General features: G+C 42.7%; 3 protein-coding genes across 3 annotated transcripts; 1 reads left to right on the top strand and 2 right to left on the bottom strand.

Annotated features, from left to right (window-relative positions):
- Nucleotides 1-32,318: 32,318 nt before the first annotated feature.
- On the top strand, nucleotides 32,319-56,594 carry LHCGR (luteinizing hormone/choriogonadotropin receptor). Its single transcript, XM_066547798.1, has 11 exons — nucleotides 32,319-32,455; nucleotides 40,297-40,368; nucleotides 43,206-43,280; nucleotides 44,912-44,986; nucleotides 45,510-45,584; nucleotides 45,673-45,750; nucleotides 48,290-48,358; nucleotides 49,001-49,075; nucleotides 50,205-50,390; nucleotides 52,874-52,954; nucleotides 55,300-56,594. The coding sequence occupies exons 1-11, from the start codon at nucleotides 32,319-32,321 to the stop codon at nucleotides 56,495-56,497; spliced, it is 2,121 nt and encodes a 706-aa protein (XP_066403895.1). The 3' UTR covers nucleotides 56,498-56,594.
- Nucleotides 56,595-60,782: 4,188 nt separating this feature from the next.
- On the bottom strand, nucleotides 60,783-72,172 carry GTF2A1L (general transcription factor IIA subunit 1 like). The gene is made up of 9 exons (XM_066546287.1): nucleotides 72,152-72,172; nucleotides 70,177-70,278; nucleotides 69,753-69,876; nucleotides 68,308-68,363; nucleotides 67,221-67,314; nucleotides 65,411-66,008; nucleotides 63,656-63,944; nucleotides 62,772-62,861; nucleotides 60,783-60,890 (listed from the first exon to the last, which is right to left on the bottom strand). The coding sequence occupies exons 1-9, from the start codon at nucleotides 72,170-72,172 to the stop codon at nucleotides 60,783-60,785; spliced, it is 1,482 nt and encodes a 493-aa protein (XP_066402384.1).
- A 7,738-nt stretch (nucleotides 72,173-79,910) lies between these two features.
- Nucleotides 79,911-103,991, bottom strand: STON1 (stonin 1). The gene is made up of 4 exons (XM_066546286.1): nucleotides 103,891-103,991; nucleotides 91,446-93,425; nucleotides 84,527-84,729; nucleotides 79,911-84,148 (listed from the first exon to the last, which is right to left on the bottom strand). Exons 2-4 carry the CDS (start codon nucleotides 93,409-93,411, stop codon nucleotides 84,074-84,076), a joined length of 2,244 nt encoding a protein of 747 aa, XP_066402383.1. The 5' UTR covers nucleotides 93,412-93,425; nucleotides 103,891-103,991; the 3' UTR covers nucleotides 79,911-84,073.
- Between the last annotated feature and the right edge of the window lie 4,907 nt (nucleotides 103,992-108,898).

The following is a 108,898-nucleotide window of genomic DNA, read 5'->3' on the forward strand; positions in this document are numbered from 1 at the left end:
ACAGTAAATGAATCCATCAGGAAGCAGGCTGTGGAAAGTCAGGGGATATCACCCATAAAAAATCTGAGACAGCAGCAGAAAACCGATGGACCAATTACAAAAAGTGAAGAAAGAATAACTTCACAGCACTTCAAAGTGTGCTTCGGTTCATTTCAAGGAGAGAAATCTGAAAAAACAGAAGGGAAGAAAAAACCACCCCCAAAAAAGCCTAAATGATTCACCCCTCTCCACTAAATAGTATGGTGATTTAAATAAAGCTCTATAACCCATTACTGAAACTATTATTTCCCTGCAAAGTTGCATCATGAGACAGGCCTAAAAGCCATCTGCTTGATTTTCCCTTCAGATCATTTATCAAAAGACATTTTAATGTTTTAGCCTAGCTAGTAAAGACTTTTGAGTTCCAGCCAATCGGCGAACCCAGCTGAGTAATAAGGTGTCGGTGGTGCTGTGCATAATCCTTCCTTGTGCAAAAAAAAAAAAAAAAAAAAAAAAAGCTTTTAAAGTTAATAGCAGCTGAAAATAGAGGAAGGAAATGAAAGTTTGGGAATTAAACCCTGGGGGCATCCCTACCTCTCTACCTACAGAGGAGGCAAGGGCTGGATAACGATCATCTTATTGCCATCAACATATGTACGCTGAGGTCCGTCCCCAACAGGCTCTGCAAATCAGGCAAAGCCCATTCCTCCTGTTTAATCCTTCCACAGAAGTACACAGGCACGCTTTATACGCCTTCTGTTCGAGTCAAAGACATAATTAAATTGAAGTAGCACACAGAATATCTGGTAAATAATTCCTGACTATCCATCACTCCGGAGAAGCGGATGGAGGGAAAGCTTTGGCTAACTAAAATATTGTATTTTGCAGCCCACAGAGGCCCAGGTTGCTGGACATTACACTTGGGTGCTGTTTAACCATCTGACAAGCACCAGTATTTTCTTTCAATCCAGTGAAATGGACCCCCAAATGATTAAAGTCAGCACTCCAGGGCACCATAATGTGAATCAATGGAAGGATTAACATGTAGCAATTTTCCATTGCTTTCCATAGGAGCCTCTCAAAGCAAATACATAAACGTTTAATTAAGCCTTGCAGGGCCCACACGAAGTAAATAGGTATAATTAAACCAGCGCAAGGCTTCATTACTTAACTCAGATGCAAAGGGCGCAGCAAAATATTTTCTCCTGCAGATTGAACGGGGTGCACTGAAGATATTGCCACTCCTCCACTTATGAGCATCCTTCCCCAGCCAAAACTTTAAACTGGTGTGTTGAGTGTGAGGAGTGAGACCTCTCACCACTCATGGTGTCCAAAGACCATGCCTCTCCACATCCTAGCTCAGCACACAGCAGCAACCACATGGTCAGTAGCCAGCAGAAAGAGGAAGTCATTTCACATCAGCATCAAAAGTCCCACCAGCTGCTTCCCTAGGATCACAAGTGAAACACCTGTGACCAGCCCAACACTGCACATTCATCAACTAAATTGAAAGAAAGGTGCATCAGCCAGATAAAAAGTCACTTCACTTTAGCTAATCACATTTTACGCTCAAATAGGGCCTTAAATCCCAAGCAGTCCTGAAGAATTCAGCAAAACTCACAAATCGCACAGTGAGCCAAAGTGACAGGGTTTGTAACTTGGCGAAGCAGGAGTGAGCCCAGGAGACCCAGAAGAGATTGTGCCAAGTTTGTGTACATTTATATAGGTACAGGTGCATGCACAGACATGGACAGCTGTGGTTTAGCAAGACACTGTGAGATGCAGCCACAATTTAAGACAGGAAGGGTAGAAAAAACCCACACAAAACCTCCATCCCCATCCAGGCATTTAGGGACACAGTGCAAGAAGGAATTTGGCCACCATGCCTGGGTCTCTGCTGCTCCTCAGAGCAGACACTCATATCTCAGCTTCCTCTGCCACCAATGCTCTTGAAGAACCAGTTCCATACAACTATTCAGTTTTGGAAAAAGCTGGAATATTTTTTTAATCCGTGTTCTCTTGTGTGCCTGGGAAATACTGGCAAAAACTGCCTTGTGATATTCTTTTTTAGCTTGTGATTACTAGACTTCTCACTGGGTAGAGACTCACTAAGGTCTCAAACCTCTGAGACAGTTCAGCCATCCAAGGACTCTGGCACCATGACTTCTTTCATCTGGCTGATTGCCACTTAACATCAGTGCTGGAGACTGTGGAGATTGTGGAGGCTGTGTCACATTTAGTTAAAGGAAAAAGATAAATCGTCGTTTGAAGCTGTAATTTCAGCCTTTAAGGATGCCCTTCAGTATCCTTGCAGCATTGCAGGGATCCTGGTGTTCAAGGAAGATATTCCACTCCCTCTGACCAGCCAGTTAATTAATCTTTGAAGAAATCTAACCCCTCACACACTGAGGACGAGCCAAGAGGACAAGACTTTGAAACCAGGGTCCTCCTGCTGGGTGGGGAAATGCAAATTTTTCCCAGGTGATGGGTGTAGGAATGAGGCACAGGTTTTATATGATGCCTGAGTCAAGGTAATACTTTTTTATTATTGGACAAAATATAAGCCATTTATTTCATTCATCACTCACCTTTAGAGAGAGGGAGATTTGTGCCTGTTCAATTCAAAAGAAACAAAAGAACATAGTTTGGATAAGAGTATGTGCAGCCCCATCACAGCAAGTCTTGCAGTCATTTTTTGTACGTTGAATAAAATATCGGCCTTTTATTAAGTCTATTACATTTCTTAATTTGTTTTAGACTGTGTTCACTTCCTTGTTATTGTTTTAAATTCACAAGGGATAATTTTAAACTAATCTTCTCATCTTTTGCAGAAAACCCTCATCAATAAGCACTGAAAGGATGATTAAAATATCACTCCATGTAGAACAAACTAAGTCAAAATTACTGTGGGGAGTAAATTACCCTAACAGAGATGTAATGCCAATGCCTTAATTTTATGAAAGATTTATTATTGGAAAGGAAAAAGAAAATGTATCCTCAGTGCTATAAGCAGGTTTTTGTCAAAACAGCTTTTTTAAACAGATAAATAGCATGGTTTGGTTTAATACTTCTTCATCCACACTGAAAGAAAAACTCAGTGGAGAAAAATGATAAGTCTTATCAGTGTCCCAGGGATGCAATGTCCAAATGTCCACAGCACCTGAATTTGTCTCTCCAGGCTGCAGGCATGTGCTTGTACCAGCTCACTTCATGCTTTTACCTCACATCGAGCTCTTTGCCATCTCTGGAGCTGATGTCTGTCCAGGAGTGTCCCCATCCCTGCAATCAGCCCAGATCCTCCAGGGGCTCAGTCCCACCCTGAGCAGTAGCTGCAGCTCCCAGCTCATTGCCCTCACCCTGAGTTCCTTCCCTGGCAGGAGCCAGAACTGCCCCTGTCCAGGGATGGCTTGCATATCACACTTCTCATATTGTTTTAACACTGGTTAAAAAGAGAGAGCAATGTGGTCCTAAAATATCCTGGCAAAAAGGCTCCAAAGCTGAACAGTTCCTGGGCTCACCTTCCATTATCATCCTTGCACTGTGGTTTTGCTCCAGGTACAAGCAACAGCCTATAAAGCTTGTATTTTTCCTTTTTTGTTTCTTTTTTGTTGTTGTTCTTGCTTTTCTTTTCATGTATCTTTTCATTCCCTCCCAACAAATGTTCATTTATTCTCTTGAAACCTTTCCAGAGTTGCCTGCCTAGTTATTGACCTTTGATTCGTATGGAATGAGAGATACTCAGCTATTATGATTTTCAAACTAATTTTTGGAACTTTCTATACTAACCTATAATCCTTAAGGATATTTTTATTTCTTTAATCTAGATATGACTATTTGAATTCTTCAGTTATTACAGCATTTTGTTCTTAGGTAAATTCCTTAAGGACACCTCCTCATGTTTTCACATTTCTTCCTGGTTCTAACTAGGTGGCAAAAATTATGACCACATTGAGCAGTCCTTCACTGATACAAAAAAATGCACCTTTAGGTTTAGGTCTACAGACTCCTTGAGATAAATTTTTATACTCATAAAGACCTGATGCATCCTTCTTTATTCTGCTGCACTTAAAATATATTTATGACAGGAGAAAGTCAAATGACCAATATATTTCCAAATCTTGCCAGCCTCTGTGTTTATAAACTGACCAAATGCTAATTTAGCCATCAAAGTAATTTTCAGCAGACTTTTCTTTTGCTGTTATAGAGTCGAACAGATTTCTCTGATGGACAGCTGATAAACATCCACAGGGCTAGACTGACTCAAACACTGGCAAATATATGTCATAGCAAATTATTCTAGAAGATAAAAGCAAAGGGTAGGGGTGCCAAAAATTGAATTATTTTCTTTTGTCTAAATTTTCAGTCAAAACTGAATAAGTAATTCAGTTATTCTAATGCGGTTTCTTGGTGGTCAGCAGTGACTATAGCGCTGCAGAAGCAGAACAGATGCTCAGATCTGGCTCCAACCAAAACACTGGACAAAAAGAGCAGCACCTTGCATGAAGTACAGAGAGACAAGCAGACCAGCTCTGCAGCACAGAGGAAATGCCCAGGAGAAGAAGTAAGGGAGCCATGGTGCCCAGTGTTTGTCTCAGGGCTGGGCTCACTCCTGTTCTTCACCTCTTGTTCCACATGGATGTCCCTTGCCTTGGAACCTCCCTGCTTTTGACACATTGAATTTTCCCATTCTCCTCTGTGAAAAGAGACACATAATTCATTTATTTATTCAACAACCTCTGCTGCTTCTGCTGCAAAATTACCCTTTCCATTTTGCAGAATCCCTGTTGCCTCATTCACTTCTTATTCTTTATCCTCTTGAAATCCCTCTTATTTATTCTTACTTCTTGTCCAATTTTCATTTTGCCTTCTATCTTTCCTACTCTTATGGCTCCTTTAACACTTTCCAGTTTCTCCTGTAATTTTTCCAGACCACCTCTAAATTCAATCTTTCATAATTCACGTGTCCTTTGCTGCCCCTCTTCCCACTCGAAAGTCACAGTTATCTGCATTATTTTGCTTTCACAGCTCTCATGGCAGTACAATGGCAGAACTCCTATTGATTTCAGTGGAAATGGGGCTCTTGGAGTATTTATGGCTTTGCACAACACACATAAGCCCTGGGCAGGGGGAGACAATGTAATTAAGCAATCGGGGACGACAGCCCATGCTGCGCTGCCGATTAATGGCTGTGCAGCGTGTGTAATAAACGTGAGCCTCTGGCACACCTGAGGTGAGCATTAATCAGCCCTGTGGTCCAACCTGAGAACTCTGATCATTATGAAATGGGTAGTTAAAACATTAAAATGCCCTTTTTTAAGTGATAGAAGTCATTAATCAGAGCAGAGATCTACTCCTGTGTCCATGACTCCATCAGGCTGCAGTGACTTTCTACCACTTTTCCTCTTTATGTTGCAGAAAGAAAGGTGGGACACAAGAAAAAAGACAAAGTACAAGCTGCTTGCCCACCTCACCTGAGAAGGGGTCTCTCTGAGCCCATGGAGGGCTCCCTTGTCCCATTACCATCCCCCTGAGGCTGACAGCAGCTCCTGCCTTGTGCCACCATTCAAAGACAACGTGGTCATGTCACAGCCACGAGGGGCTCTGGTCACAGAGGGTCAGTCAGAGAGGGGCACTGAGTGTGACCACACTGCAGCTCTTGCTGGCACAGGAGAGAACTGAGAGCTACTTTCAGAGGCAATCACCGTGGCTCTTAAATTCATTAAGCTGGGAATCACAGCCCTGCTGAAATGGAGCCTGCTTTGCACTAAGGGTTATGTGAGGCACCTCATGCTCCTTGGAAAACCCAGCACTGCATGCCTCTGCTGACAGCCCACTCACTCTTCCCCCACATAGCTCGGGGCTCACCTGTAGCCTCTGGTGCTTTCCTGGCCAGACACCTTCAGATTCACAGTTTAATATCATTTTCCTGTAGCCTTAGCCTCCCAGGTGCCTTTGGATGGGCAGACCTCCCACTGCCTGCACGTTCTGCTGTGGCCATCTGCAGAGGTGGTGAGGAGGAGGAGGGAATCCAATCACGGGTAATGGTGAGCCTGCAGGTGCACACCTGCCAAAACACCCTCTGCTCCGTGCTACACTCTTAAACACTTTAGGACAAACCTTCTCCCACCTTCCTTCCATCTCCTACCAGAAAAGCTGCACTCAGATGGTGAGAGAGGCTGAAACCCACACCCCCACACTGTGGGCTGAGCTGTTCTCACTGGTGTCCCAGATAATTCTGCTTTAAGTTATCAGACCTCCTCCTGTGAATCAGCTTTTGAGTAGCAAACAAGGTAAAAAAGAAGCAGGCAAGAACAGTAACATCAGAAACCAGTCAAGAAGCAAATCTCATTCAACAAAGACTGAAGTTTTCTGTTGTCCAGTGCTTTTCCCCAGCACAGAGAGCAATGCAGAAGACCCAGTTCTCCAAATTCCACACTTCACTAAATAGTTTCTTTCTCTCCATTCACATTGGGAAGGGCAGCTCGATGCTGTGTTTGTTTTCCAATTTAAGGCCCACACCAACACGTTCCAAAAGTGTTGGCATTTTCATTTTGTTCAGCTTAATGGAGGGTGACTCAAACCTTAAGCTGTTTGATTTTGGAAAGCAAATCAAATATACAGTGCAGCAGAGGGTGAGGAATGCTACAGCTCTGTACCAGAGACATATTTAAAAGCAAATTTCTCTGTTTCCCTTCCAGAAAAACTCAAATCTCTGTTCAGTTCTGTTGCATCCATACATTTCCTTTCTGAAGGGACCTACCACAGACATCCAATAACTTCACATGCCTGCCATTTCTTTCTTTCTTTTCTTTTTTTTACCTTTGTGAATCACAGACACTTCCTACCAACTCCCTCAAAGCCAAACTGGCACGAGTCTCTCTGTCCTTGCTACAGGTAAGCACAGCCAGAATGGCCACAGAGCACAGCAAGAGGTCTCAGCTCTCATATACATGGAGGTGTTCCTCCTCTGTGCTGAAAAAGGAGCACAAAACCTCACTTGGCCCCTGAGCCTTTCTGCACATATAGCAGGGTTTCTACAAGCTGGACACTGATGTGTCCCACTCCACTGGTGCCTTTGCTGCCCTGTTATACCATGCAGGTGAACAGGTAAGTTGCAGAGAGTGATGATTTTTCTTTTTGGTAGCAATTGGCTTTGCAGTTCTGCAGCACAATTAACCAGGCTGGATCCTAGCAGAGATTTTGAGATATATAATTTTTTACCCCATCTGCAAACTGCAGTGTTCTGGGGAAGCAGTGGAACATCAGAGACAGGCACCAGACATTTTGTAACTAGACCAAAGCTCTCTGCTTTCATCAGGAGGAGAAATATTCTAGAAGAAGAGTATGTGCCACAATTCTTGGCTGTGAGGGTGGTGAGGCATTGGAACAGCTTGCCCAGAGTAGTTGTGGATGCCCCTAGAGGTATATAAAGCCAGGCTGGATGAGGCTTTGAGCACTAGACCACCTGGTTTAGTGGAAGGTTTCCCTGCCTGTGGCAGAGGGGTTGGAGCTAGATGGTATTTAGGGTCCTTTCCAACCCAAACCATTCTGTGATTCTATGAATCAGGAGCAGGAATCTAAGCATTTGCTTCTCAGAGCTGAATTCAGTAATACAGAAGAGAATAAAACCAGAAACAGCAGGTTTTGAAAGCTCAGCAGAACTTTTTAATTTCTAAATCACATAACCAGCTGGCAGCTCTGTAGCTGTGCATGAGGGGCAAAACTTGCCACAGTGCTCATGGGCAGTACAACATCCAAACCTTCTCTGGAGACTGCTCTGGGCATGAAGGGAGCTGCACATCCAGGCACAGCCACAGCTGCTGGTGCAAATCAGAGCTAACACTGAGGAAACCACTGCCCCAGGGTGAATGCACATCACCAGAGGCCTGTCATTTAAATGGCAACATGGGAGCAAATAAAGGCTGAGGCAAGTGACTAGCTAGAATTAGATCTGGGAGGATTAAAGGAGAAGCCCTACTGAAGAAGACAATTTCTGGGTGTGTCTTTGTTCAGCCTTTACCCATCCAATCTTAAATACTCAAGCCTATTTCAAAGCATTCAATTTTGGTTTTATTAAAAGAAAAAAAAAAACCATAAATGAATCACTCTTTTGGCTGTGACAGTCAGCTCTCCAGCTAGTAAGAAAATTTCAGAAGTTTTTGTAGTAAATAGCTTCCAGCAGAGAATGATTAACATGAAGATTGATTGTGTGATTTGCTGTTGTATATGGTAAACGTTTTCTGCAACTAAATAAGAAGAGCACGATCCTACTCTGTGGGAGAGCTGGCTTTAACAGCTCAGAACATCCCAGGGAAAAATAGGTGCCCTCAAAAAACTGTAAAAGAAGTACTAAATAGTGTTTTCTCTTTCCACCACGGAAGGTCAGGATGACCTAGCAGTGTTGCAGTAACATTTTTAACTTGGAGGATGATAATTACAGGTACATTTCCACCTCCAGTGCTGAGAGAAAATGCCACACTTGGTATTAATCACACCTTCAGTAGCAAGCAGCTGTGTGTGTGGCCCCCAGCAGACCTGGGGCAGTGGTGGAGGCAGCTCTTAGCTGAGCTCTCAGCCTCGTACAGCTGGGCTGTGCTTCCACGCTCACCAGAGCCACAAGAGGTGCTGATATTATAATATGAAGAAAACAGCAGATATCCTCAAATGCACAATGAGCTCTCAACAATGCCCCAGATCCTACTCTCTCACCTCTTTGCACCAAAATGATAAAAAGCCTGCCTTCTACCTACCAAATACACAACTAGACTCCCCCATAATGTGTCTGCTCAGCCTGTTTTCTGTAATGAAAATTTATTCTAGAGAGAAGGCTCCCACACTGTCACTCAGAACAAATATGCAAAATTAATAGCGTATTTCAAGATCTTTGCAGGCACAATCCCATTTTCTGTGATGGAAAGGGCCTATTTTGGAGAAAAGCAAGCAATGCACTTGCCTGGGGCCCCAGGAAAATGTGCAAACCCCTCCAGAGTATCCTTGAGAGAAGAAAAGGACCCATCTGTGTCAGGTCTCCATTTCTCACAGTGTACAAATAGCACTTGCAGAAGCAGCCTTGAATCATCAGAGCTGCTTTACTGTATCACTCACTGCAGCACTGCTGAGGAGAGAAGTGGGGCAAGGCAGAACCTCCATAACTGAGCACCTTCTGAGCAGGGAAAAAAGTTTTGGCAAAAGAGCCCTTTAATTTCTCCTCCATCTCTCTCACATTCAAAAGAGAAGGGAAGGGGGTGCTCAGACTTGGGAGAGGAGCTGGGATGTGGGCAGATGCTGGAATTTAAGACAGTTGTTTGGCAGCAGGTAGCTTTTTAGCTTTTTATAAAATGCTTCATGACTCAGTCTCATCTGAGTCTTTGCAAGCAGAGGAGAGACTCAAGAACACTTCAGTCATTACTTCGGATTCCCAGACTTTCAGACAGATGCACATGCTCAAAAATCCAACAAAAATGTTATAATCAGTGCTGCAGAGACCCTATGGGGGGTACTAAGGATGATTTCCCGGTCTGGTGTTTCATTTCACTTACCCTTCTATAGCAGGTAGTATCTATACACTAACATTATTCTCCTTTCTGCTTTAATTTGGGCTTGGAGCTGCCTTAAACAGATTTTATGCTTACTTAAGAAGCTGTATTACTTCCAGCAAGAGATGGCTTTTACTGAGAGCATTTCCCCCAGTGACTTTTTAATCTTCCTGCCCTTGACCTTTCAGTTCAAAATATTAAACAAATCACAGGCTATTACTTGTATTTATTAGGCCATTAAAAGCCAAACCCACCTTTTCCCAAAAGCTATGTTAAGAAAAGGAGAGCCCAAAGCAAGAAGGTCTAGATAATTATTGCACTAAAGACCAAACACATGTGAATTATTCTTGTGACATTTTCCATTCTTGTTGCCATCTTCATAATGAAAATGAGGTGCCAGAAGCTTCATTCCCCATATCCAAACTTTATGTGATTTCAGTTATGTGCTACATTACTTTGAGGTTTTTCAATATTTGGAAGCTGGGCCAGCTAGCCATTCTCCTAAATTTCTGGCTACAGACTTAACAACCCGTGGAGAGGAATACATTTTAAGACCCAAGTTCTCAGCCTATATAAATGCACAGATATGGAAAACCTTATGCCAAAGCTCTTCTGTGCACTGTGCCCACTAAAAGGCAGCAGCACACAGAGAAATGCAATAGGTCAAAGATCAGGAAAAAATTTTCCTGAAACAGAAATTTTCAGGGAAAAAGCAAGCAAGCAAACAAACAAACAAAAGCCATAAAAACCGTACTCAAACTTTGAGGAGCAAGAGGTTTAAGAACAGCTGCAAGACTTGGCAGTGTTGATGGTATTTTAGATGAAGTGGCTATTACAGAACAGGACAGTTTACAGCAATAGATATCACAGTGGCTTCCTTCTCTTTTTTCCAGTGACTACATTGCAGACAAGATTCCATTAACTTACTTTGCAATCATACTTTTTTAAGTTCAAGTGGAGAATGTGAAAGGCCATCGCATATCAGTGTATTATGACAAATTCTTCCATGTCCAACACTGTCAAAAAGCAGCATTTATTCACCTGCTTCTGCTCAACCCAACTTTTATATGAGGAGCTGCAGCACATTAACTTGACCTGCTGAATTTTGAGCTGCTGTCCAAAAGGGCAAAAAGCTCATATCTGTGAGGAAGTGGGAGATGTTCAGGTGCAAGCCAATATTTATTAAAGAGCATGACTTCCAAGTGCAGAATCAAAGAAGGTGGGAATAAAAAGGAAATTTGAGGGAGGTCTTTACTAGTATTTTAATTTGCAATGGAGGAAGCACAGAGTTTCTCAGAGCTCCTGCAGCAGCCCAAGGTGACAAAGAGCAGGTGCCTGGGTGTTTCACTCTTCCCTGCCAGAGGAAGGTCAGCTTGTGTCCTGCTGAGGCTTATATTACAGCAAGACAGTGGAAGGCATGGTTCTCAGCCCAGAGGAAAGATTTATGAGGTTTGGTGTTATTGCTTGTGTTTATTACTGCCTGTGCCTTCACAAAGGCATTAACAGACAAGGAAAGGGCTGGAATGCTCACAGGCAGGGAGCTTCCAAGTGGCACTTTCACCCAATCCTTGAGTGTCTGCAACTCATTCTTCTTAGCAGACCTCTGCACACTTAGAGGTTACCAGGTAACCAAGTTTTACAGGCAGCCCCCTGTAACAAGATGAGGATGAGGGTGATGACCATTTTGCCTCTAAAGCAGCAAACTCAATGTGGCACTTCCACACCACTCAGCTGAGCCACACATTACATTACTGTCTTGGTCTCTGCTAACAATCATAAAGAGATATCAGACATTTCCTAAGAATCAGGTTACAAAAATGTAGCCGAGAGACGTGCAAGGACATAAAAATTCCAATGAGATAAAAGCATCCCTGTTTACATAGCAATTCTGCTTCATTAGACTCAATGTTGCTTCATTATATTCAATGCCATTTAGTTTTGATGTTCATTTCAAGGCTGCTTGTTTATACTGAGGCAGAGAGGGGGAAACACTAAAAACCCTGGGCTGAATGCAATGTTGAAATGGATTTTAATATGCAATAAAATGTATATATCATGTTCTAGTTAAGATAGCATCACTATTTGCTTACATATGTTCCTGTACAAATGATAGCCTAAAAATTAAGTTTGCCTTCACTAAATCCCATAAGCAGAGAAACTCTTGATTGAAGCAGCTCAGAAACTATTCAGAACAGTTATTTTTTCACCTATTGATGAATATTTTCTGCTAGATGACATCCACTCCTATTCAGGGCTTCAAAGAAACTTTTTTTTTCTCAGGGATGAATTTCACTTATTAGTATTAATGCCTATGTCCATCTGGAATATTTTGCCAATGGCAAAAATCCAAGGGACATGGGCTGGTACCTATGAGGCAGAGCAGACTACTTGCCACACTGTAAAATTGCCTACTTTCTTAAAATGCTTTTTATCAAATTTCTTATATGCAGCAGCTCAAACCCACTAAGGGCTTAATTTTTCATTTTTTTGTATGCTATTTTGCACATCTTGCTATAGGGTTTCCCTGAAAGTGCATAAACTCATTTTAATTGTTCCCAGTGCTGACTCCCATTTAATTAAATGGTAATACTCCAGCAAGATTTATTATACAGAAACTGAGACTTCTTTAAAGCTGTAACAGAACATATAATAGATGTGTCACATTTTAAAAGCCTAATTAAATCTATTGTTTCTCTATGTCCTCAGCATGTCTCTCTCAAGTGTAAGATATAATTTTAAATGGCTGAGATGTTTATTTCCATGATCATATGAGCTGAATCCACGTTTTGGGTGGGTGCTCCTGCCAAAGGGGATGGAGCAGGCAGTGATGATGAGTGGTGTGGGCACTGAATGTACCTCAGGCAAGTGAAAGGAGTGAGAAGCACAGGACAAGCTCTGCCCTTTGTGGGTTTAATCTGATGTCCCTGCATGGGAAAGGGTGCTGAGCCAGGCTTAGGGAGGCAGGTGGAAAGCCAGTCCCACTCCCCCCACAATGCACACAGCTTTCTGGCCTTCTACACCCCCAAACTGAGCCTGAGCCCTGCAGAGATGAGCAGGGGACAGCTGCACCAGCAGGGAACCTTCCCACCTCAGCAAAGGTCCTTTCCAAGCCAAACACACCCATCACTCGTGTGGCACAGGGGCTGGGCTTCACCTGCCTGCCCCAGGGAGCAGAGGGGGCTCTGACACCAGCCAGGAGGACACAGAAGGGTGCAGCAGCCAGTGCCAGCATGGCAGCAGAGCAGGCACAAAAGGCTTTCCTTCAGGGATTCCTCCCAGCACAGGCTGTTCTGCACTGCCCCATCCTCAGGGATGTGCCTCATAAATAAATCATTTGTCTGGAGCTGGCTGGAATGGCAGCTTTGCATGAGCTTCCCCCTCCCAGCTCGGGGTTCTGGAGTTTGGTTTGTTTAAGCACCTCATGTACCAGCTCTCAGATGCTGAAAGGAAAAAAATTACAGTGATTATTAGGACAGAGCCAGGCAGGATTTTTTCCAAAGCTCCCAGCATTAAGGAGACTCTGGTCCCAAAATGGCAGCTCAAAGCACTTGCAGGGGTAATTAGGCTACAGGCTGCCTTTCTGAGAGAAATTCCCCCTTATCTGTAATCTGGGAGCAGGAGGGATGTGCAGCATTTCAGAGACAAGCTGAGCTGCAGCTGAGGGAGGATTTGAGGCCAGACTGGGCTGCCCCAGCAGTGTTTGAGCAGCAGAACAGAACCCAGGGCTCACCTCAGAGCTGCTCCTGCTGTGGTCAGAGCCACTGCACCCCATCCCTTCTGCACAGTTAACACAATCTCAGCTCATTTTAAAGGCAATCAAATCCAGCCAGTCCCTAAAAAGGAGAATAATAACAGGCACCAAGGGAGGCAAATTCCCTTAGAGATCATTGGAGATTATCTTAAGAGAAGAAAATTCAGTGCAAGCTCAACATAAGATGTAATAATTCCTGAGAACCACCCTTTTATGGAGAGTCAGAAGCACAGTGGTTATTTAGTCTTTGGCATTTATAACCTGTTATAGTGAAGAATACATTGTAATTATTTACTCTTAAATAAGTAATCACTTTTTTCCTGCTTTAATATTCTGAAAATAATTTTATTACTTGAGGTTCATTAACTGTTTCCAACAGAATAACCAACTTTATTTAATTAGCTGGATGAAGCTTTTTAGTTAATTATTTTCTTTCCATCACTGATTAAACATTAGTTTCAGAAGATTAGCAGCCATTTTCTTCCAGTCAGTATGCTCTCTAGTTTATAATCTTTCCATGGGAGAAAAAAAATTTGCAGTAAATCAAACTGAAATGCTGTGCTTACTTAGAAAAGACACCAGTGAGAAATAAGGTTTGCTGAACTCTTTCATCTGCTATCCAAACCTTAGCAGTGGAAATGGTAAAATGTTCAAAAGCAAAATGAATACCACTTGTAAGGGACCAGATTTTCCTGCTACACCTTTATTACTGAGCAATAGCTGTGCTCTGGTTATCCCCAAAGGGACACCAGCACAACATAAGCATAAACCTGATTTAATACATGAACCATGAATTCCACTCACCTAGATTTGACACCAAAGCACATCACTTCACAGATTGAAATATGAACTGTTGCTCTCCCAATCCAATTCCAGCACATTATGGGCATCAAACATTCAGGATTGATTCTTTTCCTTAAATCTGACTCTAGGCAATTCCTACAGCAGTCAGTTCTACATGTTTTCTGTACAAGTGGTGAGTCAAATATGCCTTTGCATGCTTCAGCTGACCAAAAAGGACAAGACAAGCGTGCCCATGTGAGACCTTTTTGGCAAAGTGAAACTCCTTGTATGCTGCCCTGGAAGGAAAGGAGCGTGGAGGGGAGGGGAATGGTGAAAGCAAGGAAGAAAATGTCTTGGAAACAGACACTGTCTGTGTCTTTACCAAAAGCACCAGTGAGGCAGCAAACAGCCCTGCCATCCTCCAGCCTGCCAAGTGCAGGGAGAGGAGGGTTGCAGGGTCCTTGGGCAGGACCCTGGGAATCCAGCACAGGCTCAGCAGGTGAGGAATGTTTCTATCGACAATTTACATTCCTGTGTAGAGGAACAATCACTGCAGAAATCATCACCTTCTCTATCTAAACTCCACAGTGACAAAGATCTGGACCATCAAAAACAAATTATCATGGCATGGCAACATAACTTCTACTGCATTGAGAGAACCAACAGCTTTGTAGAAATAAGATCCAACCACATCACCTGTCTACTACTGTCTTATCTCTATCAAATTTTAGCAAACAGAACCTCCACATCTACAAAGCCTAAAAATGCATGCATGAAATGTTATATCCCTCCTTTCAGCAGGGAAAGAAATACAGTCTCAGCTTGCTTAGCCCGTTAATTTTTGTGCCCTGCACAAATTGTGTCAGTCTGCAGCAGCAAAGGCAGAGCTCTCCCACTGGCCCTGCAGCACAGTCCCTTGGAAGCAAGCACAGCCAAGCAAATGCAGGACTGCAGACTTCAAAAAGATGCACTGCTTTGATGGATTTCAGGGAGTGGGTGTTAGCAGGGGGTTAAGGATTGGTGTATGGACCTTTAGTGAGGACATAAATCCATTTCATTATCAATAACAGACATTTGAAGTGAAAATGCAACTTGTTTTAACTGACAATTACAAAGTCCTATAGATTTTCATATTTAATTATTAGTCACTGTTACCTTCCCTGTGCTCAAGGTCTTTTTTTTTGCAAGTATCATACAAACACAGACCTAAACTCTCAGATCTCTTTACAGAGTCAAAGATCTCACTGCATTTGCCATCCTAAAACAACTTTACTGCAAACTGCAGCTTCAGGAGGAATTCAGTCTAAATATTCCTGCATGGCATGAGCAAAGGATGTCCACTCCTGCAGCAGAGGCAATGGTGCACTACAAATGACTGACAGGAAGATTTTGGGAAGAGCCTTCTGTTTATTTGCACTGAGTCAATACCCAGCCAGCCAACAGTCAGAATTCAGACACCATTTAACACCTATTGCCAGTAGTGTTGTTTGCATGTTCTTTTATTATATACATTTTTCACAGTGGGTAAAATCTGCCCAGAACTCAACAAAACATGCCCATCTATTGTCTGGGTGTTGCAGAAGAAAGATAAAATTTGCTTTCTTTTGGTTTGCTTTCTTTTCAGGCAAGGGATGGGGGTCATGAAGCAAAAAAAAGATTTCAGCCTCTCATTTCCTCCCTGCATAAGCAGTTACTAAGTTAGAGAAAGTCTCTTTATAAAAAAAAAAAGGACTTGATACCTGCTTGTATAAAGGACAAGGGAAAACTGATAGTAGGTGGCAAGTCAGTTCCCCTATTCCCAGAGCAAGACTGATGTTGGAGGATCTCAAATTCAGCAAAGTAAACTTTCTCCTTTAACCATAGTACAACTTGGCAGACTATTAAAATTCCCTGCAAGAGGAATGGTATTGGGGTAATTTAATTCTTTATTAGTAAAATTCTTCAGTGCAAAATAGCAAAACCAGAAATTCTTCAGGATTAAAGGACAGAAATATTTTCCTTTTTTTTCTCTAAACCTTATTATGTCAAGCATGTTATTCCATTTCCCTGTCCCTCAAAATCTGGCTTACAGCAAAACTGGAGGATGAAGCCAAGAGCTCTGAATCAGACACAGCACTGATTTCAGACACCAACTTCATTGACTCCAGAGAGTCACTCTGGGCTACCACCATAAATCTGCACCAAGATAAAGTTCACTGCTGCAGTTTAGCCAGTCTGTAAGGAGAGCTCCTCATTAAGCAAAGTTACTCCTATTTAAGGAGGACAACCAAGATCTTGATCCAGCATTAACTGCCAAAGTTTTACTAACTGTAGCTCTACAGACTTCCAAAAATTTCAGACTTGTGGCTTTGACAGCCATTTCACAGATGCTCCTTCCCTCCAGCTCTGAGCCTCTCTGCTGGCTCTGTCCTGCTTTTCTGCACTTTGTTGGCACCTCACAGCTCTGAAAACTATCACTAGCTCTAAATTTTCTAGTCCATGCTCACAGCCAGTAACTGTGGTTGTTTTGCTCCTTTTCAATTTAGTGTTGTCATCTTGATTGACTAAATGGCAAATCTTTCAAAAGCTGATGTGATTTTCACCTCATCATCTACAAAATAAGCATCTGATGCTCAAGGTCACAGACAGAAGTTGGGAGAGCAGGAAAAAAAGCTACCCCTACAAGCCAAATAGGAAACAAAATTAAAAATCCTGACATTTACTCTCCTTCATGGTAGACAGGTTTGCATGAAAGCTACATGTGATTTTTAACTGCTTGGGACCATCAAAACAGGTACTTCTCAGTCTGTAGAAAGGTGGCAGGTTTTGGCAGCACAAAAAGTCATTACAATAAGTTCCCCTTCACTGTCCACCCAAACATAACCACCCACTGGGGACAGGTCATCTGGAAATTTATAAAATAGCTCACCACCAACTTTCATCTTCTCTTTTAAATAATCAATAAAAAATGTTTTCCAACAATTTGCACCCTGCAAGAGGATTTCATTGCGTCTCAATAATTTAGGATTTTCTTTCCCTGCTGTCTGCAGTTAAGGACTTTTTTTTATCTGTTCCATCTGTGAAGTGCAATGAATTTCTGATAGACTTTATAGTGACTGTCCTTACAGTTTAAATCTTCCCAGAGAACTTGTTTACCTGTGCTTACTAACCAGGCTGTGGTGCACTAAATCATTTAAATGGACTTACAATTTGGTTGTAAAACATCAAGGGATGCTGACCAAGAACACTATTACATTATGAGCAGAAAAGTTGTGTTTTAAACATTGTTCTCATGCATTATACACAGTGCAAGGTTAGATATTTTATACAGTAAAGGAGGCAATAGAGGTGTTTTTTCTAATAACATTATCAGTGTACAGAACTATCCTGAATATGACAACATCTTGAACCTCACAATTGGTCTGATTCTGCCCTGAATTAAGTGGTTTTCACTACAATTCCTTTCAATTTTTGCTGTAACAAGAAAATCTGGGCAGCCCTTGTGAGCTGCATACAGGTGTGCACATGTGGGTTATATTGTGGCAGCACTTGGACAATATTACAAACCTGATACCTTTCCATGGAACAAGGCTACCACACATGGTGCCCATCCAGGGCTCCCTGGACACGGAGAAGCTGGTGGGACTTGTGAATGATGTATGAAATCCATATTATTTCATTACAGCAGGACCTAGAACATCCAGCCAGAGGCCAGGGTGTCATCATGGCAGCTTCTTTAAAATCATAACATGAAACCCCTGAAGTTGATGGTACAAAGGTGGAGAGGAAGGATTCAGCTGACAGACTCCGAGATGACCACGCAGAAACTTCTGGCAGAGCCACACAATGTGCCCACACAATCTGGGTCATCTGCCTTCACACAAGACACATCTCCCTGTCCTTATTCACCTCTGAGTCACTCTTCTCTTTCATAAAATTCCACAGCAAACAAAAGCATCAGTTCCCAAAACATCCCATGAATGCACTCACATCACCCAGGAGAACAGAGCTGTCATCTCTAAAAAGTGATTTGGGGAGCAAGAAGTGATTTAGGGAGTAAGCATTGTTTGATGTCAATGTAACCAAACTCCTGCTAAGTTACAGAGATGACAGAGCTGCACAACATTACTGTTCAACCTAGAAAACTCATTTTTATGCTGTTTAACTACTGACAGCTGAGGATCCAAAGAATTTTGTGGAATTAGGGATGATATCCTGTTGGGAAGGCCCCCTGAGATATCAGAATGAGTGGCAGCACACTGTGATACTGTGCAGGAAGGGTTTCTCAGCTTAGTTAAATTTAGCTTTTTTTCTTGTGGCTACCAAGACTCCACCAGCCATAACAGAGATAGGATTATAAGCCACAGGCATTGCAAAACTTCATCTTGAGGAGTCAAAATGATCTGAACCAAAATCTAGTGGTATGAAGGAAGGAGAGCAAAATAGAGAAGAAAACAAAAAATTCATACCACAGACATCTTCAGACATTGGGAAGGAGAGAGTCACAGAGGGATGAGACCCAGCCACTGAAGTGAAAAGAGACATGATGAGGAGATGCAATAGGACATGGAACAGGTCATTTTGCACTTTCCATCTGCTTCTCTGCTGCCAACAACCACCATGTGTGCATCACCACGTGCTTGTCGTTACCCTTCTGCTGCAAGTTCCCACAGCACCTTCTGAAACTAAAATGGTCATAAGAGCATTACTTTGAACTTTAAGTTTAGGTAAAACTTACTACAGACTTCCCAGTGAAGTGGGTGAGGAAAGTTCGCATGATCTTTCACACTGACTCCAGCATTGGCCACAATAGTCAACTGGCCCAAACTGGCAAGTTTACCAGACCCAGAAGAGGATATTTGCCATCCCCCAATGTTGGCTTTGATCTTTATAAGCTCTGTGGAAACTCCAGCCTGAGAAAGAATCTGAGAGAACTCAAACAGAATAGCAGCTCTTCTTCTTGATGAGCAAAAGTTGATTTGATTTATACTTCTTCCACCTAATTCATAGACAAAGCATAAGTGTGTGCTAATGTGGGGTCAAAGGACGATTCTCTGGGTCAAATTCTGCTCACAGCTGTATGAAAACAAATTTGTACATCCATTTAGCTGGTATTTACATTAGTGTAACCAAGTGAAGAAATTGTCTAGTCACCTCTGATCTGACTCTCACACTAGGGAGATTCAAAGCACAGAGAAAACTCCTATTTAAATAGCCAATTTTATGCAAAGGGACCAGTAACCTCTGCATCCTTACAAGTCAGCAGTGCCGCCTCTTAGCACAACCACCATTTCATTTTTAAGCATGCACTTCCATGCTTTGTCCAACAGAAACCTTATCTTAAGGGGGATTTTCCTATACATCTCTGAAAGCCTCTACATCGTCCTCCTTGCAAAACTTTCCTACAAAGCTGGCAGAACTAAGAGGGGGGTGGGGGGAATCACAGCTGCAATGAATTATGGTTTGCTTCTGGCAAACCAAGGTCCCTGCTCTCCATGCACACAGAGCATCTCCTCCACCCATCAGCTCCTGGCCACACTCCCCTGAGCTCCCCGAGATCTGTTTGTACAGCACTCGGGTACGCCAGGTCCATGGCCCATACTGAGTGTTCCCGGGCACAAGTGTAACACAAACCACAAAGAAATCATTATCAAATCACAGGGAAGCTAAAAAGAAGCAGCTTTTCACCCACTTCCAGCAGGCAGGAGGGAACTCGAGCCATCTTAACTTCTGCTTGTACAATTAACACTCCTTCATTTCACTTTATCATCATGGGGCATTTTCCTATTTGAAATTGTTTATTAACCTGAACCAATTTTTTTACTATGTATTTACATTTAATCATCCAGCAAGCCTGATTATCTTGAGTATTAATAATAATCAACACATTACTAACATCACTTTCATTTTAAGCCTTATGACTAAACATTGCAAATTAATTCCAAGTTAATCAGTTTCATTAGCTATGCAAATATGTCTTCGGCTTAAAGCATTAAATCAGATTTAATTTGCTAAGACAATATTCACTGGGAGTTTATGCAATCCATTCTTGCTTTCCATTAATTAAGGCACATTACACTGTGGGGTCTCTATGCACAAAAAACAATCTGAAAAGGCAAAACTGTAAAACTTGTGCCTTAATTTGCAACTTTTGTATTATGACAAGATCTGAAAACAAATGGAAAAAAATCAAGTCAAGGAGACCAAAAAAAAAATCACAACTTCCTCATAGCAGAAAATAGAATGGATTTAGATGCATTTAAACTTATATATATCATAAATGTTTTCTCAAGATCACTGTGTTGGGTTTTTCTTACTGCAAGAGTAGTAACATGACCTCACAGCATATAGGCGTGATCTCACTTGTGCTTTAACTGCAAAGTATTTCAGTGGAAAGCATGAAGAAAACTCACTGAGGATGCTGAGGTGCAGAATCAGTCCCTACAGAAAATGCAGATGTACAGACACAGGAGAGCTTGCGAGCAGCTAGCACCGGAGACAAACAAACAGAGTTGGTTGATGCTTTAATTCATTTGGGCAAGTTTCCTTTGCATCAGTAGATGTTTTTCCTGTGCAGAAACACAAATATCAATGTCTTTGAGTTGGGATTTAAGTACCTGGCCTACTAGGCAGGAAATGATTAGAGAAATCTAAACACCTAATTATTAGAGATATCTAATGTTTAATATTAAACATTAAGAACACATGTTCTTAATAGAACAGTCAGGGAAATTGAGGATATGACAGCCAGGTGAATCAATGGGCTACTCTGGAGACTTGAAAGGGCTGCAGCAGATCCAGCTGTGGACGTGCTCCTTGTTGCATCACATCTGAGCCTGCAGGAGCAGAGCTGAGAACCCAAAGTACCAGCTCACACAGAAATCACTATTTACCCCTGAAAAATAATGAAGGGCCGGGGACTAAAATACAACTTGAACTCCTCATGTTGGAAGCCAACTCCCTCATCATCCATTGTGATGATAACTTCCAGTGACACTGGCCTGTGAACAGGGATGCTTGAAGGACTGGAAAGTGCTAAATATGAAAGCACTATGTAAAACTTTTCTATTGTTTTCCCATCTATTTTGGTATTGATGATGCTGTATTTATCCCAACAGCATTGTGGAAATAGTAGCTCCACACTGGGAAGTCCTGTTTTTAGGAACATGTGGATGTTTAAGCTATGGAAATGGAATCCCTGCTCAGTTTTGTGAGTGCTGATTTGAATGGCAGCAGGGTGACAGGGAATGGTGCAAGTTCTTGGTAGTTACTTGTATTTGAAATCGCATCTCCATGCTTCTGCCCTGTGCATTTCTCACTCTTTTCAATGTCAAACATATCTAAAGGCTGGCCTCAAGCCACATTGAGTAAGGACATTTGTGTACAGCTTTAGTGTTAATGAGCAAAGAAAGAGCAGGAGTAATTAAGGATTGAACTTAGAGCTAATTTTCATTTGGATGGACTATAAGTGTTATGGGATTTCAAAAGATTTTCCGTTTCAGATACATCTTAGCCTGATCCAAGTGCTTTTGATTTCAGAGACAATGAGCTGTGCCTCTCACCACTCATCCCTCAGTCAGACCATGACTGGATGCATGAGGAGCTCCACACTCCAGATATCTCACAGACCTGGCCACCCTGCCCTCTGCAATGACCTATCACCCACACTAACTGTGCTCTTCCATGAAAGGGTCCCCAGGGAAATGGATCAGGTTGGGTCTGCCTGATTTGGGAGGTGACAGAGGTGACTTCCCTTTGCACTTTTGGTATGTGGAACAAGTGAAATAATGCCACATTTGAACCCCCTGTGCTGGGTGCAGCTCTCCCATGACATCCCAAGCCAGGGGCAGAGGGGACAGGAAAGCCTCAGACATATCTTTGTTTCCCAAGCAGCTTGTGCTTTTCTTCTGGAACACAATTTCTGAATCAAGACTGAGCCTTTCCAAACCAGTGAAAACTTCCTGCTGTTCTTTTCCATTCTGCAAGCCATTTCTCACAAGCCATCTGCCTCGACTTTGGCACGAAGACAATCTGGTTAGATCTGGGTTGGCACCAAGCTGGTTCATTAAACCAGTGCTCTCCCAAAAACGCAGTTTCCTGGGCCATCCATAATTCAGTTTTCTTTTGCACACCTAAATTGCATCAGTTATTATACAGAAGTAAAGACTGATGTACAACTACACCCTGGAACAATTTCCTACCTGTCACATCTGCATGAACTTGGAGTGATTGAACTTAGACAAATGGACTGGGTTAGAAAAGTTGGGTTTCACTGCTTCATCTGGAGAGATGGAGGATGGGATACACACCTGCCTCCCATGGCAGCTTCAGCAAGTATTTACCTCTTTAGAAGAGCAGGACAAGAGGATCCATGGGTACCTTCACCATTCATGCCCTTAAACTCAGTGGGATTGATCATACAGCTAACTTCAATCCTATGATTTTGCTCAAATTGCTTTTCATGAGATTGCTCACACCCATGCAATTTCAATAACTGAAAGGCATCCTGACATCAGAGACTAATAAAAAAAAAGCAAATAACTCCTTGTTGTTACAAGTACTTCACTCTCCACACATGCTCACAAATTTAAAAAGAACATAATTAAAAATCACTCATCTGCTTTAGTTTTTATTTATCACAAATTAAAATGTTTGCTTTATTTTCCATTCTGACCCTCTTACTCCCCTTAGAAGAATACAAATCTGTACAAAGGTTTCATGGACACATAAGGAGCATTGAAGTTCCCTCCATCTTTTAGGATCTGGTAATCAATTAAATATTTATGTAATAAAGGTCAAAACAACAAAACTCTTTTTTTACAAGAGAATATTTGCTTATCTTTTTTAAGTTTCTCAGCTGCTCATCTAAACAAGACACACATCAAAAAGTAATGAGGAAAGGTGTGAAAAAGGACTATCTTGACCTCTACATTTTTCACAACCAAGAGATGTGCTGAACAAATTTCCTCCGTGGAGCTGCAGCAATTATATATGAGCTCACAAGAAGTGCACCCTGTTCTCATTTATATGACCCCAAAGCAGCTGAAGTGGAGGCTTAAAGCAACTGACATCCCCCACTGATACAACGTGGCCCCATTTTTAGCAGCTACACCAAGGAGTGCCCTCATGATAGCAAAGATTAGGATCCTGTGGCTGGCCTGCCCTTGGGAAAGGCACACAGCACACTGAGAAAAAGGAAAGTAGGGGCAGATCCATGAAACATCTTTCTTATATTTATCCCACCCATGTTCTTCTTCATTTTATCTGGAAAACGCTCTCCTCTGGCAGCCAAGCCCACAATCCCACACTCACTCTGAGCCAAAAGGAACGAGGTGGAGCCAGGAGAGTTTAGCCAAAGGGTGCTTGCTGTGTGATCTGGGCATGCAGCTTCTGCTGGCTGCCTAAGGCAGAGCTCCTTCCAGCTCCCCTTCACACCCAGGCTTTATCTGTGCTCATGGGAGCCAGCAAGAGGCACGACAGGGCAGCACCAAACCCACAGCTGGCCACACCTTGGGCTGCTTGGGCTGGTGTGGGGATGCAGGAGAGTGTGAACAGAGCAAACTAGCACTGAAATAAGTAGGAAAGGATGCTGTGGGGGAGCTGGAAATGGGGAGGAAAACTCGAGTGCCCTACATGTCTCAGGGTAGCAGTGCCTGCTAGCCAGGCAGTGAACATACAGGGAGAGCTCCACGGGCCTCAAGGACCTGCTCCTCTGGGAACCTCAGGCTGGAAGGGCCAGGGCAGGAGTGGTGGCACTGGAGAGAGCTGAAGTGTGCCAAGGCCGGCTGGCCCAAATGCCTTTGGGGGGAGCAGGAAGCTCAGAGGAGGCCAAGGGATGGGATCTGAAGCACATCAGGGAACACACAGCTGAGAGGTTGTACATGGGGGAACAGAGCTCAAGAAGGGCAGTGGCACATCCCAAACTGACATATAGAAGTAGATAATTGCTCCAAATCCAAAAAGGTAAGTAACAGAAGCACTGCACTAAGATGTCAACTGTGGCCCTTCCCCACATCATTGGACTCTGGTGATGCAAGCCACCATCTGAGGATTCAATTTTAGTCTCCTTGGGCTGGTATTCAAACAAGATTGGCCCTGGTGAGCCTGACAAAACACTTCCTTTCACCCACACTAGGCTAAGCTCAGTGGAAGAACCAGAGTGTGTCCTGAGGAGAAATCAAGTGGAGAAATGTTCCAGAGACAGCTGGCAAAGCAGACATCTCAGAAGGACATTAGCAATAACAGTGCACAACAGAGAAACACAACAAAGCCACAGCAGCAAAGATCTCTCAGCTAATCTGAATCAGAAATTGTAGAGGAAAAAAAGAGAAAAGCAAGCAAAAGTTATAGCAAACTATAAAACATAAGAAAAACCACCTCTTACCTTCCTTTACTCCAGGCTGCAGCTTGCAGGTGCTCAAGCCCCAACAAGAGCTGCTGGAAGATGGGAGGCACAAATCCAAGCTGCCTTTGAGCAGGAAAGGCACCAAACCCAGGCTCCCTTCCCCTTACAGGCAGCAGCATTTCTTCCCTTTGTGGAAGCTCTTTAAAAGCCAAGGATGAGTTTGCAAGGATTTCCTCTTCCCAAATGATAGGTGTGGTGCTTTGCAGCTCTGCATCCTGAATGGATGCAGGTGTTTGCCCCCAGAAACCCAGCTCCAGGCTGAGCTGGGCTCCATGTTCATGCCTCTGCCCAGAGCTCCCTGGCTTACCCTGGATGGATCTTTGTACAGTTTGCATGGCTTGGGATCACTTTTTTGGAGGGGTCTCACTCCTTCCATGAGCTTTACAAGAAGCTTACAGGCCACACCTTGGAGATAGGTGCTGCTGCTGCTGAAGTGGTTGGACAGGCAATAGGTAGGTAGGGAATGTTGGTGTCAGTCCCAGGTTTTCAAACTCAGGTGATACTATTGACTTCTGCAAAAACACAACACAGCTAAGCCCAGGTAGGAAATGAAAGAGTTGGGGTCAATCATCTCCTGGGGCTGTTCCCAAGCATTGCACTGACTCCTTATCCACACCAGTAAAACATTACTGAAGAGAAAAAAAGAAATAAATCAACAGAAAAAAAGAGGCATATGAGGCTAACCAAAAGTGCCTATCATTTAGATCTTGATTCCAATCTCACTTCATGTTGGTGTAAATCAAAATGCCTTTTTCTTGAATTTCTGCCAGTAATCATTAAAAGGTTTTACAAAATAGTCTTTCTTTAGGGCTACTGGGCACTGTATATTCAGGGAGATAATCTGATTGTCAAGACGGTTGAAAGCATTAATCTTTCTGGATTCTGGCCTGACAATGCAACACACACACATCTCCTCCAAAAGCATAATATCTGCTCTAGCCCATCACCTAAACAGCTGACAAACTCTATTAATTTGACATTGAGTTGGGGGAAAAAGAACTGTATGCTTTATAAGTTATATAAGGGCAAGCAGAAGTCATTCCATGTTTTAGCATTATAATGCATTTTCTGACTGATGGCCAATTACACAAGGTCCTGCTCCCTTGGAGAGGATCACCCTTGGAAATATTGACCTTGAAATAATGTAACCCTCTTGGATGTCAGTGGAAGAGGTGAGAAAGTGAAAAAGCTGAAGATGGATAACACAACTACTTTTTGAAATTAACACCAAGATTTGGATTATTCTCCATTCTAAGTTTACACATCTTTGTCCAACTCGAGAATTTCTACTTTAATGAACTCCCAGGAAAAACAGGAATATTAACTCCTTTCCAAACCATTTCATATTATTACAAGAAAAATATTTTTTAGATCAATATAGTACAGGCATTTCTGATTTTTATTAACAGTTTGTGAGCTATCATTTTTATCTAATGAACTTGTATTGACTATTAAACCAATATTTAATTATGGAAATCACTGCAGTCTTTTTAGACTGTCCCCTATCCATCTCTGCACTGTCAGAATCTCAGAAGCTGGCCTGCCTTATGTAGTAATCGAAACTCGATGTAATTGCAGCCCTTTTGAACCTGAAAGTCCATGAAATACTTGAACCAAAATCTCAGGATCTAGGCAGCATGCCATTATTTTTTTCACTCAGTATACCAATATCATGGGAATGGTAAAGTGTAACCTAGTGGAATTTTACCAATCTGGCCACATCTGCTGATAGAATTAAAAATACCCATTCTGACTAGGACCATTAAAAGAGATCAAATGTGCCACAGGTATTTTTGTCCAAGGTGGCATCCCACAGCACAGAGCTTACATATGTAAGATTAACAAGGCTGGGTGCAAAACTCCTTCTTACCTCATGAACTTTGGAAGTCACACTTTGGTCTCATTTGCAGCAATGTTAATCCAGAGTTCAATCAAATTCAAATTTATGCCATTGCAAACATGAGCAGAATTTGGCTTTTAAATTACAGCAGCTAAGCACACCAGATTTTGTTTCCCTTGGAGTGTTTTTAAGCTCCTGATACAGAGACAGCTTTTATGTCTTTAATAATGCCTTCTTCCTGAATTCAACAAGGCAAGCATCAAACACAACCCAGAAGAGCAGGGCTCACTTCATTTCTCTTGATGGCTTTAATTTATTTTAAAATAGTCTTTAAATCAGTGCATAATATGTGCTAAAAGTGACAGAGGAATCAGGCTCAGACCTCATTGTGAATGGCCTGGACCTCTTTGCAAAAGGCTGCACCTCTTTTGACATTTTGAGATAACAGACAAAAAATAAATAAAAAGGTGAAAGAAAGTCTTAGGAAGGGGAACTGTAAGACTACACTGTACCTAATTATTGGATTTATCATCCAACTGACACACAGATTACGGGATCAAAGACCAGGGGGTTTGTCATCTAGTGAATTAAGCTTACAACTCACCCTACTTCAAAGCTTACCCAGCCCTCAGGCTTTGCTGTATAACTCCCTGTATGAATTCACAGCCTGTCTTTTCCATTCAGTGCCCCTCTCAGGCACTCAAATGCTGGTGCAGACGAGGAGCCCCACTGGCCTCACTTAACACCTGTAAGTGTAGCTCACACACAGCTACAGATAAGCCAGACTTAACTGGGTCAGTCAGAGAACCAGGGCCCAAGTGGGAAAACTCCCACTCCCCTGACTCGGCTCATTTACCCTCCCCTGCAGTGCTGGTCCCACTGCTGAGAGCCCAGGGTTAACTCCCCAGTGCACTCACAGCCTCCACAGCAGGATGGTGTGACATCAGTTCCACAAAATGGTCACAGTCCTCTAATTCACAGAGACTCGAGCACTACTCCTGTCATCATGTTCATGAAGAACCAACAGCTCTGGCATTACCCTGAAAGCACACACAGTGAAGTCCTGGGGCACAGTAACAATTCTACAGAGACCTGACCAGATTCAGATTATTTTCCAACTGCTTATGGACGAGCCAGTGGCATCTTTCTCTCTCAGCATCCTTCCTCCAGCCTTTACTGGAGGCAAATCACTGATTTTTATACCCTGGCCAAAGCTCTTTCCAAAAATTTTAGTATCTTTTTGGTCAGGAATTGCCACAAATCATAGCTCAATGCTGCCAGACAAACTGGGAAGGGTCGATCATTAAGTAACTGGCTAAATAATAGAGACCCACTTTCTATAAACAAACTCTCCTATTAATCAATGCTCAGGAGGATGGATGTGGTCCAAAGTTACTTACTACTTGCTGCTTTGTGACTGTAGTGACATATTTTTAACAGCATCTTTACCAAGATTTTTAACAGCATCTTTACCAAGATGTGTTTCTTTTTGTAGTTCTGGGCCTGGTTAAAGCAAAAGACAGTGAAATGTTAAAAATGTGATAAAAAATTCAAGTAATGGAAGGGGGCTGAAGGTTTGTGTTAAATGGGAAGCAGTACTTGACTAAGCTGGCTCAATCATTTTCAGCTCTAATGCAACAGTAATTAACACAGCTCAGCACATTGAGCAGTGTATTAGCAGGGCTATATCAACTATTCTGGCCAAGTTAATCTATAGGATAGAGAATAATGAGCCACTTTAGGTTTAGTTCACTAAACAATACACAGAAAAGCACTTCATCTTTCCAGTACCACCGTGAAAGTAAAAAACCTCACACAGAAAGCAGCAAGCACGAGCTCCTGCAATGTGCCATGCTGCCTGTCACCTCTGTGCTGCTCCTGGTGTGACACCTGCCCTTAGGATGAAATGTGCACTCAGGAACAATGGGATCTGAATCACCATTGCATCTTCATGAGTCTGTCTGCATGTGGGAGACTAAAGCCAAAAAAAAAAAACCATAATTCCTGCTGACAGACGTATGCAGCATCAAACGTCTCTAACAGAGGCCGGGTAGAAAAAATCCTGGAGCATCTGCAGGCTGCTCTGCTTTTCAGGCAGAAAGCACAGTCCATGGCAGCCTACATGCTCACTGTTATCTTCTGGAAACTAGAAAAGCATATGTTACAGCAGATGCTGCACTATGATTTCTCCCCTTGGACTCTGTTAAGGGCATTCAGCTAATCGTAGCACTGTAATTAGCTGTGTTCTGTATCTCAGAAGCAATTTTTTCTACACAGGAATATTCCACTGGCACCACTTCTCTGAGGAGCTGCAAAAAGGTATGTTGAGGCTAATAAATGGGGAAAGAGAAAGAAAGACAGTAAATTAGAATAACTGGCCTAAAGTGGGTCTACAATGACTGCACGTTCTGGGTTGCTCCTGGACAAAGTGGGCTGACAGGTTGCAGCCCTGAGTGAGAAACTTTGCACCAGCTCCTCCAAGCCAGATCTACCAGTCCTAACTCCATCAACCCCACATTTCAGGTCAGTGGCAGATCCAAAGGAGTGAGGACTCAGGGGTTTTCCTGTTTGCATTTTTTGCCTGTGCAGAGCAAACCTACAACCTACAGCTGCAGCTCTGGCAGCTGTTATCAATCCTGCAATTCCTCTGTGCAGAAGGGCTCACGTACACTTCTGCACAGTGGCCTTGGGGCAAGGATTCAGGAGAGCTCTCCAACATGTATAAAGCAATCCCTGCCTCTGCCAGCACTTGAGCAGAAGAATAACATCATTAATTTCCTGTAACTTCAGTGAATCTTCAACCTATCGAACTCAAGCTCCCACTGAAGTACTGCCAGAATAAAGATGATCCCTTGAACTATAAAATTACCATTCATTATGGTTATATATCCATATAAGAATGTAGATGTGAAGCTCTTTGTAGTAGTTTTGTAGTAGTTACAGAGCTGTAGAAGGCTCCTTCATGTATAAACTGCTGTTACTGCTGAATCTGTCAGTTTAGGTTAAACACCTAAACACCTCTACATGAATATATGCCTATAGTAGAAATAATTACTGCTTCATCTTGAATAGATATTAACTCAGCAACAGATGTGCACACAGCATGATTAATGATCGTGTCTTTCCATCAGAAATAAAGTTTTTTGCTTATAGTTCTAATTTAGGTATGTGGAAAAAAATTGGCATAAAAATATTTTAATATATATGGGTAACATTTCTCAGTTTCGGGGGGTACTTTCAGGGGGGTAAAAGTGGGTTGAATGCAATTAAGTATGTTTGTTTCAGATTATTAAATGGCTTTTGCATTTGATCACAAGCTATTTACTCTTACACACGAGCATAATGACAAATATATTATAAATACAAGATTTATAATTATGCAGCTAGTTGTGGTGCTCTGCCAAACTTGCTGAAGGCGCAGGAGGGAGGCTCAGAGATTTGACATATCTTGATATCAGCACAAGCCCAGCTCTCAGTGAGCCTTAAGTTACAAACCACCTCACAGGCACTGGTACTTTACTTGGAGGTCAAAATGCAGAAGGCAAAAGAGAAGAAGGTAAGGACAGAGAAATTCCCCTGCAGCCTGGGCTATGTTGGGAGGGCAGCTCATACCCAAACCAGCTTGAGCTAACCAGCTCCCCTACGGCTGCAGCACACAAAACCACCTTGCCCAAAATGGTTCCCTCTCAGCAAGGCCAGTCTGTCCCTAGAATTCAGCATCACAAGCCAACAGCAAGCCCTGAAGGTCCCAGAGGCCACTCACAGTGCCTTGTCTCCCAGGCAGAGCAGTGCCACTTCTCCTGGCAGGGACTCTGCTGAGAAAAGCAGTCACGCCCTCAAACACCACACACTGTTCTAACATCCTCATTAAAAATGTCCTCAAAGGCATCTGAGCATCAGGGAAATCCTGCAAACCATCAAATGTTGGGGATAATGGGGGCAAGGAATGACAGCTGCCAGGCAAAGAGTGACAGCAGGTGTCACTCAGCCATGCTGCTGCCTCATGCTCTTCCAGGATGGCTTGTCAAACAAATTCCTTTTCATTTTGTTGGGTTTGGGGTATTCTGTGGATAGGAAAACTGTCCAGCAGAAGGGAGTTTGCTTCTTCACATCAAGTGCACGTGCAATCAGCCAGTAACCAAGCTCCTCCTTGGGACCCAGTGACTTAGCAGAAGAAGTCTGGAGATGGGACTTTCTTGCTTGCCCTCTGACAGTCTCCTCCCCAAATCAATGTATGTGGGCACATGTAAATAATGCAAGAGTATAACCAGATTTTTCCTCACTGATTATTCCTGCCATAATTATTATTCCAACCAAGCTGCAGGAAGCCAGAAACCTGGTTCTGTTCAACACTGGCAGCTGAGCATCAGGAAAGGGTCAGCAGTGCCACACAGACAGATCTCAAGGCAATTGCCAGTCCTCACAAGGGCACAACATTATCCCACAACTGCCAGCTGGCACAGTTCAGTTGATCCCATGATTTCACAGCCCCATCACTTTCTTTGATTTCAAAGATGATGGGGAGGTGGGGGAAGGAGGAGGAGAGATCAATACAAAGGCACATGCTAGCTGGAATTAGGTAGACCATCCATCAGAATAACCCTGCTGTAGAGTTGGATAAAAGGGTGTGCCAAGCACAGCAGAATAAAGTGAGGGAGCCACCTCATAACCATTGCAAGGTCAGGATAAAAGCTAATGTCACTATCAGCTCAAGTGGAGCAGATGAGACTGAAGGAAGAAGGTTTGAGTGGAAGGTAGGGCTCTGGGAAAGGACAGCAAAGCAGGGCTTTGCCACCCTACACTCCTGTGCAAGATTTGGTTCAAGCTCTTGGTCCAGATGAACACAGGTCATGCTGTTGAGGCCAGTCCAGGGAAGTTCTTAGCAGTTGCCAACTATTCCCCATGACTCAGTCCCTGCTGAGAACACAGGGATGCCCTGAACCACACATATCTCATGCCTCCTTCCTGTCTTACATTTCATTCCTGGAATGTATAAGGCCTTATTATTTGATTCCATGATTTTAAAGTTGGAAGAATTGTTGTCAGGCAAATCCCATGTGGTGTTGAATCATTCCCTCCTAGACTCTGACTTTTCCTGGATACACTGGAGGAGAGGGATAGGATGATGTACCCATACCCTTATTTTACAAAGCCTCCTCTGAGGAACGATTATCTTTTTGGTGGCTTGCTCCATCACTTGCCATAAATAAGGTCCTGATTTCTAACTAGCTTCCAACTAGATTCTTTCTAGATTCTCAAAGCTACAGTTGTAGTAATAAACAATAATAACAACAGCAGAAAAATGTTAGTTACATGGAAATCAGTCCTTTACAAAATGGATGGACCTTTGTGAAGAGAAGTAGTGCTGAGAACATGATTGCTGCTTCCACACAAAGGCTATAATTGATCATAAAGTAACAAGTCACGCACTCAGAGATGTCTCCCAATCACCCAGCAGGCAAATCACAATCCTTCACCAGGGATACAGCGAGGGTGAGTGGAGCTGTAAAGAGCGTTTGACACGGACATTTGTATCCCAACCCCTTCCATCCTCCAACGAGGACGCTGTAAAAGCATTTACCCCCTTAAGGGAAATGAGGCACATTTTCCCCCAGGCACGAACTCTCAAAGGCTTTCACAGCCAGATAAATGGGTGCTTGCAGGGCCCACACCTTCTCACAGCTTTCCCACTAGGAAGTGGGGCACTGGGGGTTTGAGTTTTCCCCTAGGAACGGGCAGCATCGCTCGTGGTCCCTTCTAGGCAGGACCGTGGGGACCAGAACTTCTGAAAATCCACGGAAACCTTCTGCCAGCCACCTGTAGGCTTTGCAGTCAACTTTCCCAGGTAGAGCAGCCGCGGAAGGAAGGCTGTTCCCCGGGGGCCGGAGAGCGGCATCCCCATCCCCATCCCCATCCCCATCCCCGCGGGCGGGCGGGCGGGCGGCGCTCCCGCCCCGGGGCGGGCGGAGGCGGGCGGAGGAGGCGGGGGCGCATCCCGGGGGCTGCGGGCGAGCGGAGGCGAGCGAGAGGCGAGCGGGGCCGGCCATGGTGCCCTGGCTGCTGCCGCTGCTGCTGCTGGCGGTGCCGGCGGGCGGGCGCTGCCCGCTGCGCTGCGCCTGCACGCACGGAGCGCTGCGCTGCCCGCCGCCCGCGCACGGAGCGCTGCCCGCGCCCGCCCGCGCGTAAGTACCGCGGGCTGCTCCCACCCACAGGGACAGCCACGGGGTTCGGGGGGGACAGGACGGGGGGACTGCCGTGCCTTTGGGCCCTTGGAGCATCCCTAGCCGCGCGGAGGTGCGGGACGCGGGGCCGAAGTTTTCAAAGTTTCAAAGTATGAAACGGACGCAGAGTTTTCCCCTTGGGAAGGAGGCGAGCATCCTTGCGGGACTTTTTCTCGTCCAGCAGCCTCAGTGACAGAGGAACGGGGTGCAGGTGTCAGGGCTTTTTCTGTGCTCTCGTTGCGGCAGGAGGCATAAACAGCCTTTCTTGTTCCAAAACCAACGCCTTGTAATGGCATGTTACGTTTAAAGAAACCTGATTAAAATCTTGAGAAGTAACCTTAAGCATTCTGTCAGTTCTAGGTGATTTCTCAAGATTTTAATCAGGTTTCTTTCTTTCTTGTTTTTTCCTTTCCCGACCCTGTTGGACTTCTTGTAACCTCTTCTCCCAAAGTTTGTGTGATTAATTTTCCCTCTATCCTGAAGCATCAAAATCCTCTTCACAGGGCTCATTGCAACTCCTTGAGGTTCAGCTCATTGACAAGTTATTGACTATTTTCTTTTCCCCCTCTCTTAGTAAAAAAGCTGCTGAAAAAGCTGCTGCGAATTTTGACAGGTGTTTAAATCTCTGCAGGGTGGTCCATCATAACTTTCTGCTTAATGCTTTGCTGGTAATTAGGATTAAATTAAAATAACAAGGCATCATGGGCATTCCCTTTCCCCACTCACACACCATAGTCCAAGCTCATGGTCTAGGAGACCAGACCAAATAATTGATACATGTAGTTATTCAAGTGTTGTGTTGTTTATGGGCTCAGTTACAGCCCTGATCTAAACAATCATGGCGTCAAAATATGGGATTAGAGGAGCAGCCAATAGGATTGTTGCCATTTCCAGGATCACTTGGTTATCTCTGCATGAATTGAGCTGGGGTTTTCATATTATGACCCTTTGGTAACAAAGTCTGTGTTTTCCATTCTCATCTGACTTGTTTGTAAATTTAACTCGCTCTTGAAATTCCCTAGGGGTGATACTAACCCTGATCTCCTCTTCCTTTTCTCCCTAGCTCAAGAATGGATAGGAGCAAGACAACCTAATTTGTACTAATCTAAAGCCATGTAAACCATTCCTCCAAAGTCAAAAATTCTAGAAAAATCTGTGCCCTGGATTTGTTCCCTCCTTACTTCCCTGTGTTGCCTTAAGTGTCAGAGAAAGCAGAGCCCATGGGAGCAGGAGACTCTCCCATCACATTTCTTCCCCACTATTCACAGCACATGCAGAGCTGGCAGTGGATTAAGCATGTCTATTAGGATGATGCACATCACAGCCCAGAGAGGTTATCAAGAGCCCTAAACGTACCTGATTTTATTCTTTCTCTGTGTTGGTTTCATCTTTTATGTCTCCTTTTTCCATCTGTCACCCCAAGAAGAAACCACATCTCAACCTCAGTGATCATGTTAGGACAGATAATGGGTTTATGGCTGCTGCCATTTCTGCCTCACTGAGAGCAACAGGGCTGGGTAATGGACAAAAGGAAGAAAAAAATTTCCTTTCTACCTTCAATATAACATTTAATCCTGATGATTGTACACAAAGTCTCACTATTAGGCTGGCTGTAGAAACCAACTTTACAGTCAGAAAAGAGTTCAACCAAGATTTAGCTCAACACTCCTACAAAGAAAATATTTACACTTAGAGGTTAAAAAAATCCCTGTCTTTCACAGACATACCCAGCTCCTTCTGCTTCCAGCCTGATTTATATTGAACCTGAACCTATACTATTAAAATTTCCATTTCTTTGTATTTTTTAATAGAAAGCTTGCATTCATCATTCAATTACAAAGCTGTACATATGAATGTAGTCGCTAACCCCACAGGTGTACACGTATTCTCACTCTTTTGTTTAGTTGTTATTCAACCTCTTTTCTTTCATCTCTTCCTCTGATTTTCATACCAGTTTCTTCTTATCCATTTAGCTATTATCTTCTCCTCTCTCTCTTACTCTTTCCCCTCTCTCTTATTCATACAGTTTTTGGAGCTCTGTTACTGCTGACTGTCTCTCTTTCCATACTCTCCCAGTCCTCCTAGCTCTCTCCTTGCCCTGCACAGCTCTGTGCATGAGAGAGAAAGCAAAAGAATGTTAATTTTTTCCCCTCATAGCCACATCTGTAGCCACGTGCACCAGGGGAATTGCAGCCTGGTGCTTGCAAGTGCATTAATAATTTGGGGGGAAAATGCTACTTTAGGTCGTTCCAGCACAGTTCCTTCTGCCCATGTCCTTCCATCAGTGCCAGACCTCTGAAAAGTCCTTCTTAATTGTATGGTCAGTCAAGAAAATAAGCTCCAATATGTAACTCTAGCTAGATCTGAGTAAAATCTGATGCTGTAATGATCTGTGCTTCCAAATGTATTTTTGATACTTTGCTATATCCGTAGTCTATATCCCATAGGGAAATTTCAGCCATTTTTCTTTACCCGAGTTATCCTTGCCATGTGACACTATTGCTAAAAAACTTTTTCAAAATTATATGGCTTCTGACAGGTGGCAGAGTTATGGGGTTTATACAGTCCTGAATTGACCATATTTTTTCTCAAGTTCCTGTTGTTAGTTTGGACATTACACAAACACTATAGAACCTCCATTATTCAGACACCTTTGAATGCCCTTAGGCTACAGCAGCTACATGTCCTCTTAGTCTCAGAAGGAAAATAATCTTTAATACACTATTATATTTTGAAACAAAACATTATTTTTCTTCTTTTGAAATCTCATATGTACTTCTGGGGGTTTAAGCAAAGTCTAGTTGCAAAGGCACCCAAATCTAACTGTGCAGCAATGGGCATTGGATAACTTAAAACCTTTTTGCCCCTTCAAAAACCTCATTTCATGGTGAGGTTCACTTTCCTGTATCTGAATGTGTAACCCTGCATGCAGAGCTTCTGCAGTTGGGTGAGTGACATGTGATTAGGCACCAAATTACAAAATATCAAATACAAAACTTTGTGGCAAAAGCCTGAAGAAGTAGATAGTTCTATCATGTCTTCACTGGGGACATATTTGGCTCTTTGGGATTGTCAAACGAATTCAGTTTCAGGGACAAAGTGTCTTCCATAGGAGATTATATGACCCATCATCACCTAGTGAAAAATGCTACTTTGGGTGTTTCACAGTTCACATTTCAGGTAGATAATGCCCAATATGCAAGGCTTTAAAAATCAATGCCAACCCTTTACACTGTCCCCCAGAAGCTGATAAAAATCCTAGGAAAATAGTGATTTTTTGGCCATAGTTTCAATCAATATTCCCAATCTTCCCAAGCTTAGGGATGCTGCTGAATAAAATGCTTGCCAACAGCAGTCTACCTTATGTGTTCACCTTTTGGGCATTAAAAATACAAGTAATCCTATAAAATAGACATATTAAAATATAATAACCAATCCAACTACAATAACTCATTCACACCTCTTGCTATTGGGCCTGTGCTTTTTATGTTGTTATTATTATTAATCAGCTCTACTAAACACGTTTTGCAAAAGGTCATTTCTGTAATAGAGCAATTTCCTCCAGTGGTGTGAGTGGGCTTGGGCTTTGACTCCTCCTCAGCAGGACTGAAGTGGTCCTGAGCTCTTGGGGCATCCAGAGCTCTCAAAAGTTTTTTTAGAGCTCGAGTCCATGTGGTGGCAGTTCCTGTCTTTCCAAATGCTCCTGGATAGCCTTACATACATTTAGCTTGGCCATTTCAAACCTTATTGCCTAGAATTTTGTACCTTGAAAACCAGTCTTGATAAGATAGAAATGCCAAGGGCTGCTGAATGCCAGGAAGTCTGGCTCCACTTCTTTCTGTCTTTTCCCAAGCATGAGAAGTCCTGCAATTCTGTGGAGTCGCAGTATTGTCAGTGAATGACAGCACTGAATACAAGTATAAGCACACAAGTCATGATGCATTAGATATGAAAGAAACTTTACAGGTTTTCTTAAAAGAGCAAATATTTATCCTTTAACAAAAGTCTTCAAAACAGTGCAGGTGACTTGTATTAAAGATGGGTGCCTCCCTCCTTTCATGAGCTACAGAAGTCAGGCCAGCAGTGTGGGCAAGTTAGATGTATAGAAGCTTTGTAGCTTTGTAAAAACATTTTTTGTCAAAAGCTTCCTCAGCTGAATGGCCATATCTGAGTTTCACAATCTGAGTGCTGTCAGAAAGAAATCTGAACAGGCCACCCCACCAGGAAGAGAAAGCAGATGAGACACCTACAGACAGAGAGCAACAGCCTCACATTGACAACTCCTGGTCCTCAGGGGGGGCTTCAACCACAGCAGGACATAAGCAATTCAAGAGGTTCCTGGAATTCTTTGATGATAACTTAGTTTCACAATCTGAGTGGTGTCAGAAAGAAATCTGAACAGGCCACCCCACCAGGAAGACTGAGCAGATGAGACATCTACAAAGAGAGAGCAACAGCCTCACATTCACAACTCCTGGTCCTCAGGGGGGCTTCAACCACAGCAGGACATAAGCAATCCAAGAGGTTCCTGGAATCCTTTGATGATAACTTCTGTCTCCATGTGATAGAGGAGCCAAGGAGGAGAGGTGCAGTGTGGGCCTTGTTCTCACCAACAAGGAGGGGCTGGTGGGGAATGTGAAGCCCAAGGGCAGCCTTGGCTTTCAGGACCATAATGAGTTTGAGGATCTCAGGACAGTGAGGAGGGCACACAGCAAGCTCATCACCCCTGACTGCAGCAGCCTTTGGTCTTTTCAGGCACCTGCTTGGCAGAGTCCCAGGGGATAAAGCCCTGGAGGGCAAAGGGGCCCAAGAAAGCTCCAGATCAGCTCCAAGCTCAGGAGTGATACATCCCAAGAAAGAGGAAGTCAGGCAAATCACCAGGAGGCCTGCATGGATGAACAAGGAACTCCTGGACAAACTCAAACACAAAAAGAAGGGAAGAAGGTGGAAGCAGGTACAGGTAGCCTGGGAGGAGCACAGAAAAATTAAGCAGACAGGATCAGGTTAGGAAAGCTGACACCCTGATGAAATTAAGAAAAGAGGAAACATAACCCCCATTTTTACAGAGGGAAATAAGGAATACCCAAAGAAATACATGCCACTCAGTCTCACCTTCATGCCTGGCAAGATCCTGGAGCAGATCCTCCTGGAAGCCATGCAAAGGCACATGGAAGCTAAGGAGGTGATTGGTGACAGCCAGTGTGGCTTCATTAAGGGCAAATCTTATGCCTGACAAATTGGGTGACCTTCTAGGATGGGGTTACAGCAGTGGTGGATGATAAAAAGCCACTGACATCATCTACGTGGACTTGTGCAAAGCATTTGACACTGGCCTGAATGACATCCTTGTGTTAAAATTGGAGAGAGATGGGTTTGATGGGCGGGACACTTAGTGGATAAGTGGTTGCACTCAGAGCTGGTCAATGGCTCAATGTCTGAGTGGAGAGCAGGACAAGTGACACTCCTCAGGGGTCACACTGGGACCAGCTCTGATTTACACCTTTTTTGGCAGCGTGGTTGGTGGGACAGAGCTCATTCTCAGCAGGTCTGGGGATGGCCCCGAGCTGTGTGATGGGATCAGCACGCTGCAGGGGAGGAGGGACCTTGAGAGGTGGGAGAGGCTTGAGGCCTTGAGGCACTGCAAACCTCAGGGAGCTCAGCAAGGCCAAGTGCAAGGCCCTGCCTGTGGGCCAGGGCAATCCCAAGCACAAATACAGGCTGGGCAGGGAATGGATTGAGAGCAGCCCTGGGAGGGATTTGGGGGTGCTGGTGGAGGAGGGGCTGGACATCAGCCATCAATGTGTGCTGGCAGCCCAGAAAGCCTGTGGTATTTTGGGCTGCATCCAAAGCAGCAGGGCAAGGGAGGGGATTCCCCTTTACTCCACTCTTGTGGGAACCCACCTGGAGAGCTGTACCCAGCTCGAGGGCTTCCAGCACAGGATGGATGTGGAACCACTGGAACGAGTCCAGAGGAGGCCACAAAAATGCTCAGAGGGTTGGAGCACCTCTCCTAAAGAGACAGGCTGAGAGAGCTGGGGTTGTTCAGTAAATATTCACAGAATCATAGAATGGTTTGGGCTGGAAAGGACCTTGAGGATCATCACCTGTCACTCCAAGCCATCACCATTACAACCAGCATGCTCACCCAGCAGCACGTCACAGGGAGGCAGTAGGCTCAGGGCCTGATGTAACTGAAAGCCAAGATTTTTGGTTTTATTTTTTGCACCTTCAGTCACATTTCCATTTCCTTTGTTCCTGAGCTGATGGTGCAGGTATAGGGTTATGGAGCAGGAATTTCTCAGCTTCTACTTTTTGCTTCTTCCTGAAGTTCTTTTCCTTTTGGCTCAGAGCGTTAAAACCTACAGCAGATTACTTCTACCTGTCTCTACCCTTCAGGGAAAAAATACATTCTTCAAGCTGCATGACTTAGCTTCATTCCTGATTTAGCTAAACCTCACACAGAGCAAAACATGCCAGCATCAATCTAGAGACAGGTATGACCCAATCACAATGGAATGACAAACATATCTATCCTTGTTAGGTAGGGAAGCATTGTTATTCCCAGTTTATTGACAGGGAGACAATGTCCAAAGGAACTAAATTATTACCAAATCATACAGACTTTTTGGAACATAGCTAGGAAGTGACTTCCAGGCTCCTTGGTACATCCAGATTTGTAACCCCTAGACACAGTATGTATACAGCCTGCCTTTCTAATATGTAGGTATGACATGTTTTTAAATATATAAATATATATAATTATATTTTATATATAAAATATATAAAATATATATTTTATATTTTATATAAATTATATATATATATATATATAAAAAAAACTTGATGAACATTTAACATAAATATTGCCAATAACAAACATATTTTTTCATATAAAGGATTATGATAACAATGAAAAAAAAAGCAGGTTATGTGAATAGCATGAAAACATTTCAGTCAAAAAGCCTTGAGGGGGTAAGTTTAAGGATGGGAAACAAATGTCTCTGATATTTGTCATTCTAAAGCAAAATGGAGCAATTATCTGTTTTCACAGAGATAACATTTTGAAATATGTTAAATATTTTCCTATGGTTGTTATCAGGGAGAGTGTGGTCATGGATAGATAAATTGGCTGGTAAAAGTACTGTGGTTCAGATGTGGAGAATGGTAAAATGTGGCTCTGCCTCCCACATCATTGTTAATTTCTCAATCAGAGAAACTGAAAAATTAAAAATTAAAATGCACACTTGCTCTGAATCAACTAACCACACTGATGCAATTTATTTAAAAAAAGAATTCCATTATACCAGCCTGATTTGAAGTTCTTCTACACTTTGTGCACAGCCATGTTCATGATGCCACACTGCAGCATTACAGGGATATTGCTGGGAGGAGAACATGGTGCAGCCAACACAAAGATACTGTTTTAATAGAGAAAGCTTTATATGAAAGCCACTTCTTCTGAGGATCAAACTTTAAATAGCCTGTAGCTTCCTTTAACTGTGAATGTAGCAGCCTACTTTCATCAGGCTATAAATTTACTTAATATGTTATGATTATTATTGATCTGATGATTACTCTCAAATTTATGTTGTTGAGGAACTGACCCAATATCTTTTGAATTCCATTTAACTGAGATCAATGCCAAATGGATCAGGCCCAGAGGCACAGAAAACTGTGGGAAAAATAAGGTGGCATTATGCTTTACTGGTTTTCTCCCTACCATAATGGTACAATTATAAACAAAAAAACCCCATGCCTTACAACTCTTTCTTCCCTCTCTTCTTTTTTTTTTTTTTTTTCAGATCATTTACTCATCTCCCTGTAAAAGTAATCCCATCACATGCATTTGAAGGACTTCAAGATGCCTTCATCATGTAAGTTGTCAATATTTTCCATAGGCTTTTCCCTAATTTCTTACCAAAATCATCCTTTTATAATAATGTAAAAATGCTAATATGCTCTAGTGATGAAATAAAACCACAGGGGAAGGATAAACATAGCATTCCTTTTCATGTAAACAGTACACAAAAGATCCTTTGAAAATGTGTGATTTTCAACAGCTGTTTAGAGATCAAATAATGAAATATTAATCATGTCAGAGAGAACTGGATACAGCTTAGTAACTGATGAAGGGAGCATTTGATTAGCAGAGGAGATTGATTTCTATTATCAAACATTACCTCTGCAATGACAGCCATGGCACATTATGCACTTGTAGAAGACCCAAATAAGGCATTTCTTCAGCATTTTGCAGTGAGAGATAAGCTTGGCAGAGGATCAGTAGGATTGAGCCCTTTCTTTGATCTTTCAGTTTGCAAGTGCTGTAATTTTGCTCACCGGGTCTGTGCTGCTTCTAGACCCTCAGCATTGTACCTATTTTCCATCAAGGATTCAGACCATAAGGCTCTTCTCACCCCTCCTGCCCTCATTTCTGCTGTTATTCCAGCTGAAATGGCATGCTTGAGTCTCCATTATTTTTTATTTTTTATTTTGTCTGCATTGAGTGGCCTCTAAAGGACAAAGTTGATGCACAGCAGTGCAGTGAAGAGCAGGGGAATGACCTCCCCCAGAACTTAAGCAGCAGCACAGAAGATGCTGCTTTCTTTTCAAGGTGCACTTTTTGTACTTCTCTGCTGCACATATCCAACAGCAATACAGTATTAAAGCAGAATCCAGTGGTGCTGTATTCTTGCATCCACTTGCATCTGAATGTTCAATGAGAACTTGATTATTTTCACACTGGAGACCAACTTAAATCCACAAAATTTCTCCTACCTGTATGACTTGAGGCTACACTTCCTCAAACTGTACACATGTCATATTCTCTATAAAGAATGCTTTGTTCTTGGATATCATCCCTTCCATAACAGGAATTTAATTGATCTTTTTTTGTGCTTTTAATGAATCTCTCCAAATTTACTGTGTGGAAATCAATGTATTTTTATGAAGTTGGTTTGTAGAACACTTCATCATTTTATTGAGATTTAGCGCTACTTTGAAAAATGCATATTTTATAGTTATAAATCTCTGAATAAGCTATTTGGCAACACATGACTCTCCGAGACATGCTAAATTATTCTCATGCCCTAAGTCATTCCAACATATGTAAATAGAAAAACTGTGGCTCACAGGGAGGATCCCATGGAAGAACCATGTTTCAGACCCCAAAAAAGTTCTGTGAGCAGGCACTGATCCCTCCCAGCCTGTGAATCAGGCCACTTATTCTACATCCATCTTTTATTTATAATTAACTGATGCAATACCAAAAATAACATTCTCACTGAATTATGATGATGAAAAAAATCTTTGATAGTTCTTTAAGACACACATACACAGTAACTGTGATTTCTAGTGTGCATCCCCCTTTGCCACTACAAATGAAATACAGAACTTATTCTGGTCTAAGGGATTTTGTATCACCAATAGAGTTGTCTTCTCATAATTGCAATTGAATTAACCTAACACTCAGGATTGTGACAATGCTGACTCTGATGGTGTAAACACATTCCAGTTGTTTGGAAAATGTTTTTTTCCTGGGAGTGTATAATCTTAGGTTTGCTTTGTGTGCCCTTCTAGTCAATTCTGTTGAGAAATTTTGAAGATCTCTCCCTTATATATGCATCAATGTATACTGTTTACTTTCAGGACTCAGTTTTGCACCCTCTTAGATCTTAACTATCACAAAATGACTGTACATCCCAAAGATGCTAAACAATCTTTTCAGGCTTGTTAGCTCTGGTCATCAATTCATAACTTCTGGAAGCTTCTAGGCTGACATTCTTTTTTGGAAAATTCATTTGCCATCCTTCATTTATGCTCACCTGGAAAAGGAGCAACTTATCAACTTGTTCACCAGTTCTCTGCTTGGAAGCTTTCAGAATCTTCCCTTTAGGCTGTCATTGTAAAAATTTAATTAATAATAAATAATTGGAAAAAAAAAAGGCAAAATTTTCAATGAAACTTTGTTTCTGCTTTGCTCCTTTTAGAATTAATAAAACATTAGAGCATTTAGCAAGCATCTAATAAATTGGTTCGTTTTTCTATGTCAGTATTGATTAATCTTGAGTACATGTGTGGAACAGGATCATTGGTACATCACAATCCCAGAGTGCCACCACATACTGTCACGTTTGTCTGTGTCAGGATGAAAAGAGCCACTTCCTTTCAGTTTGCATACATGTAATGAAAATGGCATTTAAATCCAAACACTGCTCATGAAATGTGCTGAATCCATATCTGTGTGTTTCCATATCTGTGTGTTTCTACATCTGTGGATGAGAGGACCATAGTTCTGACTTGATAATAACATGAAGCACTGGGAATGTTATCCACATCCTCACCCCACAAATAAATTCACTAAGCAGAACCAACAGTGGGAGGGAGGAAAAGGCTCACGAGGCTTGGGTTCACTCTGCTTGCATTAGTTCTGGCCCTCAGTCTCAGCTTACCTGCAATTTACTGAGGAAATGGAAATTGGCTCTTACATGGCACTTATTCCTAAGGGTTGGCTTTCCCTTTTGCCAAGACAGAAAAAGGCTGGTCCTCTCCCAAACCCCACTGGCACAGCCAGGATGTCTGAGGTGAGCCATGGACAAGACTGACAGGAGGGGTTGAACAAGTGTGCATAAAGGAAGGAAATACAAAGTGGAAAGCCAATTTCTGGGGTGTTTTCTGGTAATGTATTGCTTTGTGTCTGCTGTTTTCATTGTAGTGAAATCTCTCAGAGCGACTCCCTGGAGAGAATAGAAGCGAGTGCCTTTGACAGCCTCCCCTCCTTGTCTGAAATGTGAGCACCAGTTAAACAAAGGCATCCACACTGTGGTTTCGGATCACTGAGGAGTAAACAGGCTGCAGAGAAGTATTCCTGAACCAGATCTGTCTCTGTTACTTTGATTGGCTTTGACTGAGATCTGTGATGAGAAAATTTCTCTCCAAAGTCCTCATAAAACAGTGAGCACTCTATAAGGCCTGGCCTTGGAGATCTAGAGACATCCCTGCACAGAGTCCCACTGCTTTCAGTGAGCTCAGTGGCAGGAGGGGAGCTCTGCCACTGTCAGGTTTTCTAAGTGGGGAAATAATTTGAGATGACAACAGATGAGAAAAATCTTTCTTTTGAAGATGCCATTTTCAAAGCCCTACATTATTTAAATGCAGCTGCTTAGTATGCATAGCTCTTCTGTGGAGCACTAAAATATTACTCAAACAGAACAGGCACTGATTTTAAACTTGACCTCATAGCACAGGCATCTGAGAGAGAGAGTTAAAAGCAACGAGTAGAAGAATGCTCTGAAATATTTAGTGAAATTGGAAACGCTAAATCTGATTCAATATCTCATTACTGCCTTTTTCGCACAGCATGACCAGTGAGTGGCTGAAAATTGTGCAACTAAGGACAAATTCATCTCTTTTTTCTTTCATGTGTGAACACACTGAAGCCAGTCACTCACATTAAGCAAGGGATATAGATTAGTCAACCTCTGACCGAGTCCACCTTCCACTAGAATCAGTGGTGTGCTCAGGGAAGGAATGAAAGATTTGACCCCATGCATTCATCTACAGTTTATGGATAGCTTGTCTTATGCCTGTCCTTCCAAAACCCAAAAGCTAAGCAAGGCCATTCAAGAGCTATAGGAAGCTGGCAAAAAACCTCCTTGAATCTTGGGAGCTGTGCAGGACTCTCATTGCAAGGGCTTGATGTCTCAAGCTGCACTCAAGTCCACATTCAATGAATGATCAGGGTAGTGAGCTCAATGGCATCCTTGAAATTCAATTTTTTTTACCATTTCATATGCTAAAACCTTTGTATTTTGTAACTCACGGGCTGGGAGGGAGCTGGGCTTCAGTTATTGGCCTTTAGGGCAAACAGAGCTTTTCCAGATAGTTCAGCTGCAGGAAGTGCTCCATGATTAAGAGATCTGCCCATTTTCTGAGTGACCACTGGCAAACAGGATTTCTCACACATTTCTCTCCCAGTTTCTCCTGATCCACTTCTACCAACCACTGCTCTAAGGAAGTCCATGGAGCTCCTAAGAAGTTAAACTATCTGAGGAACTGCCTTTCCTGGCTAGGAAGAACATCAGTAATGTAATGGAAACAAGGGATGATTTGAAGGGATCTGATTGTGGAGCAAGGACCAGGCACACTCACATCCTCAGGTCCAAACCCAAAATGTTAACTCCCACCAGTGATCAGGATATCCAAGCCAGACCAGCTCAGAGAACATGAGAATTCAGGCAGTGATATCTTTTGTTGGCTGCCTAAAAATTGCAGGCTGTTTTTATTACCAACAGCACCTCAAAATGCACCCTGTAGCACATTTGCAGGCTGTTTTCTGAGAAAGTAAATTGCAAGCAAAACGCAGGGTCCTCCCAAATCTATACTGATTATAATACTGAAATTTTTTTTCCCTCACTGCAGATTAATCCTGAACACAAAAAATCTGTTGCACATTGAGGACGGAGCATTCAGAAATCTTCCAAGGCTAAAATACTTGTAAGAAAGAGTTTTATTCCTTTTCTGTTTTCTCTATTTATTCTTTTCTCCAAAGGAGTATACAAATCAAATTAAGGAGTGTAAGGAAAAAGGTTTTTCATGCATTACAGTATCCTGGAGGTTCATACATTGCTTACAATAGCTTTAGCCAATAGTGAGGTCTTTCAGTGTACAAGGGCAGGGCAGTGATGGACAAAACAGAAGTCTGCAGAGTAGTTCTGATAAGTGCTTATTTCTAGAATAAAGCTTGCATTTTAACAGAGTACTAAACAGAAGATGTAACTGAAATCTCTCCCTCATGCTTTATGTAGTGAGAACATATGCTGCTCCTCTAGGACACTGCTTGAGAATTCTGAAAACTTGATTTTTACAGGTCTTACAACTACCTTTGGAGCCTACATAAAAAATTAGATTTGTCAGTCACTTTTTAAAGTACTGTTAAACTTACACCTACCAAGTCAGCTTCTTGTTGCATATTCTGGTAATATTTCCATCTATAAATAGGAATTATGCTTTTCTCCAGGAGCATTTGTAACACTGGAATAAGACAATTTCCAGACCTGACACAGATCTTCTCAATGGAAGCTCATTTTATTTTGTAAGTAGAGACCCATGCTAACCCAGCTGTGTTTTCCATCTTGCTCCTGAGATGCTGACAAAAACTCCTTTTTTCTTTCCTTCCAAAGGGAGCTCTGTGATAACTTGCGTATGACAATTATACCACAAAATGCTTTCCAAGGGATGAACAATGAATCACTGACTCTGTGAGTAAAATAATCCTAGCTCCAGCTCCTTCTGTGAGGATAACACTTCTGCTTGAGGAAAGTGGGTTGACTTCATGAAAATCTTGACATTAAGCCCCATAAAAAATAAATATGTATTGTGTGCTGAATTTTAAATGCCTAAGAAACATAGGGATGTTCTTCAAGATGAAGAGCAGAGTTTTATTTAGGAAAGAAAATAGGACCAGAGATCTAAATGTTCATCTTCCATGCAATGTTGTTTTTAAAAATACCATCACCAGGATATAAACTACAAAAACTGCACTGGAGGTCAAAGTCTCTGTTCTTACCTCAGGGATGTGGTTTCTTGAAACAGTGCTTTCAGGGACCAAGCAGTCTGGGGGAGCTGAGCTTCAGCTGCACATCCCTGTGAAGAGGAGGGATGGAGACACAGAATAAATGGGTACAAACTATGGCTGCTGCTTCTTACCCTGATTTCTTTTGCCTCATCTCATTTTCCTATAAGATCCCTGTAAGTCTCCACACCCAAGAATTTCCTTTTAGCCAGCAGTGGGTTGGTTCCTTGTTCCAGCCCCCTGTGAGGTGTGTGGCTTTGATGCTATGAGATGCCCCACCTGAGGAATGCAGAAAGCCAAGGTGTAATGTCCTCTGCCAGCACAGCAAGAGCTCTGTATGAATTTCACAGCTCACCTGGCTTCAGGAAAACTTCCACAAAGTAGTGCTGGAAGAGGAGAAATCACAAGCTGAGCCTCTTGGCAGGATTTAGGCCAAAATGTGGGTTTCCCAAGGAAGGACTCTGTGAGCCATAGAGAGCAGCAGCAGGTGTGGTAGCCACAAGCCCAGCTTTGGGGGCCAGGCTCCAGCTCACATCCAGAGGGAGCCCTGCCCGAAACTCCAGGAGTATTTACACCTGCAAAGGAGCTGCAAGAACTGCAGCTGATGGGCTCTTCATCAGGCTAATGTGCCAGCATGACAGTAATTTTGGCCCAGATTTTATGTATTGACCAATACCTTCTGGAAAGGAGAGAGGAACTGGGCATAAATGTGACTGAATGCTACTCCTACATGATGCTAAAGAGGAGCAATTGCTTGGATTAGTGCATCATTTCATCTTACGAGCCTCTTTCCTCCCAGCAAGTTCTCAAAATAACTCCAGAAAAATTATTATTCTGCTAATGGTGCAAGAAAATGAACATAAAAGAGATGGAGAAAGGTGCTTAAAGTCTTTACTGTAACCCTAAAGTGTATTAAATGGGAGGGAGTCTAAGTCAGGAAACAGCCAACAGTCATTTTTCTCCCATCCTTTTGTGATTGGGAGCTCACCACAAGCAGAAAAGAATTATCTTATCAGCAGCTTCCTAATTGTAGAGCTCCATGTTAACTCCACCCCATGTTGTTAGCTGTAATTAGGGGGAGTAATTCCTCCTGCGACAGCATGGTCTGGTGAAACACAAGTAATCTGTGGAGGTGTAAAGTCACCCTGCAGTCATACTTTGCACTGCAAATAGCTAATTTAGCCTTTCCAGCAGTTAATGTTTCTTGGGGATTGGGAAATTGATCCCACATATTGTCATGGTCTTTAAGGCTATTACTAATTTCAGCATTGTGCTGAGGTAGATACCATCTATCAAGTGGAGCCAGGTGTTCCCCACACTTGAGCACTTGGTTCCATAGGGCCAGTTTGTGCTATCCCAGAAGCAAGTGAAAAAGCAACAAAAATGTTGTTTCATTCATAAACAGTTCCAAGTTTTCAATTAAAGAAAAAGTAATAAATTCAAGTGACTGTATTGAATTTCTATTGGATACATGAACTTAATATCACATTAATATTAATGTGATATTAATAGACCCATAGGTCACATCTCCTGCTGAAGGAAAAGAGCTGAGGTGTAGCAGAGCTCAGGCCTTAGGTGTCTGGCCCCAGGGTGGGGAGTCAGGAAGCAGGGTGGCATCCAGTGTCCCTGTGGAGTGCAGGGGACAGCAAGGCTCCCACAGCACAAATCAAGCCTGGCAGCAGCACCCTGGAGAAGCTGGTAACTCACTGCCTGCTGGATGATGCACAGCTCACCCCTGCCTCTCTGCAAAGCTGTTCCTTGGCAGATTTGTCCATCCACAGAGGATCTGCAATCCAGCAGCTCCCTCCAGGCTTTACAGTTGCTTTCCACCTGACACCTCTCTCAGCCCTGCTGTCTTCCTGCAGGTGCACCTGCAGACACCACAAAATCCAGGTCTCCTGCCTCCAGGTTGTTGTCTGTGTGCCAGGAGCTTACCTGGACTAATGCCTTGTTTCTGGATCTCAGCCCCAGGAAGGCACAGGTGAGCCCCTCAGCAGGGGGAGGATCTGTACCTCAGCAGAAGTTCTCTTCAGCAGCTCAACAGGAAGGAGCTTAGACAGTTTAATCTGCACCTTTCTTAATTTAAGAGCCATATTACCTTCATTCTTTACAAGCAGAGACTCTAATCATTAAAATGAATGCAGCACCGAGGTTTGAATCTTGTTGTACAAAACATAACCTCACCTTTTCCAAATCTTTTTTTCTTATGTTTATTTAATCTCCAGCAAGTTGTATAAAAATGGATTTGAAGATATCCACAGCCATGCCTTTAACGGGACAAAGCTGAATCAACTGTGAGTATGCTATCTCTCCTCAGTAATTTACACAGTAAATATGAATTTAAATAGTCAGAGGCTCTTCCTTCAGTTTAACTGGCTGTGTCTTCTGTTTCCCAATACCCATGAGAAAACTGCAACTTTCAGTGTCATTGTGACTCAGTTGTTAATCTTGCAGCTAGCTCTCACTGCTTTTCCTGAAACAACATCCCTTAAAATAGTACAGCTTTTGTGAGAAAAGCTCATAATTCTTAAGAAAATTTCATAAATTAGTGTAGAACTTGAAACAGTAGCCCAGACTAAGGAATCTACAGTTTATGTCTGGAAACATCAATAGTTTTTAATCCCTCTCACACACTGAGGGACTAGTGTGTTGGTTTGGGCAAAATGAATATTTGCTACTGTAGTGAAAGAACCAGCCTGGTTGTTCCTGGTTTAAGTCAGAAGAATTTGGAATTTATCACATTTAAGTGTAGACGATGATGATCTGATGGCATTAGAGGAAGTAAAGGTCACATGGGAAATACAAGCACTCCCCAGCCAGGCAGTGCAACAACCACGGCTGTGGTGGGAGAAAGAATGGAAACAGGTGTGAAGAATAAATTAAAAAAGTGATTTTTAAAACACAGATGTAAAGAGATTTCATTTTTGGTTCCACAGGATCCTGAAGGACAACAAGAACCTCAGGCGGATCCACAACGATGCCCTGAGAGGGGCCACAGGGCCAGATGTCCTGTAAGTACCCACAGCTCCATGACTTGAGTCTCCTGTGGGAACTGCACTGTGCCACCAGGGCTGTGTCACCACGGCAAACACAGGCTTCGAGTCTGGAGGGAGATTTGATCTCTTACCCTCTGTGTACAAAGTGGAAACATGGCAAGGAGATGCCATGAAATTAGAGAGTGAAAGGAGTTCACACAACACATGAGTTCTAGTGTCGGCATTGATCTCCACCTCTTAGACATTTTGGTTTTTGCTTTATTTGTGTCAGATCCTCCTGATCCTGTATCTTATATTCTGACATTGTAAACTAACTTGTCTTTTGGTAGGATGGACATGTTTTGGCAATATATGGGTTTAGAACTTGTTTATAAAAGTGAACCAGTTGATTGCACACTGTAAGTTCATGCTGAATAAAATTTGATTTATTAATCAAGGACTTACTGGAGGGCTGCCCTGGCAATAAAACACAATAGCTTCTGCAAATAGCACTTTGTGCTGCACATGCCTTTTTTGTGCCTTTTTATTGGTGCTTTATGGAACATGGCATTACTGGCATCACTTTCAGAATTGTGGGCCTTTTTTTCCTTTGTTTAATGTCCTAATGGACATTTTTCACACCAACAGCCCCTCTGAAGTTACTGTAAGCCAAACTGCTTAAGTTTGTGTTGGCAAGAATGATGGCATTTTGGGGGTTTTAATTAATAGCCATTTAATTAAAGCACCTAGAACAGCCCTTCAGAGCCAAGCAGAGAGCGAGGAGGGTGTCCTACCTGTCAGCTGGCTGGAGAGTCACTATTGCCCACCTTCTTCTCTCTGTGTCTCTGGCTTAAAGAGGCATCCCTTAATCCATGCATGAATTTCCAATGGAAAGGTCAGGACACAGCCCCTGGAATGGTGGGTTTCAGTTTCCCCAGGACCAAGGGAGCTCCTTGCCTGGCTGGAGCTGCTGAGCCTCGGGGATGCTCTTACCCCACTGCTCTGTAGTTTCACAGACCATGTCTCTGGGCTGGCCATCAGGTGCTGAAGCAGCTTTGTAGATCTGAACCTTCATGAAAAAAACAGTTGCTGTTAGCTACTGTCATGCTTTGGTGCTATTTTTGTAGGGATGAAAAGAAAAGTGAATGCTCTCTTTGTTTCACAGGGATATTTCTTCAACAGCACTGGAGTCCCTGCCTAGTTATGGGCTTGAGGCCATTCAGGTCTTAAATGCAACCTCATCTTACTCATTAAAGAGGCTGCCACCACTGGATAAATTCAGCAGTCTTCTGGAAGCTGTCCTAACATATCCCAGCCACTGCTGTGCTTTTCGAAATCTAAGGACAGAAAGGTAAGTCCAAAGAGCACATTATGGTACTGCAGTGCTTCAGAAGTTCCAAAATGGCAATTCTGCTTTATTCAGCTCACATGGCTTGATCATTTTTATTCCTGTTACAGGGAAGCTATGGTGCATTGCAAGGCCTTGCAGGAAACAGCAAATCTCTGCTAAGGCCAGGAAAATTATGTCCATTTATTTTAGAGCAGAAATGGATCCCATCCTGTGCCCCGGATCTGCCAGCAGAAACATTATTCTAAGCTTGTTTAAAGCTTACATTTTTCTTGGTATCTCAATTAAAAGCCTACTGGCATACAGAAGACAAACTTTTATCAATAGGACATTGCCCTAATTAAAAATAAAATGAAACCCCTGTAGCCTTTAGCTTAATTAATACAGGTGATATGATGACATAGTAGAAAGGGCAAGCTTTCAATTACCCACCAAAATTTAATGCCTGCTACAAGCCTACAGAGAGAGATTACACAGTTTAGTTCTAACTATTTCAAGTAATAGACAGTATTGTTCTCTCCACAACTGGAAACTGTGGCACAGGGAGAGCTTTGCATCCACAAACTTGGGGCAGTTAACCCAAGACAACTGGAGCTCATTTTTCAGCATTTATGGTTCAAAGAAACCAACCTCCAGTTGACTTCAGGCAGCTAAAGCAATCCCACATGGGTTTAGTTTGAGCCATGGAGGTGCCTCATTTCTCGTCCATCTCAAATGAAGGCCACAGCAATGACTGAGCAGGCAGTTGTGGGAGGCCTGATCAGTGTCACCCCCCTGCCTTCACTTCAGGGATGTCCTGGAAAGGCAGGAGTACATTCCAATTCTTTAGGGTAGCATTAGGGGTTAATCTATGCTTTCTCTGCCTACCTCATTTTACTAAGGAGTTCTTGATTCTGCAAGAACAGAACAAAGAATCTACCGTTAAGCATTTCCATTGCTAATGAACTGATTCTGTCACAGATCACATCTCTGAGCGTATTAAATGCAGGAGCAACTCTGGCAGAAAAGAAAAGATATTTATTCTGATAAAGATAACTACATTTCTGATGCTCTATTATTTTTGGGGTGCTTGACTTTGAAGCATGGGCATGGCCTATAATAACAGACGTGCCTTAGTAAGTCACTTTCTTATATTTATATTAAGTGACTGTTTTCTTAGTAAATTGCTGGGGAGGAAATCCCATGCAAATCAGGAAATCAGAAAAACTGCTCCCCTACCAGGGGCATCAGCGATGAGGTGAGACAAAGCCATTTCCATTCATACTGGTAGATACCTGGCTGCGACTTTCAAAGGCTCAAACCCAGAAATTTTGCCAAATGTATCACCTTTCAACTTGTACTATTCAAACTGCTTTACTTCAAGCATGCAAAGTCTCCCTCCAGTTCCCAGACAGCTTTTAAAATAGAGTCACCTGGGGAAGGTTCACCCCATGCACCAGCATGGGCTTGGGGCTGAGCTGCTGGAAAACAGCTCTGCAGAGGACCTAGGGACCCATCCCTGAGCCAGCAGCATGTCCTTGTGGCCAAGAAGGCCAAAGGTGTCCTGGGCTGCATTAGGAACTGCAGTGCCAGCAGGACAGGGAGGGGATCCTGCCCCTCTGCTCAGCCCTGGTGAGGCACCTCTGGAGTGCTGTGCCCAGTTCTGGGATCCTCAGGATGAGGGAGACATGGAGCTCCTGGAGCAGGTCCAGTGGAGGGCTACTAAGGTGGTCAAGGGTCTGGAGAACCTCTCTTATGAGGAAAGGCTGAGGGAGCTGGGGCTGTTCAGCCCCCAGGAGAGAGGACTGAGAGGGAACCTCATCAATGTCTGTCAGTATCTGAAGGGAGGGTGTCAAGGGGATGGACCAGGCTCTGCTCAGTGGTGCTGGGAAATGGGACACGAGGCAACAGGCAGGAGCTGATGCACAGGAACTTCCATCTGAATATGAGGAAGAACTTCCTTCTGTGCAGGTGACCAAGCACTGGAAGAGGTTGCATGGAGAGGGTGTGGAGTCTCCCTCACTGGGGATATTTCAGGACTGTCTGGAATGTGCTCTAGGATGACACAGGGAGGTTGAACCAGATGCCCCACCATGTTCCCTGCCAACCTGACCCATTCTGGGGTTCTGTATCGGGCCAGTTTCCCAGCAGCTGTGAACAGGCACTTCTCCAAAAGCCAGCCTAACTGCTTCCATTCATCCTGGTGGAGAATCTGGCCCACTTCAATGCAGTATTTCAAAATGCACCATTTAATTCAAGTTCAAGTTATTTCAATATTAAAAAAAATACATCTTACACGATAACCAACCTGAAAGACCATCCTTACACATCCTGACACTGCCTATTTTCACAGCATTTGAAGTCTTCTCCTTCCCACTTCCAGATGTCTGCAGGAACATTTATGCTGCCTTGAGGCCAGCAGTGTCTCTGAAGATCACTTGCAGAGAAGACAAGGCTTTGGCCAAAATCCTGCCTGAAACTTAACTTTCTTCTCATTCTTCTTGCAGACAGAATTTGTTGTTTTCCATTTTTGACAACTTCTCCAAGGAGTGTGAAAGCACCATGAGGAGACCGACTAACGAAATGCTGTAAGTACCTCTCTGCATAGAGATGATGGAAGTAGCAAATACAGACCTCCTCCCCTTTCTCCTCTTCACATGTTTTTTACTAAGCAGGTCTTTGCCTGCCAATTCAGTCACCCCTACAAGTTGCACAGCGGTAATTTTACTATCATTAAAGCAAGATTTGGATTTTCAAAAGGAAAGGGGAATAAAAAACCCTCATGATTTCACAAGCTTTCTCATTCCAGTTTGTCTTCTGAGTTCTGAACAGATTTCAAAATAATGATTAAATATTTACAGAAGTTAGTGGCCTACATGGAGACTTTCCATTCCCTGAAATAAATGCTGTTATTGGTGTGATTCAAAGAAGAGCTGTTATTGTTCACTTTTTTTTTTTTTTGCCTATAGAAAGGATAATCCAAACTCTGCATATCAATAGTTTTCCATGGTAGAATGGAGTCCCTGATCCAGAAGTGTGATGACCCCGTGCCAGTGGTTTACTCCGTCTAAACATGTCTTTTCATATCATCACAGTTTTGCTTGACAGTGTTCAGTGTGACAATGAGAAAGGCTAATATCAGAACTGTTGTGTTGGCTGTGCTGGATGGCACAGGCTCTAACCCAGCTTTTAAGGGAGAAGTTTAAAGATTTGCTATTCTTCATCCCTCTGCAGCTACATGGGAGACCTTGGGATTTCTTAGCAGCCCTGACGTGGCGTCAAAGCATTCTAAAGTCTAGAAGAAACAAGGTTATGGTCACAAAATCCCAATGGCTAAATACAGCTGAAATGTGATTGATTCATTGGGATAATTACTTCCTTGGACATTATCTTGTTTGCTGGCTGGTGAGGCCTCCTACAATTGCCATTTGGTTTTATCTGTCTGCTTGTTTTGGATTAGCATCTGTTGCACTCCTGCTGTGCATTAAATAGTCTGCCCAGCCTATTGGCTCCTGAAGCTTTTTACTTTGGCAAATCCCAATCCCAGCAATTCTCCCATCAATGAGCAGGCATTATAATAAGCAAGTGAAAATAAGGTTATGGTTCATGGGCTTAATGGCTGCAGAACCACAGCAGAAATCATCTGAAAGTCCTGAATTCTTACTATTAAAAAAAAAAAAAAATCCAGCTTTCACAAAGCAGCACATTCACACAGCCTCTCAGAAAATCACAATCATTTTTACAAGTAAATAGAGTCAAATGTATTCCCTGCTCTTCCAGTTTGAGCCAGGCAAGTAAATGCAAGACACTGGGCAGTTTTCCATATACAGAGAGAAGTAAGGATAATGAGTTTGGGACATTATTTGCCCCACAGGAATAGTTGAAAAGCAGCTCAGTTTCATTTGCTCAGTCTCAGTTAAGACCCTGCTCCAGAAATATTATTTAATGGACATGCTTCTGTAGATGTAGAAGCTTAAGTGTGTAGTTAAATTATCCTAAAGCTACCACTTTTCTCAAGAGTTGTCCTCAACAGAGATATTTTCCAGGTCTCACACTGCAGACTGAGTGTTTGCCCACCAAACACTCACAGTCAGGATGATTTGGAAGTTGGGAAATGGGCACCTGATATGGCAGGGAAGTGCCAGAAAAGACAGTGTTTAGTTTCAACACATTTCTTTGGCAGGCTTATCACCACACTCTTGATGACCTAGAGATTTCAGAAGTCTATCTTAAAAACCTGCATTTTTTTATTAGACATTGGGTGCAGCCTAAATTTAATAAATTCCTAACTACCATTGTGATTTTAGTTAACCATGCACTTCTACTCCTTCCCCTATAGTACTGTGAACAGCAAATTCCTCAGCATCTCCCAAGCCATACATAGTCTCAGGAATTTGTTTGCTAAGTGCCTTTCCTAAGGGGAGCAAAGATGCACAGTTAAAATCCATAGGTTATGTTAGTATGGCTTGTAGAAGCCTGTGAAACCTCTGTGCATCAAACCTGTAATCCATCAGCCCAGGTGTTGCTGTAGCTTGGACTGCAGCCAACCAGCAGCATGGGAACCATGGCTCCTCCACAAAGCAGTAAAAGTGAAGTACTTACAAATAGGCAAGTTCTAAAAGAGAGCATTTCTGTGGACGGGACTGTGACCCCTGCTGCTCTCCAAGGCCACTTCCCAAACACAAAACATCCTTACAAGGCTTCATTATTTGTAAACACCCTGTAGAAACACATGGAGGAAGGCACTGTTTTAGAACAACTGTTATCTGTTGTCTTTTGCAAAAGAATGCAAGTGGCATGTAACAAATAACTCACTTCTGTTTGGGGGGTGGTTTTTTCATGGTTACAGCGATGACTCCAACAGCACATTGCTGTGGTCAGCAGAGGGGAAGACGCACCCCTTTGGAACAGATTATGAGAGTTCTCCCTACAGCTACTCAACCATTTTCGATGACAGCGAAATGGCCGGCTTTGACTTTGAGTACGACTTCTGCCAGCCTAAAGTCCTCACGTGCACCCCGGAACCAGACGCCTTCAATCCCTGCGAAGACATCCTGGGCTACAGCTTCCTCAGGGTGCTGATCTGGTTCATAAACATCCTGGCCATTGCCGGCAATTTCACCGTGCTCCTCGTTCTCCTAACCAGCCACTACAAGCTCACCGTCCCTCGCTTCCTCATGTGCAACCTCTCCTTCGCCGACTTCTGCATGGGGCTGTACCTGCTGCTCATCGCCTCGGTGGACGCCCAGACCAGCGGGCAGTACTACAACCACGCCATCGACTGGCAGACGGGCGGCGGCTGCAGCACGGCCGGCTTCTTCACGGTGTTTGCCAGCGAGCTGTCGGTGTACACGCTGACGGTGATCACCCTGGAGCGCTGGCACACCATCACCTACGCCATGCAGCTGGACCGCAAGCTGCGCCTGCGCCACGCCGTGCCCATCATGCTCGGGGGCTGGCTCTTCTCCATCGGGATAGCCCTGCTGCCTCTCTTCGGGGTCAGCAGCTACATGAAGGTCAGCATTTGTTTGCCCATGGATATTGAAACGGGCCTGTCCCAGGCATACATCCTGCTGATCTTGGTGCTCAATGTTGTCGCCTTCATTGTCATTTGTGCTTGCTACATCAAGATTTACATCGCTGTGCAGAACCCAGAGCTGGTAGCCGCCAACAAAGACACCAAGGTCGCCAAGAGAATGGCCATACTGATCTTCACAGATTTCACCTGCATGGCCCCCATCTCCTTTTTTGCCATATCCGCTGCCTTCAAAGTTCCTCTCATCACGGTGACCAACTCCAAGATCCTGCTGGTTTTATTTTACCCTGTCAACTCCTGCGCAAACCCCTTCCTCTACGCCATTTTCACCAAAGCGTTTCGGAGGGATTTCTTCCTGCTGATGAGCAAGCTTGGCTGCTGCAAGAGCCGAGCAGAGCTCTACAGGATGAACTATTTCTCTGCTTATAACTCCAACTGCAAGAATGGCGGCGCAGCCACAGCCCCCACCAAAGCCACCCAAGCATTCCTGCTCTTGTCAGCCTTAGAGAAGCCCTATCCTGCACCACGGGACAAGACATCTCACAAGGAAAATTTACCCAGAGTGCCAAGTTATCCTTTGCAAGGCCAGTTGTGATTATCTTAGTGACTAGGGATTGTTTTACAGTGTCTTGAACATTTCATAATAAATAAAAATACCAGTCAGTAATTCTTATGCAACACAACTGTTCTGACATTCGAAGTGGTGTTTTCCCTTCTCTTCCTTTGTGATGATAGGTGTGGAAAGTGGCTATTAAGCAAAACTTTTCTGTGTAGGGAACCAGAAGAGTCCAGGAGTAGTCAGTCAAGTTGCTCTTGAAGCTAACAGGTACTGCAGTGATTGCAGCCTGGCTTCTTTTTCTCCAGATCTGCTTCCCTGGAGTATTTAAAGCCTGTTTGCTACCTTTCATGGCTTCTTTTTTCATTCCTATCAGCTGTGCTGGCATTGTTAGTTTAAAGAAAGAGGCACTAAACTAGAAGCCTCCATTTCATCAACAGAAACTTCCAATTACACAGCCACCTACACACAGTTAAAGAAGAGCATTCAAGCAATAGGCTGTAAAGATGTCACCGAGGAGGAAAGTTTATCTATTGAACCTTTGTCACTGGCAATTTTGCAGTTTACATTAGATCTCAGGCCGAGCTGGTGGGTAGTTTACTTAAATTATTAACCCATGCACAGCCATGTGTGATCTGGAAATCACAAGAGATGCAAAACCCTCTCTGCTGCACACAGGACTCAATTTAGGGCATCACATGTGCACACACAAATCAGGTAAAGGCTACCTCTCAGCAGCAGGAGAGCTGCTTCCTGCACAAGCAAGGAAGTGCTGCCTTCTTTTCCCTCCTCGGACAGTCTCAGGAATGATTTCCACTGGTCCACTCTCTGACATTGCCAATGCCATTCAGGAATGCACCAGGGCCTCTTCAGCACACACAGTCCAACTCTATTCCCAGGTGATGAAGCAGAGTAGCAGAGTAGTTACCTTTTTGTAACAATGTTTTCCCATTAAAATCTCTCTTTTCTTTCACTATGCATTGTCTGATGCTAAGTGATCATGCTAAATGCCTGGTCCAGATTTGTGACTGCACTGCTAAATTAAGGAAGTGCAGAGTCTGATACATAAGAGAACAGTACTACTGCAATCACTTTAAACCTTTTACATTCTCCTTTTCAGCTGAGTCCTTTGCTTTCAAGTCTGCGACAGCAACTGAGTTCCAAAGCACTCCTCTTGTTGCCAAACACTGCACCACCAGCTACATTTGCTTCACATTAATGAAAGCAATTCTTTGTACCAGTGACTGGTCTATCATTAGTTCATAATTGTGATAATTAGCAATAATATCTCTGACCCACTCTTACCTTCAGCATAATGCCATGGTTTCAATCAGTGCAAAAGCTCTTGATGTAAGCACAGCTGTGCTCACGAGCAGTTCCACAGGTGGGAATGAAGCAGGATTGAGAACAGAGGAGACTCTTAAAACTCTGTGGTTTAGCAATCAATACAAATACCATTTGATGCACCTCTTTACACACACCAGCCTCTGATATTAGCCAATGATCCAAAAGGACTATGATAGAATATCTAACTATAATCCAGCCGAAGGTACTAGTGTAAAAAAATAGCTACTAGGCCTAAAACTTCTCTGTCACCTACCTCAAAACTGATTTGTGAGACTCATTTCTTCTGACATCCCATGGAAAAGTCCTGTACACAATTTAGGACATGACAGCACAATATCTTAAGTGGCAACAACTGATTTACTTGCATTATGTTTCAACAGGACAAGACCTTGCCAGCACACCCTCCCCACCACATAACATGGTCAGGAAACCACAGGCAAGGGAGATGAGTTAGAATTAACAACTGATAGCACCTGCCCTACATAAGAGCTGCAGAGGTAACAGATAAGCAGCAGTAGTCTCTGAATTTTTCTTTTTGTACCTGCTGCAAGTGCAGTGAGATCCACCATTTACAAAGTTGCTGTTTAAAAAAAACTGACAAAACATCAAATGTAATTTATATACTTAAAATTTGTCTATGCACAAAAATAAGCAAATAAGTAATACTTTAATAAGAAATTTAGATTCATGACAGAGCTTCTCATACAAGTTACTCTTCTTATTCTATCTCATTATTTTTACTTTACCTTCTTTCTGTGCAAAGTTTTAGACAGCCATTTACTGAAGTATCTTTGAAGGCCATAACTGGTATTACACAGCTCATCCTGTCACATCTGCAGCAATATGTTTGTTAAACTGTAAGTAGCAGCAATCAAAAACATTGATTCATAAACTATTCAGATCAAAAGCACAGATTACTGTTCAAGTCACAGGCTAGAGCTTACATTTTAATAAGAAGCTTTTTTTTCCACTATAAAAATTCTTGACTTCAGGTGTATTTAATTGTAAATGTCTTGTTCAAAGTTGTAATTCTTTACTAATGTTATCTGTAAAACTAGCTAAAAACTAAGTGCTCTTTAGCCCCTTTATAGTGACCAGGAAAAACAGGTCAAATTCAGAAGCACCATTCAGAGCCTTTGTGGTGCTTAGTGAATGGTGCATATCCAGTCCTGTCCCATGGATTCCTGTGCCACACTAACTCTGCTCCCAGTCTTTTCTGACATTGGAAATGGCCCCAGAGTTCATAATGTGCACATTTACAGAGCATGAGCACCTCAGAGCCTGTGAGAGAGTGCTGAAACCTAAAAGCATCTATCATGCAGTAAGAGCTGCATTTTTTGTGCATTTATGGGTCTGAAGCATAGCATCAGTGCAGCTACAAGTCATCTGAATGGGGGAAAAGAAATCATACACTGCAATATTTTAACTGCCCCTGGACACACAGTTCTTCACATTCCAGCAGCAGCATCTACAAAAGACAAAAGGAATGTCACACTTGGTTCAAGTACTCTAGTTCAGTGTCCTGTCTTTGACACTGGAGAGTAGCACAGGCATCCAAAAAAGCATGTAACAGACTCAGTTTTAAAATAACTACTTCCTGCCTTATGGCATTAGCACAAGCATTTGCACCATTACCAACAAGGGCTGCGGTTTTTCCCTTAATTTCTTCCATACATTCATTCTCTCCCACCCTCAGAATTTTCCTTCCCTTCTCCCAGCCTCTGCACCCTCTCAGGGATTACAGATAAGCAAAATGTCTCATTCCAGCAGACATGGGAATAGCAGACAGGGGGGAGGTGTGCCCTAGTGTAGCACTGCCCTTCCAGCAGGATGATCCTGTTCTGAAGCAGCCTGGCTGCAAGCTTTACCATGGAATTGCCCATCTTGCCCTACAAGGAACAGGAGCCAGCCAGGGAAAAGCTGCAGCTCTGAAAGACAAGGGCCCAAAGCTTCTTTTGGACCTTTATTTCTAGAAGAATTAACAATAAGTTGATGTTGGGAGGAATGCAGATCTCACAGTAGGGTGAACTACTGCCACATGCATGGCTTGTACCCTCTTCTCTAAGCAGAGTTTAAACTGAGGGAACACAAAAACAACTCTGTGCTAGAAATGCATATGAGATGACACTTTTATTATTATGCACAAATTGTATCATTCACAGCTTACTGGTCTGTAGTCCTAGAACAAAGTGGAGATGTACAATAGCAAACTTAAATGACTTTGCATTGACAGTGAAAATAAATCACATTTTAACGTTGCATCACACTCCTCATTGCATCTCAGTAGACATAGCTAGTATAGAATAAACAATAATAATTCTCATATATTGAGAGCTCCAGGATCTTTCCCTTATTGCATCTAGAGTGCATGTCTTTAAACTAAGTCCAAAAAACACAAAGCAACTAAAAAAAAAAAATCAAGAGAAATGTGCAGCTGAAACAACCACAGGTTACAGACTTGCATAGATATTGCCTTTTTTTTAAACTCAAGTGTCTTTGAAAAGAGTAACACAACAGTGTGATTTTATATGTCAATTTATATTTCATACCTCAGCTTTTAAGAACTGGCGAAAAAATAACAGAACTAAAACTTATTTGATTATAATCAATAAGTAGTTCTTTACTAATTACTAAGTATTTCTTTACCTTCTTGAATTACAAAAAGATGTAACACTTCAAACTTTAAAGCTACTCATTCCAATGATGCTTCTTCATTGGAAAAAATGAAATAATACGAAAAAACAGCAAAGACAGCTGAGCAGCTAACAGTACAGTGGTTTAGTTTACAAATTAAACAGATTAACACCACAGATTTTGCATATTTTTTCATCACAGATTTGTTGGTTTGGGGTTTGTTTTTTTTCAGTTTTTTGTTGTTTTTTTTTGTAATGGCACAACAGTAGAAAGTCCAGCTGTTTCACAGAAGGCTTATAAGGAAATAATGCCACAGCCTTCAAGGACTTACTGGAGTGAATCCTCACCACTCTGCATCTCCAGTAGCTTTTGCAAAAACATGGTCTTTACCCTCAATGGACATCACTCCATCTTTTAAGTAGAACTTCCATTTGTTCTTAGTTCGATGTATCTGATGAAAAATAATAATCAAAATTAATGAAATCACAAATATAAATTAGACCAGTCATTAAAAAAAAAAAAACAAGATTTAAGCACAACCAGTTTGGTTTTTATTTTAAAATAGTTATAACCCAAAATATTCAATGGAATACTCAATGGAAGCATTATACTTCAATTGTTTATAAAGAACTCCCTGCCCCCCCAAGAGAGAAACCTCCTGAATCTTATCCCATCCTGTCCCACTCTCCTATCCCACTTCCCCCTAAAAAGTGTTACTCATGACAGCTCAACTCCAGCAGGACAAGAGAACAGCAACAGGGCAATCCCGAAACACAGCACACCTTGCAAACCAGTGTAGCTTAACTAAAATGCAATGTTTTCCTTTCCACATGGCAATGCAATGTTGCTGGCACAGAGGTGTTAGGAACAGGCTAAAAACATCAAAACTTGACTTAAAAGCAAATATTGCTTTTTTTTTTTAAGTAAGAAAGAATTTGCATATTCTGTTTCTTTTAAAATGCCTGCAAAGAGATCCATACTCCAGAAAGGTTTGTTTAATACTAAAAGAAGGAATTTTAAATATCCCTAGAAAATTCCTTGAATTCTCAGTATCAGTTTCCAATTGCAGAAAGAAAAGAAACAGGACAGCAATTTTATCAACAATATTGTTTTAAAGGTAACAAGGAAACTTAGGACATAACTGGTTTTATCTACTTTCTACTGGGCCTACATGTTTCATTACATCTGTATTGCAAAGGGGAAAGTTACCAACATCTTCCCCCAGTTTCTGTAACTCTCAATTTCTAATAACATCTGATATTAAATTTCCTGTAAGGCATGCCCAGTGCTGACCTTCCTAGTAGTTTCTGTTAGATTTTTAGGCAATTTTTCAGCTTATTTCAGACAAAACTTGCTCTAGATAACAGTATGCACTACCTATGGCAACTGTAATGTCTGAGTTCTGAGGCTGCAACACTTGGTGTACCTTTCACTACAATACAGACACCAATAGCTTCATTTCAGAGGCATTTTCTACACATATCCCTGTAACTTCCCAAAATAACTGGTCTCAAGAAAGATCAATCTGTCACAGTTTTATGAAGACAATTTTCTTACCACCTCTCCATTTCCTAAACCACAGACAACCATTAAGACAGGCATAGTTAGACACACAAAAAGTTGTCTCTAGGCACTTTTGAAAGAATATTAAAAAAAAAGTCAAGGCACGCTCTTAAACTAACTACAGACACATTTTTCCGTATTTCCTTTAAAATATGCCCTTTTTTCCTCTTTTAAATGACTGACATGTAAGCATCCAAATCCATACAATAGCTAAAAGGATTTAATGTGATCTTCAGGAGCTCAAAGTAAAGTTGAATTTTAAACATTAAAATGAAGGTGGACAATAAGGCACTTAACAGCTACTTTGTTTCTCAGACACAACAAAATTCTGTTAGGAAAATCTCTCAGTAAGCACTATAAAGACAAAAAAAAAAAGGAAAAGAACATAACATACACCTCTCTTTCTGTTATCCTTTATAAAAGCCTTAATTCACACCTGAATATGCCTACATACATCCACAGAGATGTATGATCAACAGAGATGTTGATCTTACTTGAAAGTTAAGGAAATAAACAAGCTTTTGCATCTTTACAAATCATAATTTTGCCAGACTTCTTGTTCCCTTTTCCTTTAATAGCCCATTACGATTATCCTCTTTTCAGAAAACAGTAGGAAAGTCTTCAGACTATTGTCAGCTAAACACATCATTTAAACACTCCATTATAGCATTAGAGTTTCTTCAAAAGGCACTGACAGGAGAGCAGAGATGGATTTGCTGCAGGTATTATTTAGGATTTAAAGAACAAAGATAAAAGTGTATTACTGTACCTTTTCATACTGACAAACGATCACATTGTCGGTGTCAAACAAGTCTGCAATGTCCTGCTCACTGACATCATCACCAGAGTTTAAGGGGTCCTAGAGATTAAAATTCTGTTTTATACACTCTTTCAGAATAGCATTGAATATACTTGGAATTAAACATTCCCAGAACAATAAAGTTACCATTGCAAAAATGAAGACCTGTGAAGTCCACATTGCACCAACCTCATTTACAAGTACCTTTTAAGTTTTTGCATAAAACACCCTGAACAAAAACACAGGTCAAAAAAGCAAAACTGCTAAGTGATAAAGCAGTGACTGAAATACTGATCAAGTTGTATTTATGTGAAGTCCAAATGTTACAAGTTGATGCTCTTGTGAACAAACCCATAGGATACAAAATTGCATATCTTTAAGAAAAAGGAAAACTTAGGGCATTAACATGGCATTAAAAGAAACACAAGGCATTAAACAGAGAATAAAGTTCTTGTATCACATTTTTCTCTAATCCCCTGTGGTCCTTCAGAAGGAAAGGAAACCTAGATTTATATCCTGATCTTATTTAAATCTAATTCTTTAAATAATATCTTACTTAAGTCAAAAGCTCCATTCCATTCCACAGGGTTTTACAAGCAAACTTTAATTCTGATAGCTAAGTATTTTAATTCATCCAATAAGCAAATGACTTTCCAACAGCTCTTTCATTTGTCCATACTCTTCATAATGAGCTTTCAAGTAATTTCTCTGCAGTACCTCCTATCTCCAGAGGTTTGTAACTTCACTGTGCATGCCCTGCACTAAACTAACCAGGAACTGTTCTAGGTCCAACAATTCAACAGTTGAGAGGTCTAATATTGTTATGTGCTTCTAAAGGCTTAAAAGTAAATTACCTCCTCAACTATGTCTATCTGGAGGTCTTCATTGTCCCCATCACTGCCGCTGGACTCTATGTTTGAAGAACTGTCACATTCTTCATCATAGTCTTCCTCATCATCCAGAACTCTTAGATCCTCTGAATCAATAAAGCCAATGAATTCATTCTCTTCTTTATCTTTGGTATGTGGTATTTGTTCCTTAGAAGAAACATCCCCGGTGCCATCGAGCTGACTTATGCCTTCAATGTCACTGCAGAGATCTTTCTCCAGCGGGGAATCGGATTCCGCCTGCTCCGCGGGTTCCGTGGGACAGCAGTGAAAGAGACCAGGGACAGCTCGTGAGTCAACACCCCCGTGCTCAGCACACAGCCTGAGGCTTGTGTTTAATGTATCAACAAGCGAGGGGCGCTAACATGGGAGTTTCAGGTCCTACTGCTTGTCAAGCCTGAGTACATTTGTAAACGTGGCGTTGCATCTAACTTAAACGGAACCCAGGTCAAATATTCCTCAGCAATACAGAAAAAAAATTTCTTACCCTTTTCTCTAAACACCTTTGTACTCAAACAACTCTAAAACAAAGGCAATCAAGTGGACACTTAGAATTTCTATTGCAAAAAACAATCCTCCCATAAAAGCAAAAAAGGAAGCTACTCCTCCACCCCCAAAATAGAATTTTTCATTTTTGAAATAAAAGTCAAGAGGACCTGATCCCTCTCCCTCAACTCATTCAAAATGCTTTGTTTAAATAAGATATAAAAAGCTGGTAGAGACAGTAAATATTTCAGTAACTCAAGTTGCTGTTCATAAAAGTGACAAAATTCCTAAACAGAGCATTCACAGGAGCATAAAAGGGCTTTAAGGTTTCAGCCATCTTCAGTTTCTCATTAAATCTTTATTGTAGCACTTAATTCCCATCCACATACACTCCCTAGTTCAGGAAAGGAACACTTTGTTTTGACCTCCCATTCTCACTACAGACAGCCTTCATCATGCTGCCATCAGAGTTCAGACGAGCAACATTACACTTTCTATTTACAGACATTTGGCATTGCTGGCATTAAATTTGCATTTAATAAATTTGTCTCAATCACATATGAGCACTACAACTCAAAGTCACCAAGCCAGCCTGAACTTCAAACATCTGCAAATCATTTCTGGCACCAAAATTAGATGAGGTCAGGAAAGAGGCTTGTTAATTAAAATCACTCAAGTTTCCCACACAGCTCTAGCTGAGTTCTAGTTTATCCAGGACTTTTTCCCCAAGGAAATATATTTTCTTCAAGGAGATTTTCACTTATCAAATTTGACTTTTCATCCTGAATGCATTCTCAATACATCTTTAATACTCTTCACACATTATAAGATAAAATTAATCCCAGCTGATCCTGCAAAAGCACTTTGCCCACAATTGACCAGTATCCATATGCAGATCATGCCAGAATGATATGGAAGTTCTCAAGGAGTCTTTCATGTCTTCTTAGTCACAAAAAAACCCCAAAAGTAATCAGTAAGTCTAATACATTCTATGTATCCATTACATTTTTCCGTATTTTTAAATTGATATTCTCATCAATCACAGTAGTTTTGACAAATTCTTAATGTAAAAACAAGCAGTCAGCTACTGCTATTCTAAACAAGCTTAAGATTGAACCATAAAATCAAAATAACTTTTGTTCTTCTCATTTAGGGGTGCTAGTTGTCACTTAGAAATGTGTTCAAACAACCCCCTCCAACAGATGTATTTTCATTAGCTGAGAAACAAAAGGCCTTACCTTGTCAGATGGAGCCATGCTGCCCTGATCCTTTAGAAATGCATTTTCATCCAAACTTTCCCCTGCAATAATCAGGTCAATGATATCATCAGACACCTGCTGCTGCAGCAGTTCCGGATGCTCCATGTCCAGCTGCCCCTCCACATCCAGCAGGACATTGCTTGAGCTGCTTGCCAAGGATTCATCAATAAAAAGTCCTTCAGAGCATTCTGGAGTAAACACAGCTGTGTGAAGGTTGTCATGCTGGAATTTTTCTGTGGATTCACTGCACTGATTCAACACTGCATTAATTTCATATTCCTGCAGACTCACAGAAGGCTGCTGGACCAAGGTAGTAGAGTTCTCCAGGTGTTGTTTTTCCACATAGCTCGGTTTAAACAGCACAGCCTGTTGGAGAGCAGCCTCCTGGGGCTGCAGTGTTTCACCAGCTGCATGGGCAGCAGATGCATTCAGCTGTGTGACACTGGCAAGGCTGGCCTGCAGAACTGAAGCTTGCCCAAGGGGATGAAACATCTGCTGCACAGGGTAGTGGAGAATGCTTCCATCTCCTGAGGCCTGTGTGACCACAACAGGCACATTCACCTTGTAAAGCTGTCCTGCAGAGAGAAGAGTTTAAAACTGCTTCAGCAGGTGAAACTACAGGCTCATCCAGGCCACTGACCTGTCACCACTAAAAACAAGAGCAAACACCAGGACACACTATGAGAAAAAGGACATTTGCAAAGCAAAACTTTCCTCAAGCACAATTCCAGCCCTTGAAAATCAGGCATTCAGAAGCTTTCTGAATTGTGGCTTCCAGCCAGTCCATCATGTTTAACACCTCTTTTTGGGTCTGGCCTACACAGTACCCTGTGACAATAGGTTCAATAATTTAACTACATACTGGATTTTAAATAAATAAATAAATACCCTGGGTTTTCACTTTTCCCTTGTCATTCCAGAAACTAAGGAATACAAAATGAAACAGTAAACTAGTCCATAGCTACAGGGCAAGTTCATGCCTTTAAAAAAGGCAGAGAAAATACTAAAAAAATGTGTATTTTGGTATTTTCTCTGCCTAAAAAACTTTAAGTTTTTTAGAGAGAATACCTAATACCTAAAACTAAAATTAGTTTAAAAAAAAAAAACAACCCCTAATTTATCTATCTTTTTCTGAAGAAAACCAGTCCAAATACTGAATGTTTAACGTTTTTACTATCAGTGTTAGAATTGAGATGCCAGAGCCAACTTCCATATTTGACTTTTCTTCTCCCCATACACACATGCTCACACAGACAGAGTCACTGGTACCAGTCTACAGGAATTATACCTGAAACAGATAACTAGAGATGTCAGTTTTCATCAAAGAACAGCTGTTTGAGAGAAGAGTCAATGAGTGAACTAAGCCTTCCACTGATCACACCAAAGCAGTACAAGCAGTACAGGCAGTGTTATCACCAAAAGAATGGGATCAAAAAGGTTAACAGATAGTTGGCTTTTATTTGAATAAGAAATCAATTTTGTCTCTGACACACCACAGTGCTTTTAGCTTTTTGAAAGCACAGAAGATTGCCCCAGAGAGACAGGGAGAGGGAGATACCTTCGTCTGGGCTAACAAAGGAAAGCACTTGTTAAGAGCTGTAAAACTGACACACCAACTAATCATTGCAGTTCCTTCCCCCACACAGCCACTACAAAAACAAAGTACAAAGAGAAGGGTAACTGCCTCTACCCTACACTTCTCATCTGTTTCATCTACTGTCCCTCAGACTGCCTTGCCACATCCCCAGGGCACTGCAAGGTTTGACTAATCCCCCTGTTACCCTTACCTGGTGCTGGCTGCAGCATCACTCCAGCTGGCATCTGCAAAGGGTAAGCAACACACGAAGGGAGAGCAAGAGTCACACCCACTCGTGGGGGCCCCTGCAACACAAGAGCTGGGCTTAGGCAGGACAGGGCATGGAGTGCCACACCTGGAGTATCCATGGGAAACAGGAGTGAGGGCCCCTCTGTGGTCATCTTCACTGGAAAGCTGCATCAAGCTTCTGAGATTTAGACAGATGAAGAGTATTCTGCACTGACAGAGTAACAGCTTGCCCCAGGTGTTTCCTGCTTTCCAGCTATCACACTCCCTTTTTGTTAAGGCAACTTTTTCCATAATCCCTGCAAGTACCCACCATCCAGAAAGGCGTTTTTCTACTCAAAGTCACTTTTACCTAAGTTTATGCATTACTCCACACAGCACAGGTTTCTTGCCTAGGCCTATGAAGTCACTTCATAGTCTCTTTTCTTCCTGGGAAGCAAAGAGTTGGATATACACCTCCCATTAAATCTAGCTCTTCTGAGGAAATCAACTTTTCAATCAGGAAGCACACATATTGCACAAACATCTTCCCAATATTATATTTCAACTTGACAAGCTACTTAGCTTGAGGCTCAGGAGGCACTCAGTAAGTTCATCAAGCTCTGGCAATCAGTGGCTGCTCCCCAAAGAAATTTCACTATGCCCAGAGTTCCAAACTTGTCAACTATAAAAACACTCATTTTCCTTCTGGATGATTTCTACACCTCACAGATAATGCTGCTCCCAGCTTCCCTAGTGGTAGTATTTCCCAGCCATGCACTATTTTAACAACCAGTAATAAATTTTTTTCTTTTAGAAGTATATGTAGCTGTGCCATTTCCACTACACTTTCATCCTATGGGCTAAATACAGGCAGCTGTATCTTTCCAACATTTCTGGCTTCACTTCTTGCAGAACCAGTTGGTACAGCCCTTCTTTTTTCACTGCTCCAACAGAAGCAGCAGTGTTACAACTCTCCCTCCTGAAGCCTATTAATAACTGGAAAACAATTTTAAAAAGTTAGGAGTCCAACATAATCAAAACTGAAGTAAAACATCACTACAGCTACATACCAGTTTTGCTGCTGTGAAATGCTGAAAACCTCTGCCAGCTTGGATGACATAAGAAGCTGTAAAAAAATAAAAAAGCCACTTTACAAAAAACATTAATTTCTTGGATACAGTTATCATTCAATAATTTACAGCAAACATGGGTGAAACGAAAGCAATCTAACTTCAGTTCATCCTCATTAGTGAGCACAAGTATTGCCTTGTCAACTTGAGGAAAACATGCTAGTAGTTTTTTCACAGCAGAGAAAAACCAATGACGTTAAAAGTAGGAAGAGTAGGATAAGATTTTCAACAGCACCCAATACTGAATTCCATGGGAGAAAAAAGGGCAAAGGGAAAACTCTCCTGGGCTTTTAGAAGCAAGCAATTTAGGTGGCCTTAACTAATTTGAAAATCTCTAGCCATGGGGCAATTCAAATCCCCTTTTTAGAAATAAATAGATTTACTCACACTGCTTGGCCATATTATTGCCCTTTAAAAACTTAAGAGTAAGAAGGAAAGGCTCATTAAATATAAAATCTGCAATAGCCTGCAAACACAAAAGTATATTCCCTTTAGTCACATGGAACTAATAAAACACCTGCCTCCAAAAATGGTTCATTCAACTAGGAAGACTGTAAAGAAAAACAACCAAACAAACACAAGAAAGGAAGGAAAAAAAAAAAAAAGGAAAAAAAAGTGAAGAACCCCACTGATAAAGAATGCCTGCCCAAGCTTGAAATACACTACAACACGGATTTTCATTAAATCATCTCATATGGGGTTTGTCCTTCATGGGCAAAGGTCCTAACAGCCTCTCACTTTGGGATAAGTCTCAGCTGAGTACTACACTCTACCACAACAATACCACAGTGGTCAGCTGGACTCTATTAAGAAGAATAGGTCCTGATGTCAGAGACTGTGTGAAAGTCAAGTACTCCTCTGCAACAGGAATGCTCCTTTTAGAAAAACTAACTGAAAGATAAACTAAAAAGCCTTCCTCTCTTCTGTTTGAGCAAGGGATTACATTTCAACAAATTGAGAAGGAGATTAAGCCCCAACCTGACAGCAGAACTGCATGGCACAAACGAGCCATAAAAACTCTGCACATCAGGACACACATTAACAGGGGAAGCAGGAGCTTAACCCTGCAGGTAAATTTGCAACTGAAGTGCTACAAGCCCTTCAGACTTGGAGGACTGCAGACAAGGAGGCTAAAACTCTCTGCGTGTTTTGCCACTGGAAATGAGCAGCTGATGAACAGCATGTAGAGAGAATCCTATTCATTTATTAAAGTTTAATTCATCATTTACTGGTCAAGTTCTGCTTTCAAATAATTACTGTTCACATCAAGCTAGATATATGCATAAGATATATACACAAACCAAGGGTATTTCAAGTCTTCCAAAAATATCCTAAATCAATGAGATATTCTTAAATTGCATGTACTGTGTCCAACAACATCTGACCTGCTGAAGTCTGCAAAAGGCTGTGAGAGCTGTGTGGCAGCTGCAGACTGAACCGTGGAGAACAGTGGCTGTGTTTGAAGAAGCCTTCTGTTGCTCTAGACTGTGTCACCTTCGTTTCCCAAAGCTGCAGCAAGATTATTAAGGTCAACAAGCATCAGCTTTAAAAACAAACTGCATCAAAAAAGATAATCAGGTATTCCCAGCTTTTCCAAGAGTAAATTGACTGATTGTATCTAACAAATAGGGCAGCAAAAACTAACCAATTTCAACTCCCAGCAGCCCCCCACACCACTTGCAGGACACTTTTAACTCTTAAGCCAGGGCAAAGTTCGCATGTTTTGGAGGGCAAAGAAATGGACAGGTCCATCATCTCAAAAGAAAAACACAAACACAACTGCTATTAATGCAAGGGGACCCAACAAACCTGCTTCAAGTCTTTCAGAACCTGCTCCTCTACACCCTCCTCTGCAAAGAGCTCCCGCACACCTTCAATCACATCTTCAATGATGGACTTGTATAGCTCAGGCTGCATTAGGAAAAAATAAATATTTTCAACTTAAGATGAGCATTGAGTCATTTGAAAAGATAGCACAAAGTCTAATCTCAACTCATAAACTGCTGTTACAAACTGAACAGCGTGAACAGATCAGTTTCATAAACTGAATGACAAATGCAAAGGTCTGCAAGTCCACTCATTCTTTTAAATCTAACACTCTAAAAAAAGTACTGGATTTGAGCCTCAAATTATTGTTTAGACTACCAATAATTTTGTAAATGCTTAAAAAAATCCTAGAAACATTCAAAAACCATTGCTGTGCTGTATTTTCAAACATGCCTGTCTAACCCCATTGTGTCATACTGGAATCATTGCTCCTAATCTAAGGGTCAACCAATAATACAAGCTATTAAAAATGAACCATTCCATCAGAAGCAGAATGTGAGGAACCCACAAAAAGCAATTGAGATTTTTTTGGTGTTTTCTTTGTGGAAACAGTCTGATGCTGCATAGTAACCTAACTGTGGAAATCTGAACACTACTTTTATCAATACAGATCATTCACCTTACATTACAATAGGAGTCCAACAGAACATTTTATTCCTTCTTCCGCCCATGATGTCAGTGATTAAACCACAATCCTCCAGTCATTCCTGGACAGCAGATACACATGAGCTTCGAGATTTCTACACTCCAATGCAAATGTAAGATAATGAGCCTTTATCAATTTAAAGCTTATTAATCTTGACTCTCATTAGCCAGAATAGCCTACACAAGGTGAAAAATGAAGCTGAGGTATTTTAGGAAATCTTACAAGATTCTGGATTAGTAATTTTTTTTTTAAATATCAAATTAATATTTTACTTATCCAAAGTTGTTCTGAAGTGCAGATGGCAAACAATTTCTTTTCAAAGAAAAGAAGATATTAAGAACTAACATGTTACACTTTCTGGAAAAAAGCAACCAAAATAACTACTTTAAAAACATACTCATGTGTAATTTCTTATCAGGGGTTATCAACCTCCAAAGAGTTCCCCAGCACTTTTTCAGGATACTAAAAAGATGAAGAGGGGAAAAAACATTTCCTCTTGTACCTCTACACTAAAAGCTGCTGATCAGCCCATATGTCAAATGCTCTGCCTTCACTGCTAATCCAGAAGAGAATCTAAATGTAAACCTTTCAACGGGCCTATTCCTCTCCCCAGGATTGCCAAGCTACAGTGAGTACAAATATTTATTGTGCTATATAAAAACTGCACACAGCAACTGAAAAATTCAAACACCACATGCTTGCAGATTAGAGAAAAACGGTTACAGCACAGACGCTATTGTACTCCAGCTTAATATTCCTTTACACTCCTTCGCCAGAACCAGGCCATCCAGAGTGGGAACCGTCCAACTCCGGTTTTACTCGTGTGCAGTGGGGTGGCAGGAGGAGCTCATGCAGATACCATTCCAGCAAAGCCGCCAAGGCTCCCTCCCCGAGGGGTTCCCATCCCTGGGGGAGCGCCAGGAAGAGAGAGGCGGCAGCGGCCAGACCCCGTCACGGCACAAAGGCCTCCGCCGCCCTCCCTGGCACCGCCGGCCTGCCCAGCGTCCCTCCCACCCCGCAGCTACCCAGGGCCAACCCTTGCCACAACGCTTTTGCCCACAAACGGACATTTTCAACAGAAGATAAATGTAGAAGTTTGTGGTTGTTTTTTTTTTTTTTTTTTTTAAAAAAAGGCTTTCGACGTCGTCCTTGGGCTTCCCGCGCCAGCAAACGGGCAGCGGCTCCTGGCCAGGCTGGGAGGCGACTTCTTCATCCCCAGGGTCCTGCAAGGAGGCGCGGCCAGACCCAGCTAGCCTAGCCTTACTAAGCCGAGCCTACCCTAGCCTAACTGAGCCTAGCCTAGGCACTCACCACGGGGCTACCGTGAGCCATGGCAGCACCAGCCGCCGCCGCAGCCCCCGCCCGCCTTTAAGGCGCCGTTGCCAGGAGGACGCGGCCGGCCCCGCCCGGGCCCTGCCCCGCCGGCCCTCAGGGCTCCTGTGTCCCGCACGCACCCCAAACCCCGCCGGCCTCAGGGCTCCTGTTCCCCGCACACACCCCAAACCCTGCCGGCCCTCAGGGCTCCTGTGTCCCGCACACCCCAAACCCCGCCGGCCCTCAGCTCTCCTGTCCCCCCCACACACCCCAAACCCCGCCGGCCCTCAGCTCTCCTGTCCCCCCCACACACCCCAAACCCCGCCGGCCCTCAGGGCTCCTGTCCCCCCCACACACCCCAAACCCCGCCGGCCCTCAGGGCTCCTGTTCCCCGCACACACCCCAAACCCTGCCGGCCCTCAGGGCTCCTGTGTCCCGCACACCCCAAACCCTGCCGGCCCTCAGGGCTCCTGTGTCCCGCCCACCCCAAACCCCGCCGGCCTCAGGGCTCCTGTGTCCCGCACACCCCAAACCCCGCCGGCCCTCAGGGCTCCTGTGTCCCGCACACCCCAAACCCCGCCACCCTGGGGCACATCGTGTTAAAGCCAGACCCTAAAACTCGGGGCGAGCCGCCACTGTGCGGTCTGGGCTCCAAGGTGCAGCCTGGAGCATCACCCTGTGAGCACAGGATTTATTATTCCCACTGGGGTGGGAATGCACCTAGGAGAGCTGGCTGCAAACGCGTGTCGTTTTTGCTCTAATAAACCCTGAAGTCGTGATTACCTCCTAAATGGGGAGAGCTGAAGCTAAGCGTTGCAGTTAAGCAGCAGCAATCTGGTACAACTACTCAATTATTGCTTACATTTGCAGCAATCTGTTCATATGTTAATGCAGAGATCTACTAATTTAGCAGTTACTAATCTGGAAAAATGTTCATTAATCTCATATGTGCAGGAGAATATATACTTAGGTCTTTATGCACCTTTGGTCGGTGTTGCCCTGAGGCTTCTGAGAACCTAGAAATATAATCTATTTTTCGTTTCATTTTCCTTTGTTTTTCATTTTTTAGGTAGCTATATCGTTGCACTGCTGTTTGGCTTGTGAAAAGGAGACTCACCCATTAAGCTTTAATTTTTAAGGCTTACACATCCTGAAAAATGAAAATATTTTAATGAAAATACTGTCAGACCCTTAATTAAATAGCCAGACTAACACCTACAAAATAGAAGAAGCAACACCCTTAATAAGCTGTGTTTTCACAAGTGAGACAAATGCAGTTTGCTGTTGAAGTAATTTTTCTCTGCAAGAAAATATGTTTAATGACACTGCTTAAGTCTTGAATTAAACAGCAGTTGCATATTCAGCTGTTCTGTATGCCCTCCATCATTGTGAGGAAAAGGCAAGCCATGTTGCTTTGCTTACAGAATAACTTAAATAATAAACCATATTTTTTCCTAAAGCACAGTGCTCATTTGAAACTGCCTGGGCCAGTGCATACCAGAAGTGTCCTTATTCTTCTCCTGACTTTTTTCCTGTCATGTTAGCAGAGATAGCAGGAAGGAGCTGCAGCCTTGAGGCTCTTGCTGGGCCCTGAAGGTCGCAGATGGGGATCCTGCAGCTGGCTGCCACCTCCTCATCAGGCAGCCAGACCTGGCCCAGAGCCATCGCCGTGCCAGCACGCTGTTCAGGGCTTCCAGAAAGGTGCAAGTGCAGGGAGAGCATTCATAAATGAGCTCTCTGCTTTCTACCCCCCTATGTTTATCTCAGGGTTTACACAGTGCCTTAGAATCAGAGCAGTTTAAACACCTAACGTCCAAAAGAAGGAGAGCTGGGGAGTTTGGTACCAAAGGACTGCTCAGCTCTCTCAGATGGTGGTCAGATGGCTTTGCCTATGTCCACAGGAAAATTTGCAGACCAAAGCAGATTATCCTTACTTGAGGTGGACAGCATGTGTCTGTATTTGCATTCCCACAAGGCACTGTGGGCATCCCCCATCTGTTCTAAATGATACCGTCTGGATTGTGAATAACAAAGGGCCTGTCACTAGGTCATGTCAGCTCCCTTCAAGCTGGGACAGCAGATAAACCTACTTATAGTACACAGCTATCACTGGGGATAAAGTAGGAATGGGAATACAGCTTTCCCAGCTGCACAGGGAGGATGCAGAGGGCACTTCCTGCTAACCAAGACACTTCTGTTTTCATCTGTGGCCTAGCAACACACCTTATATAATTTCTTTTACAAATTCCTAGGGAAGGTATCTTTTCATCCAAGCACTCTCAGCTGAACACCCTGAGAAAGCCTGGTATGCACAGAAAAATTCAGTCATTTCTGAACAAGGGAAAAAATATAAAAATATCTGTGACTAGCATTACTCATACTGACTGGCTAGCTTTGATGTGGTGAGCTTAACCTACTATCCATTTCCTGCCAACAGTGTTGTCATTTTCATGCTTATGGAAGTTTTTAACATTTAATCCCACTTTTAAGAGAAGAAACTGAGGCACAGACCCACCAAAAATCTTGCCCAAGCTCACAGATGGCACCCAGGAACAGCATCAGGGTTTCATTAGTCTTGGTTCAGCTTCCAGTCCAGCTCTCCCCATTGTAGTCTCTTTAAGGGCTCACCAGAGTTTTAGAAAAGAAAATATTAACATGCTGTTCAAACCCTCCTGATTTTTCTGGGGTTTTGTCTGCCTTTGGAATAGTGCTGCTTAAGGGCACCTCAAACATTCGTTTACTAGACAGATTTTAATTTGTAATTATTTATACGCCTTTTGGTACATGATGTCTAGAGAAGATTTATTTTTGGATGATAAGCCTTTATTAATCATTTAAAAAAAAGTTACCATTTTCAAATGTCTTCCCTTTAAGAAACAGAGAACGCTCAGCACACTCAGATGCTTGGTCATGAATGCCCTCTCCTGTTTAAATCCAGCATTGCTGCTGGAGAGGAACACAGCCACACAGCTGCAGGGCTGCAGAATTCTTTCTCAGGGCATATTATACAAGCACCATCTTGCCTTTTCTTTCCAAGTAAAGGCAATCATTCTTAGGAGGAACTGGTTGCAGAATCCAGGCAGTCCTCATGGAGATAACATGACATGAGCAGAGGTGTAATTTCATTTTAAAGATATCCTCTAATGTGTTGCCTTTGTTTTCAGCTGTTGACTCATAGATATATGGCACTCCAACCTCATAATCAATTTTATTAACAGCATGATTTTGTTACAAGCTCCATCATTTCCCTCAGTGTTCTGAGACAGATAATACTGGGACTTGTGATTTCTTCCTTTTTCATTTATCATGTGTGACTCCTGTTTCTTCAAGAGCCTCTCTTTTTCTTTTACCTGATTTAAACCACTTTATCAGAGCTATAGAAAGACCTCTCCCTTAATTCAATGTAATGACAAATTTTCAGGACATTGGGTGGTTTATGAAGGGCTCTGACCTGTACAAACTGCTATATAAAAATGGCAGTCTGATGGATTGAATATACTGAAAAGTACTGTATATCTCAGCTCCTCAATAAGCCCAAAGATTTGTGTAGTATCAGTATACCTAATTAAGGATGAAACAAGCCTTTCCTCTCCTAAATACTCACCCTGATACATATGCTTATGTGGACAGAAAGCCTCAAAGGGAAAGAGCAGCCACCTGGGGTGGGGAGGGATCATTTCACTGTGCTTATTCTTGTCACACTCCTGCTGATGTCAGGCTCAGTGCCCAGCCCCTGTTCCCTCACCTCCTTTGCTATCTGCTTTCTTGCCCTGGGTAGGATGTTCAGATGTGTATTTTTTCCCAGTGAGACCCCAGCCTCCTGACCTGCATCCTAAGAAAAGCCACAGTCCAGTTCCCTCCTCTTTTGTTCATTGTCTTTGCCTTCATGGCTCTTTAAGTCCTTTGCCTTTGCCATCTGGTTTTACCCTTCTTGATGAGTGGATGAAATCTCACCCCTTCCTCACCTGTCTGTAATTGCCACACATCTGCTCCTTGCTCCCTGGCTCCAGTGGGGAGGGATTAGCTTCTAGGGGGTGCAGAACCATACAGAGGCAGGGTGCAATGGGAGAATAAATGCCAGAAACATAATTTCTTCTTATTTGAATTGGCTGATGGAAGTTCATTGCTGAGCAGATGATTGCAGAAGTCCAGCAGTTTTAGTGTGAAGTTAAATAAGAGCAGAGCAGCATGTTTTGGCCAAGGCCAGTTTGCTCTGCCTGAGTTTGGATTTGGTAATTTCAAGAGGAATAAAGCTGAGTGACTGCATCAGGCCTTTGCAGCAGCAGTGGAATTTGCAGCACCAAGCAACCACTAAAATCACCCAGCAAGTGACTTTGAGAGACAGGCTGAAGCACAGCTAAGCAGTCAGGCTGTCCTTCTTACTGCCTCATTAATACCAATTTAACTCTGCTAAAGAATAACTCAGATGTATGGAGAGTAACCTTCATTGTCACACTGGCTGTGCGAAGCATTTATATGAGGACCCCAGTATTTGCTAAAGGTCATATTCCTGAGCTTCCTTTTCTGAGAAAACAAGGAGGGGCTCCTGCTGTCCTAATACACAACTGTACACACCTTTCCATTTTTGTTTTTTTTCTTTTCACCCCCAGCTCCACTTTTGAGTAGACCTACCCAGAGCAGATTTTTTGCACTCTCATTTTGACATTACAATCACATAATTAGCATCAAAGATATTCAGTAATGGATTTACATGGGCTAAAAAAGCCTTTTCCTGTTTCTGTTCAGGCAGTGGTTGGTTCCCTCCGTTTCAGATGGAGTCTCATCTAAATCCTGGTGTCATTACTTCCATTTAGACAGTGACATCTGCTCCATGCTGCAGATGACACATGATGGTCCCTTCCCAGATGGCAGTCCAAGAAGGTTACAGTGGGTAGCTCACATCTGGATATCACCAGGCTAGTGTCTAAATTCTTGCTTTAAATCCTCCCTTCTTCACAGCTGGGTTTTGTTTGATATTTTCATTGCATTCCTTACAGCATTGACCTTGTCATTTTCATGGCATGAGCAAGACTGTCCTGAGGACAGGTCAGCACTGCCGAGAGCGGTGCAGGTATGAAACAGGGATGCTCCAGGCCCTGCAAGTTCTGCTTGGTGCACAGTGGCAGGATGCACTGTATCAAAGCAGGGCCCCTCTTGGAGTTCTGGATACTGAGAATTTTAGACTTTCTGTACAGACAGGCTCTGACTCCCAGGAGAGCACTGCATTTGACCTGAGGCTGTCGAGCAAGCTTCCAAAATCGATTGATAGCACTGGGATTACAGGTGTGCAGTTGGTTAGAAATGTGTAATATCACAGGGTGGAAAACTTAGGGTTTGGGTTTTAGAATATAGTAATAAATATGAAGCAAGATGGAGGTTTTAGGGCAGAGACAGGTTGTTCTTCTTTACCTTCTTATTCCTCCTTCTTATTCCTTCTTCTTTGGCTGGTATTTTGTAATTGGACAGAAAAATTCACAGCGTGGAGTTCGAGGGATTAGTTATTGGGCTACAAGTGAAAATAATTTAGGTGCCATTTCTTAATTGGATAATTTAGCCTTAAAAGACCTTGTAACAAGAGATAGTTAGCCATTTTGTGCCTTGCTAATGAAAGACTGCAGAACTCACTGCTGTGAGACTGTAACACTGATAAGAAATAATAAACACCTGAGTCTGAACACGAACTATCGTCTCAAGTGCCTTCAATCCCGACCTCGAGAGAGACAGAAAAAGGAAGCCAAAAACCAGCAGGCCCCCTGCCTGGCCTGTCCCTGCCCTGCTCGGGTGGGAAACCTTCTCTGCGCCCCCCCATCAGTCTCACAGCCACCTGCTGTGCCTGCAGTGGCTCTGCCCCTGCTCTCCAGCTCCTTCTCCAGCTGTCAGCTCCTCCTCCCCACCCCAATAGACCATTCACTTCCTCTCCCCACCCTGCCGCCCGCAGCCATCCCCAACTTTGTTCTCAATACCTTCCCTTGGAAGCGCTTCCTCTGCATGTGCTTTTCTGTTTCGGTCCCTTTCCTTGGTAAACTTTTCAGCTTGACTTGGAGAGGCATCAGTTCTCCTCAGAGACAGCTCTGTGCAAACACGCTCTGCTTGCTGCCCTCTCCTGCCAGCTCCCGGCTCGCTCCCTGATTCCTCTCTCTTACCCCCGCTGCTGGTCGCTCCTCACGCATCTCTTCGACTCCCAGTGCTTCCCTACTTCCGACCTTTTCCCCTTGGGCTTTTATTGCTGGGAATGGAAGTGAAAGTTATTCTTAATTAAACCAAAAAGGCCATCACAGTGCAAAGTAATACTGGTTTGTACCCACTCACAGCCAGAAATACCTAATCACACCGGGATTTGGGATGGCAAAGCAGAATGTTGAGCCAATGCTTTTCTTTTCATTTTATTAGTGAGGCTTCAGCAGGGAGCATAAGCACCACTTACAACACGTTATGCTTGTTATTGTAAAAAAATTACTGGTTGTTTTTGCTAAGGAAAGAATAGTCCTATAAAATAGCGCATACAAGGCATTGCAAATACTAGGAAGCTGTCCCAAAATAAATGTTTTCATGTTTTTACTTATATTCTAGGAATTTCCCATCTCATTTTTTTCGTGTCCCTGAATCACGTTGTTCGCTGATACTTTTAAACATTGCACAATGTTTAAGCTCTTTAAGGGAACCATACTTTTGCTAGGTACCTGCTTTCCATTTGCAGGTGCTCACTGAAGGATAGCACAGCACTGAAGTGAAAATGGATGTTAACTCAATTTCCCTGTGGTTCCCAGAATAGCTGATTGCTTTGCTACAGACACCGCAGCACAGGACAAGTGGCATGGTTATTTTATTCTTTAAGCCCATTCTTTGAATGCTGCTTCATAAACCTCTTGCCTCATTCCCATATTTCCCCACAGAGGTCTCACTGTTTCCCTAGTAACAGAACAGACTTTGAAATTTGTGAAAGTCTTAAACAGTTGTCACTGCATTATATTCAAATACCCCAGAGAGACCAGAGGGAGCACTCAACAGGAAAAACCACGGCATTCTTTGGGTTAGTACTGCTAGGAAATAAGGCAGAAAAGGGTCTGCCATAAATCATTGTGAGAACCCCCCAGAGTGCTGCATCCAGCTCTGAGAGCCCCAGCACAAGACGGACATGGAGCTGCTGGAGCAAGTTCAGAATGTGGCCATGGAGATGCTCAGAGGCCTGGAGCAGCTCTCTTGAGAGGACAGGCTGGGAGAGCTGGGGCTGTTCCCCCTGGAGGAGAAAAAGGACCCAGGGAGACCTTACAGCACCTAAAAGGGGCTACAAAAAGCTGTGACAAGAGCAGTTAGTGCTAGGACAAGGAAGAATCCTTTAAATTGAAAGAGGGCAGGTTTAGATTAGATGTAAGGAAGAAGTTCTTTACTGGGAGAGTGGTGAGGCACTGGCACAGGTTGCCCAGAGAAGCTGTGGATGCCCCATCCCTGGAAGTGTTCATGGTTGGCTGGGACATTGCACAACCTGGTGTAGGGAAAAGTGTCTCTGTGCATGGCAGGGAGATTGGAACTGGATGATCTGCAATGTTCCTTCCACCCCAAACTGTTCTATGATAAATGTAATCTAGTGCATCCCTGAGCTTTCTGCTACCAGCTTTATCTGAGTGATATTCCCCACTCACAGACTAGAACTGTTCTTTCTTATGAGCTGCAATACCTGATGATCAAGATCAACCAGTTAATTACAGTAATTGCAAAACTAGCTTGATACATTTCTAGTAAGGGGACAAGAAACTGCTAGTTTGAAATACAACTTTATTTTTTTAATCAATATGCAATCTACAAAATGTTATTACAAGATTATCAGCATGATCTCTTTGCACTTATACTGACAAAAGACCCAAATAAAATTATAGTTTCCATTAGGAGTAACAGCACTGCTTCAGAATTATCAAAATTATTGCTAAGAACTACTAACTGCAGCAGTTAGTTACTGTGTTAAGTAACAAAAAGACAAATAAATGCAAAATAGGAGTATAGACACCAGTACCGCAGCGAAGAAGTCTGCCAGGTAAAATAAACACAACCAAAAGTAACATGTGAAAACGTGTTCAGATGTAAAATGCTTTTGGACAATTAATACAGAATCTGGAGGAAAACAAAGCCAGGAGCATAAGGATGACAGTGGCTTGGTATCAAGCTCAATGGAGTGCATCATTATCCTCATTTCTTGAGAGTTTCTACCCAGGAGCAACAGAACCATTGTTCCCCATCTCTGCAAAGCTTCAGCTGTGGCATCCAGTACTTTTCTTACCCTTTGTGCTCTCTTCTGGTTGGAATAAGCAGACATTGCAGGTTTCTTACTTACTGACATAAAAAATCATCTACAGACCATTACCACTATTCCTTTCTTCTTTTTTTTTTTACCTCTCTTTTATTCTTAGAGACTTTGATGATCTCATTTTATCAGTTAAAAGACTTCCAATGACTTCAATGGGTGTTTGAATCCAAAATTACATCAAGTACCATTTACCTGGAGTAATACAATTAGTATGGGAAAGATGAATGCAAAGATAAAGTTTGTTGGTTTCAGCAAATACGACACTTTGTAAGGCAAACACACTATAAAAATAGTTGTTCTCATTGATTTCTGTTTTAAATACAAAATCTCCCAAACCCTGCTGATCCTTTGTGAAGGAAACACAGATAACATCTAAACACTGCCCTGAAGTAAATGTTAGTGAAGTGTCAGCATCTAAACTGACCCAGGCAGTTGGAAGCATTTCAGTGGCTGCAGGCGCTCGCTGCGGGAAGCAGAGATCAGACACGTGTGAAACCTGGCTCCTCACATGATGCCAATACCTCATGGGTTATTTAAAGCTGCAGTCCTTCTGCTAGCTGGACACTGCTTATGCATCACAACAGCTTATAGCAACTGTTCCTCATCTCCATTGCCCTTCCCAAAATTACAATTAGACTACTTGTAGCTGAGATTTCTAAAGAATTCAGAGCCCATATGTTTGATCAGTATCAGCTGCTGATACTACCAGTAGTAAGGCTAATTTTAAGAAAACTGCAGCTAACATTCATGGGAAATGTTAGCAATGAGTCTTAAAGTTAAGACTATTTGGTCAGTAAGTTATGCTCAAGACAATACAGAAGAAAGGAGAAGCCTGGTTATTTCTGGTTTGGCATGTTGCAATATAATAGGAAGTTAGAATTTGATGTCAGGGGAAAAAAAACAACCCAAATTTTCTTTCATTAAACTGCAGCCTATTTTTAAATATTCTGACATCAAGGCATATGAACATCAGTGTGAGACTGAACAGGGCAATTATTCAATCTCAGGCTGCACTAATTGTCAAACTGAAAGCCATGTATTAAACAGAGTAACTTTGTTTCAGTGTAGCAGTATTTCTGTGGAGTTAATTCCCTGTTATCCTGATCCAATTCTGATTAAAGTTAATCACAAGTCTTACAAGCCTCAAATGAAAATCCAGGGGTTTGCAACACAGATAAAGCTGTAGCTTGACCTTTTTTTGCTATTGAGTTCAGTAAGTCTGAATGATCATTTGCACCATTACACCTTAATACAATTCTTTAGAAGGAATGGCGACTTATATGGTGGTCATTCATTACTGAAGCCACTCACTGCAAACAGTAGCTTGTATCTTGAAGGGTCAACACTACACAGGCTCCTTAAACACATCCTGAGACAGAGCAGACACCTGAGGGCACAGCAGCAGCCACAGCTTCTGCAGGACCTGTAACACCACCAGGTACCCAATGCCCAGGAGGTGAGTGCTGTGAATAGGGATCCTCAGATGAAAGAGAGATGGAATGGAGATATTCAGGTTCCTCCTTCTTAAAAACAGAAAGATAGGGGCCAGCTGGGTGAGACAGGCTCTGGAGAGCAACCACTGTTAACAGGTTTACTGAATTAGCTGTTTAATGCCAATGAAAACAAGTCAGCCCCAGACAAAGGTAACTGCAGGTAATTGCAATGCATATTTTGCTTCCTCTACCTCACTGAGCAAAGAGGTTTAATAAATATTGTAGCTGTAGTACAACCATGGACTTCAGCAAACTGCAGAGCTTGCCACGTCACCAAGTATAAACACTTTGCCCTGGTGGCAACACTGTGCCCCTTAGTTCAGCTGAGCAGAATACAAACCAAAATTAAATATTAATAAAACACACCAAACATGACTTGAAGGTGCTAATGGCTTCTCAAGTCAAAACACAAACAGAGGAGGCAACAGCTGAGACATATTTGGATCACTACTATAGTCCAACGCTTGCTTAGATTTATAACAATATAATCTTCTAATAAAAAGGGATATATAGAGAAGCCCAAATACCATAATAGTCTATTTGGGGTTTTGGCAATGCAATACCCATAAAAAACCTGCCCTCAGGACTTACTGTAGAACCTATTACCCATTTCATTCTCAGATTCTGGATGGGGGGAAAAGTTTATTGTGATGAACTAGGTTCATATTATGGTCTTCTGTTTCTTCACACTGGTAATTTTCTCTGTGTATATCCCACATATTTCTACTTTTGGGGAATACCATTTATCTGTATTTTTACACAGTGTTCATATAAACAGTTACAAGCTATACAAAATATAAAGTGAGGCAGTGCATTCCTATATTTTTGTTCTCCACTAATTTTAGTTTGAAGTAAGGCTAATTTTAAGAAAACTGCAGCCCAAAAAAAAAAAAAAAAAGGGTATCATGAGCATTTTTAAAGTTTCAGACATGGAATTACAGCCTGCAGAAAATGGTAAAGGGGATAATGGTTGAAGGGAAGTATTAAAACCTTTCCCTAAAGGCCAATTGTTTGTGGAAAACACAATTAACACATTGACATTAGTGATTAGTAGCTCAGGCTGCCTGATGAAGCATCTCAGCTTCATGTCTCTTGTGACAGTCCTTTCCTGCATTACTTCCCCATGGAAAATGCCTTCAGAGCCAGGAGCATGAAAACATCTCGCTTCCCATGCATGTCTTAAAAGTTACTCAAAGCTACAGCTCCTGCAGTTTCCATACCAACATCTGGAACTTGCATCCTAAAGGAGACACAGAGCAAACAGCAGCAACCAGTCTTTTCTCCAGCTTGTGGGGGAAAGCCTCCTCTGGTGTGAATTCTCCAAGCCTCATCAGATGAAATGGCCCTGGACTGATTTACACTCACTGAGAATCCACCCCTTATCTCACTTGCTGCAGCAGTGAAAAGGAACTGTCTAATGCTGGCACAGAAACTTCAATCTCATCTGCCATATGGGGTTTTTGCCCAAGAGATTACTTTGAGTGAACCTAAAAAGTGCTGAGGAGGGAACAGTTGCAGCCACAGAAGAATAAAGAGTATTATTGCAGAGGACCCTTTTTCTCAATGAAATCACCCAATTTCCAACTCATTAATTAAGGCTCTTGTTGAGAATATTATTTGGACTTGTTCTACATACATACATCAAGGGGAGCCAAAACATGAGGGACTTTGTTTTCAAACAGCACTAAAAAATGTAATTGGTCCTTCTGGACCTTGCACAGGTGCTGATAGATCATGAGCACTCTGGAAGTTTTTATTACCAAATATTAAATGTCCAAGTGACATGAACATTTGAGTAGTGCCATTGGGTTTCAGTAGGCAGTGTGAGATCATTCCCCAGTCACACAACAGGAAAACAATACCTTAGAATCAGTCAGTGAAATGCTCACATCCTGCTGCTCTGACAAGGAGACCTCACTCATACCAGGACTCCCATGACAGGAAGTTTACTTGAATGCAGGCCAGGCCAATGAGCACTGATTTGCAGACTCAAACCCATAAGCACTAAAAAAAAAATTCAATGACCGTGTTTACCCTAAACTAGGTCACTGCCCTTCTTCTAACAATAGAATTTCCTATGGAAATTGATTCCTACTAACATCCTGTGACAGTGCCTCCTGTCCTCTTTCATTGCATTAGGCAGTTGCCAGCCTTATCTGGGTCTTCTCCATCAAGCCTAATCCACTTCTTTTCAATTTCAACCTGCAGGTAGAAAACAAAAAACAGCAGGTAGAGTTAGCAAATAATTGGACACGGAAAGTGTGAACTGCAGCAACAGCATGAAAAAAAGCTTTGACACAAAATCAAAATATTTCCAGACCCAACAGATTTCAAAACCACTACTCCCAAAAATAGCTTAAATGAGGAGAAAAAAAAAGCTGCATTCACAGTTCTATTTTTCAGTCTCATCTTTGATCAGACAAGGAATTATTATTTAATGATTCTTTTGGTCAAAGTCATTATCAAAAGTACACGCAAGATATGTTTTGAATAGAAAGCATATTTGCTTTTCAAATACTGTTTGGGGGAGCGGGGAGGGAGAAGAGGAGGAAAACATGGAAAGCATAGCTCTGAGAATACCTGGCAACTGTAAAAAGCTTTCTGAACCACGTGTTTCTGGGGCTGCAGGTCGCTCTCTATGCCCAGGGACTTGACTTCTGTTCCTGAGGCACAGGTGTCATGGACAGCAAACTGGACAGTAGCAAATGGGTACCAGTCAGATGGTATCTCCTGGTCTGATCCCAGTTCCAGTTTGTAAGACAGGCTGTGTGGATGATCCAAACCTTGGGAAAGAAAAAGAAAACCACCACACCATTAGTGAATTATCTTTTCTTTGTTTAGGTTCATCTCCTAGCAAGAGAGCACAGTTTTACTTTTTATAAACACAGAGCTGTTGTTTGATACAAGGTTATTCTATCTATCATCTTTTGCTATTTGGGCATAAGGTGGCCCTTTGTTCATTTTCTGTCTGCTTCAGCACACTTGTCACAGTCATTGCAATTTTACAAATTAATTTGCACAAGATTTACCAGATCCTTTCAGCTTCTCATTGAGAGGATATTACAAATGTAGGGCTTTGTTGCTAAATTCAAACTATTTGATGGAATCTCAGCTTTCCCTTAAAAATGCATTTCTTACTTTGACAGAAAAATAAAAACTGGAAGGTCCCAGTGTAGTCAAGGCAGAGATGCTGCCCTGTGTCCAATAATCCCCTTTCCAGAGCTCTGTGCTGTAGAAATTTTACTGCAGTGCTTATTTCAAGTACTACAGCTATCTAGTGTACCATCATTTATTACACTATGTCCACAGCAGGAAGATAAAGGTGCAGCTCAGAGTGCTGCTCAAACAAGATACATCCCACCTGCCAGGATAAAGGCTACCTGGAGTCCCTGTCTGCTTGGGAAAAGAACATACCCCATTTCTTAAAAAAAAAAAAAAAAAAAAAAAAAAAATTAAAAAAATAGTACTACTAGAATAACTGTGATGTCATAAAGCAGAGTCATTAAGGATTTGTGCAGCATATTCTGAATTACTTTAATCATCCTAGGGATGATCCTAAGGATCACTTGCTTCAGCATTTCTTATATGTGGCAATGATATGGGCAAGCACTTCTCCTGGCACACAGGAACACAGGGTGAAAGCTGCTTCCCAAAGCCACTGGAGTCAGCAGACTGACTGTGTGTGTGAAAGCAGGATGATACAATTTAATATAATGAAAAGAATCCTCTCCAAATTCTTCAGGGCAAAACACAGCAATTCTGCATTTCTCCTTCTCTCCAGGATTTTAATCACCAGCATAGATAACTAACTATGCTTTGGCTGCAGGCAGGGGGGAAAAAATTAAAAAATAAGAAGAAAAAGGATTGCCTGTATTTTGTCAAAGGCAAGCCTGGCAGTGTATATTTGGTTTTCATCCATTACACTGAATGGAATCTCGAAGTTCGGGGAAAAATGTCCCATTCTTTATGCACTGACTTCCCCCAGTGACAGGAATCAATTCCACTCCAGAATGAAGGAAATACTGAAGATGGAGTTAACATTAACTGAGCTTTATCCATCCCCTGGGGAAGATCATGCTAATATTCCACATCCACAGGCTCACAGGCATTTTGTAAGGCAAAAATAAATTAAAAAGCTGCATCTCCATTGCTCCTAGGAGCCTTGGGCTGGGTGCCTGTCTGTGCTGCAGGTTTTCTCTGTAACATGACACAGCCCTCTGGGCACACCTCAGGAGGGTCCTGCAAGGCACTGGAGCACAAAGATCCCCAGTTTGCAAGGAGTGCCATGCCAGGGGCAGGCAGCACGTGGCTGAAGTCTCAGGACAATAACACAAAACACAGAGACAAGTACAACTGTAACATCAGGGACTTTATTATGGAAATAGAGGAGGGAACAAAGTCAGAAATAAGGATTACAGCCACCTGCCAATGTCTTGAGAATGAAACTGGAGCACAGAACAAGCGTGAGGAGGAGATGGTGTTTCATCACTCATGTGCCCAGGGACAGGCAGATCTCTGCACCTCTGTGATGTGAGCCTTGTCCATGATCTGCTGCTGGTCACCTCTTGCTGTGCCCAAGGCCATTTCTGCTGCACTAACACTCTTTTGGTCCTCAGTGCCTCTTCCAGACTGCCTGGACATGGTGGAATGAGCCTCTGTTGATGTGGAACTCTCCATCCTTGACTCCTCCACCATCCCAGCCACAGGACACCACGAGGAACATCCTGTTCCAGAGCCACACTGCAAGATGTCATCCCATCTGAACTGTGCTCCTTTTGGCTCCCAGGACCTGCTCCCCTTTCCCATGGTGGTGCCAGGATGCAGCTTGGCAACACACAACTTACTTGCCCTGCTCTTTGTGCTGTTTCCTGGGTTGGGCTGCACAGACTCTGCACTCAGCATCCTGGGGAGGACAGCAGGAATGGCAGCACCACGATGGCATGGCATGTCCTGGCCAGGGAAAAGGCCAAGCCCTCTGGGGCTGTGGTTAATCAGAGGAAAAAGGGTTGTTAATCAGAGGAAAAAGGTTTGTAGTTAATTTGTGGTAGAAGACAACCAGGATACATCTAAGGGCTTTTGGAGATCAAATTCAGAATCTTCTTTGGGTTTTTGGAAGAGGAGGCTTATGAAGAAACAAATAGCAATGGGAATTGTCTAGCAAATTATTCTGTCTTCTGAGAAATGGAATCCAGAAATAATCACAGCTTGGAATTTTCCTGGGCAGATATTGGATGGTAAATGTTGGATAACAGATGTCCATTTGAGTCCAGGCACAGATGAGCCATACCTCTTGGGCTGTTGCTGAAGGTTAGTTACCCTGCTAGACATGGCAGAGTTGTGATTCAGGATTATCCAGAGAAACCTCTGGGTTTATATTCCAGCTGACTGACAGCCATGAGGTGGTCTTGGTGTTGGGATGCAGTGAATTCTGGGCTGCTTCCTTTTCCTTAGATGGTAACCTGCAAAGGCAGAGACAACAGGTTTGGGATTTGGATAAGGACAATGCCTTGGGTCCTCTGGAGCAGATTCCATTGGACCTTTTTGCCTATTCCTAAAACACAGGGTTCCCCCAGCCCATCTGTCACTTGTACTAACACCAATGTCAGAGGGAAGTACTCACCCCTTCACTTGTGGAGAAGTTCTGCCACTGCTGGGCTGTGCTAGGAGCACAGAGCAACTTCTTCCCATCGGCTGTCAGACGACAAAGTGACTGACCAGCATTTTGGAAGACTCTGAACATCCCCACAGTTTTCATCTAAAACTGAGAAGTTCTTTACATCTCTGCTCCATGAAACCACTCCTTCCCAGGCCTTGTGTCACACTGGAGTTAGAAGAAGAAAGAGAGGCTGTGTGTAGAAGATCCTTTTGCAAAAGAAACTGCTATGCTGAAAAGCCAGGTGTTGGCCAGGAGGAGAGAAAAGCTGGTGCTGTAGAAAGACAGGTGGGTTGGAGCAGGCAGTGTACTAAGGTGACAGACATATTCAGAGCCCTGACATATTCAAGATGACACATTCAAGCCCAGCTATCCAAAATGTGGCCCATCAGGCACTGTCAACACATGAGCACCTGGACTGATGAAATCAAACCACTCCTGAGAGACAACCAGAAAAATCTAGGGAGATTACTGAGCTTTTACTATCTAATTTATGAGACAGAAACCCTGCAGTTTAGGTGTCTATGCAACTTGTTAAGAGTTCTGTGAATTGAGAGAATTTAGTCTGCTCTAATCTGTAAATCTGGCTCTTGTTTCTTAAAAGTATTCCAAACCCTTGCTCTCTGTCTCCAAGGAATACCAATGAAAAAGCCAAAACAAACAAACAAAAGATCAGTAGAACTATTAAACTAGATTCCAAATATCATTTAGAATTCAAAAAGCATTTCAAAAGCAATTAATAATCTAACTTTGCATTTATTAACGCAGTTTTGCCCTTTTTCACCTGTGTAAGTAGCATTCAAGCCACCTTGATCTGAGAAAGGCTCTTGAAGCAAAGCAATTTAAGCCAAAATGATGTACTGGGGTTATCTTAGTTATATAATAATTCTAGTTTTGCCAAAACAGGTCCAGTTCTAAAACTCTTTGAACATAAAAACATAAACAATTACTAAGGACAGATTTACAGACATTAGGGTTGTTAGAAGTTAGTAACTCCTGCAGCTATCTCTAAATGGGAACATTTCTCCAACCTGCTGGGAGAAGTGCTTAGGGAATGGAGGAGTGGGACAGTACCACCACCAAGCACCAGCTCACTGTGGTGCCAGTGCCAGAAGGAGGTGTCTGGGCAGGGATGGAGCCCACCTGACAAAGCCATGGCTTTGAGTTTCCACCTGGGCAGTTTAGAAAATAAGAAGAGCAGCAGCTGGTGGTTCCTGGGAACCACATCACCTCCCACAGCAGAGTCCACGCACAGATGCTGTAACAAGGCTGCCAGCAGCCACAACCTCCTCAAGCTCCAATCTGCTGTCTTGTTTAGTACCTGCTTCCTCAATGGCTCCATGATGCAGAATGAAATAAGAAATAATCAGCTGAAGAACTGTCGCTTTACACAATGGCTCAAGGATGGAGGATTTTTCCTAGCAGGAAAAATCACAGGGCTCAAATTTACACAGCAAGTGATTAAAGCACATTGCTTTGCAGTTTAGTCTCTCCCTTGCTCCCTGGGAACTCCCTGGGAAGCAGCTGACACAGCTTCTCCACTGCAAAGTCTGGCCCCAGTACTGTGCTAAAACCATAACATGTTCTGCATTTCCTTACACTAAGCCCCAGTTTCACAAACATAGACTCAATTTGCAGAAATTTCACTGGATCAGCCCTTCAAAGCTTTTTTCCTTTTTTTCCTTTTTTTAAAAATAATGCTAAAATTCTGACTTCAAATATAATATCTATATATCTGAATAGGCACAGGCAGCTTTTAAAAGTCTGGAGTTTCTTGCAGCTCCTACTGACTTCACTTGGCCAGTGCTTTTCCAAGAAAACATTTCAGTAGAATCCAGTGGATATTAACATATTTCCATGTCCATAAATGGAGCCACAATATAAATGTAAGCAACCTTTCCTTTTCCCTTCTTTTTTTTTTTTAATTTTATTTTAAGAAGTCTTGGACAAAGGCTTTCTGAAAGCAAAGTCCTCAGCATATTTTTCCACCGGCGGTAAACACATTATGAAAGTTTACATATTTCTATTAGCTTGACTGTCTCCAGACTTTTGGCAAGCCTTGGGACAACTCTATTTTTAAACTCTTAACTGTGTACAGAGCACTTGATATAGAAGTTTAAAATTTGACTGGGCAGTATTACTACCAAAATGTTTTTTTCAAACGCATGAACATTTCACAGAGACAAATGATTCTGCAGATCTCAGAATCTGCAGATGTCAGAATCCTCTCAGCTAGAGGAATTATTCAAATGTCAGAAGTTTAAGCTACTGGTGGAAAATAATGTAGAGCTGTGGAATGCCTCAAAAAAAAACCCAGTTCTTCCTTTCAAATAACTTAAGTCTGAAGTTAATTGTGCACATCAAATCTTCAAGTGAAAGAACTGCAGGAAATTTGTAAGACTTCGAATCTTCTTTAAAATTGCCTAAACTGCTGACTTGATTTTACAGAAACCTACATTAAATAGCAAAGAGTACTAAAAAATACCCAAACACTCCTGTAAGCCTTGGGAAAACACATAGCAACATGGTGCAAATCTCTGAAACCTGGAGCACAGGACAGGGATTTTGAAGACTCAAAGAATCTTCTTCTGCCTTCTCATTCTCCTACATCTCTCCATCACTCCTCTGCCCTCCCTGTCCATTTTTCAGTCTCCCCAGCCCATACCCTTCACTTCCCTCCCTCTGTCATTGCTCTTCCCCCACCATTAGTCCTGGCTTAGTAGTAGAATGCCTGAAACTGAGACTTAAGAAGGTAAAATCTTTTCTGAACATTTTAAAGAGGCAGTTAGCCCAGACAGGATAATACAAGACCAGGACAATCCATATGTTAGTAACATACACTTACCCCCTTTTTCAAAAGTACAGATTTTAAAGATATTTTACATTAAATGCTTTAACAGATGCCCTTGTCCTACACAGATCCCCAAAGCCTCAGGTACACACAATGCAAAGGATCAAGCAAGGGATCAAATGCCTTCAACTCTGCAGAGCTTGAAGCAGGATACTGTATTCCTCAAGATTTTTTATGCCTTTAGAAAAGTAGTATATGCCTTTAGAAAGGTACTGGTAATACAACTAAAAACTGGAATTGTAAACCCAAATATTTATATTTTTTTCTGCTTCAAAAAGTCATATTTTCACCTTTAAATTAAATTAACTACTTCCATATGTGCAATTAAAAACCTAGCTGTTTGTACTGCTCCAAGTTTTCAGTGAGGTACCACCACCAGAAAGAAAAGGGAATAAAGTGGGAGGTATTTTTTGTCAGTGCAGTTATTGCCATGAATGTACAATCTCAATGCACAAACCCATGGAAGAGGTAACAGAAACCAGCCTTTGCAAAAGCACAGCACTTCCTACAGCAAATTTAACCACAGCACCTTCTAGTTCTGCATCATACCTACCTTTTCTTAATTCTAGAAAGCCAAGACCCAGCAGTGACAATACCACCTTTTCTATTAGCTGTGTGATATTTGGTTAATAAATAATTTTACCAACTTCTGCTTCCCATCCCACCCATTGCCCAGCTGGTACACAAGAAGCATAAACCTTCCCTCAGCCTTACTACTACAGACCTGAGGTTCACTCAGAATGATCAGCTCTGCTTCCATGATACCACACACTTGAAATGACTGACAGTACACCTGCCTCCATCAAATAAATTATGAAATCATGGTTTAAAGAAATTGATATGTCTAAAAGATTTTTTTTTTTTCCTAAAAGATTATTCTGGCTTCTACCAACAGCATCCCACAGATAAAAACCCAAACCACGACAGCTGATGGAGGTACACAAGCACAAACCCAGTGAAAACACACACCCAAGCCCACAGCACAAATTATTTACTTGAATTTTTATCTGGAAGCCTGTCAATCTTCCACACCACGGCCCTGTAGGCACTCTCGTATTTTGCTGTTCCAACCGAGACTTGGATTACGGGGTCAGATTCAACCTCGTGCAAAGCCCCAAGGCATGCTCTCCTATTCATTTTGGCTTTTAGGGACTTCTGCCTTTGCAGGTTCATGGTCCAAAGTGCTTTGATCCACTGTGTGGGAACAGGAAAGCGTATCATGACATTTTCACAGTATTTCACAGAGGGTAAATGTGTGGGGATGTGAGCAGTTGAGGCCATGTTTATGAAAGCCTGAAGTTCAATGTATGCCCCCTGAACCACCACTGCAGCCTTCATAGAAAAGGGAAGGTCTTGCCCATCGTAGCGTGTCCTGAAACGCATCAGTTCCAGCCTGCAGGCGTCCGGGGGTGTAAACTTAATAATCCGTGACTGCTCAAATTCCTGTGCTTTGACACAGTTATGGAAATGGCAGTCGAGAATCTCGATCCACTTCTTGTCCTGCTCCTTCTCAAAGTAACGCTCGTCCCTCTTCTGGAGCTCCAGGTCGTTCAGGGTTAGGAAACACTCAGCACCACCATTCACAAAACACAGGCAGTAAATGTGTGTGATGACTGCACTTTCTACGAGTTTTCCTTCTGCCTTAGTGACTTTCCCCCAAAAGTTATCCACTATTTCCAGAGTCATTTCTTGCTCTTCATAATTCCTCTTTTGTCTGGAAACAGTAGGAAGCTTCATGAGCTCCTCCTCCACCGCCGCGAGGAAATCGGTGAAGTCGTCATAGTCGGTGGTGCCCAGCTTCAACATCTGCTCCACCTCTGGCTCATGGATCACCTCTACTTTGGGGTGGTACCTCCTCTTCTCCGTGTAAGACACGCACTCGATCTTCACAGTGTGGATTTTCCCTGAGACATTGTAGCTCTCCAGTTTGGGTTCGGACAGCTTGCACTGCGGCTGCAGCTGGAATTCCTTGAAAGGTTTCTCCAGGCCCTTTTCGTAATACATCTGCAACACCCCTCCAGCCAGGACGCTCAGGTAAATGGGGCCCCACTGCCGAGATGACATCATGTTCTTCTTCTCAGGAATCCTCAGCATGAATGGCCATCCATCTGATTTCTGGCTCCTGAAAAGGCTGCGTGGGATGGCAGGGGAGAGCTTATGCCACGCGTGGGTGCTGGAGATGGGTGGGTTTTCCACGGCCTCACAGCTGTCAGCCTGTAAGTGTTCAAGCCTCTCACAGATGTAACTGAAGGAGCCCTGGTTAAGGCTTTTCTGATCATGACATGTTTCTTTGTTTCTAGGATGACACCCACTCCTGTCAAGCGCTTTGTCCTTCCTGTGCATGCTGGCATTAGCTGGAGATATGCTGAGGGAGCACCCTTCCTTCCAAAAAGGGCTGGAAAAAGCACAGTCACTGTGGAAGTACGGGAAGTGTCCTGGAGCCAGCTCCTCGCAGCTTCCTGGTGGGTTAGGACTTCCTTCATCTGCTGATTTGGAGACCAAAGTCTTACCTGGATGGTCATTAGGTGAGGGGCTCAAAGGAAGGCTGCTCGGTTTCTGTGAGGCCAGGGATGAGCAAATCCCGGGAGATGGAGAAGGGTTAACATTTGATGGCCATTCAGGGATGGGGTAAAGCATGTGAATCCCAGACTTTGGAATGCAGGGGTTTCCTGGGTAGTCTCTGGTAGGTGTAGTAAGTGGAGAGTTGCTGGGGGGTCCAGGACTCAGGTAGAAATCAACCACAGGAGATGAGAGCGGAGTGCTGCCTGTAGAGGATGACCTACTTGAGGACTCATGAACACTGCACAAGTTGAGCTTAAGGCCATTTGGTCTGGAGCTACTCTGATTGTCAACCAGTTTCTGAGGTGACTGGAAGAGAGGCTCGTCATCAAAGGTGACCCAGTTTGCTGGATTTGGGGAACACATCTTGTAGGAAAAACTTGAGGCACTTGCACAACGCATCACCCGCAAGCCATCTATGAAGAAACAACAAACATGATTCAAATCAATCTCAAATCACACAAAACTCAAATTTGCAAGCAGTTCACAAATCCAGTGTATTTTGTTTTACATGTATAATCTGAGATAGCTGTGTAGAAACTGATAAACTGCCTGTGAATCCCCACTGCTCTCCCAGGCTGGGGATTGAAGGGAGTTCTAAGCTCTACAAGCTGTTCAGAGCATCTGATGTACAGAGCCTCTCAATCAGAGAGAGCAGAATGCCCCACAGCAGTACAGGACTGCTTGAATAATACTTTCAGCTTCATTATATACAACATAATACTATACAGCTTATGCATCATTTCAAATATGGACAGATTTTTCCATACCAGGCATCTGCTCTGGGTAAGGTTTCCCCTCCTTCCCAGCATTTTATTAAGAATGGTGTAGCTGTTTCCAAAAATAGAATCAGGAGGGAGAGAAGGGATTATTTTTTTGATGAAAAGCTGTAGCAACTCAGTGCTGATGGCAAAGGTACACATGCTGCTGTCATCAGGGCAAAAACCTGGATGCCTGTCAGACCTGGGCAAGAATCCCTTTGCATCAGTTCCTTCAACCCAGGCTTACACTCTTGGAGACTGGACATGTTGTAAGGAAGGACTGGAAAGGCATTAAACTTTTAAACAGACTGGAAAGGCATTAAACTTTTAAACAAGAAGTTAGCCCTAAGGATGAGCAGTACATTCCTGCTGAGGAGTAGACTGCAAGCCTCCACCACAGACAAAATGCTGATGAAACACAAGTCAAGGCCAAGTAACAGCACTCACATCTGCCAAGCACTGAATTGGCTGGTGGCCTGGAAAAAGGACAGGTCTTTAAACCAATTAATAAACTACACTTCATCAAACAAAGTGTCTTTGGTAAAAGGGCTCAGCTGGATGTCCTCTGAGCAGGACTGCAACCAGTAAATCATTAATCTTGCCTTCGTGGTTCTAAATTGTGCGCTGAAATTTAAATGCTCGTTGCATCCTCATGCAGGGCATGTTGTCCCCAAAGTTTTTCCTCCCCGCTGCTCCTGCCTGATGAGGGAGCAAGCAAAAAATTGCCAGTGCCTGAGGAGGAATGGAGTACAATGAAACAGCAGGGGGGTACATATAAACATGGCTCATTTGATAGAAAGTTACTCTTGTTCTGTCAGAACACATCCACGTTTGCCTGAAAGCACACGGAAGGCAGAGTTCACATAGACAAAAACCACCTGCATGTACATTACTCTGTTAATTAAGGTCAGCTAATGATGACTTGGAGCTATTGCCCTTCATGCACAGAGAGCCACAGTCAGGCTGTTTAATTGCACAGCACTACAGAATCACATAACCATAAAAGCCACTCTTTATCTGTAACACGTAGAGAACAGTTCACTTCTAGACATGCTACAGTTCAGCCAAGTGAAACTTGTGCTACAAGTCTCTATTTCTATCATTACTCCATTATTTCTGGGGCAGTTTGTAGCCAGTAAGAAAGTGCCATAAACTGTGGCACAATCTGCTTACTCTGAGGCTGACCAACAGAGAGCTCTCAACAGAGGGGGACTCTGGCCCTTGATTAGGTTTTGAACTCTCGACCTTTTTGTTCAGAAAAATATTTGCACTATGCTAGTTATTTTATAAGCACTCTAATCACCACTTACAGAAGGAGAGAGAGAGAAAAGGAGCAAACAAGTACAAATTACTGTCATAGCTCAGACACACACAACTACCAGTGTGTCCTTCACCCACACAATCACTTCATCATAAAGCGCAGCAATGGAAAGAAAAATCACAGCTATTTGGTCTCTGACTTGGTCATCATTTTTTCCTCCCATATCACACCCTTCTCCTCCTCTTCCTCTGGTTGCCACCATGGCTCTTTCAGCATTAATTATCTCTAGAGCTGAAGTTTCAAAGTTTTCAGCCCTTTTTTCAAAGCCTCATTTGTTAAGAGCAGCTAATGTGATGCTGGCTCGGGGTGTGGCTTTTTCCTGGAGCAGCTGGGACACTGGGGCAGCCTCGTAGACAAGAGAACATAAGGAAACAGCCTCAAAGGCTGCCATTAAAAACTCCTCTGGCATTTACAAGAGATAAGGGATGGGCAGAGAGAGAAAAAAAACCACAAAAAAAAATGTGGATGGGAGAGAAGCCTTTCTCTGTGGAGGGGCTCTGGGGATGCTGCCACAACCTCCAGTGTGACCACAGCCATGCTCAAGAGGCAAATCACACAACACTGAGATGCACTATTGGAAAAGAAATCATAAAACCGGGTGTTTACAATAAAGAACACATTTGCAGACTGTTTCCCTTTCTTGTTAGAAATGGAATTTTTCAGTGTCCTTTATTATTCCCAGATGTTCAGGGGGTTTTTTTCCCCCAAGGTCTGTTACTATTCCCTTTTTAAAATGCGATGTTGCAGATTATTTGGCAGGGTTTTTTTTTCCCATTACAAAACAAAAAGATGTTTGAACTCCACCTGCCAAACATTTAACTTCAGTCAGTAAGTGTCAATGAAGAAAACCACTTTCCCAGATGGAAAAAAGTGGAAAAAAGCACTTTCCTCTGCAGTCACAATGCCCTCAGTGTACCTGTCAGAGGCTGCAGCTTTCAGGTCTTGTTGCTGTTGCAGTTACATGGGAATTTTTTAAAAGAAAAAAAGATGCTGATGATAATAAAAACACACATGCAATGAGTGTTGAAATAGATAGTAGTTCCCCTACTGTTGCTCACTGATCCCCAAAAAATGACTACTAGGAATGGAGGAAAAAAGCCCAAATGGATTTTTAAAAGCTGATTGGATAATGTCATGCTAATACAAGGAAATGCAACCTCTTGCGTGTTAAGGACAGCACCACTCATCTAGTATTTAAAAAAAAAAAAAAATCAGTCTTATGCTGCTTTACATCACTTGTTCTCTGATTCTTGTACATCTGCACAAAGCAATAAAATAATGCTTTCAATTTCTATTTTGTCCTAAACCATGCTCCAAATTCCTTCCTATGAACTGGGACATTTTTCCTTGAAATCAAACTAAAATTCAGGCTTCAGGATAGATGTGTTTTCCCTCCAAAAAGCAAAGGTCCCCCATGGGACCCACATAAATGTAACCCAAATGCTTTGGGTAAAAGGAAAATGATACACGATACCATTGATCACACATGTTATGGGGCCTGTGACATTTAAATTACAAGCATGTGTGGTATCTTGTTCAGAGAGGAGGCAGGAAATACCATTTTTAGAATATTGAAACTGCCAATAAAAAAAAGCTGGCTGAAATAACAGTTGATCCTAGGTGCATTAATTCCAGTGAACCCAAAAGTTGCACTTCATTTCAATTCATCCTCTTCTGCCTGAAAACAATCTTCCCATTTATCAGATTAACACACTCCCTCAGCATTTAATGAGCAGTCATTGCAGCTTAATTTCTTCATTTTAATACCTTGAGGATGGAAAGAAGAGAAATCCTATCCTATTCTTGAGAGATTTTATAGGCTGTAGCTATCCCTGGGTCCTTTGTTGCTCCAGAAATCCCAGATCAAATCTGCAGCAAAAACACGGCTCAACTTCCATGCCTTGCTGGGAGAGATTGTTACCTCTTCCTACACTAATATATAACTCCCTGCTCACTCTAAGGTGCATCCCAAGGTCTTGGCTTTGGCACTTTTAATCCAGATTAGCATCTGGGTCCTCAGGGAGCTGCTGTGCCATCAGCAATGTCCCCACCACGCTGTGACAGCACGGCCTCCTGTCACCTCCTTCACAGCAGCAGCACTGAACCAGCACAGTGCACAGCTGGACCCCCTGCACATCTCCCTCTCTTTAGGGGCCTTCCCTAAAATTTGGCACCAATTAAAACCCTCAAGCACGTCCCCTTATGTTCAAACATAAAGGTTCTCTTTTAAAATATTGGAGGAGCATGGGGTCAGCTGAAGAGGAACGTCAGGGAAACACCTCCCTTCTGCAAAGCACAAAGCAAGTAAATGCAGTGTTTAATGGACAGTGCTGACATTCCCAACACACAGAAAAGCATAATTTTATAAATACATTCCTTACTGCCTCTCTAGCTCCAGAGGCCCTTGCAGCTCCAGAACTCTTAAGCTACACATCCTGTAAACAAATTCTCTTTGTAACACCCAAGCACAAAACTTATGTGTGCCACTGGCTCAGCTGGGTAAACACCAGCCTCATTACTTGCTCCAAGCACAAAAAAAAACCCAGATTCATCTACATACAGTGTGACAAAAGAGTTAAATAATCCCTTCCAAATAAGCTGAGCTCTTCACATTATCTGCTCTGTTTGTGGACAGTGCCTGGCCATTTTTATTTCCACCCTTCCAGAAAAACTATGGACCCCTTACTAATAAAACTACTACTAAAGTCAATTTTATTTCCAGGAGCAAGGTTGTCTGTTGCATACAGGCCATGTAGAAATTTAATGCCAAGCTCTGCATCCTGTGCACACTGTGGTGAAGCTGTCCCACAGCCACACCACGAGTTGTTGCTGTTCTTTCTACAAACACCCAGACAATTCTTCAAGCATTTTGCCACAGAGTGCAAGAGTCCCTCAGGGAGGTACAAATTCTCTGCAGTTTAAGCAATAAAGCACATATGGTATATAAAACACCCTTAATGTTTCTAAGCCCTTGTGATATCCAAGTAAAACATGGCAGATTTATCTCTGTGTTTTACAGCCATATTCTTTGTGTCACTGTTTTGGTTATTACTTAACTCTGCAAAAAAAAAAAATCTTGAAGCACAACTTCTACATAAAGTACTGCTTGATTTATGATGATTTGCTTCAAATTTTACTTTGATATTACATGTGGCTTCACTTCTATTTAACTCTGCTTTTTCTATCCTAGATACACATAAAAAAATCTATCCAGTCTATATGTCTGAAATAAACATAAACAAAAGCCACAGCTGATGGGACCTAGGAATTTCTTGGCATTTTCTTGTATTTGGGATATGAATTAAGCCTCCCACTGCATTACTCATTTTAGAAAAATAAGGAACTGGTGTAATAGTCAAAAATGCACCAACTTCAAAGTGCAATGTGACCTTTTATTTACATTGCTCACTCTCTGGGGCACAGGCACAGCTGGGAGAAGTTCAGGGCTTGCAGCAAATCTGTTTAATTTGGAATTCCTTACTCTTGGCCCCGAGAGCTGGAGGAATTAAAGCTTTCAGCTTTTGACAGCGTGCACGTCCCCAGAGCAAAGGCAGGCCCAGCTCTTGCAAACACCTCTCGCTGTTGCTTGCTCCTGCCTGAAGGCACGAGCTTGAAAAAGTTGACATTTTTAAGGGTATCAACACAACCCATCACAATTCCCAAGCAGAGACAACACTCACTTTCTTTGATAGAGAAAAGGGTTGGTCAGAGGCTAAAACACTCTCTAGTGAGGAGGATGTCACAGGGTTTGGGGTGTGGGGGACTCCCCACCACGAGGTCACAGCGCTGCTGGTCCCTGCACACCAGGAGGACATCTGGGATGCAGCCAGGGAGGGATCCCACAGGCATTGCATGATGGAGGCCTGAGGAAATTCCAACTGCCCTGCCTCTTCATGCTTTAAAAGGCTGTGAGCTGATATGAGATTCACAACAGAGGGAAATCCTATGGGATGCTCCCAAATGGAGAATGAAAGAAAAGCAGCCAGAGCACATCTCTGGTAACCTCTGCTCAGCTGTGCCTGCAGTGGATCATCCCCAAAGGAGTAACTCTCCTTGCTGACAAGAGGAGGAGGTTGGATGGTGAGGATCTTCCAGTGGATGTGAAAATTTAGCACAGCTACTCACAACAATTCCCGTCTTTGCCATGGATAATCACTCAAACCTCAGCTGTTAGGCACTGTAAAATAAACTCCTTTTCATGTGCAGATTCATCCTGGGAGTCCTTCCCTAACACTCAGATGTGAAGTCATTCCAAAGCTGCCTCGAAAAGACAACAAAACCTCATGCATGACTGGTCTGGTGTGTAACTCCATCAGTTTCAGCCACCCTTCCCATAGACACGGGCCATGATTCCCACACCCTCCCTCGCCCCGCTCCAGCAGTCACATCACCACGGGTGAGTCACATCAGCTTTGTCCTCCCCTGTTTTCCTAGTGGGGAACAGGAATCAAGGCAGAAAAGCCTGGAGACATTTTACTGGAATTGTCTGTATGATTTTATGGAGACAAACCAAAGGTATTTCCTAAAGGGATTGAGGGATTTTTACAAATCACGGCCGCACAGCCACCTGGGATCTGCACCCTCATTCCTCTCAAGGGGTTTTTTGCAGAGCTTGTTATCAGGAACATAACTTTCAGAATGAGATCATATAAACTAAACAGAATAAAGTAAAAATAATAATTTAAAACCATATTTAAAAAAAAAAAGAAACTAAAAGAGAGACCCAGTGTAAATGCCATCAGGAAAGACACTGGAATGCAGACCTGAAGCTGCAAAAAGCAGCAGAGGTCCTCTGACCCCACAGGCCACCTCTCTCACCTGAGGGGAGCTGTAAGGTTTCTTTCAGCAGGTCCTGCACTACCTGCTGTGACTCAGCCCATGTCCAGACACCCTACAGAACACACCAAGCAGTGAATGGAACAGCGTGGAGAAAGAACGCAGGCAAAAATCAGCCTCCAGCTACCAAACATCCAAGCTGCTCACAGCTTGCAACAAGCACTTTCTAAAATTTAAAAAACCAGCTTTCCCAAGCCACAGCTACATGTAACTGCTTTGTTTCAGGGAGATGAAATAACATCTTATATCACACCACAAACTGCATAATTCTGGTACATAAAGAAGAGCCCTGGGTACACTTAGAACCTGTTTGGTTTTCCTTTTAACATAACCAAAGTGATAAAACCCACATTTGTCTCTGGCATATGTGCAAGAATAGCAAACAGCAGTACCCAGCACGAGTCTGAGCATCTTTCTTGAGTACATCAGTTCTAAGTTCTCAGTCAGTTCCTGCAGATGACACCCCAGTGTTTTCCTGTTTTCTGAGCAGATTCCCCACCTCAGGAGGTGACAGACTGTCCCAGGTGTCACCAACACAGGTCTAGTGGCCCGTGGTTCTGTGCATCTTTGTGCTCCAGGCTGGAACAGGGAAGCCAGGACAGGGGGCACCCCTGCTCATGCCCCATTTGCTGGCAAATGGGATGGCCAGGAAAACCCTCAGGAAGACACAGTCTGCTATCAAACACAGTAGCAACAGTTTTACCAGCTCAAATTATCACTGGATTAAATCCTGAGAACCACAAAATGGTTCACTATGTTTTAGTGAACATCTTTAACAGAAAAAGCTTGTTTTTCCTAGAAGAAATAACAAAAAGCCTGATGAAATCAGTATTAACTACTCAGAGTTTTTATTCTCTTCCTTTCTGGATATCACAGTGCCTTGTGTGCAAGAGGTGACTGCAAAGTGTGATGCAAGACATGATTGCATCTTCTCAAAGCAAAACAGTTACACATAGCAGTGTATTGTGAAAACTCCTTTGTTTTCTTTAATGTTAGAAAGTGCTCACTGCAAACCTGTGACCCTTAAAAAGTTTTTTAGCTGGAGGTTGGTTTTTGATCTGTGCTGTTCCACTTAATTTCTTCCCATTATCTGCATAGACAAGATAAGTAAATCATACTTAATTCACTTAATTCACTGTCACATTCCTGTCACAGGGCCCACTCACATTCAGCTCCCTGGGCTAGTCCTGCTTCATCCTCTGAATCACACTCCTCTTCAGCATCACCAGAGCCATGGCACAGCTCACACTCCATAGGCACATTTGGGAGAGCCAAGGGACAGCAGGGATTCATGTAAACTGTTTATTGACACCAGCTGCCATTTCACTGTACAGAAGGTTTGTTGGGCTCTTTTAATAATAATAAAAAAAAAATGCTCTGGCCTAGAAGAGACAGGAAAATAAATCTATTTTTATTTGCAGTTCTTCTGCAGGTCACTAAGTTAATGGAATGTTACTGCATCTACTGAAGCAATTTTTTAACTGTGTTTAGGAAACATGTTTTTATTAGGAAAGCATGCACATCCCACAGAAGTGCTCTGGTCACAGCAGCTCTGCACAGGGCTCTGGCAAGTGCTTTAACATCCCAAACCTCTCCCTCTCTTCTCCCCGTGGGCAGAGACAGAGAGACAGAGATTTATAATGGACTAAGAAGCAGCAGAAATGCAGTTATGGGTGGCTGTCCCCCTTCTGTAATAGCAACAGCTTTTTTTTTTTTTTTAGGATTAAGCAGCTCTCTGGATTAAAAAAAAAAAAAAACAAAAGCCTGAGTACTTTGGCACACAGATCACATATCAAAATATTAAGCTGGCTGTGGACAGAAAAAAGTTTAAGTCTGGTCCTCTGCTAGTGTTTGCAGTGTCCAAGGGAAGGGAGGGATGAAATGCCACAAAGAACACACAGCACAAAAGAACACTTCAAAACTCTTGCCACTAATCTCAGAGTGAGTAATAAAAGGTAGGGAAGCTGACAGAAATACTGTATTTAGGAAAATCACTGAACAGCATAATAGTCCTTTTTTTTTTTACTTTAGTTTTAGTTCTGAGTCAGTTTTTATATCTGCCCTTGAAACTGCCTCATGCTTTAGTGCCCAACAAACACATGGCAATACCTTCCTGGGGTATAACCCATGACATAACATTTGTCTTCTAGACATGAAAAGTACTGTCTGGCAGCTGTCAGGAACATTTTCTGGCAGAGCAGCTCTCACCTGATCCGTGGGATACTCCCCTTCTCCCTGCTTTCAGGCCTTACAGGAATACCAGCACTAAGGATGTGCTGATTAAATCCTCGTTTGTTTGGATACAAGTACTGTTAATAGCAACTGATGACAGTCATGTCAGAAAGTGTAATTCGTAACACAGACACCAAAAAAAGCCTCTTTTGGGTTCCTCTCCAAAAGCCTTTTAAGACAGACACGTGGGCAGCTGAAGCAGAAGACATGAGGTTATATTTATACCAACCAAAGCCAGAAGAAAAGGAGTGGTGGACTAGAGGGATCTTGTTTACCCAAACACAAAGCCAAACACTGCCTGGGATAGTGCATCTCTGTTTTCATGCTGGAGTTAATGTCCACACACAGATTAACTTACAAACCTACACTAACCTGCTAGTCAGAGATCATCAACAAGCTGGGCCATTAAGTTTACAAACCCCAAAAACTTTCGAAGTGATAGAAAATAACACTTACTGCACATTCATGAGGGAGAGGGAAAACAATCAAAGCCGAGCATGAAGCAAGGACCTGATACCTGCCTTGGGGCAGCTTTTCCCAGGGGTGTAATTCACAACTCCAGCATCAGGTAAATACAATCTCTGGCCTGGTGAAACAAATTACTCTTAAGCTCAGCCACAGCTGGTTACAGAGCACAGGGCTGAGTTCTCCTCCTCTCACAGACAGAGGCAAGGAGGCAGCTGATCTTTCCTCACAGCATTTTCTCCCATTGCACAAATCAGACAGCATAAACTGATCTCTTCAGCTGCTGCTTTTTCTCCTTTCACAGCTACAGAAGAGTCTCAGTCCCCAGACAGGGCAAAGTGAGTTAACACCAAAATGAACAGTTCATGTTTAAAAGCCTCAGGCTCCAAAACTTCTGTTCCCTCCTCCCCGGTCAGTCGTTACCACCCTCCCCAAAAAAAACTAAGTCCTGTTTGCAGAGAAATCAGTCAGGGTTTCTCCACCTCACAGCAAAAACACCAGGGAAGCATAGAATTGTGTAACTTTCGTTTGGGTCTGGAGCACAGCTTAGTCAGCAGTTTTCTCAGCACCCTTTTTTCCCACAAATATCAGAACAGCTACACCTTAAAAAAAAAAAAAACAAAACCCTTACTGCAAAGCCCCCCTTCCGTGATCACTTACCTAAAGCCAGAAAGGGGGTATTTTCCTCATCTTTTTTTCTCGTTTACACTATCCTCAAAGCTCCATCCCCGGGGTCTCTACTAGGGGGACTCGTGGTCAGCGCAGTTCAAATATCCCAGCCCTGTGCAGCACATCCTCCGCATCCGCTCCGGGCGTTTTCCCAAAGCCCCGGCTGGATTTCTGGGAGAGATTCCTGCAGCCACGCTTTCAAACACCCTGACCCTACGTGCATACTTCAACATCAGCAGCCGAACCACTAAGAAAACATGAGAAAGGCTCCAGGAATTCAATTCACTTCGAGTATTAAAGAAAAACACTCCTCGTCTGCCCCAGTCTCCTCCCTAGCAAGGCAGAAGTCATGGGAATGCGATCCCGTAGGATGCCCGGCACACAAATCCTCCCGATTTCCGCCGTGATTTAAAGCCCCTGGGCAAAACCATCCCCTTTTCACCACTTGTAGTGGAAAAGAGCAAAAGAAGGGGGGGGAAAAGAAAGGAGAAAAGGGAGAGGAGAGGAGAACAAGATGGGGGAAAAGAAGAAATTTGGGGGAAAAAAAAAAAAAAAGGGAAAGGAGCAAAATATTTGTTAAACGCATCATGTTCTTACACCAAAACAAAAGAGCCCCATCCGCCGGCCCGTTCCAAGGCAGAACTTCGTGGCTGCGCCTCAACTACCGGGAAAATTCCACTTCGGACGGAGTCCCCCCCGTGCCGCGCTGCTCTGGCGCGGCTGCCCCGGCTCAGAGCCGCTCCTCGCCCGCTCCGGTCCCGCCCGCCGCCGGGAGCGCAGCAGCGGCCGGGCCGGGCCGGGCCGGGCCGGGCCGGGGGCGGTGGCCGGGACAGGCCCCGCCCGGCGCATCCCGCCCGAGCATCCCGCGGGAAGGGCCGGGCAGCCCCGGCAGCCAGCGCCGGCAAAGCCGCTCCGGGGATGGGAGATCCTCCGAGGCTCGGGAAATGTCTGGATAACCAACAGGGTTGTACGGCTGTGGTACCTTAAGCGTCCTTCTCGCCCATTCCTCTCTGCGTGCACCTCGCAGAGGGGCAGAAGGACTGCTCCCGAAAGGCCGGAGCACACACGGATGGAATGAGGAGGATGAAGAGGGGGAAAGCACCTACAAAACCCTCCAGAGCGTTCCCAGGGACTGCAGACACCCAAACTGCCCTTCTGAAAGGGTTTCAAGTAGTTGGGACAGCTCACGTGGAGCAGCGAGCTCCAGATTCTCGTGTAATCCGTCCAAAATTCTTTGTGAAGCATTAAATATCCATTTCAGCTCCACTGCTTTGCAGTTTTTGCAATTTCCCTTCTATTTTAACAAGGAAGGACCTCTTTCTGCAAACTGGTTTCTTTTGTCCCATTTATCTCCTCTGTAAAGTTTTTTTATGTTTTCTGTGAAAATGAAGCAATTCTACCTCTTTATTTTATGCCTGGGGAGTACCCTTCAGGCTCTGTCTGCATTTACAATAGAAGTGTTCAGTACAGTTTTCCCTACAAATAAATTCTTCTGTAAGCCTAACACCACTACACAAATTGCACTAGCATGAACATTGGCCATTTGTGGTTTAAAAAGTTCTACATTTGTTTCTTAATTTTTTTAAATATCCGGTGTCAAATTTAGCACGGAATTTTTTCACCATTAATTTAGCATTGCATTAACTTGCAAGCCAGTGAATTCTTACATTCTTCTCTCCTTGAAGGCCTTTTCTGAGCACTGCCAGACTGAGGTCTCCAGGCTCAGAGAACAGGGTTAAGGCAGCTCCACCTGCCTCTCTCATCCCAGCAGGGGGAAGTGCCAGAACCTCATCCCAACCTCTTCCCTTGGGAATTCCATCCCTGTAAGTCTTCTGCCCCTGAAATCCAGGCCTGGTGTCAAAATTTTATGTATTTCCATAAAAACTGTATTTTCCATAAACAACTCAGTTTTCTGCCTTCTCCCAGGACATAACCTCTTAGCAGAGGGAACCAGTGGATCAATACCTCCTGTTTTGCCAAAATTCCAGAAAACTGGAAATAATTTCTAACATTTTCTATGTACTCCAAAATGAGTCCTTCAAACTCCCATGTTCTCCTGCAGAACATTCAAAGAAGCCTTTTTTCCTGTTTAGCTTCCACATTAGCTCTTCCTAATGGTTTTCAAGTGGAAAGGGTATTAATGTCTTGTATCTCCTTATCAAAGCATGCACATCTAAAAACAGATCAGATTTTCCTTTGCTGAGGCAAGTGTATACATTTTCAAGACAAGACTATTCTTCTCCAGTAAATTCTGCTATCATTTTCTCTTCCAAAATAATTCAGTGCAATATAAACTCAAGCATCAGAGGAAAAAAACCCTGATACTGAGATTTAAAGTTCCTTAAAATAATTTGACTTTGATGAATAGTATATGCAGAACAAATTACAACTATTAAAAGTTATTTCTACTGTAAATACAATTTGAAGAGCATTTCACATCAAGATACAGTATTATATGTTGCTAGAGGCAGTTATAAAGCTCTTTCAACATTTTACAACACTAACGAATTCAGTTTACATTGCTGACTATATTTAAATTGATCTTAACATGATTTGCAGTGTATTGCCTGTTTGTAAAAACAATTTACTGTCTAGGACTATTTTATCAAAAGTGAAACCTGTCAGTTCATATCTGGCTAGAACCAAATATTTGTAAATAGAGACAGAAAAATAGTTGTTTCTAGACTTATTTTAACTTTTTCCTCTACTGCTTTGCTTTTATTTTAGCAAGAAATTTCTGCAAAAGTTCATCTTAACGGAGATCTATTTTGTTTTGAAAAGTCAAATCTCCTTGGGTTAAATGAATCCATCTTTCACTGAATATAATTGCTAATAAAAACTTACAAGTTTATTATATTCACTATTTAAATGCTTTACATATAAATTGGTTATAGAAATTTAGCATATTGATGTCCTTTTTCTGAGAAATTGGCTTCAAATGTTCCTGATCTCATGGGCTAGATCAAAAATCTAAGAGAAACTTGTTCTTGCCTGCTTGTTTGGACTAAGAATAAACCAGACTTTCCAGATTTCAAGAGAAACTTTTGGTCAAGTTGATTATCCCCTCTCCAGGTTCCTATTTTCTGTCCAACCCTGCACATGCTACAGACAATTTGGAAGTCACTAAGCACAGAAGAGGAGCAGCACCAGCTCCAGGATTACAGCTGTTCCCTGTGCCAAGGGCTGCAGTTAATGAAACTGCACTGAAATTCTCAGTTCAGACCTTTTCAACCTCATAACTTCATTAAAATAATCTTTCTTGGATACAGTGTTCTGCATTCACTATTCAAGCCCAAACTGAAGACTTTTAAATCCAAGAGAAAAGAAAGTTGAAGCTTTAAGGGAGAGCAGATGAGGGGGCAGAAGGGGAGTGTGTGGCAGTGTAAGGTGTTCTCACACTCAATTCAGAAGCAGAGGACTTGATACACACAGAGCCTGCAGCAAGCTACATGCCACCTTTGACCAGATGCCAAGAAAATTCATGAGAGAATCCCTAGTGCCTAAAATAACTGGAAATGACCTGGACTCTTGAGCTTTGTGGGTTTAACTCTTCTCAGGACAAAGCTGTGTTGTTTAGGGGAGACTGTAACTACAGCTTTGACACCAGGCCTGGGCTTCAAAGGCTTCTTCATTAGTTTAGACCTCATCAGCTTAGAAAGTTTTGGACTCACAAGGTGAATCAGTGCTAAAACAGATAAATTATGCTCTCTGCTGCTATCTCTGCAATTTCCATGTAAGAGGTTTATAACCAGAATTCTTTTGGGGCTGCTAGTGGGGTGTCTTGCCCTGCAAGTTAAGCCCAAGGAGAATCACACAGCTGGGTTTTTTTGCAGCTCAGCATTGCAGCAATTCGAGTGTTTGCCTCTGTAAGGAGCTGGGTGATTCTGAATGAGCACTGACGTGTCTACAGCTGCCTGCACGCAGAGCAGAGCAGACAATGAGAGCTGCCCCAGGCCAGTTTCCATGTGCTGCAGCTCACAGCCCAGCCCTGCCTTACACAGGCCCCCAAAGCTCTTCTCTGACCCCCTCTGGAACCAGGCTGGCAGAGCTGCAGGCACAACTGCACTTAAAGGAAGGTTTTAACTCTGTGGTTAAAAGAAATATTCAGGGATTTGAGCAAAAATGCCCTCTCTAAGCAAACGTGGATTAATCCACAGCAATACTGCAGGTAGTGACAGAGGCAGAAAAGGCAGAGTAAGACACAACAAGCATGCTTAGAGCAGCATCCAGCCTTCGTGGGAGGAAGTAATCAGACCTCTGGCAGCAATTACAATTTTTACTGCACTAAGCTTTGTTTTTATTATGACCCTACTGTTGCTAAGATAGTGCTCTCAAATTACCTTACATACAGACTGTATTAAACAACAGGTTTGCCCAATTTACAGGGCCAGATGGTTCTCCAAAGTTTAATGTATCATTGGATTTACACTATTAAAAAAAATCCCACAACCTTGACACTGCTCAGCCAAGCCAGTAAATAACTTTTCCCTTGTCCTGATAGGCAGTATGTGGATACAAAGTTTATTTCCTTTCCTGTTTGCAAGTGATGCCTTGCACGTGGGAGCAAATCTGGTTTTTGGAGATTAGGATGCCCTGTTGAACAGTGAAGTCAGCACCTAGGAAACATGCTGGGCCAAAGACCTTCACACCAAAACTTCATCTGCCAGCAAGGGGAGGGAAGGCAGGTGGAGCAGCAGGATTATAAATACAAATTAGAAATGAAGGTGGCTTGGGAAAAAGGGAAAATAACCATATAAACAGCAAAAGGTAGGAAAACAAACTGTTCCAGCCTGGATATTTCACATGCATCGAGAAGATCTGGCACATTTCATCATGCCATGAAATGTTGAACTGGTTCAGAATGATTAAGAGACATGACAAACACCACTTTGAACCAACACTTCAGCTGATTGCTGTTTAAATCAGAGATGTAGCAACTCAAAATAATCATTGTTCAAACAGCAATGAGATGCAGCACCCTAGCACAGCTTATGACACCAGCCTAAGATTCCTGTTTTAGAAATTAAGCCTTCAGCCAGGGAAGCCTCTGACCTCCAGGAGCTTAAGGCCTTTTTAAAATAGACAATGGCTTTGGTGCTTCTTGGGCAGTTTCAAACTGATGAAGAGTGGTTCTTAAGAGGGCAATCTTGAAGTTCAATTAATGCCTGATTACAGCAAATATTTATTTTGAACGCCCAGAATAGTTACTGGGGATGTGCTTTCAGAAATCTAGGACAGCTGAACATTATGAAAGCCTTGAACATGTTAGTATAGCTTTAAAACAAAGCTCAAAGATTTTTTGAAAATCCAATTTAAACCATTAAAATAGTGATTTTCTGAATTAGCCACTTAAGTCTGAGAATGAGAGATTATTCATGAGGCACCCAACATTATGGAGAAATTAATTAAGCACTCAAAAAATGCTTTAAATCCTGTGTGTCATAGTGAACTGTCCTTAAAAAAAGATCACTGACATTCAGGCTTTTCTTTACCCCTGGTTTTACACTGTATTGTGCTGAAGGATTTTACACTTTACAACACCTTCTCACTGGTTTCCCCAATTAACCACCTCAAAGGCATTCACACTGTACATTTCTGAAGATTA

This window comes from Molothrus aeneus, chromosome 3, assembly GCF_037042795.1.
Source record: "Molothrus aeneus isolate 106 chromosome 3, BPBGC_Maene_1.0, whole genome shotgun sequence".
NCBI lineage: Eukaryota > Metazoa > Chordata > Aves > Passeriformes > Icteridae > Molothrus > Molothrus aeneus.

What these genes read in the sequence shown, in the direction of transcription:
- LHCGR (XM_066547798.1), top strand. Translation starts at nt 32,319, where the DNA reads ATGGTGCCCTGGCTGCTGCCGCTGCTGCTGCTGGCGGTGCCGGCGGGC. An exon ending in ATGGAAGCTCATTTTATTTT is followed by an intron (nt 45,585 to 45,672) that starts GTAAGTAGAGAC and finishes TTCCTTCCAAAG; the next exon opens with GGAGCTCTGTGATAACTTGC. An exon ending in AACAATGAATCACTGACTCT is followed by an intron (nt 45,751 to 48,289) that starts GTGAGTAAAATA and finishes TTTAATCTCCAG; the next exon opens with CAAGTTGTATAAAAATGGAT.
- GTF2A1L (XM_066546287.1), bottom strand. Translation starts at nt 72,172, where the DNA reads ATGGCTCACGGTAGCCCCGTG. An exon ending in TGGCTCACGGTAGCCCCGTG is followed by an intron (nt 70,279 to 72,151) that starts GTGAGTGCCTAG and finishes TTCCTAATGCAG; the next exon opens with CCTGAGCTATACAAGTCCAT. An exon ending in ATTTCACAGCAGCAAAACTG is followed by an intron (nt 67,315 to 68,307) that starts GTATGTAGCTGT and finishes CTTGTGTTGCAG; the next exon opens with GGGCCCCCACGAGTGGGTGT.
- STON1 (XM_066546286.1), bottom strand. Translation starts at nt 93,411, where the DNA reads ATGCGTTGTGCAAGTGCCTCAAGTTTTTCCTACAAGATGTGTTCCCCA. An exon ending in GCTTCCAGATAAAAATTCAA is followed by an intron (nt 84,730 to 91,445) that starts GTAAATAATTTG and finishes TTCTTTCCCAAG; the next exon opens with GTTTGGATCATCCACACAGC. An exon ending in AAGCTTTTTACAGTTGCCAG is followed by an intron (nt 84,149 to 84,526) that starts GTATTCTCAGAG and finishes TTCTACCTGCAG; the next exon opens with GTTGAAATTGAAAAGAAGTG.